The sequence below is a fragment of the Tetrao urogallus genome, assembly GCF_951394365.1.
Source record: "Tetrao urogallus genome assembly, chromosome: Z".
In the NCBI taxonomy this organism is placed as follows: domain Eukaryota; kingdom Metazoa; phylum Chordata; class Aves; order Galliformes; family Phasianidae; genus Tetrao; species Tetrao urogallus.
In genome coordinates, this window is record NC_136816.1 from 2,032,104 (window position 1) to 2,176,282 (window position 144,179).

The 144,179-nt window shown below is 40.3% G+C and overlaps 2 protein-coding genes across 2 annotated transcripts; both read left to right on the top strand.

Moving 5' to 3' along the window:
- Positions 1 to 10,313: 10,313 nt before the first annotated feature.
- ARL14EPL (ARF like GTPase 14 effector protein like) lies at positions 10,314 to 12,412 on the top strand (the record flags this gene model as incomplete). Its single annotated transcript, XM_079548591.1, has 3 exons — positions 10,314 to 10,421; positions 11,719 to 11,858; positions 12,190 to 12,412. The coding sequence occupies 3 exons, from the start codon at positions 10,314 to 10,316 to the stop codon at positions 12,410 to 12,412; spliced, it is 471 nt and encodes a 156-aa protein (XP_079404717.1).
- A 2,064-nt stretch (positions 12,413 to 14,476) lies between these two features.
- COMMD10 (COMM domain containing 10) lies at positions 14,477 to 112,181 on the top strand (the record flags this gene model as incomplete). The annotated part of the gene is made up of 7 exons (XM_079548543.1): positions 14,477 to 14,508; positions 14,654 to 14,744; positions 16,286 to 16,396; positions 19,198 to 19,353; positions 31,111 to 31,221; positions 111,451 to 111,510; positions 112,143 to 112,181. 7 exons carry the CDS (start codon positions 14,477 to 14,479, stop codon positions 112,179 to 112,181), a joined length of 600 nt encoding a protein of 199 aa, XP_079404669.1.
- Positions 112,182 to 144,179: the final 31,998 nt, after the last annotated feature.

The following is a 144,179-nucleotide window of genomic DNA, read 5'->3' on the forward strand; positions in this document are numbered from 1 at the left end:
AACGGAACCACGAAGCGCCAAGGAAACTATTTATCAATGGATTAGGTCCTCACAGGCTCATTTTTAAGGGGATTTTTCAGGGATGACTTCAAGGGTCTGGGGAGGGTACTGGATGGTGCGGGAGTGCAGGTAGTCTTCTCTTCTATCCCTTCAGTGGCGGGGAAGGACTCTGAGAGGATCAAAAAAGCCCTCCTCATCAATAAATGGCTTAGAGGCTGGTGCAGGCAGAAGAACTTTGGTTTTTTTGACCATGGGGCAATTTACTCAGCTCCTGGCATGACGGCTGCAGATGGAGCTCAACTGTCTGCAAGGGGTAAAAGGATCCTAGCCCAGGAGCTGGCGGGCCTCATTGAAAGGTCTTTAAACTAGGTAAGAAGGGAGAAGGGGACAAAATGAGGACTGCTGAGGTTCAGGTAGTTCAAGGTTCAATATTGAACTTGATGGATGATGAGGGTGGAGTTCGAAGGGATGGAGTGTGGCAGGGGAATGCTGCCTCCCTGAAGTGTCTATACACCAATGCGCGCAGTATGGGAAATAAACAGGAAGAGTTGGAGATCTGCGTGCGGTCAGATGGCTATGATCTCATTGCGATCACAGAGACGTGGTGGGACAGCTGGTATAACTGGAATGTTGTCATGGAGGGCTGTGTGCTCTTTAGGAAAGATCGGCCGGCGAGGCGGGGTGGTAGAGTTGCTCTTTATGTAAGAGAGCAGCTAGAATGTATTGAACTCCACCTGGGGGAGAGTGGTGTAGCAGTGGAGAGCTTGTGGGTAAGAATCAAGGGGCGGGCTGGTATGGCTGACACCGTTGTGGGTGTGTGCTACAGGCCCCCTGATCAGGAGGAGGAGGTTGATGAGGCCTTCCACAAACAGCTGGAAGCAGCGTCACGATCCCAGGCGCTGGTGCTTATGGGGGACTTCAATTATCCAGATATTTGCTGGAAAAGCAATGTGGCCAGGCACGCGCGGTCCAGACGGTTCCTGCAATGTGTTGAAGACAACTTCCTGATGCAGGTGGTTGAGGAACCGACGAGGAGAGGGGTACTGCTGGACCTTATTCTCACTAATAGAGAAGGGCTTGTCAGGGAAGTAAAGGTCGGGGGTAGCTTGGGTTGCAGTGACCATGAGATGGTGGAGTTCAAGATCCTGAGTGGAAGAAGTAAAGCAAAAAGTAGGATTGCTATCCTGGACTTTAGGAGAGCCGACTTCGATCTCTTCCGGGACCTACTAGGAGCTGTCTCATGGGCTGGGGTGTTGGAAGACAAGGGGGCCTGTGAGAGCTGGTGGGCATTTAAGCAGCTCTTCTTCCAAGCTCAGGATCGGTGTGTCCCTGTGAGGAAGAAATCGGGAAAGGGTGGCAGGAGACCTGTGTGGATGAGCAAGGAGCTCGTGCACAAACTCAAAGGAAAGAAGAAGGCCCATGAAATGTGGAAAAAGGGTCTGACTACTTGGGAAGAATACAGGAATGTTGTCAGGGTCTGCAGGGATGCGACGAGGAAGGCTAAAGCCCGCCTGGAATTAAATCTGGCAAAGGGGATAAAGGATAATAAGAAAGGTTTTTTCAAGTACATTAACAGTAAAAGGAAGACTAGGGAGAATGTGGCTCCCCTGCTAAGTGACGGGGGTGTGCTGGTAACGGGGGATGCTGAGAAGGCGGAGATACTGAATGCCTTCTTTGCTTCTGTTTTCAGTGAAAAAGCTCCCACTCGGGAATCTGAGACGCTGGAGGTGAGTGAGAGTATCTGGGGAATGGAAGACCTCCCTTCTGTCAGGGAAGAGGTGGTCCGGGAGCGCCTAGGCAACACCAATGTTCACAAATCCATGGGACCTGATGGGATTCATCCACGGGTGCTGAGGGAGCTGGCAGAGGTGGTTGCTGAACCGCTTTCTGTCATCTTTGAGAGGTCTTGGAGGACGGGGGAGGTGCCTGAAGACTGGAAGATAGACAATGTCACTCCGGTCTTCAAAAGAGGCAAGAAGGAAGACCCAGGCAATTATAGGCCAGTCAGCCTCACCTCTGTCCCTGGAAAGGTGATGGAACAGCTTGTACTGGATGTCATCTCCAGACAACTGGAAGAAGAGGAGGTTATCAGGAGCAGTCAGCACGGGTTCGCAAGGGGGAGGTCGTGCTTGACCAACCTGGTAGCCTTCTATGATGTTGTCTCTGGCTGGGTGGATGGGGGGAGAGCAGTGGATGTAGTCTACCTTGATTTCAGCAAGGCATTTGATACTGTCCCCCACGACATCCTTATAACAAAGCTGAGGAAGTGTGGGATAGATGAGTGGACAGTGAGGTGGGTTGAGAACTGGCTGACTGGCAGAGCACAGAGGGTCGTTGTTGGCGGTGCAGAGTCTGGTTGGAGGCCTGTAACCAGCGGTGTTCCTCAGGGGTCTGTGCTGGGTCCGGTCTTGTTCAACATCTTCATCAATGACCTTGATGAGGGGATAATGGCCATCCTCAGCAAGTTTGCTGATGATACGAAGTTGGGAGGATTGGCTGACACGCCTGAAGGCTGTGTTGCCATTCAGCGAGACCTGGACAGGCTGGAGAGCTGGGCAGAAAAAAACCGGATGAGGTTTAACAAAAGCAAGTGTAGAGTCTTGCATCTGGGGAGGAATAATTCCATGCAGCGGTACAGGTTGGGGGATGAGCTGCTGGAGGGGAGCTCTGCGGAAAGGGACCTGGGTGTCCTGGTGGATGACAGGTTGGCCATGAGCCAGCAGTGTGCCCTTGTAGCCAAAAAGGCCAATGGCTTACTGGGGTGCATTAAAAGAGCGTGGCCAGCAGGTCGAGGGAGGTGATCCTCCCCCTCTACTCTGCCCTGCTGAGGCCTCATCTGGAGTACTGGGCTCCCCAGTACAAAAAAGACAAGGATCTCTTGGAAAGAGTGCAGCGGAGGGCCAAGAAGATGGTGAAGGGCCTGGAGCATCTCTGCTATGAGGAAAGGCTGAGTGAACTGGGTCTGTTCAGCATGGAGAAAAAAAGACTGAGAGGGGACCTGATCCAGGTCTATAAATATCTAAGGTGTGGGGGGCAGAATGGCGAGGCCAGACTGTTTTCAGTGGTGAGTGGAGACAGGACAAGGGGAAACGGCTGGAAACTGCAGCATAGGAAGTTCCGCACAAACATGCGCAAGAACTTCTGTACAGTGAGGTGACGGAGCACTGGAACAGGCTGCCAGGGAGGTAGCGGAGTCTCCTTCTCTGGAGATGTTCAAGACCTGCCTGGATGCCTACCTGTGTGACCTGCTGTAGGGAACCTGCTTTGGCAGGGGGGTTGGACTCGATGATCTCTGGAGGTCCCTTCCAACCCCTACAATTCTGTCATTCTGTGATTAAGACAGAGAAATTTGATTTCTTCTTCTCAGCTGCCCCTTTTGTGTTAGCTGCGGGATGCAGATGTGCGCCGGTGCATGAGGAGTACTGCCCCAAGAAGGATCCAGCCTAACCTGCCGCTGCTCTCCAAAAAACTGCCAGCAGATATGTGTTTCCAATTGGTTGCAACTCTTTTATGTACTTATTGGAATTTAGTGGCGGAGGAAATTTGCGCTAGGGGAAGCTCACTGATATTATTAGTTCAATATGCCTGCAGAATGAACATCAGTCTGGAGATGCTTGAATAATGCTCCTGTATTTTGAGAGATGAAACAGAAATCTGGACTTATGTCAGAAGTATATGAATATACTTATGAAGTTTATACTGCAGATCTCACTGAAGCATAGAAAAAAGCTGCACACGTTTTAACAGAGATAGTCTTTTTTTTTTTTTTTTTTTCTTTTTTTTTTTTAGATTTGTGGCCAAAACAGTGCTGGCAATATGATGATGCTTCATTTGCTACTAAGCAGTTCTAGCTCACAGTCACAAACTTCTCTGTTTATCATGCTTCCATACCAGCAAGGAGGCTGGTAGAGCACCAGAGGCTGGGAAGGAACACAATTGGCCCTGGATAACCAAAGAGATGTCCCCTACCATATAGGTTGTGCTCAGCAATAAAAGCCTTGGGGCAAAGGAGGAAATCGATTGTTCAGAGCGATACCATGTAATGAGCCCTGTTTTCCTGGAAGTACCTGGCCATTTGCCTTCTGATGGGAAAAAGTGAATAAATTCCTTGTTTTACTTTGCTTGCACGCATGGCTTTTGGTTTGCCTAGTAACCTGTTTTTATCTCAACCCATGACTCTTCTCACTTTGGCCTTACAGATTCTGTCCCCCATTCTACTATGAACAGAGTGAGTGAGTGGCTGTGTGGTGCTGAGCTGCTGAGCTGCCAGCCACAGCCTACAACAAAACAGTAAGCTTTGAAGTAGATGCCTGTGTATGCTGTCGCTGATATAGCCCTGACCATCTTGCACTGGTCACGAGTCCTCAGTGAAATGAGCTGAGCAAGTGACAGCATTTAGAGAAGATCTTGTAACATATAAGTGTCATCCACTGGCTGCAGGGAAAGGCTGGAGGGCCATGCTCAGTGGGTGGTGGTCAATGGAGTGAAGTCTAGCTGGAGACCTGTTTCAAGTGGTGTCCCCCAGAGGTCAGTGCTGGGGTCCAAACTGTTTAATATCTTCATTGATGACTCAGATGAAGGGATTGAGTGCACCCTGAGTAAGTTTGCAGATGACACCAAGCTGGGAGGTGGTGTCGATCTGCCTGAGGGCAGGGAGGCCCTGCAGATGGATCTGATAAGCTGGATCGCTGGGCTGAGATGAATGGGATGAGGTTTAACAAGGCCAAGTGCCGGGTCCTGCACTTTGGGCACAACAACCCCATGCAGCACTACAGGCTTGGGGATGAGTGGTTGGATGAGTGTGAAGAGCAAAGGGAGCTGGGGGTGTTGGTTGATGTTCGGCTGAACATGAGCCAGCAGTGTGCCCAGGTGGCCAAGAGGGGCCAACGGCATCCTGGCCTGCATTAGAAATGGTGTGGCTAGCAGGAGCAGGGAGGTGAGCATCCCCTGTACTCAGCACTGGTGAGGCCGCACCTCGAGTGCTGTGTCCAGTTTTGGGATCCTCACTGCAAGAAAGACACTGGAACGTGTTCAAAGGAGGGCAACGAAATGGTGAGGGGTCTTGAGCACAAGTCTTATGAGGAGCGGCTGAGGGAGCTGGGATTGTTCAGTCTGGAGAAGAGGAGGCTCAGGGGAGACCTCACTGCACTTTACAACTGCATGAAGGGAGGTTGTGGTGCAAAAGGGTCTGGCCTCTTCTCCCAGGCAAATAGTAGGACCCGAGGAAATGGCCAGAAGTTATACCAGAGGAGGTTTAGGTTGGATATTAGGAGAAACTTTTTCTCTCAGAGGGTGGTCAGGCACTGCAATGGCTGCCCAGGGAGGTGGTGGAGTCGCCATCCCTGGCAGTGTTCAAGAAGTGCCTGGATGAGGAGCTACGAGATGTGGGTTAGTGCTTGTGGCACTGATAGGAATGGGAGGGGGGTTGGACTGGATGATCTTGCAGGTCGTTTCCAACCTTGTGATTCTGAGATACAAAGAACAAATATGTTGCAAAGCAAACAACTGGGTATTGGATAATGGCCAGGAAGCTTATAAGAATTTGCATATATCCTGATGTTTCTAACATTGTTTACTTTTCTTCTCTAACTTTCTCTCCTAATATTCCTTTCCTCCAATTTCTCTCTTCCTATCTTTGTTTTTCTCCCTTTCTCTCTTTCTCTCCTTCTTCCTTTCCTTCTTTCTCTCTTTCTCTCACCATTGGGAGATTTTCCACCAGCATCAATCTTTTAAAATGTCACCAACAGTTTGAATTTATGTACATAACATCTTGGCCTGACACACAGTATAAACTAATCTGACTAGATTTCAGGCTGATAGTTAAAACAGGAATCATATTTAATTCATAAAGTTCAGCAAAAGTTCAGGAATTGGTACATAAGTATTAATAAAGGCAAAGAGGCCAAATTGAAGAAAAAGAGATATTAACCATCAGGTCATTTAATAATGGTTTTGTTGGTGTTTCTTTTTTTGTGTTTTTTTTTTTTTTGTGTGTGTTTTTTTGTTGGTTTTTTTTTTTTTGTTAGGGAGTCATTAATACCTTTTTCCTGCATTATATAAGGTATAGAAAAATCTGAATACTGGAAAATGTGTAGGAAAATAAAACAAGTTAGAGTTCTTTGTTTGTTTCTTGCTGTTATAGGAATACCTTGGAGAGTTTATCTTTTCTCCCTGAGGGATTTCTGTTTTATTTTTCATGATAAGGAAAACAGCGTGTAAACAAAACAAATTTATGTTAGCAGACTTTAAATCACCTAGCTAAGATCTGTTGCTAGAATTTTACACAAAATTTTGGTTTTAACAGTATTTGGAGTGAAAGAAAATAAAACAGTAAATAAATAATAACTTCACTTGCCCTTAGACTGGTTTGTGAAATGATCAGAGAAAGGATGGATATAGCTAATGTAGTTAAAAAGACGTTCTGAACTATTTGCCTAAGCAGAACAGGAGAGTTTATGGGACTTGACAGCTTGTATGCTCTTCAGGGTTTCACTGTGTTATAGGAAGAGTAATGGTAATCAGCAAAGCATGTACCACGCTGAGAGTTGGCATCTGGAGGGAACAGGTGGAGCCTCAATTGTCTCCCCTGGTGAAACAAACAATACTGAAAGATAGCAAGCTGAACTGGGAGGCTGTGATGTCAGTGTAGCTATTAGGCAACATATTTATTTGCTGACTTTTGCCTGTTGGAGATGACAATCAAAACCCAAAATATTTTGTCTAAATGGTAAGTGGTACAAAATAACACTTCACTTCTTCTTTGCTCTAGAAAAATCTTAATTTTTGTAAAATGCTATAGTAGCTACAATCTTTGTCATTTACTTATCCTTTTTTTTTTTTTTTAAAAAAAAAAAGCTTATTCTTTTACTCACATATAACTGATGGAAGGTAATGCATGAGGACTCTTTTCCTGATTGACTTATAGGTTGTCCATTTCCACTTTTTTTGACAAGTACTGTTTCAAAGATAGTTACCTGGCACGGTCTTCAACCTGCTTCTCTGGGGAGTGTTATTTTGATTATTTGTCTTCTGTTTCAGTCACTGTGGGACTAACGTCATACTCTCACAATCAGAGGAACTGTACATTAAGAAACCCACGCTGTGCCAGCCTCTTTCTCTGGTAAGTACAACATAAAATTCTTAGTATCCCCATTTCTCTTTCGCTCTCTGCTCTGATCTGAACGTATCCCCTTCAGAACTCTAGATATTTGGAAGGTGATTCCAGCAGATCTATTCTGCCTATGCAGGACAATCAGATGATCGTCTCTTAGAGTTCAGCTACAGGATTCCTCACTTCAAGGGAGGCAGAAAGACTCTTGCATTGAAAGGGAAAATTCACGAGGATTTGACTTATTTTACTGGGAAAGGGTGAGATGTGCTCTGGACTCTGCTCACAGGCTGGACCATTACTCTCTCACCACACTTATGAGTTTTTCAGGAAGCTTGCTGATCTGGAAGAGATGAGGCCTATTTCTTTATCTTGTCTGTGTTTTCTTGCTCAACCAAAGGCCATCTTCTGAACATAGAACATCTTCTGAACACATATGGGGCTATAAGAGAAGGCAGGCACCAGTTAATAAGTGGCATTTCCACATCTTGACAGAACAGCCCATAATTAATTCTGAGGAATATGAATCTATTCACATTCTTAATTAAGCTGTCACCAGATTTTCTACAGAGGTTTCAACATGCACGTGTGAATGTACAACATCTGTGCAGAACTACATTGTGAGAAAGATGTGACAACTGAAATGTCTCAGTCTAATCCAGGAGTGAACATATGCAGCTTGAAAACAATGTGCAATCACTCTGGCAAACTCTGCAGGGGTATGTACAAGCTTAAGCTGTTGAGATCAAGCAGCCTGGAGTGTCTGAACGACGGTCACCACATTTTACTAGCTGAAATATTTGGACAGTGTGAGGATCATAAATAGGAATATTGAATTCTTGAAAGAGCAATACAGGAAAATATTTTTCTTATGAAAATCCTAAACAGACCCAGTTCCTTCCAAATCCCAACATCTTCTGAAACTATTCCCTGAATAAAAACATCTGTCACTTGGATAAGACCAAGTCTCTTTTAATATAATGCAGACTCTGATTTTCCTCTTCCCCTAATTTGCTTTTAAAAGCTTTGCTTTTAGCTGTGCCAAGGGTCTATGCTACAATTGCTGTGCCTTAGCCATATGCTTTAGTCACAGCAGTGCTTTGAAATATGGATGGTCACTTTCAGGAAGATTTAGCTACATTTAAAAGGTGTAGAGGAGTAGAGATTCTGTGGGAGGAAGAGTGCAGCTGATGGCTGTCCTCTAAAGACATATTAATATGAAATATTAATGGTAATTACTAGTTTTTAATGCATTGCCCCTGGATTATCTCTACAGCTAGACACAGCTGACCAAAAGCTCACTTACATCAGATGGATAAACACTGTATCAGGTAAAACCATCCTTTCCTTTTGATAATTAAATTGTGCAGACTTTAAAGTGGATGTCTCATGGTTTCCCTCTTCTCCTCATCCCCTTCTGGACATGATCTGGAAGAAAAATCAGTCTACAAGTATATGAATCTTACAGAGTTTCCTAGTCCCACTCTACTTCATCTTTTAATATCTTTCCTGGAGGTTAAATTTTAAAACTTTCCATTTATTACATGTACAGTGACAGAAATATACTACACTTTCTATGCAGAACATTTTCACTGAGGAGATGCAAGAGTATGTGAAATATGTTGTTTGGCTTTTTCCTTTTCTGTCATGATTTTAAATATGCTTCTGATATTGGATGTTTGGCTGCAGATAACTGCTAGGACTGCTTCCAAAGAGGTCGAATATTTATGACACAAAAGGACACTGTGAATTCTGTGTGCTTACATTGGTATGTGCTGATGGCTATACTTCTCCTGATCCCTGCACACTGTAATTTAACAGGCAAAGATGACGTTCATACATACTGATAAAGCGTTGGATGGGTGACTGGACACAAGAGGAGATGCAGGAAGCCAATCTGTATCGGGAGTCCAAGCTGAGTGCATTCAGAAAGCAGTATTAACCTCCTGTGAATATTCTTTCTTGTTTTATTTGTGGATCTCTAGCAAAAAATAACAGAGAAGCAGGTTCCCCCAGATAGAAAATGATGACCCCCCATTAATAGCTTCACTTCTCTAATCCTAAAAAGATGTCTGAGTCGCAGGGCTAAGCCTTGTTCCAGAGCATCCTGTTGTGAAGAGTGTCATTCTTCACATCACTGAAGAAGAGAAAGGGAAACCCTCTCTGGAACTAAGGGCTGGTGCTTTGCTTATTAAAAAAAATTAAAAAAACTTCCCTCCTGCAACTACAGTGTCACTTCCTTCTCAGTGCTAACCTTGCTTTTGTTGCAGAGAGGAACTGAATGCCTAAACTCTTCTCTTGCTTCTCTCAGAGATGTACTGGTCCTTCAGCAATGGTGAGACAAAGCTCTTCTCTGAGACAGAGCTTGGGCAACAATCTTAATGCAAAAGGTAACCAGGCAGAGATTACTGCAGTAGTTTTCAGAGACAGTGGGAGTGACTGGCTAACATCTAAGGAAGGCTTTCAAGAACACCAAAACGAAGCTGATGCTGTTTGGCATTAATGTTAAAGGCACTGGAGCTGCTTATGTTGTATTACGTTTTAAGTGAGAGTCTTCACAAACGGAGTAAAAAGAAGTAGTTATCATCTATCCTGAACAGCTGCCACCACCATTTCTTTGCAAGAGAGAGGAGCTGGCTGGTGCTTGGAAAAAAGATTCACAGAACCCACAGTCCTCACGAGTGCTTTGATAGCAGAGCGAGGCACTTTATTTCATCTACAAACTGCACATTGTATTTCTGAGCAACATCTCTCACAAAGCTAAGGGCTGAGAATAAAGGCCAAGAAGTTTTCTTCTAGAAATTTGCTGTAAGCTGAAAACCACCTGTTTTCCTGTGCTGTAACCTGCCGGCCTGCTCACTTTGGGAGCCTAACAGGAGGAACTGCTGCTAGCACAACAGTGTCACCTGCTGGCAAGCGAAGTGGCAACTCATGCGCCTGCTGTCTTCCCTGAACGCCACAGGCTGCTCATTTGCTTCACGTGAGATTAATGCTCTTCACGTTTACATGAACGATTAAAAACAAAGCAGCTTGGGTGCTTCAGCCTTTGTTTTTTGTATGAGGCATTTGTTATGCATTTGATATTGGTGAAGAACACACGAAAGTCTACTGTGGGTATCGCTTACTGCCCTCTAAAACTTCACTTACAGGCCAGTGAATCTCACACTTCTGTGCGTCTAACACACGTGTATTTCATACAGGTGACATGAATGACCACGTGGAAGAAAATGAGGAGAAACGCAGCACTGCCCAGAAAACATCTGCAGAAGAATCTGTCTGTCCTGCTGCAGACAGAATGACAGCAGAACAACTGGTACGACTTCTCCAGTACTGTTTTATTGCCAAATTCCTTACCATTTGCCTTCAATTTGTTCAATAATTATAAAAGCTAAAAGCTAGAGTCAATAGGAAAATACCACTAAAACAACTGTAAAATAGTTGAGTTTGCAGGGCAGTAATTTAGAGGGCTAAGCACTTGCAAGCTCTAATGAAATAGAGAGGAAATAAAGAAGTATTCTTAGATCTATCTCCATAGAGTCTATCTAGTCTTAGAGGCTATCTCCACAGTGTATTATATTTCCAACTTGAAATTGCATTACTTATGATCACAGACAGCAATGATGCTGATGTATACTTTCTGCACCAAAAATCTACCCCAACTCCAAAGGAGAAATGGTTGAATAATGTAGGAGACAGCCCAATACATTTTTATGAGAATTCAACAGAAAATACACAGCATCAGTGACATCTTTCTCTTGCTTCTCAGAAGCTGTGTGTCTCTATTAAAGATGTTTAGTTTAGCTTCTTCAATTTTATCCATGCTTTTCTCTTAGACCTCACTTGCCTAGTGCTCCCTTCCTGCACTAGCTGATCCTCCAAATATTTCCCTTGCCCTCAGCCTGCTAAGACAAAGCATGTCTATATGAACCTCAGGGAAGAGTGAAGATAAGGGCTAATCTAGCCAATATGTTTATAATTATACATATTTTTTAATATTATGGATAAACTGAAGAAAAAAGTACAAGATTTCTGTCTCCCCAAGACAACTTTCAAACCATGCCACTGTATCAGAATAAGAATCTATACCCAGAATCCTATTAGGTTCCACATTCTATCAAGGCAATAGTCAGTTAACAGCTACACAAACAAATAGTCCTAAAACCATGAAAGAGGGAAGATTTAGGTTGGACGTTAGGGGGAAGTTCTTTACAAGGAGAGTGGTTAGGCCCTGGAACGGGCTGCCCAGGGAGGTTGTGGATGCCCCGTCCTTGGACGTGTTCAAGGCCAGGTTGGACGGGGTCCTGGGCAACCTGATCTAAATGTGGATGTTTGGTGGCCCTGCTAGGCAGGGGGTTGGAACTACATGATCCTTGAGGTCCCTTCCAACCCGGGTGATTCTGTGATTCTGTGATTCTGTGATCTCAGTTTTATGTAGAGCTTTGCCTTATCTTCCTATCTGTGTTAAGTTAGCAAAGATACTAACTTTAATGCCATTTGGAAGCCAGTGAAGGCATTTGGTGGCTAATAAGTGCTCGCTCTAGTTACAAAAATTATAACCTTGCTCTTCTTTCTTTTTTTGTTTTTGTTTTTCTTTTTATGTTTGTTTTTAGCAAAAAGTTAAGAAGGAACTAAAACACTTAATTTTTCAAAATCCAGGACCTCAGATAGCTAACTTCAATCCTGAAACTAGAAAGCAGAGAAAAAAAGCACGCAAGTCACAGATGAAACAAGACTGTTTTAATAAACCCAAGTAAGATGTATTAATTTATTACAAATTTTGCTTTTAAAAATGGTTTTCATACTGTTTACTGAATATAAATGGAGGGAATAAGAGCATTAATATTTTTCAGAGATTTCTTATTACATATGAAAGATACATAGGGAAAATAAACTTTTTCTGTGCGACTCAGATTTTAACTTTTTGAGCACACACACAATGCCTATTTCAATTAGGATCTAACACTTATTTTGACTGAGCTGCAAGTGTTGAAATATTTGTTCTTGGTCTTCACATTTGCTGGGTTTAGGCTTTAAAAATGTCAAAGCACTTTCCAAGAATCACTGTTTCTTTGCTTTTGTAGAACTCTGAGTAAGTATGACAGTCACGGCCGGCTGCATGGGAGTGACGCTGATTTGTGTGACTGCCTGGACGAGAACTGCCTGGGTTGCTTCTATCCTTGCCCCAAATGTAACTCAAATAAGTGTGGGCCAGAATGTCGCTGCAATAGGAAGTGGGTTTATGATACAATTGAGCTTGAAGATGGGAATGTGATCAATGCTTTCCCATTTCCTACTGATCCCTGATTCTGTTCTGATAGGTTTGTACCTCAGTGAAGTTCTCCTTTCTTCATGTTTTATCATAATGGATCTCAGCTTTACAAATTATGAAATGTCTGTCAATGTTGCTTGCACTTCTTTATTGATGTCTCGTCAGCACGCTTAAACATTTCATGTTAAGTAAAATTGTACTGAGGCTCTCAGCTCTGACTCAGGCACATTTTGCAGTGGAGGGGTGATGTCACTGCACAGGAGGCTTCCTGAACCAGGGTAGAGCAAAGAGCAAATCCCCTCCCTGCCTACCTCCGCTGCCCAAGTGCCTGTAGAAGTGTTGATGTCATAGGTGACTCCCCTCTGTGGGCAACTGAGGGCCCAATTTGACGGCCAAACCTCGCACATAAGGAAGTCCACTCCCTCGCTGGGGCCCAGCCTATTGAAGATATGATCTGTTAGCCTCTTGCCTAAAAACTGATCAAATTTATCTTCCTGGTTTTTTTTCTCCTGCCTGGTGTTTTTGCCTAAAGTTTTTGTGAAGGTAAAGATGTTTTTTCCTCTACTAACTTCCTATATGGTTGGGGGTCCTTTTGATTTGAGATCCTTTTGATTCCAAGGACTCCACTGAGTATGTTCTGCTAGGTACAAACTTGAAAACTCAGATAATTAAAGATAGCTAAGTGCAAAACCTTGTTATTTGTCTTCATTTCACTCTACCAGACTTTAAGCTAGTCAGTCAGATACTGAAGCACTACTGAACAATTTGTCTATAGTTTAAGTGAAGAAGTTTTCACTGCTAAAAAAGGATTTAAAAAATACAAAATAAATAATCCCCCTAAAATCAGCAGGTCTCCTTGCATCTATACAGCTCAAACTGGCCCCCCAAAAGCCAAGCCATTCAATGCTGAGACTTTTAGGATACAACAGTGATGTGAAAGAACGTCTAAGGCTTTACCAAATGAGTCAGGAGACGGGAGTTTTGAAGAAGGCAGACCAAGTCTACCTGAAATCAAATGTCAAAATCACCACAGCATGCTGGGACACCTGTATGTTCGGGCTGTGCAGGTGACCACCTAGATGACTGGTCCTATGTGAGCCTGCTTCTGTACTGAGAAAATGGCAAAATGATGCTGATTTTTCTTTCGTCCACTGTTTGCAAATCCCTCTTTTAAATCAAAACCAACATTTGTTTATAAAACTCCTTTTATTTATGGACTCCATAAGTGTCAACCTGCAATTATATAGGTATATTAGTATCTCTGAAATGGACACTAGCAATACAACAGATTTTTATCACTATAGACTAACAGGCAGAAAATGAAGATTATTTGTCCCAAATATTGCAATGAAGCATTACAAGATTCCCGTCCACTGAAAACCTGACAGTATGTTCAGCACCACTCAATCCTATTGCATCAGTTAAAGAGGAATGATTCTTGCACCAGTACTGAACTTATTTCAGTACACGCCAGCATTTGTTGAGATAAGAATGCCACAATTTGCCAGCTTCTGAACTATGCAAGCACAGAAAACAGTTAAAAACAAAAAACAAACACCAAACCAGCTTTGAACTCTTTTCCAGATAATTTTCTCTGGGCTTTTAATATCTCCCATAAAGGCACAACAGAACTCTATATGCATCAAAAGGAGAACAGTGTACAGATTTAATTAACTTCTGTGGGAAAAGCATTAGAGCCTGGCTGAAGAAATACAGACTGATAGTTCCTCACCTGATAAATATTTGCACCAGCACCATTGCAGTCCCTACAGCTCCACACTTCTTGCTTAGTACCGCCTGCTGTAGCTTCTCCTTCAACACGTTACTCATAACCCCAAGACACTTTAAGATGAATTACTCGGGAAACATACGTTACAGTCATCAGACCAAATGCTCACAGGCGCACAGGCGTAGGCTGCGCAACCTCGATTTCTTCCCTTCGCGTGACCAGATGCGAGCATTTACGCGCAAGCATTAAAAAACCAGCAATGACAAAATACAGCACATCAACCCCAGCTGCCCGTCACAAGAGGCTGCAAACCGCCTTCCGGCACGCCCCGCCGCGCTGCTGACGTTGGGGCGGGGCGGCAGCGGCAGCCATGGCGGCGGCCGTGGTTCCGCAGACGGACAGGTAGGCGCGTGGAGGCGGCGGTGGCGACAGCGCGTCTCCCCGCTCCCAGCCCGCCCCGGCCTGAGCGCCGCTGCGGGGTGAGGGCGGCGCGGCGCGGCGCGGCGGGGCGTGCTGCAGCCTGACCTCTTCCTCTGCTTCCGCACAGCATTCGCAGGGCCGTGCTGCTGCTCAACGCCGTGGATTCGGGTCGGTTCCCGCGCCTGCTGTCCCGTCTGCTGCAGAGATTGCATCTGAAGGTGGGCGGCGCGGCTCGGAACCGTTCTGCCGATGTGTTTGTCACCTTTGCCGATCATTTATATGCTTGTTTGCTTGTTTTTCATTGTGCGTTAGGCATAAAATCGTCAGTTTGGTATCTCTGCGTCGCCCCGAAACATCAAAGGGAATTTAAATGTGGAACTGTAAGAGAAATGATTAAACACAAGTGCTTTTGTTGAGGATTTCTTTCAGCTGTAGTCTTGAGATCGCGTTGCATATCCCTTTGTTCTGTGTTTGCTGAAACACGAAGTTTGCATTATGCTCACGTGCAGGATGGCACTAGGGCAGCGCAGGGTGGGAGCAGCGTAGGTAGGAGTAAAATCTTGTTTGTGGCTGCAGCTCACGGACTGCGAGGGTTCTTTCTTAACTTAATTCTGTTTCTGATTTTCTCCCGTCCAGAATTGCTGGCTTGGATGCTGCTGTTACTGTGGAGAGCTGTCTCAATTGTTCTGAGTGGATGCTAGCTCGTTAAGAAAGCATCGCTAAGTTTTTCGGTGCTCAGTACCAGATCAATAGCTTTTAACAGGAGCAAGGTTTGACATGAGTAGGCTGACTTAATGAGCCCATCTCATGGATCTTCCCATTGCCTTCCCAAAGTACCTGGCCTGGGGATGAAGGCCTTGGAGCCCTTCACTTAATTTACTTTTCTAACAGGGCACATGCCTGGAACTCTGCATCTGCTTCTAAAAGCTGATCGTTCAAGTAACACTTCTGTTTTGATACTGTTCCTGCAGACACTGTGATTATTGATGTTTTGGTGTGATTGCCTTATCTTGTTTATTCTGTCAGCTCAATTGCCTTTTTTTGGTGAACTCTCCTTTTTTGGGCTATTAACTTGTCGAGATGTTGCATTCTTATGTTTGCAGCATAGTAATTGCATTTTAAAGGGTGACAATATCTGCATTTAAAGTACTGTTTAATTTATTACAGTAATCATGACTGCTGTATTTAAAAGTACAGCACACTCACAGTAATTTTCAGTAACGTGGTGTAGAATAGGCTATATTTAAATCCAACTTTCAAAGCAACGTGCTTTGACTCAAGGCTTTATTTTCTTTACCACAGAACGGTCATTTTTCAAAAGAAGAATCTGCAGTGGAGGAAGCCTACGGAATTAACTACACAGCAGCTTTTGCTTCCTGTTTTCTTTGGAGTCTGATTCAAGCAGTGTGCTTCTTATTTATGGAAGTTTGTTGCACGTGATGATCTGACGCAGTTTTTTAACATTTTGAGAAATGTTTTCTTAGCAGCTCTCAAGCATAAACAGAAAGCTTTTTTTTTTTTTGTGGTGTATTTCGAGTGATCCTGATAGAAGCTGCAGTATCTCATAAGAAGTTAAACCTGAATTTCAGTGAGATAAATTAGTTTTTTTTTTTCCTGATGGAAAGGGCTTTATTTTATTTCCAGTTAAGAAAACTAGAGAAACGTAGTGTTTATAAAAATGATGAGAAAGCCTTTTTTTGGCAGATACATGGTGGCTGAACAGAATCAGCAGTCAGCAGTAACCATTCTTGTGTTTCAGGCTGAAACCAGCTTCAGTGAAGAGGAGGAAGAAAAACTTCAGATAGCTTTTTCACTGGAAAAACAAGATCTTCATCTAGTTCTTGAAGCCATATCATTTATTTTGGAGCAAGTACGTTGTTTTTAGCACTATGAATTGATAAATGCTTTTCTTTTATCAGACTGTAGATTTAAAAATACAGATGTCAAGATAGAAAATATTTTGTGGGAAAGTGTCTGTGGTATATTACATATATTTTGGGGGGCATGATTTTCCACTTGTATACTGATTTGTATGGAACTCATTGCATTTGTGGCGTAATTTTCCAGCCAAGGTAAATACAGGCAATGGAAATTAGCTCTGCGTGACTGTCGGGAGTGTTGCTGCACTTGAGGAAGTGACAATTGTTACTTGCAGGTGAACAGGCACACCTGCTATAGCTCTTGTATCTGAATGAGTGGGTGCCTTGTACGAGGAGGATGTTTTCTGCTTCTGCCCTGGGTTGCCACTCAACCACCACTGAGGCGGGAAACGATGGTAAACAAGGTAGCTCAGCAGCTCTGACAGTTGCAGTGTTGCTGCTGCTGCATTTCTGTGCAAGTGCGATAAGTTTTTGTGCATAGGAAGCGCGCTCTGGTGTTAATCAGATGTGCTGTGCTAGGTGACTTGTGTCTTTCTTGCACCTGTCAATTTAATGTTAATTAACTTAGTATATTCCACAGTATCAAAAAGAAAGCATAGTCCTGCCTGCATTTCCTATCCACCGAACAGTTAAAAATTGTGGCCAGATCCAAACTGGAATTTTGAATTTTCATCTCACCTGGAAACAGCCTCTCTGTTTTAATTCACTTGACTGCTTAATTTGTGTGACAGTTACTGGAGATGAGTAGAAAAATTAGAAAAGCATGTCTTAGGACTTACTTTCTAAATAAAAAAACAACCCCAAAACATATTAATTAGTCCAAAGAAGGTTTCTATATGGAATGCATATTGTTTAAAGGCTCTTCTGCGTTTCCACTGATAGCTACTCTTTTTAGAAATGCTGCTTGTTCTTTCAAAGCATGGCCTTGATAATAGACTTGTGATCTACTGGTGTGTTATAAAAATAAGATTGCTGTGTGGTCTTTGCTGTATGTGGTGTATTTTTTTTTTTTAAGGTGTGGAAGAATGATGGAGTCCTGGTGTTTGTTTGTTGTTTTTTTTTGAGTGGTGGGCACCATATGATAGAGAGTGTTTATCACAGAAATCAGTGCTGTGGCCGCAGTAGCAAGCTCACCTTTTCTGCAAAGTACTGTCCCTTCAGAATATTATGTGATTCAGCATATGTGATAGCTTGGCTTTGCTAATAATTTGACAGTATCAAGTGGGAGAAGTTGTTCTTTTTTCATGGTCACAATAGACTTTAAAATGCTTGGGCGCTACCCACAGTGGAAGCATAAGGAGGTATACTGACTATATGAGGTGCAGTTTGGCCTGGTTCCATGACTAAATGGGGTTGGGGGGCCCATGTCCTGGGAGATGGGGAAGGGTGAAAAGGTGAAAAGGTGGTGAGATGGGCCTAAAAAGCCATTGGCAGTTAGCTAAGGGAGAAAACTAATTTACAAATCTGATAGTGTAATGCAAGATAACACAATATAATATGGTTGAAATTGAGGTTAAGGAGTCAAATAAAATGAAAGCGTGTGTCCAAAACAAAAGGCCTTACTCTAATGCTGTAGGTGAGATGGTTAGGGAGCACGCTGCAGTGACAAGCAAGAAGAAGGGCACAATCTCATGACTCTGGAGCAGTTTTATCTCTCTCTCTAAATGGAAAACAGAAATGAAACAGTGAAAGTCTGCTGGGGTTGGACCAGATGACCTCTGGAGGCCTCTTCCAGCCCCTACAATTCTGTGATTCTGTGAGATGTAGTTCTCTTCTCTGAGAGGTACCCTGGAGCTATTGACAGTCTACAGAACTGGACCATTAACTTGTTAACTCCATGTGCACTGCATGATGTTATGATGTGAAACATCAGTAACAGAAATCGTACAGCCATGATATTCCATACCCTATTCCATATCACCATGTCATGCTTAATATGTATACAAACAGTAAGTAACATGCACTGAACACACATGCACACACACATACATACATGGAATTATTGATTGCACTCCCCAGCATCAAATTCCCTTATGGTGAACATTGAACATCCCCATTTTTCTCCATCACCCACTAAGTGGACCCAGGTCTCTGAACAAAACAGTTCCATGGAGAAGTTTGCCCTTTCCAGAAGCTGGAAGGATCCAAACTGCTTTTCCCAACACGCTTTTTACATGTACCACAGAGACCTTATCTCCCTCTGCAGTATGTAGGGGGCTGGATTGGGCAGGACTGTGTCCATTGATTGGTCCTCCAGTGTTGACTGAACAGGTGGCTTCTGCTAAATGCTTTTCCCAGTGCTTAAATGTTCTGCCACTCATTGCTTTCAACATGGTTTTTAACAATCCATTGTGCATTTACCAGAAGCTGGCACGTAATAGGGGATGTGATAAATCCACTCAGTGCTGTGATCTTTGGCCCAAGTCTTTACAGGGGAATTTTTGAAATGAGTCCTATTATCTGACTCAGTTCCTTCTGGAGTGCCATGTCACCACAGGACTTATTTCTTGGGACCTAGTGTGGTGTTGAGTTTGGTTTGCATATGTAACTTTTCATGGTTTATCTTGAATCATCTGTATTATTGCATTTTGAGTTGTGATTGGGAAAGTTACACTCTTCCATTTCCTCTGTGAAATGGTTAGGATGAACACAGTGCTTGCAGTCCCGTTGTAGAGCTGCTAGTAAAAAAATCTTGTGTGCATGTGCAGGCCATCTGTAGTATTGTAGAATTGGTTTGGCACAACTTGTGAAACAGTGCTTTAACGATAGTGGTTGTTTTTCCTTTAAACAGGCTGTTTATCACAATTTGAAGCCTGCTTCACTGCAACAACAGCTGCAGAGCATCCACCTGGACCAAGACAAAGCTGAGGCATTCGCTAGTGCATGGGCAGCTGCGGGTCAAGAGACAATTGAGAAGTTCAGACAGAGGATTTTGACCCCTCAGAAGGTAATTCTTACTGTTTAAGAGATTAAAGCTATATAGTTGTGTTTTAAAGCGAGGTGTCTAACATAAAGAATCTATGACAGCACAGGGTACTGAAAACAAAAAAGGTACATGTCATCAATGTAATGAAGTTGTGCTGCCTCAAAGAGGTGTTTATGTGTTAGTTTAGCTGCTATAACTGTTTGAACTATGCAGAGTAATGTGCCGTACGTGTCATTTGTGATATGCTTTACACTATATGAGCATGCTTTACACTAGGTCATAGGTGTCCAGCTTCTTGGCTTGCCTGTGCCACGTGGGGTAAATAGGTATTGTCTTGGGCCACAAGTGAAATATGTGGATAACGTGTATATAACTACCAAAACTTATTTTTAATATACTTGAATTAAAACACAAAAAGCAGAGAGCAAGAAAACCATAAAACTTCTGGAGTATTAGGATTTGTGAAACTTGTGCATCAGTTCAGTGGAAGTGGTTGCCATTCCTAGTGAGTTCTCAAGGAGGTCAACTGAGATTCTTGATGAAATATGTCTCTTGCCGTGCTGCATCATTGAAAACAGTTGTTCACAAGTGTGTGTACTGACAAAAAAAGAGTGATGACATGAGCAAGGTGTGACTGTCGAGTGATGGATATTTTCCTCAGCTAAGAAAGTGTAGTAAAAATACATGATCAAATTTTAATTTGAGATGAATGTTTGATTGCAACTCTGTACATTCCATTTGAAAATTTGCAGGTAACGTGGTTATGTTGTCTGAAAGTAGAGTTGCAAATATACCAAAAAATTCTTGATTTCTTTGGGGGGGAATCTTGATTGCTTTTCTCAAATTCCTGTATCAAAACTGTTGATTTTTGAAAAAACAAAGCTGCATACTATATGCCAATACATCAAAGTGTGTGAAATTATAACTATAACTTGAGTTTGCCCTAATTTGTTTCATTTTGAGTGCAGTTACTTTTTGAAATGTAGTACAGATAAGGTGATTTTCACCTTGAGGACACATTAAACTAATTTGAAGAAGAGATAAAATCCACCAAAAATGCTAAATCTGTGAGCCATTTTTAATCATCTTGTTGTGGCACAATTTTTCTCTTTGATTCCATAAAGGACTTGATTTTGCTTCACAAATCCAAAAAAGTCTTTTTGGCATTTCACTCTGACTTTAGCCCCCTTCCTTCAGAAAAGCAAATGACGTCTTCGTAATCAGCATCCAGACTTTTAAGTACTTTATACTTTATTCATGGGTTAGCTGATGATTTGCATGACATTATCTGTTTTTAAAGCTTTTGCACAAAATTTTCCTGGATGTACAATGCTGTGGTATTTGATAAAATGTGAGTTGTCAGTGGCAGTTGCATAATTTTGTACTAATCTTACAGGTCCATCTTTTTTTTACAGACCATCACCAGGGTGTCTTCAATAGCTGTATAGCTGAGGAAGGTTAAAGAAAATTGTTTTAATTTATCTTTCGCTGTTTCATGTGCATCAGGATATCTAGTTGTCTTTAAATGGCACAGTAGAAGCCATTTCTTCAGTGACATTATACTAACAGTACCTGTAATGAAAGTGGCAGGTTGAGCTGTCTTTGTAGCATCAATGTTTTCATTTATTGCCAAAGCCTTACTTCCCAAATTTCTTGCATTGTGTTTTCCTGTTTCTTTGATTTGCCTGATTCCAGTCTGGCGAGGCAAACTGATTTTAGGAAAATCCATTATTTTATCAGGACAAATTACATGTGCCGTGCTTTCCAAACACTGCTTAGTAAACTAGTGTTCATGAAATGATTTTGATTATTTATTTATTTTTTTTTCCAATTAGATTTACTACCTCTTAAGTAGTTTTTATAATGGAGTCTGTTTGATTTTTAACATCTTTTTTTTTAAATACGCAGCCAACAAGCTGCACACGCTCATGCCATGAGTAATACACATGGGTTTTGGTGCAGCTGAGTGCATGTAGTGGGTGCAAGAGAGAGAATCAGCACTGCAGTGGGCCCTCCCTGTGTCCTGGTTTCAGCCCAGGCAGTGTTGATCACCCAGTACTGTTTGTACTGAGTGATGGGTGCGTGCCTGGGGCTGGGCCAGGCCTCTTGATGGAGAGTTGTCCATGGCATGAGGCCGGGTGTGAGCTGCATTGTGAGTTGTGCCAGGCCACATGCAGGCTGTGGTTTGGACATGTGGACCTCCTGTAAAGTGTGCTCATGAGCACCGGTAGTGGCCTGGCTTGTCTCGTTTCTCTGTCATTAGCGTGTTTCAGAGCATCTGCTGCTTTCGATTTTCTAATCTGGATAATTAAGGAAAGCTTTCATGCTTCATGTGTGTCTGTTGCCAGTTAAAACTAGGGCACGTGCTGTTGAAGTCTGATGCACTGTATCTTTAGGCGTAAATGAGCAGGTATAAAATCCTGTTGTTTGCTTGTGATGAGCCTTCAGGGGAGCGTAAATGGAACCTGTGTCAGTGTCAGACATGATCAAATGATTCAACAGAACTGTTGAACATTGACTTAGTTGTTTTTCATTTTTATCTTTTTTTATCTTACTGGGCTAAGATTTGTTTTTTTTTTTAATCCTTTCTGTTACCCAATTGGTTAGTGAAATGTACATAGAAAATAAATCTGGTAAGGAATATATGGTGCTGACAAATAAGAGCATAGTACAAGCAGCTTTTGTTTTTTTAGAAGTATAGGCACATTTTAAGAAGACAAAATCTGTCAGTTGCAGAGGCTAAAGATATTTGTAATTAGGTTACAGCTGATTTTTTCCAAAGTGTTTGAACTTGATCACGTGGAAAGCTGGGTAATTTTAGGCACGTGTAGATTCAGAAACTGTGGTTCTTGATGTGCAAAGTTCTATTCATTCAGGAAGCATAGCAAGTAAATGGCGTATAATGTAAGTATGCAAAAAAGATTACCTGCACATATTTTTGCCTTGTTTTTTTGAAATAATACTTGTCGATGTCAAGCACGTAAGTCCCAGAGTTTGAACTGTCTGAGGTGCAGTGTGACAAGCATAACTTTCTGTTGAGAGAGGTGAGCAATTTGAAAACCAAGTGAAATCATGGAAGGTTACAAGGTGAACTTTTCAGAACACAGCATGTGTGGACAGATCAGGAGGTGATTCTGAAGATGCTCTGCCAAGCAAATGTCTCAACAGACTTCTTGGACATACTGTTAGGTGATCTTTTTTTTGCTGTTGAGTTTTCTACTTATAAGAAACTAGTACAAAAACCCTTGATAATCATTTATCTGTAATTCTAGCTGTGTTAGAACTTTGTGCCTTTTTTACATTCTGTGACCTTATTGGGAAAAAAACGCTGTTTCTCTACTATGTTATATAATGGAATGACATTTTGGTAGCATGTTACAATTCATACCAAGTTTAAAACTGTCATTTGTAATTATTTACATACTACAAAAGTAACTGCAAAATTCTGTCAATTCCTTTTTTAAAATGTTTGTACTTTTAAAATGAAATTTAAATATGGGCATCTGCCTCTACAAATGCTTCAAAGAAAAGTTGAAAATCTTTTTTTTTTCTTTTTTTTTTTTTGCTATTCTGGATGGCAAATTGAGTTGCAGCTTGAGGGCGAATGTAGGATTTAAAGTGTTGTTTGAGGTTTCAACAGCTTGAATTTACTTCCTCAGTCGGTTTTATAAAACCTTTTAAAATCCTAATCCTTTAGACTTCAGTTTAGTGAAAAACTCTGAAGTTCATGAAAGCTTTTCCTTAGGCGAAGGATTAAGTCAGTTATTTTTTTCTACTAATAAGGCATGTATAGAAAAATATTTAAAAATTGCATGGGAAAGGGAAGGAACTCATGATCTCACTACATGGAATTCATAAGATTACAAGTGTAGTAGATGGCTGCACGATCCCCTCATTTATTTCAATCTGTCTTCTATAAGTAATAGTGAATTAACACTTATTTGCTGTGTTGTCTTTAAGAAATTGGGGAAAATATTGTATTAAGATACACTGTTCTAGTAGCTAACTTTCTCTAAATTGTCATAATTACCACTTGACTTTTTAAAAGAAGTTGATACACTGAAAAACACCTGGTAAGAGATAGGTTTTAGATGAAATTTATAACTTGGACTTCAAAATTGATTTTTAGAAATTATATTAGATGTAATTCTCCTTAAGGAACCTAATTATTCATACTCTGCAGTGTGTTTATGGTTAAAACATTATTTTTAGGAGTCGATCCCATAAATGTGCCCCCCCATATACGTACTTTGAGTGTGCTTGTTTACACGGCCCTGTGCAAGTTCCTGGTTTGCTCACTTGTCTCACAGAAGGAATATTTTATATGTGAAAATAAAGTGGTTCGTTTGTCACAACAGTTAGCAATGTGATTGCAAGATAGCTGAGGTTTGAAGGGATGTCTGTAGATCATCTGGTCCATTCCTCATGCTCAGGCATGGCTGCCTGGGGTGGATTGCCCAGGATAGTGTCCAGGCAGCCTTTGAAAATCTGCAAGGAGGGATGCAGGTAGGTTCACTACCTATTTGGGGGAAATGATGTCTTACAGACAATTTCCTTGTGTTTGTATTTTGTTTTTCTTAAACCAGATAGCATTCAGATTCTGTCCTCCTGCTGCACGTGTGGGTGGTAATGCACTGGCTGATAGCTTCATTAAGATTACAGGCCAAATTCAGTTTATTATTAAAACAGAATAAGTATTTCCCAGGTGAGGAATATTAATCTCCTCTGTGACATACTGAAAACTGCTCTTAATTGTTAGAAAAAAATGGTTTTTTTTGGGCTGAGGTCTTTGAGTGTTTTTTTGGTGCAGTCTGCTTGGTTGATAGGAGCCTATTGTCCTGAGAGGTGAATAAAAAATGTACAGTTAAAGCTTTATCACCTAATATTATTTATTCTTTTACTTCATCCTTTCATTTTCTTTCACTAATCTGTTTATAGTCAGCCTTCAGCTGCCCAGTATTATTAATTATGTATAGTCTACTGTTGCATTAATTAGTTCTTTGAGTCTTTCCTGCTATGGTAGTCCCTTTACTACATTATTTCTGCTGGGTGATACATTCCTTATCAGTTGGAATGATGATATTTGTATCAGGGTTTGTTTTTTTTTTGTTGGTTAAAGGTATTCTTACTTTGACCTTTAGGATGATAGGAAAGCGATAAGTCTGATCCAGTTTTTAAGGTAACATGTCAGTTCAGACATTAGGACACATTGTTTGGATTAAAATGTATTTATTTGTTTCTCCAAGGAGAAGCAAGCTTTCTGGTGAAGTTCATTCTGAATTCTCATGGCAGTTTTTCATTGATTTCTTTACTTTTCTCTGCTGTTACCCCTCCAAAAAACAAAGCCAGCCAAAATAAAAACCCCATCCTTACTATGTTCTGTATACATTTATTTATTTATTTATTTATTTTGCTGCTATGTAAGTCTGTCTATTCTAACAAGCATGTTGAGCTGTATTCCTCATAGGCTTCTTGTTATGGAGAACTGTTTGCAATATCTCTAAAATATACATAATAAAAAAGGAGTCCTGTGTTTCCAAGCGAGGGGAAGTTTTTTAAGGCATTGAGATAGCCTTACTTAATATAATGGTGTGTGGGAATGCAACTGGTGTAATTACATACCTATAACTCTTCACAGAGCTGTCAGTTCTGTATGTTGATGTCTGTTCGAGGCCTTACGGGAAAAATTCCGAAAGGAATTTTGTCTAAAACTGGTCTTCTTAAGGGGTTTATCTGTAGCATGAATGTACTCAGCTCCCTCTGTTAGATGCTGGCTGGTCTGTAGAAATAACATTCTGAATGACGTGCATCCTAGGGCAGTTATGACAGAGCAGAAATTTGGGGTTGTGTGTATTTTGGGGGAAAAAAATTCATTCTGATATTGGTAAAAAAGCAAAATAAACAGGAATACAGTTTAAGCAGAAATAAGGCATCTATCAGGTTCTGGTTAGTTTTTGCTCCTCTAATTCTTACAGTGACAAGCAGAGGTCACAAGACAGTTTAGTCCCTATGGGTATTGTCACAGTGAATTGTGAGGCAACTTGCATGATACAATGCCATCATAGATAGTGGCAAAAAGAAATCAACTGATGAAAGATGAAATAAGGGCTTGGTTTTATGCCTTCTGAGATTTATTTTGAAAGCCTGCTACTGCACGGCTGAGTTCCTTTAATCTTCTGCTCATTGTTACTGTTACTGTGTACTTTAATAATATACAGTTTCTTAGCTGCTGTTACTTGAGGATTTTTTTAATGAGATTTTTTCCTATCTTTCTTACCCTCTTCTTTTTCTCTATGAAATAGGTGCAAATGATAAGGGACAGGAGATAACATTTTGAGGACATCTAGAAACATCTGAAACAATTGCTCTATTTCTGTGCACAATATAGCCATTTTAAGTTGGAATGAAATGCTGTGCTGATCGCATTTAGCATCTTGTGTAATGCAGACTATGATTTTTTTCCATTAGTATGTAAAAATTCTTGAAAAAGATGGTCTGGTTATGATTTCCGGGCATGAAATGATAGGTAATTTCTGGTGTATCTTTGTCGCTAATAAAAATGGGCCTTATAACTGTTTAAAAGCTGCCTGACTTCATTTTACCACCAGAAGTTTTTGCTATATATTCTTCTGCTAGGCAGAAGAGTCAGTCAGCTATTTTTTTCCACTTGGATACTTCTGGTGTGTACTTTTACTGCTCCTCTGAACTTGGAGGAGGGGGTTTTCCTCTTTAGATTGCTTATGTCTGAGCTATAAATCACCCTCTTTCAAATAGTATTGGTTACTTATTCCTAACAATATAGCAGTTGAAGCTTGGAGTTTGCAATCTTAAATTATCTGTATTTACTTTAGACTTTGTTACAATAGACTTTAAATTAATAGAGTTCCAGCATTGATGTAGTGAAGCTGCTGTGTGTAAACTGATGTAATGCTGTTATGGATGTACTACATTTGGTAGAAATAGATGAGTAGAGTGTAACTCTGAAAAATACTAGTATTACCTGTGTATTAATTTGACTTTGAATGGAAAAAGCCGTATAAAAACAAGCAAGAGCACCTTCTCCTTCAGGATACGGGACGGGGTCCTGGGCAACCTGATCTAAATGTGTATGTTTGGTGGCCCTGCTAGGCAGGGGGGTTGGAACTACATGATCCTTGAGGTCCCTTCCAACCCGGGTGATTCTGTGATTCTGTGATTCTGTGATTCTGTGTGATACAAAAGGTGTAATCTCCTGTTCAGTAATACCTAAGGTGTCAAATATTATTATATCACTTGGAACAGACAGACTTCTCAAAATAAGGATTATGGTATTTGAAAATCAGACAGGTGGAGCTATCTACCAGCAGAGCATGAAACTAATTTCTGTATTACTTCAGCCATCCTATTTTTTTTTACAGTAGCTTGTGTTCCATAGAAGATTGGCATTTTCTGTGATACCTGTGAGGAATGAGTCAATAAGACGTTTTTATGGCATTCTGTGATGTGGTTTAAAGCAAAGCAAAACAAAAAGCACCACCTCCCTCATCCCCAAACAAGTCAAACAAACCATCAAAAACTCGTGGAAACGAAGCCAATTGCACTGCTTTAGGCTGTCCTCAAATTAATCAGCTTGTCTGTGGGGAAAAAAATAGTGATAGGTGCGTGTGAACTACGATGAATGGGCTGAGTGTTGACTCAGTGTAAGGAGACATGAATGTTTTCATCTGTGCAATTTGAAAGCTGTATTCTGTGCCACGTGAAGCTGCACGTAACCACAGATCTCCTTGTTAATCAAATCCTTTAGCATTGCTAAGGCTACAGAAGAAACAGTACTGTTGGAAGTGCTCAGCTCTGTGCCAAGACTTGGGTTTTCAGAAAGAAAGTCAAGATTTGTTTTCAGTTGTGTTCAGGTTAGAAGCCAATTGGGCTGTAGTGGTTGGTGCTTTATGAACTGGATGAACAATAATAGCGTCACACCACAGCTTTGTGAGTAAACCTTTCTTCTCAGTCTCAACAGTGTGATCAGTTTCTTTCAAGATTGCTCTTACTGGCTCTTGATGCTGCAGACAGCAAGAACAGTTTGTTTTAAAACTCTCGTCAATACAGAATCACAGAATCACAGAATCACAGAATCACCCGGGTTGGAAGGGACCTCAAGGATCATGTAGTTCCAACCCCCCTGCCTAGCAGGGCCACCAAACATACACATTTAGATCAGGTTGCCCAGGACCCCGTCCAACCTGGCCTTGAACACGTCCAAGGACGGGGCATCCACAACCTCCCTGGGCAGCCCGTTCCAGGGCCTAACCACTCTCCTCGTAAAGAACTTCCCCCTAACATCCAACCTAAATCTTCCCTCCTTCAACTTGGATCCATTTCCCCTAGTCCTGCTATTGTCAGCCCTTATGAAGAGTTTACTCCCCTCCTGGGTGTAGGTTCCCTTCAGGTATTGATAGGCTGCAATGAGGTCGCCCCGCAGCCTTCTCTTCTCCAGGCTGAACAAGCCCAACTCCCTCAGCCTGTCCTCATAGGGGAGGTGCTCTAGCCCCCTGATCATCTTAGTATATCAAATCATATACAAGTATATATACATATACTTGTATATATACATATACAAACATATACAGTATACATATATATACAACTTGTATATAAACATATACTTAGTATATACAAATCACTCAAGTTTTGAGAGGCCCTTGACAGCTCTAGGCTAATGAAAATTGTTTGCTGTCTTGAAAAGGCACTTGTTACTGGGACTTTTGGTAGTTCTTTTAAAAAAAAAATCAAACAGAAAAACTAAAAGCCAACAGACAGTTAAAATCTTCCTGTCATATAGCAATGGAGAGCAGTGTTCAATATGATTGTTCAAATATCACAGCACCAAAATTACTGAACAATCACGTAGTTGATTAGTAAACCTTACCAGGAGTAATGTGAGGAACCTTTGGGCAGTAGTGCCAAGAAGTGAAGTGTTTGTGCCACATCAGTGAGTTCTGATGGTAGCATTGCTGATTTTTTTTTTTTTTTTTTTTTGTCATTTCCATAATTATTTGTTGTGCTATTGTGTGACCTTCTGAAAGCTTCACCCTCTAGAAGCAAGTAATTTATATAAAAATTTAGGTTTCCCATTTAAAATTAGAAGTCTCTGTGGGTGCAGGGGAAGGCAGGAGAAGTTATTTCAGGATATCTCAAAAGCTCAAAATTGAAAAGTATCCTCTTTTCTTCCTGAAATACGGGTATTCAAACAGCTTTACACACTCTGTCCTTAAAGATACTGGCTCCACTCCACAAGTTTAGAATGGCAGAAATTGGAAGTACAGGGATGATCTTCAGATCATTGTGTTCTCTGTAATTCTGCTTCCACTTAAAGTTCTCCCTTCTTTTTCCCTCATTACTTCCACTTCCATTCCTTTCCCCAATTAAAGTCCTTAACAATGTTCTACTTTCATAGTGAGGTTGTTTCTCAGTCTCCTTTTTTTCAGTTCTGAAGTTGTTGCCCTACAGTGTGCCTGTTTTGAATATTGCTTTCTCACTCTAAGGGCATTGATTCTGATAGACTATTTTTCTGCAAAGTGGTTTGTTTTCTCCTTGATATCCTTAGCCTGAAATCTTTTGCCAGTGAACATCCATTTGATTTATCTTTAAATAGTTGAAGATACGTATCCATGTGTAATTGAGAAAGGAGAAGTATTTTCATTTTAAACAGCCAATGTAGAAACTCGTTATGCTGATCAGATCGCTTGAATTTCTCCTTTGTTTCAGTTTTCATTCGTAGTGATGTGTGTGGGCAGTCAGCAATGAAAGATGAAGGGTCAGATGCTCTCACATTCAGTAGCTGTCAGCTAGCTGTTGTGGATCAGTCCCTGGCACAGGCGTAGGTGGCCATAGAGAAGCAGTGTGTTTGTGAGGAGTGCACTACTTGTTGAGCTTTTTCTGTGGCTCATACTAACCACTGGAGGGGAGGGTGTTGTTGCTAAGTTCTTCTGTACCCATTAGTCTTGTCTGTTATGATATCTTCAGAAGCCCAGACAGAAAAGAAATACAAGTGGGAAGCGTTGTCCTATCTTTGTTGCTCTGAATCTTTTGCGGTGGTGTTCATGGGGCAGATCTGGAGGATTTTCATTTGTGCTTGCTCATCTTTTTATTTACTATCTAGCTTTTTTTCCCTTCCTTTCTTTCCAGCCTGCACCTGTTATTTTTTGTTTCCTGAATACAACCTTATTAAATAATTGTCAGAGATACCAAATGAGAGCTTACAGAGCAAAAAAGTGCATTTTCAACAGTGTTTAATGTTGCAGTGACAAGGTAGCTTGCATATTTCTAAACTGCTGCTTAGAAATTATGAATGGAAAAAGCTAAAAACATGGTTTTAATTCCCTGCTAGTTCTGAAGAAATTCTTCTCCCCTAGCACATACTTTTTGCATAATATCAGTGTCAGTGTTATCTAAGATGCTGGCACTTCATTGTCTCTCCCAATATTTGTTTTATGTAGTTTTCTATTAGAAGTGAAAATAAATTTAAGTTCCTTTCATCTTTTGATGAAATTGCCCTTAAAATATGTACTTTGTGGCATCCAAATACTGTGCCTTGACATAAATATCATGCAGCAACATGTCCCTGCTCTCAGAAGATTAATTGACATTTCAGAATGCTGAATGTCTACGTAAACGTGACCACAGTCAAATACACATTACATTCATATTTCAAGAAAGCATATAGGCAGGCCATTTTGAATTTTAGGCACCATATTATCTGTTAATCAAAACCTGTTCTCCTGCAACTGTTTTTAAAACAGAAATAAAAATGGCTGTGGGAAGCAAAGTGATGGTAAAGTAAAGCAGTAACAGAAAGGGAGTTACGGCTGCTGTTCAGCTGTGAACTCAGACCACTGTGCTGCCTTTCATTTTCTGTCCTGTCTTTCGTCTAGAGATTACTGTCACTGCAGGAGAACAGGGCACGTACTGAATATTGAGCTGGAAAGGGGTTAACAAAAGTGGCTGTCTTAGGAACAATAAAAGTGAGCTGCAGTATTTACGAGCAGAAAGGAGAGAGTAGACTAAAAAACTTGTATGTCGATTAACTTGCCAGGTGGTAAGACTTTGTATTTCTACTTTTGAAGATTCAAGAAGGCTAGGTAGATTATTTCCTGTTAGGCTTGTAGTTCTGTTCATATATGCTTTGTGTGTGCTGTAACTCAGTAATTTGTGAGTGTCACTTTCATTTAAAGATTAAAAAGTATTTTGGAATGTGTTTTTGAGGAGTTTTTTGTTCCAATGCTAATGTGTACTTACTCACCTTAGCTAGGTAGAAACATATTGAAAAGCAGCCCAGAAATAATTTTTTTGTTGTAAACTTCCATATGTGGTAGGACATGCAGGAGATCTGTTGGTTAAAAGATTACCATTTTTAGGTAGCTTACAAGTTACTGGGAATTTATTAATTTTCTGTAAAATAAAAGAAAATATGAAACTGAATGTTCTACTTAGATCACCTTTGCAAGGAAGAAGAATGCATCTTAGTTTGGGTACTTCATTTTGTTTTATGGATTTTTTTTAGTTCCAGCACATCTGAGGTATTTGAAGTTACTTTTATTTGTGAAGGCCACAGGCAGTTTTAACTGGTAAGTTTGGACTCCACTGCTTGGAGTCCTGGAGAATCCGTAGGATGTGTATTCTGCATGAGTGCTTAATACTTGTCGAGCTTGACTTTCACTGACAAACCATTGAATAATGCTGTAAGTTGACCTCCCAGTGCTTCTGTACTGTATGATTCTAATCTACGTTTGTGTTTTATAGCTTGAAACAGTTGGTTGGCAGCTTAATCTTCAAATGTCTGCATCCATGCAAGCGAAGCTGAAATCTCCTCGAGCTGTGCTGGAGCTGGGTGTGAGCAGTGAAGACTCAAAGGTAGGACAAATGCATTTGACAAAGTTGGAATGAACTGTGATGACGACTTTATGTTAGAAGTTTTGAGGCATCAGTTGGCTCTCTTGTTAATAATTAGTCTCTCTCCAGTGTTCTCATATTTTGTGAAATAACACTCTTTAATGATTAAGCATTTGGAATTGTGAAGTGCTGATGTAACAGCATATAGATTAAGTAGATTATGGGGCTTACAGCTGTGTTAGCAACTGTGGGCTGTGGCATCATGGAAAAATGCTATTAAATATGGCTATACGGGATCTGTAAAATATATTATTAGATACCTAGATTCAACTTGTGATTGATACTCCTTGAAATTACTGCTCAGCTTCTTGCTGTATTGTACCATGACTAGTCAGTTAAGATCCGACTTGTCACTCCTAGCCTTTTTTTGCTAATAATCTATTTATATGAATGATGACAGTGGTAAAAGCCACAGAAAGCCATGTTTGGAGATTGTAAAGTAAAGCCTTATATTCAGAATTTTTAGTGATTGATGGTGTTTCAGTGTCAAAAACAACTAGTGAAGTTTTATTTATAAAGCTGTGTCATATATTACTTAGCACATAAACATTTATTTATCTTATCTTGCTAAGATTGGAGCCTTCTGTGGTGTCTCTCAGACTGTTAAGCAATGGAACAGTCAGTACAAAAGAGAAGAATCAGAAATTCAGCTTTTGTGTTGCATTTAAATTGAGGTAATTTTACTAATGCCAGTGGAATTCCCGATGTGTAGTAGAATACAAGAGAATACACCGCTTGTAGTTGGGCTTTTTGTCAGGGCTTTCAGTAGAGTTCACTGCAGTCTATTTGTTTGAGAAGTACATCCAGGAACCAAATGATATTTTATGCCCAAGCTGCTCTGAGCAGCGCTGCATAGAGGTTCCAGTCTGTGACTGTAATTATAACAACATGAGAAAAATGTGGCTTCCATTCCAAGACGTGGCAGAGATAGTTCACTTACTTCTTTTATGAACAGAATTTGGCAAGTGGATTTTTTAATTTGATTTATTTTTGTGAGTGTAGCTATTTACTTATGTCAGAATTAATTTTCAATGATTACAAGCCTAAAGTAGGCTTGTACCTGGCTTCTAGACAGAACAGTGCAACATGAAGAGCATCTTGTTGATGAAATATGTTTCAACACTGAAATTCTAGTGTATCTGTTACGAAGGTAACTGTTGATCTGTTTTGGGTGATTGATGACATTGTGAAAGAGAGCAAGTTTAAAATTGGATAATATGTACCTATAAGCAGAAGAGTTGAAGGTGATTGATTTTTGTGCAGTGTTTGGTATCACTGTGATGCTTTTGTGCATGGAGCATTAAATTATCTGGAAATCTAGGTACTTATTTTCATTTTTCTCCCTAAACTTATGTATGTGCCTTTTGAACAAAAAATTTGCATGAGCTTAGTGTACAGGTTCATAATGATTTGTCTTCATTTTGCACAAACCTTTTGTATAAAATTACTCATGGTTAGAATAATATCATTTTTTTTTCAAATGTAAAGGAAAACGATGTTGTAGAAGTGCTTTTGTGGGGTTGGCTCATTAGGGGGCAGTACTGCTCTTTGTCACAGATTTCCAGCTCTGAATGTTTTCAGAAAATACTCACAATCAGTTCTGAAGGTAGTGGTTGTGGAAGGCACTAAGGGTTTACGTTTCTGATCTATGTATCATAGTAGAAGTTTGTCCTGTCAACTTACATAATTAGAACCTGTTAAAAAAGAAAAACTGAGCAAAGTAAATGAAATTTGCCACTATTTCTACTAATTGAAAGTAATTTATACTAATATGTTAATGTTTACTGCAAGTAACTACAGTTAAAGACCATTTAAACTATTTTTTCTCAGAACCTGACATTTGAAATAGGTGTTAGTAGTGTTGATCAGAAAATGTGTGGATATGCTGATGATACTTGAGCTTCATGTAACGAGTCAGAGGATCCAGTACTTGAGATGGGTATCTCATGTATACAGAAATACAGAAGAGTTACAGGTATTATAATTTTGGAATTCATAATAAAATTGGGCTTTGTTTCTTTCAGGTGATTTAAGCTGCTGGTTACATTTGCATTGCCCAGTAAATACTCTGCTTGTGGTTAGTAGTAATTGCCATAGATCATGTGATCTTTTCTGAAGACATTCTTGATTGTAAAAATTTGCTGTTTGTTTGTGCTTAGATGTTGAATTCCTTTTCTTGTGGATCTAATGTACGTTTTACATAGGTGATGCAGAGCTTGCCATCGTAAGGGTCTTTAAGCAGTGGAATGAGAGGCTGCATAGCTGGAGTTGTGGGATGATGACAGTCTGATCCAGGCGTGCATCCAGCCCTGCTGCAGGGGGAGTTGGATCAGGGGAGCTGCCAAACCCCGCGTCCCAAACCAAGTTGTTCTGTGATTATAAACTGCTGCACAGCTTGGTTATTGATGAAATCATAGAATGGCCTGGGTTGAAAAGTGCCACAGTGCTCATCTAGTTTCAACCCCCCTTTTATGTGCAGGGTCACCAACCACCAGAGACCAGGCTGCCCAGAAATTTGGCATGAGAGGAGAAAAAAGCAAGCTGTGATTAAAAATGCAATTAACACCGCTTGACTGCAATGATTCAGAATTTATAATGTTTGATAGCATTTCTAAATCTGACAAAATGGAAACAGGCTAGTATGATAGGGAAGTTGCTTTTGTTTCCACTCTTATATTTAAGCAAATGAAGAGAACGTTTAGAAAATAGCCAGTTGCAAACTGATGTGTTTGCTTTTGGATGTGTATGACTGTTCTCTTTGACTGTGTAATTAGCTTTCAAGTTTGCTGTTGAGCTGCAGCACTAGCGGGATCATTTTTTGGCTGTAAGATGAAGTAGCCAGTAGAGGGCGTAGAAATTAATCCTGGTAACGTGCACCAATTATGATGTAGATTTGCAAACAAAGACTGATCCAGAAAAGTAAGTGCTGTGTAGATTAGCATCTCTGTTTGTCCGAGTGGTTTAATAGTGATCTGTGTAGGCACACAGTTGTATGTTCTTTCCCACTGTTCATACAGCAGTTCCCTGGGCCATCTAGGAAAAGTTTTCTGAGCAGCTAGAGCAATTCCCCACAGCCACAGAAGCCGTATGCAAAAACTGTGGTAGAGCTTGTACAAAAGATCTGTGGGCTTCAGAAATGTCACATTATCTGTGCAGAATAACTTCCCAGAGAAATGTGACAAGTAAGAGAGTGTTCTGCTGTACTTGTTCATTAGGAATATGAACTAAGATACTTTATCATGTAAGATATTCACTATTGTGCATTTTTATAAATGATGTATAGCTTGCATTTATGCTTGAAAGTTGCTAGGATAAATTAACTGTTGTTGCCTAGTGTTGTCTCTTAGGTCTTTTTTGTAAAATGGCTTCATTAAATACTCAAATTTAATCACAGTTTTTCCTATGGAAGGTATTGCTCTTCTTTTTTCCCTCTTCTTTATTTTTGTGTACAGTTTCCTTTTTAACCATTAAGGACTTCCTGATAGCCTGTCTTTGAGGGAGTTATTTTTCCTTTGAGTGGGAATGCTATGAATAGATTCCTTCTGAGAGTTCATTACTGTTTATTGTATTTCTTCTTTATTCTGACATCTGAAGAATGTTGTGATGTTTTGTGTGCCAGTGCAAGACAAAAATTATAAAAGTGCTGCTTTATTAAATCTGCCAATGCAATACTTCTGACACAAGGCACATGATATTAAAATATTACTGGAATCATTTGAATTTATTTCATTTTAATTTCTCTTGAATCTCTGGATGCTCTAAAAGGAGAGAATGACTGTAGAAATCTTTGAAACTGTTTCTTTTTCCTTTGCAACTGTTTATTGAAAATCAAAATGAGGTTTGCAGTTGAAACTGAAATTATAACAGATATTTGTTCAACAGAGGATATGGAAGTCTGGACATCTTAAATTACTTTTTTACTTTCTGAAGTGAGGGGCCCCGACTTTCTCTTCTTCTAACCTCTTGTAATTTTAACAGACTTTCTGTGTGGTCAGGACTGTGAACAACTCTGGGCCTTAGATGTATTGCTCTGTTGACTTCAGTAAGTGTGCTGCTTATCTTTCTAAGCTTGTCATTGTGAGTGTTTTCCTCATCTTTAACAGCAGAGCAGAGTAAATGAGAAGCGAAGCTTTTCTTCCAGTTGAGCTAGGTCTATCCATCAGCCCAGGCAGCAGATTCAGTGCAGCCTGTATAGCATACAGGCAGGACCTGCACTTTTGATGGATGCTTAAGGAAGCATGATGGTGCTTCCACTTCCCCCTCAATTTAACCCTCATCGTTCTGACAGGGAGCAGTGTTGGCAGAGTGGCACATTCCCACTCGACAGGCAGGAGGAGCAGCACTGGGCATCTGTACAGTGATGCATTCCCAGCATTTGTCCTTCTCAGGCCTCTGCTTTCAGTATGAATGCATTTAGATAATTATTTTTTTTCTCAGAAATAGAGAAGTAATTTGTCAAGTCTTCGGGGGAAAAAAAAAGGGCAGGGTGCAATTAAAAGACTCAGTGGTGCTGGAGGCACTATGATGAATTGCAAACACTAAGTTGTAACTTGCTTCTTGTGTTCATCAGCCGTTTTCTGTTCTGATTAAGGTATTACCCCTTTCTTTCAGCAAACAAGGAAGCTCGCATGTACATACTTGACTTGAATTCAGTGTTCACGTAATGCAGATTTGCAAGTCTCCAGTAATTGCCAAAAAAATAAGTAGGACAGGTTACTGTCTGAATGCAAAAACGTTTGAGAGTGAGATTCGAGAGTTTTTTTTTTCATTCCAGTTGAGATAAGTGAAGGCCTAGATGGCTTCAGATAGCACGGTCCTGGTCACAGTCTTTCTGAACTTCCATATACAAGTGAGATTGCTGCTTTTGGCAAGGAAGATTATGAAACCAATTTCGTTCTGAGAACTAAAATCTAATGAATGCTCCTGCTGATAAGAAAGCAGAAGCTTCCTTAGGACAAGGTTTCAGAATACTGGGAGACGTCTTCATATTTCTAGGAGCTGTGGTGATAATGGTTGTAAAATCCTGGGCATGTGGAACAGCTCAGAAAAATGAGCTTGAAATTTATAACTTCCTTCCAGGCTGTCACTTCACTACAGAAAGCTGTTAGAAGTGTCTTTGCTCAAATCTTTAAAGCCTGAAATTCCAAACTTGCAATGCACAGCAATTCTTGCATTGGACCGTTTCTCATTTATCTATTATCCTTGATCAAATTCACTTAATTAGAGGAAAAACTGAAAACTTCTGAATTTTCAAGCTGCTGGAAGAGCTTTTGTTTTCTTACCAGCACAAAATGGAAGGCTGAATAACCTGTATCCTGTAAGCTATGGGTACTATGGCATTTTACCTAGAAGCCATCTATGAGATGGTGTGACTCCTGGAATACGTGCTCACCTCTGGCAATTGTAGTGCAGCATGTAGTTAATTATTGAGCTCCATTTTCGATCTTAAATGATTGAATTATGCAGCTTATAGTGAAGATTCTTTCACAGGCATTTCTGCAGTGTCCTTATGTGTTGCCTGGCCATAGACAAAATTTATGAATAAAATCCATAACACGTGAATTTACAAACCCTGTAGTTGATAACAGTCTCCGCAAATGCTCCGTTTCCACTAAAATACTCTTACAACTCTGTCCATACATGTTTTTGTCACAGGGTTGAAGAAAAACTTGGTCACTGTTGACAGTGTCATGAAACAACGTCCGTTCATAGTTAATAGTGGTACTCTAATTCTTTTGTACAGGAGTATACTGAATTGTGTATAAATGGGTAGCTTTACCGTTGTCAGTCCAAATGGGGAGCTGAGAAGTAGCATGAATATCGACCCACTGCATTGTCAGACAGAGTTTAAATTTAAGGTGGAAAATAACCATATTTTGCCCGTAGTTCTGCAGTGCTTTTGCAGTACCTCCAGTACTGATCCCTCGCTCCCTCAGAATGCCCATAGGCTGTGTCTTCACTTTCTCAAATCTGCTAAAATGTGGCACCTGCCCTTGCCTGGTTCTTCTGACAATAAGGTAGGAAGATAAGGTAATGTAAAAGTTGACCTTTCTCTAACAGCACGGCTCTCTTTTATGAAAATAGCTGTTCTGCTTATGTCCTCTGTGACAGCGGTGTTTACTGTTGCCTACTTAAATGGAGGTGAGGCAGGGGAAGAAAACATGTAATCTCCGTGTCACCAGCTTTCTAATGCAGATATTTACAGAGAATTCATCTGTTTTCAGATGTAGAAGAATCAACGTTTTGCTGAAGTTTAAAAAGGCAGTAATTTCAGGGGTCATAAAGCATTTAAATATTAGTAAATCAAATGAGCAAAATTTTGTGCCATTAAAATTGGATAGTAGTTGTCTTTTATACTACTTAGCAATTAGTCAAGCTGAGGAGAAGTGGAATAGGTTCTTTATAAAAGTTGGAGTTTTTTTTTAAGTACAATGCAGCGTTGGGAAGCTCTGCAGACCTCTAAATGTGATGGTGTCTTTTCTGGGTGAGACTGAAAATGCAGTTCTCTGTATTCAGTTTCTCAGTTCTTCCATATTTAAAATGATAAACTTTTCACTGTTCAGCAGTTGCAACTTGGACAGGCTTGTATAAAGTATTACTGTTTGTTAATCCTTTATTTTTCCTTTGAGGGGTTCTAAAGAAGATAAGTCGTGAGAGACATGGGAGTATTTTTATTTAATCAAAAAAAAAAAAAAAAAAGGAAAAAAAAGGATTGTCATGCGTGTTTTCTCAGCGCACTTATGCTTCAAAATACTTCAAATCATCTAGAGCCAGCAGTGTTTTATTTCCTTGTATCTGGCTCCCCTGTGAGGTGGATGCCTTCAGAGCTTGTTGGAAGTATTGTTTTCTGCAATTGCCATTATCTCTTGTTTTTGTCGGGGCTTTTTGTGGTGGTTGTTTTTTTTTTTTTTACTGCACAGGTACTCAGTGTACAACCAGTTTCTTTGCTTGGTGTTAATGTGGTGGTAGTTTGGAAGTAGTCCTTCCCAGATGGAAACAGAGGAGGCACTCTCATATTGACTCCTCTTCTGGTAGGTCTGCCGTGTTTGCGGTACCCTCAGGAATTAGAAGGCCTTTACTTAAAGAAGAGCAACACATAAAATGAAGGTGTTAAAAGTAATTTCTGTGTTTATGCAGATTGTTTTATTTGGAGTTGTGTACTGTAACTTGACTACACCTCCAACTTCTGTAGCTGTGACACAGAAGTGCATTTCTGGGGGAATGCTCCAACAAAATCTAAGTTAGTGACTTTAGTAAATTAGACATGAACTGCTAAAGAAAGCTGACAAGAGTTTTATTTTCTTGTTTTCTGGAGTATTTCATCTGCCTCTTTGATTAGCGCACCACAAAAGCATACCTGCATGAGCTTCTTTGTTGTCTTACAGCATCCCATGTGTAACGTCGTGACTTTTGTGAGATCTTTTTTGTTATACTTCACAGTTGTATCCTGAGTTGTATATATATTTTTTTCCACTCCTGAGCATTAAACACGTGGATTAGATTTGAAATTGTGATAATTTTGTTTTTATGTGATAGATTTTTTCAACCTACCAAGCAGTGAAGGGTGATAATTAGCTATTATTTTTATATTTTTTATTATAATTTTATTATATTAATTAAATATATTAAATTAAATTAAATTAAATTATTTTTATTATTTATAATAATTATATTATTTATAATATAATTATTAATTTATATTTATAATAATTATATTATTAGTACAGGAAGGCACAACAGGCATGAAGCAGTCACTCAGCCTCTGAGTGTCTGTCTGATGTTGTTTGTGCAGCTTCTGAAAAGCCTAGCTGCAGTCTGACATTTTAACTGATATCTTAAACAAATAAACATTTAAGTTCCTTAGTACTTTGGGCACTTATTTTCTTGCTGAGTGTCATGCTAACTAGGGATTAACTTTTGCTTTGAAAAAAAAAAAAAAAAAAAAAAGCCAGCAACCCTAATTCACATCAAATGGGTCATTTTAATCCGTCACCAGTTGTTTTCTTTTAACTCCTCCTGACAATATCAGATAACTTCCTTGATCTTCTGTAGTAGTTGTCCTAGTTGCTCTATTTCTTTCATTTTGTAAAGCTTTTTCTTTTGCCTGTTGAATCTGAATATTAATTGATTTTCCTAGAAAGCACTTGACTGTGTGTCCTGACAAAATAACCAGTTTCAACATCAAATGCAGTTAAGGAAGTCCTCGCGCTGACGTTCTGTGTGATGTCAGCTTTGTACAGGCCAGAGTTGACATTTGAAATTATAGATCTCCATTGCGTATTTTCTGGCAGTCCCCTGTAGGACTGACTAATGACATGCCTTTGAAATCTTTCTGACTGTTCTTAGCTGCTATAGGATGCCTGTTGTAACTGACAGAAGTCATAAATAAGTGAAGTTATAAAATAAACGATGTTACACATCTTGCTTTTACAGTTTCAAAAGCATAAAAGTGAAGTTGGGCTGAAAGGATTAAAACTTGGTGAATAATTCAGTTTTAAGTAAGTTGTGAAATCTGAGAATGCTTAGCAAAGTTGATTTCTCTTGCTCCTCAACTTTCTTACATGTTAAATGTAGAAGGTTTTGGTATTTTTTTCCAATTTGCTTTCTGTCTTCTCCAGCAAACTCTTAACTCCCAGTCAGAGAATGAGCACTGGAACAGAGCTTCATTTTAATTAACAATTTTGCATGCAGAAAAACCACTATCAGCTTGAGGGTCTGCAGTGTGTTGCTGGAGTGTGGACTATCAGGTGAGCTGTGTGCTGCACCTGGAACTTGTGTGACCTGTGGTAGAGGCAGTGGGGAATTCGTTGTCTGGGGGCCAGTGACTTCAACTGGGAGCAGCTTCTGCACTTCAAGTGCAGAATTGGTGTTGCTGAATTAACAGGCTTGGTCTTTAATTGTGCAGAGCCTTGAGTGCTTTTGTCAGTATGAAACTAAATAATTGAGATTCTGCTTCAAAATATGAGTACTTGGCCATATTTTCCTGTTTGGAATTTTTCTTCCGTCCTTTCCAATCACAGTGCTAGCTACAGAATCCAAAAGTCTGCTGTTTGAAGCATTTCAACAAAGTGTCTGTACATTATGATGAAGTGAGGACATTGTGCATGAAACTTCAATTCAGGTTGGGAAATTATGAATTACATTCAAGTATTTTTACGATGCAGCTCCAAGAAGATAGCAGATTCGTGCCAGAACATTTTGCCAGGTTCGCACATACACTTCTGCACACTGCAGAGCTGTGCAGATCCTGCATCTGGTTGCTTTCCCTTTATCTTTGCTGTCCCTCTTGTGTTCTTGGATAACACACATGCATGTATTTTCTTCTTAACTGTATTAACATCAGGATTTGAAAGGGCTTTGGGGAGTGAAAGCATGGCAAGGGTAGCTACCAGGCAAATCCACATCATTTCTTTTCTTGGCTCAGTTGCTTTCCCGTTATTTTAGCTAGTTTTTTGTCAGTGTGCAAACTTCTCAAATTGCCAGATTGGGTTTCCTAGAGAAGTAATGTGCATATTCTTGAAAGATTACAGAATGAGCATCTCCTGTGTTTCTAACATCTGTCCTGCTTAAGGGAATAAACACACAGTATATGCTGTCAAACAGGATCAACACTATGAATTTGACACTGCACAGGTGTCTGTAACAAGGCTGTGACTCCCTTTCCAGTCATGCTTTGGGTGGAAGAGGGCAGGTCATCACCTCTATCATACACAAGGGCAGCAATTTTCACTCTCCTTTTTTTTTTTTTTTCCTGTTGTTTGTTAATGAGGCAGAGTCTGGTATCTGGAATGATGTGGCATCTAAACTTGTGTCTTTTGGCTTTATGCGAGCGTTTAGCTAATTTCAAAAGCTGCTATGACAAGTGACCTTTTTCTCTAGATAATATACATGAAATATGACCGCTTTTACAGGAAAACCACAGCCCACAGTGTGGCCTACAGCTCCTGAGAAAATCTTGTTCACTGTGATTTTTATGAAATCACTACTAATGAAATAACATATTTCTAGGAATGCACACTTGCTAGCAAAGCAGTAATAACAAGAGATTTCAAGGGGAAAAGGGAAATAATTTTTTTCCATAAGGAGACAGATATACTAAGAATACATTTTGAAGCCTGGTAGTAATGTAATTACAATACAAAAATATACCAAAAAAAAAAAAATAAATAAACATGCTTGTCTAGCTTGAAATTCATGTATGAGATGAAACTGCTGTTTTTTCCTAAACCACTAAAAGCTACGTTTCTGGACTAGTAAATATGTAATCAGAGTAACTAAGCTGTTCAGTCACCTCATGAAACAGAACCATAGTGGTTGGTCAAATGGGAAAGTAAATTGTATTCTGATGCTTTCTAAGTTACAGAGTTCTCAGTATAAGGGCATGAATCTTTCAGCTCTCTACGTAGTGAAAATTTTTTGAGAATTGCTTTATAGACGTGTTTCTAAATGCTTTCTTTCCTTAAGAGTGTTAGGATTAGTCACTGAGTTTTTCAGTAACAGCTGATTGAAGGCTTTTTGGATAACTACTTGTGCATAAATACAGGGAGAAGAGTTTTAAAGAAGGTTGAAGAAGGTGAATTATTTTTGTGTCCTCTTTCCCAGCATCAACAGAAAGAGAGCTGGGAAATGCTTGTACTTAAGGGTAAGTCATGAGATTCAGAGTCTGGCAGCAAAGCAAGTTTGCAGGGACCGGATCTGTAGGCAGCTCTGGTCTGTGAATCTATTTTTTATTAGGCAGGTACTTTGCTAAGGGACATGGTTTAGTGGGAGAATATTGGTGGTAGGTGGATGATCTTAGAGGTCTGACCTTGGTAATTCTGCGATGCATGATTCAGCACTTATGGGTGCACTTGCTTCCTTCATGAGATGCAGAAAGATATTGCTCTCTGTGTTGGCATAAGAAAATCCCAAGCTCAGGCTTTCTGGAGGAGCACTGATGCATATGATAGGGGTCTGCCTGCTGGTGAGTTAGGTATGCCCTCATACCTAGCAGTCTTACAGCTTTTCAGTGTGGCACTGAGTACAGAATGCATTAGCTGCACAGAGGAGTTCAGCTGCATGTTGTCTTCCTCTTCCCAATGAGTCTTAAATAAAGGAGTTTCAAAATCTGACTGCATGCCCTTCGAAATAAATACCTATCTTTGTCCACAAACAAGGGCATAAACCTTAAAATATTTAATGCGGACATCTGAAATGACTGCTGGAAAGAAAAAAGTTCACTGGAAGATTTAGAGCACTTAAGAGAAAGCTGATTTGAAGTTTGCATTTTAAGGCTGAAAGAAATGTATCTGTAGACCAAGAGAGATGCCTATTACAGCAGGCAAAAAAAATCCTGAGCTGTTTTCCCTTATTTCTAGATCATTCTGCCTCTTTACTTTTCCTTTTCCCTTCCTCTTTTCTACTGTACCATTTTCACAGAAACAAACACTTAATGTTCCTGTCAAAGACTTCTTATAGATTCCAGAGGCTCTAATACATTTTCAAATACACTTTTCATATAACTGGTATCATTTTTTCATTGTCTCTTATTTTTTGAATCATGATTGAATAATATATTGTTACAATTATTTATTTTCCTTTGTTTTTCAGACCTTCTTCTACTATAGCTTATCTTCTTCTGCTAAAGGTAAAAATAGTGTGGTATGGTATTACTGCAAGGCAGATGTTTAGACAATGTTTTGACAGCTTCATAGCTCCTGGATGGCAGTATATTCCTATCAGTTGTACTTTTGGAGGCTAACATCCAGCGTGTTCCTTACTGAGCCTTTTAGCTTACTGTTTCTAAACACGTTTCAGGTTCAGAAAAAAAGCCTGTTGGATGAAAACTAAGCTGGCTTGCAGATAGTGTGATAAATCTTGGAATCATAGAGTGGTTCAGATCCCATCATGATGGGATCCCCTACTTCCAGCCTGCTGCCATGGGCAGCGTGGCCACCCACCAGATCAAGCTGCACAGGGCTCTGCCCAACCTGGCCTTGAACCCCTCCAGGAATGGGGCATCCAGAATGTCTTTAAGCAGCCTGTTCCAGCACCTCACCACCCTCAGAATACAGTTTTCCCCTAACATTTAATCCAAATCTCTCCTTTGTAAGTTCATTTCCCCCATGCTATCACTATTAGACTGTCACTCTCATGGTTGTAAACTTTCTTTAAGTATGGGAGAGCTGCTGTGAGGTCACCCTGAATGAAAACTTCTTTTCTCCAAGCTAAGCAATCCCAAGTCCCTCATAGGAGAAGTACTCCAGCCCTGTGAGCACCTCTGCGGCCCTGCAGGAATAGCCAGTTCTTGGTATTGAAATTGGTACTATTTATTTGCAAATACACTTTCAGACACTGTACAAACAGAAACATTTAATGCTAAACATTTTCAGAACTGCTTTGCTGCCACGGCTGTGGCCAGGGGAGATTTCCTGCTAAAATGCACTGACTTTGTAAAAGTCCTGTAGCCAGGCAAACTGATTTAGTCTGGTACAGATATGTCTGATGGAGAGTGGTGTAACAAAGAACCAAAGTGCGTGCAACAAATATGGGGTGGCTGAAGCAGCAAGGGAAATTAACACCAAGAGAGGAGCAGTAAACTGTTATGAACTGAAGTTAAGCCAGTAGTCTGTCTGAGAATGGTTAGCATGCAGGCAGCAGTGCTCTACGAGAAGTATTACGATACATGACAAAGTGTTTTCTTCTCAACCTAGTATCAGAGAAGTCATTTTGAAGAGCTCTTAAATTCCCATATAGTGTAATTTGATTTGATTATTATTATTTTTTTTTAATTTTAAAATTCATGTTACTGTTTCAACTGCAGTTATGCTCTCCTATGGCCTGGAGCGAATCAAGAAGATCTTGGAGCCATCCTTGACTTTAAGACTGAGGTGTGTCATGTTTATCTAGAACACAGTACACTTATTTTACTGCTTCTTGGAGAGAAAACCCAGGCACATTTAACTGAGGGAATGTCATTTAGCATATCTGTGCTGTAATAAGGCATTGGGTTGTAAATGAAGGTGCATCCTCATTCATTCTAAGCCTAAACCCTTGTTTCCCTCCCTTAAAAAAAAAAAAAAAAACAAACAAGCAAATAAACAAACTTGAGTGTTTTTGTTAATGTGACTATCTTTAAGATTGTCAGAATTCTTGCAGGCTACAGAGGCTGCTGGCTCTCTATGCCATCATATTTTCAGATAATTGAAAAAAAAAAAAAAAAAAATCAATGTTCAGTTTTTCCTGCAGTTGCTCTGAAGCAATTTGATAATATGCTTTCAGCAAATAGCTTTTTTACTGACGTAAAAAATAAAAATTGTAGGCTAGACAAAAGTTAGTCTGCGAAAATACAAAAACACACAAAAACTGCAAAACTTTGCAGCACGGAAACAAAATACTGTTAGTATGGTATATGCCTTTAAATAAAAAAATAAGCATTTCACATTTATGTGGGAAGGAAATGGATCAAATTTATAGAACCATAGAATGGCCAGGGTTGGAAGGGACCTCAAGGATCATGAAGCTCCAACCCCCTGCCACAGGCAGGGCCACCAACCACATTTAATACCAGACCAGGCTGCCCAGGGCGCCATCCAGCCTGGACTTGAACGCCTCCAGGGATGGACGGGGCATCCACAGCTCTCTGGGCAGCTGTTTCACCACTCTCATAGTAAAGAACTTGCTCCTAACATCCAACCTAAATCTTCCCTCCTTCAACTTGAAACCGTTTCCCCTTGTCCTGCCTTTGTAAAGAGTTGAGTATATGAATTCTGTCCCAAAAGGGAGGGGAAAGGAGAGTTTGAATGCTATGGAATCTGCAGGCTGGTATTGCTAATGGAAGCAATACACAGTACTGTGCCAATCTACCAACAGGTCTAATGCAGGTGCAGGAATAATCTTTTGCCTTTGTATGTGTACAAACAATTTTAATACATTTGTATTTCCTCACAGCCTGAGAAAATTATCTTTTGGCTTTTTGGAAAATAAAAGTTTATAAAAGGTTTGTAATTGTATGGTCTCCCTCTTTCTCTGTGATAGGCATCTAATTCTTATTCTTGCATTAAAATACTCTTTGTAAGTTTTCTTAAAATATTTCTGACACCTTTACTGAGTGTCAAGTACTGGGTTTGGAATTTGTCAAGGGGAAAGTCGTTGCCTAGAGAAACGTGATGCACTTTGTTCCACAAAACTGCTTTCATGTTTAATTGACTTAAACTATTTTTAAAATTAGTGATCGATTTTTTGCTGATTGTTACTAACAGAAGTGCTGCATTTTTGCACAAACATTGCTTATGAACATTATTATTTAAGGTCAGGCCTTGCTGTCATTAAACAATGAAGCAAGGAGGAATGGTGCTTTTGGGAGCTGTGGGGAGCTGATCCAACTGCTGAAATGGTGCATCTGAGAGGTGGAAAGCGGTTGGGTTTCTGTGTACCCCCGAGTCTGTTATGAGGAGCCAGCTGTGTAGTGTTCTGAAGGTGGGATATCAAATAATGGAGACAGTGGTGGCTGATTCTCATCCCATCTGTCTTCACCCCTCCCACTCCACCCAGGAAGAGGTATTGTGTACAGAAAACCATTAGCAGAGCGTGTAAGCTAGAATATAGTAACATACTAGCAGAAAGGTGAGATGGCCAAAAGGATTATTTTTTTTCCCTGATTGTAACAAAATCCCTGTCTATTCATTTAACTTACAAGTTGTGTGATGTGTGAGCAATAATAAAATGTTTTGCTTTTTTTTGTTTTGTTTTGTTTTGTTACTCTGGCTGCTGTCTGTGTGGACCATAGGAATCAGTTTGGAAAGGAGCAGGAAAAACTTAACCAGAAAAGTGAGCATGAGAAGGGTGAAAACTGGCATTTGGAACAGGCTCCGCTGATACAGAGCACAGCACAGCATGGGGTTGAATTTCTTTGGCTTTTCTTGTTATAATTCTTATCAGAATGTTTGAGATTACTTTATCCTGAAGTTACTGATACAGGCTCTATACCTTAATACTGCGTAACTGTGATATATTTAGATGAAAAAAGTCCAGAATATTTATGTCACTTGTCAGGTGTTCGTTCCAGCACAAAAGCATTAAACTGATTGTAGAGATAAGGAGATATAATAAAAACATTAAAAAGAAAACAAAACACCTCCAACCACCCAAAAAAAAAAAAAAAAAGAAAATCACTCTCAAATCCTTTTTTCTTCTAGCTGTTAAGAAATGTATTTATTCTTCATTTAGATCCATAGAAACCCCAAACATTTAATTTTCATCTGATTTAGGTCGCTTGAGCAAGGAGGATGGACCTTTAGGAGATGGCCTTTAGGGGTCCCTTCTAACCTTCACCATTTTGTCATTCTGCAGTAGGTGGCAGAAAGACTGCAGAATAGAATTCACTGCTCCTTCGATTCTGCCAGTATAATGTTCATGAAGTGACAGAGCAAACTAGAATAAGAAAATGAAGTAAAACCATTGTACGTGAAGTTTTACTAGAAATTGTGATTGCTTCAGTTTCGAGTGGAGGGAGCCCAATAAAAAATGCACTTACCTGCACACCGCAGTGCACTTCCTTCTATACTTGCAAATTGGAATGCTGTGATGCACTAAAGAAAGCACAGCTTTAAACTCTGTCCTTTTCTTAACTGTTGTTAACTTCTTGACTTCCCTTTCATAATCACCGGACTCGTGCTTTCCAAAAGGAATGTCCTGTCCCAGATCTTGCAGTCAATTTAAGGCTAGCATTTTGGTTCACAGCTGTACATGAATGCACTCCCTCATTTAAGAAGGGCTTGTGGTTGTCATGCAAAGACCAGGAAGATTGTTGGTGAGGTCTAAAGCATACACTGTTTGTTGGAAGGAACGATTAATGTGGAGTTTATTTAGGTTGATAAATTTGCTTTTCTCGTTATTAAACCAGTGAGATGAGGGGAATTATGTGTTTCAAGAATTTGTAATTTAAAAACCAGGAAATTGCTGAACTTTTTTTTTAATCAGTCTTGTTTGTACATGTTTGTCTGAAGTGAATTTGATTAGATTCTTCTTGTGTTATTAGTTGTGTTGTTCATATACTCAGTCTTTAAATAATATAATCTCTACCCCAAGCAGTTCAGAGTCAGGAAGAGTTTTTGTATAAAGTATGCTTTTAAAGCTGGTGAGCTTATCTCTTGGTTCTGTAGCTGTTTTTAAAATCTTTTTAGTTGTTGTCTGGTCATGAGGTGAAGAATACAGTACAAGGAGTTTGATTTGTAAGTGATGTATATAAAACTAAAATTTACCAGGTATAACAAAAGGGTAAAAAATTGAGAGGGGGGAAAATAGGATAGGGAGGAGAAATTGTAAACATTGCAGAAATATCAATATGGAACAAATTTAGAGTAGATGTTATACATATTAGTAATGAATAAGATAAAATTGTCAAAATAGTTTTGATTAAAGGATCAAGAGTGACAGGGAATGCATGGAACTGACTGAGACAGGAAATGAAAGGCTGAGGAGCATAACCTGACTTGAGCTGCAGGAATTAGCTTACCACTTTGTTTTCTCAACTAATAATTTATGGGAATCAAGCTAAGGAAATGATAGCAATAAAAGATGTTGCTTATGATGTATAGGATGAGGATACGAGAAAGTTGCAAAAAGATAAAAAGTAATACAACCACAGCTGAAGCACAGAGATTCTGGTGGGAGATGGGACTTAACGTTATCAAAAGGACTTCGGTACAATGAACTAAACATTTTAAATTAGGTTTTCAAGTTGCAGGGAAGAAAACCAAAAACATCACTGAAAATGGTTAAGTTAAATTTGGAAGGAGCAGCTTTTGTGGTTCTGTGGTTGGAATGTTTAAAAAAAAGATGTGAGTTTTCACAGGGAACTGCTGTTAAATAAGATATTAGAAGCAGATGCGTTCTGGGAAGCTGTTAGGGCTTGGACAAGGAGATGGTTGGGCCAGATGACCTGGGTCCCATTTTAGCCCCTTCTGAAAAACAGAATTCTGAGGCGGTTTGTTAAATTTTCCATTTTGGTTAATGTGTTAAATTGTTCGACTGAACTTTCATTAGGAATGCTACTTACCTGGAGTTGTACAGAAGTGCTGTAGGATTGCAGATTGGACTTTGAGTGAAATTGATTTCCATTAAAATTATTCAGTCCCTACTGGGAAGTGGAAAAAATAATGAGTTATTCATAGGCTGACAGACTTGGGCCCTGTGTGAGGCATTAATTAGTACTGCTGTAGTTAGTGTAACCTGGCATAATCTTAATTACGTGAAACATGAACAATGAGGAGCTATTTGATGAGATTGAAAGTAATAAAATAGAATAAAACCAGTGAGTGAAATAAAGAATGAAAAGTAGCACTGTGTCTGGAGTCAAAGTTTTGTGGTGTTCCTTCTTTAATACTACATGAAAATGGCAAATATTTGTGATTGCAGTTGCTCTGCATAGAACTTCTAGGGCAGAAAATATTTTTGGTCTTGGATTCACACCTCTTGTCATTTTTATGATTATTGTCTTGGTTTATTTTAAGAGTAATAATACAGTTCTTACTCCCATTTACAAGAAAGGGAGCAAGGAGGACCCTGGGAATTGCAGGCTGGTGAGTCTGACTTCTGTGCCTGGGAAGATCGTGGAACAGATTCATGCTTGATCACATGAGGAATGGGTGTGTGATCCTTATCTCCAAATTGTAGGGTTGTGGATTTGATGGGTGGGCCACTTGATGGATAAGGAATTGATTGAAAGGCTGCAGACAGAGGGTGGTCATCAATGGCTCTGTGTCCGGTAACGAGCGGCGGGACCCAGGGGTCTGTCTTGGAACCGGTGCTCCTCAACATCGATGACATCAATCGAATGCACCCTCAGCAATTTGCTGATGACACCAAGCTGAGTGGTGCGGTTGACACAGTGGAACGAAGGGATGCCATTCAGAGGGACCTCGACAGGCTGGAAAGGTGGGCCCGGGTGAACCTGATGAGGTTCAACACAGCACAGTGCAGAGTTTTGCACTTGGGCCGGAGGAATCCCAGGCATCCGTACAGACTGGAAGGAGCAGTGCTTGAGAGCAGCCCTGCAGAGAAGCACCTGGGGGTCCTGATGGGTGAAAAGCTTAATATGAGCCAGCAGCGTGCTCTTGCAGCTCAGAAAGCAAGTGGTGTCCTGGGCTCCATCAGCAGAGGGGTGGCCAGCAGGGACAGGGAGGTGATTGTCCTCTTGTGAGGCCCCATCTGGAGTGCTGGGTCTGGGTCTGGAGCCCGGAGAGGGTTCAGAGGAGAGCCAGGAAGATGAGGAAGGGACTGGAGCACTACTTCCCCTATGAAGACAGACTGCAGAGCTGGGCATGTTCAGCCTGGGGAAAAGAAGGCTGCGGGGTGACCTCATTGCAGCCTAAAGGGAGCCTACAAACAAAAGGGGAATCGACTCTTTGAAAGGGTTGATAACTGCAGGGAAAGGGGAAATGGTTTGAAGCTGAGGGCAGGAAGATTGAGGTTGGATGTCAGGGCGTTCTTTACAGTGAGAGTGGTGAGGTGCTGGAGCAGCTGCCCAGAGAGGCTGTGATGCCCCATCCATCCCTGGAGGTGTTCAGGGCCAGGTTGGATGGGGCCCTGGGCAGCCTGGGCTGCTATGAAATGTGGAGGTTGGTGGCCCTGCCTGTGGCAGGGGGTTGGAGCTTCGTGATCCTTGAGGTCCCTTCTGACTCGGGCCGTTCTGCGATTCTGTGATTCATTTTCTTTTGTAAGCAGAGTGCTATTTCAAAGCAAATCTTTTTTTCTTTGAATCTATAATCTGTCTTCACATTCTACAATGTGATATGTCATCAGTCAGACATGGAGATTATATCTTAAAATCAATTAGCAGTGCAAAAATGATTAAGAGTAACATTTTACATGTTGTCTTCAACTTCCTGCAAACTTGTTTCTAAAATCTGCGTTGTTCTGCATTCAGAAAATACATTACCATGATAGGTAACTTCCACGAGTAATTTTCCCAAGAAGGTGTGAAATTCATGATTTTTTAAAAACTTGTTGCTTTGTGTCAAATGGTGACTGAGAATGAAGAGGCTGGGCTGCCTGCTAGAAGGGGTTTGACAGTGTACAGGCTGCAGTCTTGTGCATGGTTGTTTTTGATACCGGCAGCAGTATGAAGATTTGTAAAACCAGACTGCACAAGCCAAGTGTTAGACAGAATTCACATCTAGATTTCATAAGGTGGGAGGAACAAAAAGATTATAAAATGTCGTGCTGATAAATGTAGTAAGTTTAAAAGGCTTGTAAAAAGCTTGTTTTAAAATACGGCTTTGGTATTAATTATTTTTAGGCTAAGTCTGGAAACAGGGTTTTGCTGGGATTCTTTTTCTTATTTTACTAGTGGTGCTCTCCCAGTGCAAGTTGCTGCTTGGTTTCACATAAAACTGTGTCCAAGCTTGCAGTGTGCACTCCTGGTAAAATATGTTGTGGTTATTGTAGAACATAGCAGGAATAATAGCACAGTTGATTTCCCTAATTTCATATAAGAATTATGATTTATTTAAAAGAAAATATCATGCTGTGGAACATCTTACCAGTTGCTTCTAATATGTGCCCCTGGCCCTCTGAGATCCTGTCTATTTTATTGATCCACTTCTTAAATTAGACTTCTGAAAGGTATTGGAAATACAAAATTAACCCTTTGTTTGTTGAAATGCAGTCTTTGCAGTGAAGCAGGGATCTGGACATCCTTTTTATCTCTAACAGTGCTCTCAAAGGCAAGACAGGTTTTGTAGGTCTAACCTATTCAGTAGCAGGCAACTGTGAGTTAGTGGTAGAATTATGTTTTTAATAGAGTGCTTTTTTGAATGAAGCGTGGAATTCTCATGTTCTGTTTTTAGTATGAAATTTCTATTACTAAATTGCTTTACAACAAAAGAGAAATATTTGAATTCTTTAACCTGAAACAGACTCGTGTGTGTGGAGGTAGAACATTAGCCTAAGGTTCTGCAGCAGTTTGATGGTGAATTCGGGAACACAGTCCAAGCACTGTCTACCGGGCTGCAGCAGTTCTTAATTCTGGCTCTTCTCATCAGAGGGGAGCAAGGGTATTTATATGTGTTATATACATTGAAATCTGAACTATTTAATGCTATCAGATACTCACTCTGAAATAGAAAAAAAGTATGTCTGAGACACTGTCAAGAGCTCAAAGGGAGAGACCCAGGCATTCTTTTATTCTCCTCTAGTTCTGTGCTGTAACCACTCTGCACGTCTGAACTGCATTATTGCAGTTTACGTCTTTGTGTTTTATTTGGCAAAACAAACGTAGTGCTCACAGCGCACTGGTAGGTGAGTGTGTTTTGACAATTACGGTAGTAATGGCACAGTTAGAAAGAGAAACTTCAGATTTGCATCTCAGTGCGGCTGTATTATGTAAAAACAGGTTGTACAGAAAAGTGAAGGAAGAGGTCGATAAAGGATTGAACTGTCCTAGTCTTGAAATTAGCACGATGCATTCCTTTCCCAGTTTTGTACTACCCATTGGTGGCTGCAGCAGCACAACAAACATACGGGCTTTGTTTGAGCTTTGTGTGGTGTAGAGGTTCTGGTGCCTTCTGACATAAATGAGCAAATGGGCATAATTTTTAGTCTGGAGTCAACCTAATGTGTAATCCTGTCTTTGTATTCCAGGCATGGTTCACTTCAGTCATTTATTTATGCTCTCATAGGGTTATCAAAGCAATAGAAAATATTTCACAAGGAGGAGGATTCCCTACGTGATGAGAATCGTTGTGCATTACTGTTCATCTTACAGTTGAATTGTTTCCATGTTTGCTAAGGCCTTGTTGCCAGATCCTGTACTTAGCCGTACTTTAGGTACTCTATTACCACTGTGATCAGTTTTCTCTGTTTCTGCTGCCAATTTCTTTCAACACGGTCATCTGAAAACATCTTACTTGCTGAAAGCAAAAGGCTTGTGTATTTTATTTACGTATGTATTTTTTTAATGATCAAGGGATTAATTAATTCCTTGTGTTCCATTGTCCCAGCACTGGCCTGATTTATTTCATCATGTCTGTGACACCCATGGCTTTGGAAAAGCCATAAAAATTTCACGTGCCCTCCGCTCTTCACCCATGTCATTTTGAAGGACTGTCCTAATCAGGCAAATGACAGGGAGCAGAAAGAAATATGCTTCATGGATAATTAAAACTGTGTTGGTTTGTTGTTTTTTTTTTTTGTTGTTGTTGTTTTTTTCCTTCTTGGTGTTATGTTTAGTTCAGAGTAATTCATTTGCACTTTGGGAAGCTAGGTTTTGTAATTCAGATTACCTGAGTAACCTGAAGTCTGTGTTTGGAACATTGGTTTTAATAATTGACATTTATATTCATTCCCAGAATACATTTTGGCCCTTTTGCAGAAATGAAACAGGGAAATAAAGCTTCTTCAGTGCAGCAGTTATTATGAGCACAGTATGAAATCCACATGTGTTTGTGGAGGCGATGTAATGGCTGTCTGTAGGAATACTGTTTCACTACCAGGAGGTAGTATTAATTGGAATAAGGGAGGTAAACCCCTGTGTTTCGTGAAGTATTAGTGTTCAAAAAAAGAATACGTGGTTAAGGGAAGTTTTAAATGATGTGCGGAATGTTAGGTTGAAATTAACCATTTTTCTGAGTGAACAGCTACTTTTTAATACACTTTCACTATCAAGGAGCCATACACCAGAAGGAAGTCTCAGCAACAGTTGCATGTGCAGTGGAGATACCCAAATACAACTTTACTTCCCTGCAAAATCATATGCATGGTGCATCGAGTGGAATAATTGCATGCAGTACCGCCTCAAGAAAAGCAGTTCTCTCTTGTTTACCCCCTTTTTGTGTCCTCCTCAGCTTCGGTTACGTAACTTGTTAAGATCTCCTGAAGTGCATTGCTGGAGGACGCGTGCAGAGACTTTCTTTCCGTAATGAAGTACTACAGCTGAACAACAGAAGCTGCACAAAAGATTTTAGCGTGACATTGATTCAGATGTAATATTTTAGTTTTTTTCCTGGTGTTCAAGCACCTATCTTCGCACAGCGTGTGTTTTTTTTAAAGAGTGGTAATGTGAAAGGTTAAGGAACAATTTCACCTAGAACTGTGTGTTTCTGATGAACTCCCATTTTCCCATAGCAATTTCAGAAACCACACGCTGTTTTACAGGAAGAGTGACTTGAGGATATTGCCTGATCTCTCTACCTCCCATGGTAAACCTTCTGTTTGTTTTGTGAATTTAGTAGTCAGAGGTGCATGATAAAACTTGCTGTCTCTTACTTAATGACACTTCACAGCCAGTAAGGCTGCCAGACTGCTGTACAACTTTCCTTTCTACCACAGTAAGCAATGTGGGGGAACAGATCACAAGTTATTTTCTTTCCTAATCCCTTATATTGACTGTAACACTTAAGTCTATAAATAGATAAGCACAATAAAATAAAAGGAGTAAATGGAAGATCTTCACAGCTCCAAATGGTCTAAAGAGAAGAAGTAGCTGTGGGAAAAGTGCAGAAAGAACCAAGTCAAGAAAATGGAGTTTTCAGATGAGTGAAGCATGAATTACAGAGTTGGGAGAACATGTTGAGCTGCATTTATCATAGTAAGTTTTATTGGAAACATCCTCCAGAAAATAATATATATTATATATATAAATATATGTATATAATTTATATATATATAAAATCACACCAGAGGAGCAAATTGAAACCAAATGTTTCAGCTTTCTCTAGTGGCACTAGTGAACAGAGTGAGTATTTAAAATAATGTGTGCTGTTCTGCACAGAACAGTACTGAATCAAAGTCCTTTAATAAGTGGCTGACCCAACTGCTTTAAGACACAAGTAGTTTTGCTCACACGCCGAAATGACCTACAATACCAGTTATTTTCTTCTGATTATGGAGTTTTTTATTTCCTCTGTGTGTTTTTAGTTTTTGAGTATAGAAGTTCTCTTTGAAATATGAAATATCCTGCTCCCTGAAGAATAGCCAAACATTGAGGACTAGTGTAATACTTCTGTTGCCTCTTACTTCCGAAAACTTTTACAAAAAAACCCTATCATTGTTAACAGAGAATCCAAGAATGTGCCCTAATTTGAGGTTTGTGCACAGATGCTATATACCTCACCACGAGAGCAATATATGACTCAGTGTTGGAGGAGCAAAAGCAGATGCACTTTTGGAGGAGATAATTGCAACAGATGTGTAAAGTGCTCATAGTGCTGCAGGCTTTAGTATTTTTAATGTGAAATTTTCAATTTGATTTTTTCTCCCAGGGTTTCAGGTGAGAATCTGAGTTTTCATTTCTTTCAAAGAGGAGTGAGCTCTCTGTGAGCTGGGACCTAAGTCCCTCTTCCCGTTGTCCAGAAGGACAACCTTCACCATGGTTGCCAGATGGAAATAGAACCTGCACGCTTGTTTGCAGTGTGTCTTTCGAGGGCAGATAAACCCACGTTGCTCTTCTTAGATTACTCATAGAAATCCAGCAGGATTAATTCTCTGCTGGAAAAGAGTGAACCTTTTCTTGAATGTAGAAAATGGTTGGTAAAAAAAAAATATGGAATTTCAGTCATTCTGACTTCTAAAAATTGAGATTTCAGTTTTGAGCTGCATGTTATTGCTGATTTGCTTCAAATAAGAAAAAAGAGCATTAGAATGCATTTATAAAGTATATTAAAAAATATATGAAAATTTGAGCATCATGACATCCTGAAGGAGACTATTTAAACCTAGCTGGATGGTATTTACATGTTGTCCAGTCCAGTGTTGTTTTATGTAGCTGCCTGTTTTACTTTCATTTCCAATCCAAAATGGTCATAAGTCTTTTAAGTGTAAGCAATCAGTGCATGAGTATCTATTCCACTGGCAAATATCTTCATTGTAATCTGTCAAAATGATACTGGAAAAATAACTCCCTGGCCCTCTTACACCATGACTGAAAAATAAAGTATTAGTACTTTTAGACGAGTAAGAGTAAGCTATGTGTTAGATGTAAGGGACTAAGATACTACAGGTTTGAGCTGCCCACTGAAAATAACAAGAGGGCTGCTCTGAAAGCATTGCTTCCTGTTTTGTTATGTTGGCTGATGACATCAGGGGCGGATGTTGGTGATATGGCAGCAGGGGCTGAACTTTCACATCAATATTCTGTTCCCCGTTGTTGCTGTGTGACAGATGGCAGCAAAGGGGCAGTCTGACAGAATGGTGTCTGACATGGATGTGCAGATGAAGATGAAGTGGTGTGTCATGGAATTGCTCCGTATGGAAAAAAATGACACCCATGGACATTTGTTGATGCTTGCTGAACATTTATGGAGACCAGCTAGTGGATGTGTGAGCACAGCGTGGTGATGGGTGCTGTGTTCCAGCAGTGGTGACTGCAGTGTGAAAGACAAGACACGCACTGGATGGCTGTGCAGGTTTTTATGACTTTCACATGCAAGCTCTTGTTCATCCCTGACAAAAGTGCACAGCTAATGGTGATGACTGTGTTGAAAAATGGTGTTTCGTAGCTGAGAATTTGCCCTATCAAGTGGTGTTATTGTGCTCTTTTTGTAGTTTCCATGGAAACAAGTAGGAGATATTACTTTTGGAGTGACCCACGTACACGTAAAGAAAACTGCATTTAAAATCCATTCATCTCAGTGCAGCTTCTTTGCAGTTTTGTGAGCAGTTTTGTTCTGAAGAACTCGTATTCACGCTTGCACGTTTGGGAAGCAGATAATGCTTTTCCATATTCTGAATGCCTGCTTCAGACGTTTCTTCCTTGTTTGAGCCACTGCTTTCCCTGTCCTAGAGGTGGTAAAGTGTTAGAAACTTAACTTTATCATCCAGCACCACTAGAAACATGAAAGAGACAATAGTGCATTTAAAATGCTCCTGTTCAAAATATTTTCAGCACAATTAAAAGTCAGTTTCTAATCAAAGTATAACAGAAAGTTAAACTGACTCCTGAAAAAAGCAATGCATGAAGCAGAGCTGCCTTCAGTCAGGTTTATCAACACACCTAAGCTTCTTATCTCGGTGTGCACCTTTTGCGAATGCATACATTTGTTTCATACTTACTTCTTCCAATTACTTTAGCAATTTTCTAAATGTCCCTAAGCATTGGTTTCTGTATGAAAAAAATTACTCTTCTACAGTGTGCGCAGCTAAAGTACAGTTATAGGTTCATTAGCTGCTTTCTAGTTTAGCATGTTCTACAGTATTTCAACTTAATTAGTTTCAGAACTCTGTCTAAAAGAATGCAGCTATATTTTGTATCCATTGAAGTTTTCTTGCTTTAAAGTTTTCACAGTATGTAAGAAAGAAAACTTCATAAAGTTTTGCACCAAGAGTAATATGATAAAAACATTTACATGAGCTCAGTAATGGAAGAAGAAAGTGCAGTTTTGCAGGCTGTTCCTTGTGTATTTCTTAAGATTGCATCTTTGACTTCCACGGTACTCTTGACAGCAATGAATAAAATATTTCTCTCAAATACAGCAAGAAAATACAGTGTTCAGCACAACGCTGATTGTAACTTTGGTTTTCTAATATTGTTATTCTGGATTTTATTCTAGGCTAGCTTCCTGTCAGTTCTCTTTTTGTTGGAATTTAACGTTACACACAACATCTTTTTAAATAGGAAACGTCACTGAATATAACTGTTCAGTATTTGTCTTTGTGTCGTGCTCTTGTACTGAGCTACTTGTTAGCAACCAGCTGTCATCTCTATCAAGACTTGTGTAGGATTACTGGAGTCTGGATGGTGTTTGCAACACGCCATTGCATTGTTCTGTTCACCATTGTTCTTTGCATCTCCATATATAATATAGCAATATAAATATATACATATATAGGCTATATTGTTCTACTGTTCTGTTCACCATTGCACCACAGCATTGTTCCACGCTATCTTGGAAGCACTAAGTCTTTACACCAGAGGGCTAATCCTTGGCTGATGTTTTAGGATGTACCATGCTGTCCAGCCCACTGCCTCACACAATGAGGTCACTTTTTTGATGCTTCCTTTGGTTTGGATGATGCTCTGGAGGATTCTTCTGTGCTGTCATTGTGTGTGCTTTTAGACTGTGCTCTTTGCTGCAGCATTCCTGCTCCTGGGATGAGTTTTCTTCCTACTCTTTTCCATCCCAAGAAGGAGGAGTGCGAAGAAGAGTAGTGTTAAAAAATGTTTTGGTTCAAGCTAAATACTGAACTGTGACCTTTGCAGTACTTGAGACTTGTGCTTAATCATGGATAGCCATGTTTGTGTCACAGAGAACCGAGCGTGGGGTATGCTAGGGTTATTAAAAAGCAAGATAGAATACTGGGAGAACATGGCACGTTGCTGTGCACTCCTTCTCCTCGTAGCAGACTGTCATTTTACTTCCACCTTAGCCTTTTCTGAGAGTAATTTCTTAAGCTGAGTACTGAAATAGTGTATGTATGAGGTGCTGCAGGATCAGGGACTATGGAAAGGCAGGAACCTTGCAGCGGAGATGCACGCTGCAGACAATTCATCACAGCTTCTTGATGGCCTGCTTCAAATCTGGGTTCAGGGCATGACAAATGACTTAAGAAAAGAAAACCTGTGATTGGCAGTCTGTCAGAGTGGTGTTGGTTGTAGTGGTCATCTCAGGGAGCGGGTCTAAGATTGTGCTTTACATCCCTGCTAATCGCTGTTGGGTATTAGTGACTTCAGACAATGTTAATGCTTACTGTGATCAGATAAAGCTGTCCTGTAATTGTGTTACTGAAGCCTCAAGTTATTGAGAAATTGAGGCAAATGGAGCATGCTATCAGATGGTAGAGCTCACTCCTGGCGCTCTGCAGATCCGTGCTTTGATTTAACTGACTGTAAGTGCCAACTTTGGTTTCTACAGCATAGGACGCCCAGATAACGTGAGATTTTAACCTTCTGGTTGTTCTTCTGTAAATTCTAATTAAAGGAAAATGTGTTTTCCTGTAGCAAGGCCTTTATGATTTCTGTCGTTGGACACAAGTGCTTCATATTTTCTTAGAATTTAAGAGTTGGACAAAGGACTATGACACTTTCAATGTCACTTTTGGTTTAGAAGTTTGCTGTATTGTTTTATCTATTTTCCTCAATTTTCTTCTTTTTTTAAAGACTGTGCCGTTAAAATAAAAACTCCTTTCCTCATCTGTTTCAGAACTAATGAGAATGCCCTACTGGGAAAATTATACACGGTCTCTACATCAACAAGAATGTCTTTCCCAGGTCAGCAGCAGGAAAAATTGCAGTGAAAAAGAAAATTGGTAGTTATTTTTTAGAGGTTATTTTTAAAGGTAATTTTGGAGTGACAGTTTTTTAGAGAAACACGCTTATTCAAATTGTCATTATTTCTTATGCGTTATCACAAAATCCTTAATAGTGCTAATTAGTGAACTGAGTAAATGAAATAATCATATAATTTTTTAAATGAGTGATTTTTAGGAAAGCAGTCAAAACACTGTTACGTGCTGAGGCTCTTGTGTCCTTCAAAAAAGACTAAAATACATTTAAACAAAGAATGCTGTTTGGCCTCGAAAGACAAATTGCAGATTGAAAGAGAGAGGTCAATGCTCAGGACACCTAATACACCAGCTCTATGTGAAGGGCTGTGTGCCCACAGAACTGAGAAAGAATCCAGCACGTATGCTGCTCGGTCTAATTATAACGTTACAGATGGCCATTACGTAAGGAATGCCTCTAAATCAATATTGTCCATGCAGAGAGGCTTCTAAGTATACCTGATGCTGAAAGAGCAGCGGCTCTCTCTGTTTATCTCCAGGAGCACGATGCTTGAAGTAGAGAGATGCATATTCCCTTCACAGTCACTGTACACTGCTTAGTCTCTCTACATGTGCAGTTGATTTTCTCTAACTGATCACTGGTTTCCCTTCTACTTATTTTTGTTTTTACTATATGCATACATCAGGACTGGACTGTGTATTAGAAGGATTTTACTGAAAATGAATTATGTGCCCTATGCATGGTCTTTCTGTTAGAAGTAAGAGTACAGTGATGCAGAGACCACAATGTGACTGAGTTTTGCTGAAGGGAGGTGAACGTAGCTGGAAGAGGAGTAACATGCAGAAACGTTATCTGCCCAAATGAAATTTGTCTCTGAGTGGTTATGAAAGTTATCACCGAGTGATAACTGAGTGAGTGGTTGAAATTGGGACAATTTAAATTTAGGGATAACGCAGGATTAGACATGGAGTGTGTCTACACTGTTACAATACTGACTGGAAAGCAGCCCCCCACACCCCCTGGCTATTCTTGTATGGCATGGATAGTAGCTATGGAAGAGGCTTATGGTTTTATTAGTGGGCCACGCTGTTCATGTTTTAAGCTAAGGCTGGACTTCAGCATCTAATCTCCATCACAGTCCACATATAAAATACAAAATCACATGTTAATTTGCCTTCTAAACCAGCATGCCATGTTTGGCTTCCACCAGGCTTGTCTGTGTGTTCCTACAGATGCTGTGTAAGAAGTGCATGAGATCTGAACACAAGGTGCTTGGGCATGCCTATTACCTGATGCACATTCATAGTCTAGATGGAGTCATGTGAGTATCATGCCTGATACTGCCTGGTTATTGCTGAGCAAGGCCATTGCTAGGGTGTTGTGGAATTTTGGCTGTGGATCTTTCGTAGCATGTGGCGTTTCACAGTGTTGTGCTCTTCCTTAAGAAACGTGCAACTTTTGGGCAGGGCAGGCAGTATTTGGGATTTCACTGTTGCTGTGTTTGGAAATCGCAGTGGTACTGCTAGATTAGTGTCTGTAGGTCTGTTTGAATATTGCACAGATAGTATTTAGATTAGATTGGTAGGATTTGGCTATGAAATGGATAGCAGTAGAGCTACACTACTGTTTGGTGATTAATGGTGAAAAAACAATGAGCTGAAGGAAACTTGCTCTTTTTGGGCGTTTCTTTCAAGCAACCCTTTTAATTCAGATGGGAGCCTTATTTTTAACATGCATTAACTTTTTGGCATTTAAAGATTAACATTGATAGAACACAGTTTTTGTGTTTGTGATTAATGCCACGTTGCGTTACAAAGTTGTGTGTTCCAGTATGGTTGAAACAATGATGTAGGTTGATCAGGATACTGGGACCTTACTTATATTAAATAGCATGGTTAGAGTGGTTGTCTAGTTGATTTGGTTAGCTCTACAGCACAGCGTGGAACAGATGTTACTTTATTATCAGCTTGCTGTGGAGATAACAATGTGAGGATGGAGGAAATAAAGAACTGGCATACTGGTAAATTACGTAGCACAGTGTGAGCTATAAAGTTGCTGTTTGGTGTTGCTGTATTGCGATGTATTGCAGATGTTAAAAATATTCCAGCTTTTTGCTTAAGGCTGACAAAAACTGCTTTTACACCTTTAAGTACAGTGGTGGTAGTTATGTCAGAACACATCAATGCTTTGGGGAGAGTCCCTGAGCTGGGAAGTACACCAAAGTGAAGAGGTTTTGTAGGAAAGTGCCTGCACATAGACTTCTGCTTCCACATAAGAGAAGAGAAAATGTCAGAGGAATGGCAGTCATAAAGGTGGTATCTCAGCTGGAATATTGATAAGAAAGGGGGACTGCTAGGATCTTCTGTCCTGCAGCAACGGTGCCCATTTTCTATAGGCAGTAATACTATGAAATACCATACAGAAATGTGTCTTGCTCCTGTGTTGTTTCTTAACTGTATCGTTTCTGGTGAAAACGCTTCCAGGGTTTTGTTAATCTGGTGATGTGTAGCTCCAGTTTCTAACTGTGCTTCTGAACATCCATTTTGTGTGTCAGTGATGTCTATAGCTTTAGTTTTTTCCTTCCTCTATCCTATATCCTTGATTTATTTATAGAGAGCACTCTCATTACCTCCCAGCCTACTTTTTACCAAGCTAATTTAAGCAGTCTCTGTTAGCATTCTCTTTGTACTAACTCCTCTTTGCTTCCCTGCTCGTTCTAGTATTATCCCTGCATCTGCTTCAATCTGAATTCTTTTTTTTTTTATATTTGAAGATAGATGACCAGTAAAGATCACAGAATTCCAGTTTAGGTTTTACCTGTTCCTTGTAAAATGGCTTTAATGTGTTTTTCATTTCATTTCTGCTGAAAATGCCTCCCTTGGTACAGCCACAGATTGCAGCATCCTTTTTCACACTGCATTTATCTGATTCTTTGTATTCATTGATTAATACTCCTCCTTTGTTATTTCCAGCTGATGGAAATTCTTGCTGTTTCTTGCTGTTTCCAGAGTGCCTGACCTTGACTTTGTGCGATTGCATTTCGTTGCTGCTATCACTTTAGTCTTTCAAGGCAATTCAGTGCTTGCAACATGGTTTTCTGTTCTTCTGTATCGATAGAGGTACCAATTTTGCTTTTAACCAGCATCCAGTTTCATTACTGTGATCCAGTTTTGTGTTCTGTTATGTGATTAGTTCTCAGAATGGTTTGTGAGTATGCCTTTTCTTAATCTCACTCTAGCCTGATAATTTCATTCCACACTGTAAACTCACCTAATAAGGCTCTCTCTGTATTTTGCAGTAGACTCGCTCCTTTCTGTCTTAATTACTTGTGTCCATGCAATTTGGTGTAGTAGGACTTACAGAAGTCCCTATTTTTAAGGTGTTCATTTCCGTGATCTAAAACTTCAGCTTACCTCTACAGTATAAATTAGCCTGGGCTAACTATATCCAGCCTGTTTTGGTATGTAGGATCTGCCCATTAGAACAACAAATGACTTGATGTGAATGCCTAATGCAGAAAACGAAGTTGTTCACTCTCAAAGGAACTGTTCACAGCTGTTTCTCTGTGTTTCTCTTAAACTTGTCTGAATGTAAACTGTGTGTGCTTATAAGTGCAGGCTTACTGTCTAGGCCTGCTTTTAAAAAATTCATTGGGCAAGTAATTGGGAACCCCGGTGATACTTCATTTATGGATTCTAAAAATAAACTAAGAGCTACGCTGAGTTCTGTTTGGTGCTTGCTGCACGCTGTGAGAAAAAGGTAAAGGATTTTGCAAAGTTTCTGTGAGATGCTAAGTTTTCCCCTGTACGATGAGAAAGAATTTCAAAGAGAGTGGAAAAAATCCCAGTTCTGCTTTCCTAATGGGCCAGTCTTGGGATTACAGAGTATCTTAATGAGGTGTACTCAAGCCTGCTTTTCTTGTGCAGAAACATATCCTACAGAGCTGCTAGAAAAAGTCTACAGTGACGTGCAGTGACTTCCTTACCAAACATGATTGTTAGTCATAGATCCTGTCTGCGTCAATCTCACTGGCCTTCATCTTGATAGAACCTGACTGCCTCCTTTGTATTTAAAAATAGAAGCGACAGCCTCTCTCCCTCAGTGTTTTTAGCTCACTTAGTTGGGAGCTGCAAGTGTGCGGCACTCTGGGGAGCAGCTAAATGCAGGGGTTGCAGCTCTGCTTCTCAGCGTAGAGAGGGTCTGTTGTTCTTTGCCCAGGAGCCAATGCTGCTGGGTGAAGGCCTGGTTGCAGAGCCCTTCTGGCACAGAGCAGCTTCCCACCACGACTTGGTGCAAGCAGCCCCAGGGCAGGGACAGCATGCCGGTAGCAGCCTGGAGCTCAGAATGCAGCATCCCCCAGAACAGTGCTGGGGAGCTTCCACCAGTTCTGTCTAGGTGGCAGGCTCAATTGTGTGCCAGCTAGGTTTCTGTAAAAGTTTTTGTTAACGTTGGCTTTTCACCATAATGATTTCAGTAAGTTGTGGTGCAGGGCAGAAATATGTTACGGGGTATCTTTTGTTCCCAGTCGCAGTTAAGGATGCGAGTGAAAGCGTGCTGATTACAGATAGCTGTAAATTATTTTCTTCTGTTTCTTAGTGTTCAGTGACACCGCTGAAAATGAGTGATGCTATGCAGCAGAGAAGAATAAATACTTTATTTGCTCTGAAGAATATAGGTGCATCTATGAAACGCTCATTGCAGTGATTACTTGACAGAAACTAGTGGAATAGAAGTTGTGCCAAGTTAGAAGACTTCACCTTTGTTAGAACTGAATTTTATGCATAGGGAAAAGATGTACGAATTCTTAGGACCATGCAGATGTCTCTTCCCTTTATAGGCTATGTTGATCCTATCCAAAGTAAACAAAGAATGTGCTCTGTTCTTTCTCAGTATTCCTAATTCTTATTTTTTAGCACTGGAAATAACGCTCATTGTTACTCTGTCTGTCTGCTCAAATTTACTGCTTCTTCACCTGATGCAATTAATTTTTTAACGATATATTTTAATTGGGGAAGATTGCTGTGATTCAGCATAAGAATGCTAGTGACTTATAATCTAAGAGAAGAAACAAACTGCTGATAAAGTTGCACATAACTCTCATTAAAATTCTGAAATGAAAGGTAATGCAAGGTTATGTATTTTTTAATAACAAAATCTATTTTAAATGTTATATTTTAATCTTGATACCATCAGGGGATGCAAATGCAATATGCAGAGCATAAAGACTTTGAGGAACTTTGCTTTTAGGGGGAAGCATTTAACAGCAAGACAATTCTGATAGAGAAACTGAAAGAATGTACATAGTGTGTATGCACACACATGGTTATATGCTTACGTGTATGTATGCAGTCCATTTCTGTTCCCCATACTAAACTGATTGTGCATTTTTCTTGTAGCATCAGAAGGTCTTTAAGTAGCTGTGTATCACTGCACCTCTGTTTTGAGAATTCTTCTACCCAGGACAGAGTGTGATGCTTCAGTGCAGCATTAGCAATTATGAAATGCAATCCAAAGAGAGAGATGAAAGAAACGAACTTGTAAATTTTCTCATGGGAGATATGGCCCAGAGCACAATGGGGAAGGCATTACAGTGATGCCAAATAAACTTCTGGGATGTTCAAGCTCAATTTAACCTTCAATTGTAACGCTGCTTTTGTGAAAGCACTCCCAAGAGTAGCAGGGAGTGAGCCAGGCCAACCATATCTTCAGATAAGTTCGTTTTAGCCATTGCAATTGAATGTCACTAGACGAATTTGGAAATCTGCTCAACGTGAAATTTCATTTAATAAAAAAACCCAGAGAACTATAATATGGCTTAGGCTGAAAGTACTGTTTTTTATAAACTTGTATGATGCTGCAATTTAATAACCCCCTCCAAGTGGATTTGTGTATCTAAGCCTTTGTGTATGTAGGTTTCATATTGTGAAAGGCATGTGAGTAATAGGGTGGTCCTGCATTGCAGAGACACTCCTGTGCTGAGCAGAACTCAAGGTAAAAAATGGAATTCCTATTAATGAGTTGTCACTGTATTTTATAGGCGCAGTCAAATATTTTTTTGAGTGTTTCCAATGTGCCGGGAATTGGTGCACATGTGTGTAAATGTGAGGTGGCTTTTTTTTTCCTTTCCCTTATGGGTGTGAAATTTGATATGTCTTGGCTTTGCCTTTTTTAAGACAGTAGTGACACTAGACTTAAGCACCCCAAGATCTCTTAAATTAATTGTAAAAGATCAGTTTCCTCTTCTTTGTGATGTGCTTGAAGGTGATTATTTTTTATTGTTATTTATTTATGCTTGGACAAGGAAAGCCTAATTCATCTCGTTTGCCAGTTACCATTATTTACAGTAAAAAGCAGAGCTAGCTCATTATCTCTTTTTAATACAGTAACATCTGGCAAATGTCATCTAGATCGTAAGATGAAACTCAGAAGAATCACTAGAGGTTTTGGGTACTATGATCTTGGCTGCACCTTTGAGGGACCATGTTGGCATCAGATGGTCATAACTGGCCAGGAGGGGAAAGAATATACAAAGCAGCAGGCTGCTCATTATCAGAGCTTTAAACTAGATTTGATGGGGGAAGGAGGTGTACCACTGAGTGACAGAGAGGAGCCAGAGAGTCACTTCAGGAAGCAGTAGGGGAAAACCTCGTATTTTTCCCATAGAATTTTGAGAGGGCTCCTCTTGGAAGGTAACGCAATGGACAGACCAGCAAGTGCCACTGCACCAATGCACGCAGCATGAGAAATAAGCAGGAGGAGAAACCGTAATGTAATTATGAATTACATTAATAATTTATGTCATGGAAGCTTGACTGGATGAATCACACATCTGGAATACTTTGGTTGAGGGCTGCAAGCTTTTTGGAAGGGACAGGCAACGTAGGAAAGGTAAGAGCTGCCTTTGAGAAACAGTCATGAATAGTTTGGGGTCTCCAAAACAAGAAGGATGTGGAGCTCTTGCATCAGGTCCTGATGAGACCACAAAGATGATCAAAGGGCTGGCGAGACCTTTCGTGAAGGAAGGTTGAGGGAGATGAGCTTTTTACTGTTGAGAAGGAAAGGTTCTGGGGAGATTGCATTGCAGCTTTCCAGTACTTGAAGGGAGCTTGTAAGCACGAGGGAGACTCACCTTGTACGCAGAGAGATAAAAGAGTTAAAATGGTGAGTGCATAAAGGAAAGGCTGTGTTGTTAGTAAGAGGGAAATGGATGTGACGCTGCTACAAGACCTTTTATTTCTACTCAAAACCCGTACTCTTAGGAAGAACTCAAGTCAGTAGGTAGCTTGCAACATTTGGAAGCTTATTTTTGAGTTTTAAGAAATGTGAAAACTATTTTTATTCGTCTGAGAACTTGGGATTATGGAACACAGATAACTTCTTAGGCTTACTGTTACTGGAAAGTTATACTGTTGAAACTCAGAAGAGGAGGCCAACTGTGTTTTTACGTGAGCTAAATTACTGTTAGAAAGTGTATGTAAGTGCTGTCACCATGTAGCTGGGAGAGCTTATGTTTCTGTCTTGTGCTACACAGACTTAAGAACCTAACGTTTAAAATATTGACCATCAGAACTGTATTAATAAAAATCCACAAAAAAAAGCGTGTAATTAAATTTTTAACAGATCTGTTAATCCATAACAGCCTTGTTCTTACTTTCCAGTCATCAGGCTTAACTGATATTTCATACATTGTTTCCATAACAAGAGAAATGCATTTCAGTGTAATTGCTGAAATATCCTGCTAGAAGTTTGATCCTTACTAACCTGATAGGTTACTGTTGTAGTTTTGTAGGTTTTAAATTCATCTAAGTTCCGTATACAATAAGTTCAATATGCAGATAGAAAGTACTTACACAAAAAGAGTTAATGGAAGTCAGTCTTGCAGGATTGTATTCATTTTTTAGATGTATTATAGGTATATTTTGTGTATATTTATGCATTCTGGATTGACCATATGGTTCAAGTATTCATTAGTACTTTGGGTATTTAAACACTTGGCACTTGTAGACACTGTTAAATATTCCTGTATAAACATCCTGCTTGTAAAGGCTGACAGAAGAAAAGACTGTTTTCCAAGTTGCTCACTATTATTGAAATTCCTCTAGTTTCGTGTTTCTTACTGGTTATGAAATGCGCTGTAACATTAGCGTCATGATTACTGTCTTCCATTCAATCGCTGCCACTAGCAGTGATGTAATCTCATCTTTCTGCCACAGAATTAGATGCAACTACTTATTTTAATTGACTTCATCACTTGGTGTTGCTGGAAAGAACTCCAAGTCTGATTACAGGGAAGTAACCACTTTTTAAGGTTTTATTTTAATTCACTGATGTTAAAGTTTGTATGTTATTTGAGGATGAATTACACGGTGTCAGATTGCACCCTCAGCAAGTTTGCAGATGATGCTAATCTGCATGGTGTGGTTGACGTGCCTGAAGGACAGGCTGCTGTCCAGAGAGATGGCAACTGGCTTGAGCAGTGGGCCTGGGTGAACCTCATGAGAACTCAAGAACCAAGGTCTTGCACCTCGGTCATGGCAGTCTCTGCTATCAGTGCATGCTGGGGGATGTAATGGTGGATCACACCACTGCCAAAAAAGACTTTGAGGTACTGGTGGATGGCCAGCAGTGTACCCTCACAGCCCAAATAGCCAACCGTCTCCTGAGCTGGATCAAAAACAGTATCCAGCGGGTCAGAGAGGTGATCCTCCATCTCTGCTGTGTGCTGATGAGACCTCATCTGGAGCACTGCATCCGGATGTAGAGTCCTCAGTACAGGAGAGACATGGAGCTGTGGGAGGATGTTCAGAGGAGGGCCACAGAAATGGTCCCAGGGATAGAACAGTTCTCCTATGAGGACAGGCTGACAGCTGGGGCTGTGCAGCGTGGAGAAGAGAAGGCTTTGGGGTGGCTTTTAGTATCTGAAGAGGGGCTGTAAGAAGAAAATGAACAGACTCTTTGATGGGATCCGTTACGATAAGACAAAAGGAAGAGGTTTCAAACTAAAAGAGGGATGATTTAGATTGGACATAACGAAGAACTTCTCTGCAGTAAACGTGGTGGGGTACTGGAGCAGGTTGCCCAGAGAGCTGGTAAATGCCCTGTCCTTGGAGATGCTCAAGGCAAAGCTGGACCAGGCAGGCTGATCAAGCTGTAGGTATCTCTGTTTATTCCAGGGGAATTGAACCTTTAAAAGTTCCTTCCAACACAAAAAAATTCTGTGATTCTATGAAATTGCATTGATGTGGTATGATGTTTCACAGAGCAACTAGAAGCTTTTGTCTTAGCCATGATTTGTAGAAGTTGGAAGAACTACTCCAGTGTTGTTGTTTCTTTACAATTGTCTTTTAATGAAAGATTTCTTTAAAAATAATCAACTTCAGAATTTGTTTTAGTTTTACAAGATGTTAAAAACTGTGTTCAAGTTTTAAAAATTTTCTCTTTGTAAATCATGAATAAGACATCTTCATGAATTGCCTATAGGTGACGCTGAATGAAGAGAGAATTTTTTTCTGGGCGTCATTTTATTTTGTTTTTTAATTGTGATTTACAAAAATATTGGCGAATTTTCTTTTGGAGAACTTTGCAAGACTGAGCATGTCACTGTAGAGTCGGAACACCTTTAGAGTGTCTAGTTTTGAGGATAATAGACTGGTTATCAACAAAAGATATGACTGACCTCAAGGTGAAAGAGATTTGTCACTGTAAATGGATGGCTGCAAACAGGTTTGTCTTGTGTTTTCTGGTTTCATCTGTGACGTTTGCTGCAGCATTAAGGCAAATGTTTCAGTAGGCTGATAGTGATGTGTGCTTTCCTCCTGCCATCAGTTTTTTGGTTCATAAAAGCAGGCATTTTGTTTTGCTGTATCAGATTTTTTTCTTTCCCTCTCCTCACCCACAACAATAACAACAAAGGAAAAAAAAACAACAAACCAACCTCAGCACCAAAACCAGAAAAAATAGCTCTTTCTAATGCACATTCATCAGTATGTGAAAACTTGACATTCTACCGGGACAGAATTACATTTGAAATACTTATTTTCCATGGTAATTTGATCCAAATCTTGTCCTTTGCGGATTTTAGTAAGAGAAAGGCAAAAGTAAAGTGCTACTTGCAGGATGCTTGTTTGGGAAACTGCTACGAGTAGTGGCTGGGGGTTGTTTCTCAAATAGGTGCTCAACTGTGAGAGAGAGAGCACTTCCAAGCACTGCCTTCTAAGAAAGAAGATTCAGTGGTCGTTTGGTAAATATCTAATTAGGGATTGGTGGGGGAGTAGATTGTAGAATTGATGCTCGTTTAATAAATTATCCTGAATTAATTATTCATATAGCATTTTAGACTTCCAGGCTACAGATTGAAGCACACAAATTAGAGAGTAGGTTAGTTCCATATTTCATGCGGAACACACTGGGAGTGGCTGAACTTGAACACTGAAAGCAGTCCATTTCCAGTGGATGGAAGGGAGAAGCTTTGCACAGGAAAGTGGGACTGGGTGATCTCCTGTGGTGCTGCATTCCCTGCTTTGATAAAGAAGCATAAGGATGTACTAAATGGGATAGCACTCAACACTGCCAGATTTGCATTTTGCTCCTCGTCGCTGCGGAAATTCTTCTGGTGATCATTTCTCTAGGTACAGGTGTAGGTGGATGTGGCTGTTTTGGATGCAGTGCATAACAATCGGGCCATGAGTGTTGCAAACATTGTACAGATGGCAGGATAGAGATGGTGGGCTGGATATAAAAATACCTGTACTGGCTGTCCTTAGCGTGCTGGAGGCTGGCTGAGTTACCCTACTTTCTTGCAGTGTTCTCAGTAAATGAAGAAGATGGCATGTGTAAGGGAGTCTCTGTTTTCACTACCTGTGTTTGTCCTTTTTAACTTTGAGTGTAAACGACAGATTGCAGAACAAATTCAAATTGATTCTGAGATGAATTGTGCTTGAGCCTTACCCAGGAGATACTTCTTAACTGTTCTTCTGCATTTCCTGATGGCAGAAATTCTGTAAGTTTCTGTCACAGTCTCTACTGGAGCAAATAATCTGGATAGCTGGAAAGATTTCCTTTCTTTCTAGGTACAAATATTGACTCTTACATCCCCCTTACACCAAATTAGTCTGTTTGCTATCTTTCACCATATGAACTGACCATGGAATACTGATCTCTTTTCTACCAGTTTCCTGCGTATGTCAGGATATGAAGTGTATGCCCTTGATCATCTCCTTCATTCTAAGCAAATTCATTTTTTCCATTTTTTAAATGTCATGTTCTCTTCGCTTTTCTGTGGCGTCATGCTGCTGCCTGAACTCTCTTTGTTTGTCTGCATTAAAAGTAAAGCAGATGAAACTGGACACAGCACGCTATCTGATGCCTCACTTCTACAACAGGAGAAAAAAAAGAACAGTGCCTACTTGTGCAGTTAGTGCACTAAGGAGGGCAGCAGCACCCCATTGTTGATGCAGCTTGTGATCTGCAGTGAGTTCAGAATCCTTTTTCACAGATCCAGAGCTGTTGGACAGGATCATCGTAACTGAGCATTAGGCTTCTTTCAGTGCTGCAGAAGAAGGCATGGTGGCATGGTTCCTTTCGTGGTAGTGATGGTTTTTATCTGTTTCTGTCCACGAAATCTTGAAACCATTTTTCATTCTGTAGCAAAGGAAAGAGGGGCATGGGGTGGAACTGATGACATTTTCGGTGCTCAGTATGAGAATTCTGAGAGGCTGATCTTTTTGTTCTTTCTTTTCATGATTTTTTTTCACTCTTTTCCGTGCACTTCTCCCAACCCCCATATCTGTGACACTGAATAAGAGGAGATTAAAGTCCAGTGTAGAGTGTCTGCAGAGACTGACTGCAGAGGTCGCTCTTCTATAGAGAAAAAAGATTCTAAAACACAAGTTTCAGAAAAGAGAGCCTTAATACAAATCTTTCCATTATAAATTCTAAGAGAAGTGTAAAGAAATAGCTTAGAAAGAGGGGACAATTCTCAATTAATTTAATGGGAGCAAGGGTAGGTCTTTATTCTTAAACTTAGGGAGGAGAAACCAGTATTTTTGGTTTTTTAGGAGCATATGTTTCAGATCACATTTTCCAAATACGTATATGAAAAGAAATGAGTGCTTTAATATGCAAACATACCATGTCTGTATGAAACTGTCATTAAAAATAGCAAGTGGAACCACCTTAGGATTTTTCAGAGCAACTGCTATTTTCTGTATCTTGTACAGATTTCATAAAATCATAAAATAACTTGGGTTAGAAGGGACCTTTAAAGCTCATCTAGTCCAGCTTTCGTCTGCTATGAGTAAATGATTTTCAATGGCAGCAATCTTAGTAAAACAAAACGATAAAATGTTTGGGTGTTATATGGATACTGCACCACAGAGGGGAAAAAAATGGGGGAGGATAGAAATTGTGTCAGTATCTTGCCTGGATTATACTTCAGATGTCACTTAACTCTAATGTCAATGTGGTGATTTGTTAGCCCACTATAAGCAGTGTGCAATTAGCTTCACTTGTCTGCATCCATGTATGTAGGTCACTCCAAAAGTAATGCCTCCTATTTTCTTCCATGGAGAACTATTACAGATACAAAGAGCACAACAACCTCTTGATAAAGCAGAGTCTCAGCTGCAAAACACTATTTTTCAAAATGGTTGCCAACATTAGCTATGCATTTTTGCCAGTGATGCATAAGAGCTTGCAGGCCATGCTCAAAAATCTGCTTGGCTGTCTGAAACGTGGCTTGTCTTTCACATCAGTGTCACCACTGCTGAAACACATCAACCACCAACTCACTGTGCTTACATCTGCTGTTTGGTCTCTGTAAGAAATCAGCAAGCATCAGTGAATGGGTGCCATTTTTTCCACTCGGAGGAATTCTGAGGAAAATTGACATCATCTACCTGGACTTGTGCAAAGTGTTTGACCCTGTCCTGCATGACATCATGACATCCTGGTCATCAAATTGGAAAAAAAAAAAAAAAAAAAAAAAAGGACTGGTTGAATGGTTGCAACTCGGAGAGCTGTGGTCTGTGGCTCAGTGTCCATGTGGAGGCCAGTGATGAGTGGTGTTCCTTGGGGATAAACATTGGAACCGGTGCTGTTTAACATCTTTGTAGGTGACATGGACAGTGGGATCATAGAATGACCTGGGCTGAAAAGGACCTCAAAGAGCATCTAGTCTCATTCGCCCTGCTGTGGGCAGAGCTGCCAACCACCAGACCAGGCTGCCCAGAGCCGTCCAGCCTTGCCTTGAATGGCTCCAAGGCTGGGCATCCACAGCCTCTCTGGGATTGAGTTTGCAGATTACAGCAAGCTGAGTGGTGCAATTGACATGCTGGAAGGAATGGATGCCATCCAGAGGGATGCAGGCAGGCTTCAGACATGCCATGCCAACCTCATGAAGATCAGCCAAGCAAAGTGCAAAGTCCTGCAACTAGGTCAGGGCATTCTCAAGCACAGATACGGGCTGTATGGAGAATGACTTGAGAGCAGCCCTGAGCAGAAGGGTTTGGGAGTGTTGGTTGATGAAAGACTCAATATGAGCTGACAGAGTGTGCTTCAGCCCAGGCCAACCATATCCTGGGTTGCATCAGGAGAGTCATGACCAGCAGGTCGAGGGAGGTGATTCTGCTTCTCTGCTCTGCTCTTGTGAGGCCCCACCTGGAGTACTGCATCCAGTTGTGGGGTCTCAACACAAGAAGGACATGGAGCTATTGGAGCAGGTCCAGAGGAGGGCCATGAAGATGATCAGAGGGCTGGAAGAACTTCCCTGTGGGGACAGGCTGAGAGAGCTCAGGCTCTTCGGCCTGGAGAAGAGAAGGCTCCTGGAGAACCTTCCATGAACTCATGCTAGCTGGGCCTGATCCTTTAGCTGTCCTGCACATGCCGTGTGGTTGCACTCAGGATGACTTCTTTCATTGCCTTCCCTGGCTCTGAGATCTGGCTGACAGGTCTGTAAGTTCCCCAGATCCTCCTTGCAACCCTTTGCATCATCTTAGCAAGTCTCTGATCTTCTGAGATCTCTCTGGTTGACTAGGACTGATGGTAGATGGTGGAAACCACCTTGGAAATGATGTCTGCCAGCACCCTCAGGTAGATCCCATCCATCTCCATGGACTTCTGACAGTCTAGATAGAATAGCAGGTCTCTGAGTATTTCTGTCTGAATTGTGGGGTGTTTATTCTGCTCCCCACCCCAAAATTCCAGGTGAGGAGGATGAGTACTCTGAGGATAACTCATCTAATAGTGACAGGTGTAAAGAAGGCTTTGAGAACCTCTGCCTTTTTCTTATCCTCAGTGGTCGTGTTCCCTGCTGATCGAGTAAATAAAGAGATTCCCCTTACCCCCTTCTTACTGTTAATATATTTGTAAAACACTGCCTTCTCTTTCTTTTTTTTTGTATGAAAATGGTTTCTATTTCAATCCAGGCCATCCAGGTAGCCTTATTTTTGGTTTCCTCTTTGGAACTTTTTGAGTTTCCTATCCTTTAAGGCTTGTTATCTAGCCATAATCACTGTAGAGACTGGTGTTTAGGGAAGGATAAGAAAACAAAAGCATTGTTACTAGTGTAGAATTGTGTTAAGAATCAGCACAGTATTTATTACAAAAATAGACTTTGTTACAGGAAATTCCACCTCTCCTCCCACCCGAGATTTTGCCCATATGCAAAACAGATTTAAAATAAAATAAATTAATTAAAATATGAAGCAAATAAACAAACTGGCATATGCTTCTGGCACACTTTTAGTTTCAGATTAGTTCCGAAATTGCAGGTTGAAGGTGAAGAAAATCTCAATTTATCCTGGTTTATAACTCATATCATTTAAAAAAAAAACTTGCCAAGATTTGAATTTTCATGAATCCTGAATAGGTGCATTTTAGGTTTTTGGAGGTTAATGAAAGGTGTACTTCTCTTCGTTTTTTCTTGTTCATTCATTGAATGCTTTGAGAACATTATCCTGGAAAACCATATGGAGCGAACTTAAAACAATAGTGAACAGACTCTTGCTCATGCTACGGTTCTGCATTTTTAAGTTGCAGAATGAAGTCTCACGAGTCTGTCTCCCTGAGAACACTCTCTTTTTTAAAAAAGCAGATCTTTGTCTTAGTCCTTTGCTTTCTTTGGTGGTAAAATGCTGTTGAACATTCCGTCAGGATACAGTAAAATGCTTTCTCTGCAAATTGGAGGATACCAAGACGCCATCTTTCCTTACCAAAGAATATTTAATATGGACAACATATAATTCTATCTTGTTCTGCACGGAAGGCTAATTCCGAGCTAGACTTAAATCGTATATTTTGAACTATGTGATTCTTGTCTCCATTTTTTCGTTTTTTTTTTTGTTTTCCATGATTCCTTTTATTCCACTTACTTGTCATCAAAATCGTTTGATGCTGAAGAATGCATTCTTGTTAATTCCTCTCTCCCATCGTGGGTTCATTGTCTGATCTCAACCTGCTATTCCATTACCGCAGTAGCTTCTGTTACTATTTCTGAACTAGTTCCGAACGTACTGAATCAGTAATGCACAGCTTCACACCTGATGTGGAGCTGTCTCACCCCGTGCAGTCACTGATTGCTGTGGGCAGTCAAGTCACCATGACCTTGCTGTGTACTTTGCCAATGCACGTGTAACTGTATGTGGCTGCTGCCTGATGAGTTGGCTTCTGCTGGCAGAGTTGGTGGGAACTTTGCTCTCATCTGCAGCAGCTGCTGTTGCAGTCCCTTGTAGCACTTCCTGTGATAGAACATGATTTGAATTATCTACCTAAGCCACAGAAGATAAAGAAGCTGCATGTGTTTCATGAGTTCACAGGTAATTGTGCTGTAGAGATTTCCCATCTTTTTCAAAAGCAAGTTCAGATAAGCTCTTTTTGGGAAATCATTGAACAGTAGAAGTTCAGAACATACATGATGGTCCTAGTAATGCAGTGGTTCAGATGGTAACTCAAACTCTTGTTGTATAGAAATTATTTCTCTTACCAGTTACTGTGTGCACAAGCGTGAGAAAAAGAATAATACCTTTGTTGTAATGCAGGGTGATACACATGAATTTGAGAGAAGGGAATGCCTAAGAGGTTCCATGAGGTTATTATCCAAATGTTGGCCTGGAATGTTTGCATTTCTTCGCAGAAACAGGCAGCAAAGAGATTTCATATGGGTTTCTGTTATGACAGCTGTTATGCTTGTGGTTTCATTTTGTGAAGCTTTGCTATTTCGAACAATACCTTATTTTTTTAGTTCCCAAAGTTTTACTCAATTGTGGATTTCTAAAGAGTTGTTCAGCTTTTTCTATGAACTGTGCTATTCCCAGATGAGAAGAGTGGGCTGGTATATCAATACCATATATTTTATTCATGCTGATTCAGATCTAAAATAGTTCAGATGTTAGAGTAACACTTTCCGTTGTTAACGAGTGTATGTTTGGGAACCTATCTTGAAAGAGAATCATGGAAGCATTGGTATATATATCTGGGGATGGCTTAGTAGCATCCTCTACTCCTTTACCATGTTCTGCTTTTAAAGAGTGAGCCACACCAAAGTCAGTTTTCTTACACCTCCCTCCCTAGTTATTTAATTCCTGTTATTTTTGTTAATGTAATGCTGATTTAGCAATCAGATTGAAGAGTTGCTAAATCATGTTCTGAAATTGAAAGTAAATTACTTTCTGTTCATCCTGTGGGTTAGTGGCATAGCATTTAATTGTTTTCATAGCAGAGTAATAGCAGAGTTATAAACTGTGGAAACTAAGGCCATGGCACTTAAGTGTATTTACCACTGCAGCTTTCAGAACTATATATTTGAATGTTTATGCTGATTATGTGGTGCACTTTGGCATGAGGAAATAGCATGTCTCCCAAGGCAAAAGTGAGTATGTGCAGAATGAAACCGAAAGACATCTCCTAGCTGTGTGATGCAGTTATATCCATAGCTACCAAACCGTGCCTTTACTCTGGGTGGTTCACCTCTGCGCGTGCTGTTAGTTCTCCAGAACCTGTAGTATGAACCTTTAAACATTTGGTCTGTTTTCATAATCTACTGACATTTTTTGTGTGCAGGAGTTCTCTCTCATCCTGAGTTTTCTTGTGATTCTTCCTCTGACATATAAAGATCAATCTTATTCCCCACTTGTTGCTGTGTTACAGTCCTTACATAAGCCAAGCTGCTGTAGCTGGTAATATAAATAATCTTTCAATTCCCTGAAATTCGTAGAGTTCTTTTCCTGCTCTTGTAGTGACTTGAGTAATATTTCTTGCAAGTGGCTTGCATGCAGCAATTCTGATGAGGTCTTAACGGAAATCTGATGCTATTACTTGTGAAATGTTCAAGGAATTTAAGACCTGGGCTTCTGCTTTTGTTCAGATGAGTCTTTTATGTAAAGTAGTAAAACTTGCATCAGTTCTTTAGGAGTCAGTGTTAATCATCTCATCACTAGCAGTTTGAACATCTTATTTGTTTTCTTCTAACGTGGAAAAAATGAGTAAAGATATTGAGGGTAATTTCATTCCTGCTTATTTCAAGTGCGGGATGTACTGCTCCCTGAAGATCCGTGGCTAAATAAAAAGCTGAAGATTGAGCTTGCATAGTATCTGATCGAATGCTGTTTGTACAAGGAAGTTACAAATGCCCTAGGCTGATACACACAGCAGTTGTGCATCCTGGCATACACGCATGTAATCCATAGATAATGACACTTCATTAGTATCAATTGATTATTTTTGCAAGTTTTTGTTTTTCATCTTCATTAAGAAAATTAATTATTCACTCAATAGTATAAAAGGACTACAGATCTATTTACCTCTGTTAGCTGCAGTACAAGTCCTCTGATTTATTTATTGTTGCCCTGATGTATTTTAGAGAAGTATCAGGCTCCTTGCCATTCAAGTCCTGATCTCTTCAATAAGGTTTCGTTGTTTTCTCATCTGTACTCATGTGGGAACATTAGTTCAGTGCTGGTCCAACACTAGCCCAGTCCTTTCACTTAACAATACACCTGTGATACTTCTGCTGTCTTCCATGGGACTAGTGACATATTTAAATCGATTGAAGTTGTATTCTCCATTGGAGTGAAGTAACCAGGATTGGAAAATAAAAAATGCTGTGTTTGCCTTAGAATTTCATGGAAACTTTAGTAATTATTGTACTAGAATGGCGGTGTAAAAAACTGTAACTAATACACAGTAGTATTGCTGCAACAGAAATAGCATCTGGCGAGTCCTTGCACCTTCCTGCACTTTCAAGGTGATCGTTTCAAATTACATTAGGCATTTACTGTATCTCCAAAAATCTGTCTCAGAGCTGTTTTCAGTAGACGAATTGCGTTCTCTTTGTGTGAGGCTGCATTGCATCACCAGCCCCACATTCAGGCTTTCCCCACAGAAACTTCTGAATGAAGTAACAAAACGAATGACTTCTTTTTCATTTCCTCATGTAAGACAAATCCTAACATGAAGTCCACTTTAAATATATCACAGCCTAATTAAAGAAGTCAGTGTATTTACTAAGATATAATTGAAGCCATTTCCGTGAAGGACAGACAGAAGATGTTACATTTGGTCTTAGGAAAACAAACAGTGCATGAAGCTGGCAGTTGTACAGAAGCGAGGTTTGTGAACAGTGGTACTACAAGAACTCCTCTTAGGAGATAAGCATTAAGACATGTTAGTATGTCTTACACCTGTGTTTTCCATGGGTACTGCAGTGCAAAGGGGATGTTCAAGCACAAATGTCCTCTAAATGATCTTATGATTTTATTTTTTTATTCTCAGCATTCTTAATTTATTTGGTTTTCTTTATTCTTAGCGTTTTGTATGCTTAAAGGATGTTGATGATGTTAAAAGGTGGGTTGTAAGTTTATCTTAATTTCATGAAGCCTTTATGTTAAAAAATACAGCTTTTCTTTAATAAGTGTATTTCCCCTAATTTCTAGCAATCAGCTTTTACTCTGCTCTTCAGCATGCTGTAGGTCCCTTAGTTGTCAAAGCAAAGCTATAACTTTATTACATGGAGTTACAAGAAGCTGAAGCAGCATGAGGAGTGCATGAAGTGCCGTTATTACTTGTTGCTGAAGAACATACCTCACTGATTCTGAAGAGAAAGATGCAAGTGGTTGCAAATCTAAAGAAATTCTTCACTTGTGTTGAATGGATGGCATCGAATGACTGGTGTCAATTGTCATCTACATTTCTTCAGGACACCAGCTGCCTTTCCAAGGATGTCTTGTGAGCAGGGCCTTGAGTGCTATGATGTATGAAATGAAAGTGGAAGAGAACCAAGGGCTCCTCCTGGAAGGTGTGCTCTGCCCAAGCTTGCTGCTGTTCAGCCAGAGTCCTGTGGAATCCCCCTGTGATTCTCTGGAGCAGCTGGTGGGGTGTGTGGCTGATGGCAGCAGGCTTTGGAAGCAATCTCTCTGTCTAGGGCTATGTCCAATCTTTATGACCTTTTTTGGACAAGAGGAGCATATTTTGTAAAAGTGGTGCTGTTCCCACTGCAGTAAGTCTCAGCGGTCCCTCGTGTAAGGAGCTGTAATTCCTCGGTCTTCCTTGTGCGCTCTGCAACTCCCAAAGCTCCACTAACTAGGCTGACACAAGGGGATTTCATCTTAAAATTGTTGAGCCACGTGGTCCTGTGTGTTGGTGCTCCCGATTGATAAAAAGCCAATCAAATTATATTGCATGCAGGTTTTTCAGTGGAGGTGAATTTTATATCATGGTTGTCAGGCAGGAGTGAGATTACTTGGTCTCCTGAGGGTTGCAGGACAGGACTACAGGGATGACTACAGATAAATAAAAGAAATGCATTCAGTTTTACCTGAAGAAAATGGTATCATGCAAGTAAAAAGTAAAGGAGAAGTACTCTGGGAGTGGAAAGTGTTCCCCAAATCCAACAACGCAGCAAGTGAATGAGGAAAATAATTATTGTTTCCTTAATTAATTTTATTTTCTTGAGAAATTTTGCGTTTTCATCGCTGTGATTTGTGTGACCTATTCAATGGCAGTGACCTTGGCGAAAGGTATGATTCACCATGATGTGTAATTGTTTTTTCTACAGTTGTGCCCCTTGTGTTTACCAGTGCCATTTGGTGATGGTAATTATAGAACATTGCTGGAAACTTTATAAGTTATAGTTTGGATGAAAGTGCTGTAATTTTACAGGAATTATTATTTCCTATAAATCTCATTTGAAAATTCAAGGATGCTGCATCCTGCTGGGCTTTTGGGTGTTTCTATTTTCAGTACTTTTGTGCTTCTTGAGTCATATTGATTTCCAAATGCTATAAATCTGCACAAAACAGGAAGAGTGTAATAGCCTTGTACAGTAGCTGAACCGTTTCTATTTCTAATTAGAATATTTATTAAAATTGAACAAGAACAGGCTTAATGTAGAAAGAAGCTGCAGTTTTTCTTTGTGATCTAAACTAATAATTGGAACTGATTCCAATTGTTTCTGTACGTTCTTAAGTCTAAGATTCATTCACCTTGAAGGAAAAGTAGCAGAGGAACTTTCTTGTAATGCCCTGTCAAAGCCAGAGCTCTCTCTATGCAAGTGAGAAGAGATGAAGTCTGGCAGTAGCAAATTGCTGAAGAAGAAATTGTTTTTTGTATTGTCTGTGTTACCTGTATTTCATTACGATAAGTAATATTCTGGAATGCCAGCTACCTGTAATTAAGCTACTTTTTTGTTTCAGTTACCCTCTTATTCTAAAATACAGGTCTTGGATAGATTTGTGGTTGAGGAATACTGCTGGCAGTTCAGATTCATGTGTTGAGTGAATGAGGATGCATGCAATATTTTGATTTATGTTGTTGTTATTTGTTTTTTTTTTGTTTTTAAGAAATATATCAGCAGTATATCTTCTAATATGTATGGGTTTTCCTTTTTCTTTGGCAAATTCTGAGGGGACCCTGCTTTGTTTGCCTCTGGAGGTTTTAGGTTCTGCGACCTGATGTTTCCAAGTAGCTGTGCATTTCCTAACAGTGATCAACAGTCTGCCAGATTTCCTGCACAGACATTAACTATTCTGGTGGAAATGGTCCAGTATGGTTTATTTTTGTGCCGTTATGAGGTTTTACTCACTTCTTCCTCTCAAACACGTCTGTGGCTTCCTATGGATGACAGCAACAAACGTCAGAGCATTGGTGCCACTGGAGGCTGCAGCCAGCACTGTCCCTCACACCCAGCTCCAGCATGCCAGGAAAGCTTTCAGGAAGCCAAGGTAGCATGGTCTAGTATTAAATGTGGAGGTTAGTGGGCCTGCCTATGGCGGGAGGGTTGGAAATTCATGATCCTTGAGCTCTTTTCCAACCTGGGCCATCTGTGATTCTGTGATTCTGCTGGCTGTGAAGCTCCCATGCTGGGGGGTAACTGGGCCCATGCTGAGGGTTCTGTGCTCTAGCTGACAGCATCTTACAAATGGCCAGTGCTCTTGAGTGTACTGAGTCACATGGCATTAGGTTTGCTGTACTGATGGAATTACTGGTTTAAAGAAGGAGATCAGCTAGAAGGTTACACATGTAAATGTAAAGGGTTTATTAATCGGGGTGATGGAGGATGGTTTGAGCTTTGGCCAGGCTGTGGTCAGGCACCTGAGTTATTTCTGTAGCAGCTTGTGAACTTCAGTTGCTCACATACAGGCACATCTCAGTTCAGGCATAGGTAAATGTTGAACAGTTTGTCCAAAAACACATCATACACTTACAACAGCAGAATATGAAATCTGAATCTCTCGAGGCACAAGTCCTGCCTGTGTCAGCCTCCATCTGTCACAGCTGGTCCCTGCTCTGGTACTGCCTTGCAATGCAGCTGTGTTCCCAGTGGGTCCCTTGCTGTCTTTGCCCTCTGCTCTGCTGTTCCCTCGCTGTGCTGAGGGCTGCCCCTCTGGGAAGAAGCGTGGATGGGGCAGTACCAAACAGTGGGGAAATGGGAGAATGATGTAAGGGCACTGGAAGGAGAATGAAGTAATGCATTCTGTATTCAGCAGTGTCTCCTCAAGGAGTCCGAATAAGTGGATAGAAGGATTAGGCCTGTGAATTAAGGGCCTGCCAGGAAATTTGTTGCTTTGAAGACCAAGGAAATAAATGAATAAAGGCTTCACTAACTTGGGGTTAAGATTATTCACTGATGCTCTGTACCTTTTGAGAATGTATAGAATAGCTAATTCAAAGCCCCTAGAAACCAGAAAGCGCATGATTTAATGTATTAAGCTCCCACTGTAGAATTTCTGCTCTGCATTTCTGGAAATGCCTCACTGCATCTCCATAGCCTCTGCAGATGCCCCAGCAGCTCTGGGCACAGAGCTCCTAGCTCTGTGGAGCAGAGTCCTGACACGTCCCTGGCAAGCCTTGAGCCTTAAATACGTATGACAAGTAGGGGCTTTTCCCAGCACCAGGCTTGCTCTTCACAAATTACACCAGGCTTGCCTGGGGTTTCATTCTGAGATGCTCCTTTCACTTGCCCCTTGCTATACTTCTAGAATTCATTGTCATATATGCCAGTAGGCTATTAGTAATTCCATGACACGAAGGCATTTTTGTTCATCTCTAGGGAACCTTTGTAGCTGAATCATTCCCACACAATCAATTCAGTTCAGCCCTGAAAGGGGGCATTCTTGATTCCTTGGGATAAATATATACTCTTTTCAAATCACAAGATGCAGCTCTTCCAGGCTGCTCTCGCTAATAACTCCACTAGTCACCACACTGAGAGTTAACAGAGTGAATGCAGCTGGAGTGTTTGCAAATATGTGCCGGAATGTAAATGTGTGAATACAGCATAAACAATAACACATTGTTCTAGTTCATTCACATCTCTATTCATGTATCTTATAGCAATTTTCAGGCCCCTGAGAACCATCATCTCGTCCAGCCTCCTCCCTATCACTCCTGTTTAGTTCAGTCAGACTGTGGCTTTCTTCAGGAGTTCATCTCCAAGCTCCAAAGAACTCAAAAGATGGACAACCTCTACTAATTGCAGAGATTCTCCTATTTGTGAGCCCTTGTTGCTGACCTTTTCCCAGGGACTGCTGACAGTTCTCTGATTTCATAACCCAAGGCTATGATATGGGGGTGACAAGCACGTTATTTTTCATTGCCTGGCTGTCAGAGGCACAGTCTCTATCAGAGACACCACTGACATACTTGAACCATATAGTCTAAGCTCTGGAATTTACGAGACTTGAAGTCTGTTTCTGGCTTCTTTGCTTCTCGTAGGTAAACCTGAAAGAAGACACTAGGATTCTCTGCATAAAGCTCTCAGTTCCTGGTGTAAAACTGCTGAAATTCCCTTCATTCGTATGTGTGTGGCTCAGCAAGTCCTAACAAGCTGCAGTCCAGATTGAGGAGCATCCAGGAAGGAATTAGCAATGGAGGTGCCTTAAGGGGAAATCTTAAGGGCAGCCAATTCAGGAAGAATGCTTTCGTTGAACTTGACTTTTTACTACTTGGTGATGCCAAAGCATAGCAAGGGTTTGAATATTAACTTCTGGATTGCTTTTTTCCAGAGTGTTAGATATGCTCTTCCTCTGCTCGTTTTCTGTTCTTGATTGAGTTACGTTTTGGAAGAGCTGTAGTCTCAAAATCTTTAGTATTTTGTGTTACTTTATCCATGGTGTTTTGCTGGCTTATTGTGAGAACTATGCTTGCCAATGCTTTCTATTAACTTCTGTGGTTTTACTTACAGTGATGGAGCTTTTGGTGAATTTAAAAACCTTTTTACAAAGGCATGCTGAGATATATTCTTTTCTGTATTGGAGTGATAATCTTTGTTATATTTCCTACTTTTAAAAAGTTCTGTCTACTCAGCTAATTAAATTGTATAGGTTTTCTTTCCTTTTTTTTTTTTTTTTTTTTTTTGTTTAATAGAAATATTTTCATCTTCAGTGCTTTTTAACTTTGAGATGTTTTCAAAATTGAAATAAAAAATCCAAAAGAAATATGTCATCCAGTCTTGGATTACATGTTCAAAAAGAGTTCCTGAGCCTCAGTAGGGGAATCTGTCGGCAGAAGTTTAATTCATTTAAGCAGAACAACAAAGGAAGTTTATTCGGCATTATACTTCATTCTGACACAACTCTATTCACATTTTAATTGAGTTACCTCATGATCTATGTACTCTTGAGTTAAGATCATATTAATTCCCATTTCTTGATTCAATTTGCTGCATTTCAAATAAGACATTTTACGAGCATCTGTTGAGGGGTGCTACATCATGCCCTTGGTCTGTTATCTGCTGATTGCTGGAGCTCTAGCATGGGGATTGCATTAATAGAACATACTTTGTTTAAAATAGTGTCTGAATGTATTATTTTTAGTATTTTTATGTGTTGTTTATATTTATTATTATGTGTTTTCGAAGTTTAAATTTGAACATTCTTCTAAGTCACTGCAATAATCTGTACTGTCAGTGCAGGGTAAGTCATCAGAAGTTGCTTCAGATTTATTCAAGGATCCTTAAAGAATAAAACATGCTGTATTTCCTGTTTGCACAGATGGGTATTTTTGTATCTTTATTTTAGAAAAATAATCAAATGTTTAGGAAACACTTTTTCTCAGTGCAGACTTGAGTTCTGTCTCACTAACTTCAATGTTATGGTCAGTTCTACATGGATTCACTAATCTGAAGGCTTTTTTCAACAAAATGAGCCAAGGCATTTTAATTAATGAGCTGGAGGTTTTCAGTCCTCAGAGTTGTAAAGCGGAAGAGTTTTGCTATGCTATTTTTAATTAGAAAAATTAATTTCTTCATAATCTTAGAAAACATTTCTCGTGAGATAGGATGCACACTGTTTTGTTCTGTTGACAAATGAAATAGCGTAGAAATTCATTAGAATTACTTTTGTCAAGCTAAGTCCTTCAAACATGTCAGTATGCTTCCTCACTGTCCTTGGAATTCAGTGCTTGAGGAGGGTCGAGGCAGCAAAGGTCACCACGAGCTTCACCAGCCATTTTTTGGTGGACTTCCCACTTCAGGAGGAGCGTGAGTTCTTTCGGGATTAGTTAGAATTTTATTTTTCTTCTTCCAAGGTTCTTCTCTCCAGTGGATCTGGGATTGGAAACCTTCAAGAGCCAAACCAAAAAAAGATTTCTTAATGAAGGTGGAACGAGCAGTGCATAGACTACTGTGTGCCTGTGTCCCATTGATCATACGGCATAAAGCGTGTAGAAATCCAGCAATTCAGAGCATGCTGTTTCAGTGTGACTTTGCACAGTGCTTTACCACTTTATTTTTCCCCCTTTTTTTTTTTTTTTTTTGCCACCTGCAGATGGGGATGTTCTCTTCCATTTTATGCATTTGGAAGAGAAGGAATGGAAAATGGGGGAGACAGTTTTAATGCAGCAAAGATATTCAGCAGTTTATAGCCAGTTTGGGCTGTTGAGCTGCTTAATTCAATTTCATAAATATTCACAATTGAGTGCAAATTCTAGCCAAATTGCTTATTTAAATGCATCCTTACTGGACACCTCACCACCCTCAGCATAGTGTACTTTTGCTTCATTTCAAGGCTGACTTAAGAAAACTTTATTTTTCCTGGTTACTGACTGTGCTCAGATTATAACTCGCCTGCTCTTTTAAAGCTGGTCATATGTTGTTCACACTGCAACAGATTAATTGTTTACGTAGCTTTTTTCCTGCTGTCTAGTCTATTTTATATAATACTTAACATAGTGTACTGTTTTGTGAAGAGCTGTTTATTCATTGATTCTTAGATTTTACCCTACAAATGTACTGGTTACTGGATATTTCAAACAATAGGGCTCAAGATTTCTGGATGCAGTGTATCAAGTGAAGCCTTACGGTTTTAACTGTAGTGGAAGCATTTTAACTGTAGTGGAAGCATTTTAACTGTAGTGGAAGTAAAAATAGTTTGGATTTTGTGTTTACAGCCAAATTTTAATTGGCACATTGGTCCCACTGGGAATACTGCTGCTGTGATTCAACCCACAGCATTGTAGAGTAGGACATCAAGTCCCAGTAGGGGAATGAAAACAACAACAAAAGATTTTATAGCAGCTTTCATATTCATGTTATATTCTTGCAGAACTCGCCAGCAGTGAGAACAGCTACTTACTGCGCAGTGCCCTTTGCAACAAAATGCAGTTGTCTTGATTTTCCTGTTTGTCTTCATCAGGGAGGCTGGCGACTGTAACAACAACAAAGCCTTGCTCAGGTCTAATGCTAGGTATGGGAAAATCACATACAGATTGGGATTTTGTTTTCTTGCCAAGGTGCATATCGGACTCTGAGGTAACCTGGATGACTTTGTACCTTGCCCTGTGTGACAGAGGAGCAGATGTTTGGCAAGCTGCCACTTGGAAGGGCTGGTAGCCATGAAGGTCTGGCTGGCCACCAGGCTGCAGGCTGGTACGTGAAGCCAAGGCTCCTGGAGGCCCTGATGGTGCTGTGTTACACCTGGAGTGTAGGAACCCTGTTGTCTTCATGGCCAAGGATGGCGTTGGTTGGGAAGCACACAGAATGTTGGTGTCTTGATTCTGCAGCAGCTGTCTGGACAGATTGTTGGAAAATTTCTGCTGGAAAACCTCAGTAGCCTTTTGTGGTGTTCGAACCCAGGGAAGCAAGCAGAGGAGCTGCCAAAAAAGCAGACAGGTTTTTAGCTGAGCTTTTTTCAGAATTAGGTTTTTCTGCAGGAAATATCAAATTCAGCATTTTCTAACAGTGTTGCTGCACTGGAACAGTATTAGCCAGCTTTAAAGATTTAAAAATTTAAAGCCTTTCAGCCTGAAAAAGAAAAAAAAATTAAGGAGGCCTTCTGGTGAAGTCTAGACTATAACTTGAAGCTGAAACAACCATGATGTCCACAAGAAATTCAGATTTTGGATTTTTGATCCATTAGAAGGAACTTTAAGTAGTGTGAACAGTCTTGAGACTGGTGCTCTTTAGCATCTTCATCAGTGACCTAAGCACTGTGTTTGAATGTACCCTCAGTAAGTCTGCTGATGACACCACGGTGAGTGGTGCAATTGATACAGTCAAGGAAAGAGTGCTGTCCCTTACTATTTCATGTTTAGAACTTAGTATGAATTAATTATTTGTATTTTAATTACTAGCATAACAGAGAAAGGCAGTTGGTGCTGCATCTGTGTATGCTGTAAAGCTAGATGAGTCCTATTTTCAATCTAAACAAGATCCCTATGCATCCTTGGCTGATTCTTCACAATGATTACCTTGAGCACAACTGTTATCTTTGTGTAATGTGAATTAAATGGTGTATCCCAAAGTGCACCGACAGTCAACAAATGAAAAACAATCAGATTGCCACTCGTGGGATTATCTCCCTCTTTCTTCTCCCGTCTGTTCAAGGCTGATATTTCTGTTTGGAAATGTCAGATCCCAAAGTGGATGTTTTGCAAAGCGAATGCTGTAAAGTTATAAAGCAGATTTATCTTGAAAGAAGATAACCTAGTAGGAGGAAGAGGTGGCAGGGAGCCAGAGAGCAGAGGCCCACTTCCTGCCCTGCGTCATTCTTTTTGTCTGTCTCTATGCAAGTCCCTTAACCTTTAGTGCTGAGAAAATGCTGGGCTCTAATAACAGTGTCATTCATTGTCCTGTGAGTTGCAGTTGAGGTGACTGTATAAACACCCGCATCAGCTGATTAACAGTGCAGTAGACTTGGATTTAGAATGAATAATGGTATTGAAAATTTAACTAGATAAAAGTGAAATCAAATTATTGTGTTGTGAAACATTCGCCAGCAACTGCAAGTAGCACACAGGACAGAATAAGTATTTCTGGATGCATTTCAGGATGCAAAGAGACTTTGTTGGACTTTTGGGTTGTTGTCACATGCTGGCACAGCTTTTACCTTCTGTATCAGATCTGCAATGTACATTTTATACGTTCTGCTTTTTTGTTTTTCTTGATCTCAGTATAAATGCCCTCGCCCGTTGTATATAATCTATGTATTGCTCTTAATTGTTCCACAGTGTGTTAGATTGTCTTGGCCCGAGGAACACTGCTTCTATCAAAATATTTCTAAAGGCACACCTTGCTATTAAAAATAAATTGGTAGGCTTGAACCTAAGTTGTCTTTTCCATAAACTTAGCATGAATTTGCAGTGTGCTTTTTATTTCATTTTTCCTAGTGCTCGCTCTCCTTCATGTGTGACTTTACTACATACACTCCATGGTTCTTTGTGCAAATGTGCATCCAGCAAGAAATAAGAAGCAGGCTTTGTCATATGGTTTGTTGTATAGCTCTTCTTTCTTCTAAACCAAAGAAGAAATTACAACATGTCAGGTTGTTGTTGTTGTTGTTTTTTTTGTAAGTTTGCTTGTTGAAATCAGAACGTGCTACAAACAAGTCCTCAGTTTGTGAAGTGATTTTTGAGGAACGGCAAACTTCTCTTACTATTTAAGCAAATTTTTGTTGAAAAGAGTCAAACTTGTTTTCAATCAAATGCAGATTGTTTAGTTACATACAGTCACTGAAGTGTGAAAGGACATTTCTTTTACAAGATCTCCTAAATTAGGCAGTACAGTTTAAATATTCTTAAGATATCTGTTTCAGAATGAAGATACAAGAAGTAAACCAAAATTAGAATCTGTTGTTTATCTGAAACAAACATCAGAAGAGTGCATTTAAAGAAAAGACTGGATAAAGAAAGCTTTTGTTCTTTTTGATAAATAAGCAGTATGTGGTAAGAGATGAGACATTACAGAAACAGATATGGAGCCTGCAGATTTCTCGTTTGGACAAAAATTGACTGAAGATATTTTTATTCTCTTGTATGGAAATCAGTCCTATGATGGCAGCAGAATTAAATATTCTCCCTGTGCTCATTTAGCTGCAGATCTGCCCTTTTGGGACTTTGTTCAAGTACAGGAATAAAATCAAACTCCTTCTCGGAGTTTTGAATGCTTGTTTTCCTTGTGTCTAAAAGAATGAAAAAGTATAGCGTGGATCAACGAACACAAGTTTCAAGTATTTTACAGAACAATACGGATTGTAGGGAATGAATCATCTGAAGATATTTTGCTTCTTAAAAACTTAAAGAGGTAGTTCAGGGAAGTAACCTCTGTGTCTGTTCACAGAGCGTTCCCTGAAGATATTAATTACATCACTGTGTCAACATGGTGTAGGAAGTTTAGTGGAAAATGAGGTCTAGAAGAGTTCTACCCAGTAGTCCAGGAGATACTGCATTAAACTCAGGGTCTGGGCAGAGTTAATTTTTACCTCACAAACTATCAAACATAGGAATGCAGAGTTGACAAGTAGAGTCATAATCTGATGTACTACTCACAATAGTGCAAAGCTGCTCCTAAGATTCTGACGACTGGATGAAGTTAAGGAGCGTATTGCTGATAATGATAAACCGGGTTTAGAGCTGAAAGCTTTCTGAAGTGTTGGAACACAGTGCCAACAACACTGCCAACAGTAGGCAGAGACCAAGACACTTAGGATGTCGTTTGCTTCTTGAGCCTTGAAAGTCACAGTTAGGACTCGTGGGAGGTTTTTGGTATAAGCTGGGCTTAATTGCCAATGTATACTAGATTTATGGCCTATTTTTAATATATATTGTATTTAGCATGCATTAAAAAACTAGGACTCTCTTAGGCTTGTGAAACTTGCTCTGTTCTAATATTACCAGTGATAACACACTCAAAAGTGGCTTCTGATTTTGGGTGCATCATTCTTCAGATAACAAGAATGTAGAACTAAGTGATTTGTTAGGCCACTGATTAATTTATTTTTGTTACATCGCTAAGTCATACAGTTCCTTCATAACTCCTGTGATCTTCATTATGAAATTGGTTGTGATTTTTCACCCATTACTTTGATTAGAAGCATCTTCCAGGCTTCACTGTCATAATATTTAGGACCATTACTTGAATCTGAGCTGAATATTTGGCTAATTCATGTCCATTTGGTTTAGTTCCAGTGTTCTTTTAGCCTAAGAGCTTTATGTCTTTCTGGTGCCTAAACTGCTGGTGTATTTATGCTTTAAGTAACTTGAGTGTGAAAGAATGTGGAGCTGATAAAAACCATCTGCAAACACCTAAATCATTAATTGGGTTTGATTTCTCCCTGTTTTTGTGTCTGTAACTCTTCTGTACACTTGTGTACAGAATGCAAGGTTTGGTGGGACTGCACGAGAGATGTGGTGAAGGGGTGTTCAGTGCCCCTTAGGATTTGTATTCCGTTTCATTTTCTAGATGCTCTGCACAGCTTCATGCCTGAGGATATGGAAGAGTAAGTATAGTATTTCTCAGCTCTGTGGGCATGAGATTTACAAAGATTTTGAGCATTGGACTTTCTAAACGCTTGAAGCAGTAGAATTCTGAACAGATACTCCACACAGTGGTAAAATTACTTCACTTTTCAGAGAATACTACATTTTCCAACTCAGACAATGTCCATGTCATCAACAGAGATTGCTGTTTGTTCAGTTCCTTTTATTTGGATGAATCTCTGAACAAATGTGTTATGCATGAGCTCTGCAGACGCGCTATGAAATCATAAAGCGTCCAAATGTTGAACTGTTCTTTCTAGCACAAGTGCCAGTAAAGTGCAGAGCTGCCAAGTAGTAAACCACTACTGTACACAAGGACTAAAGCAATGTGTGCAGTCAGCAGGTTTCTTTCTTTCTTTCTCACTGCAGAGAGAAATGAAACAAACACGCAAAAAGAAACAACAGGAAAACACCCAAAGCTGCCAGTGAAGAAAAGTTTAAGAGCAGAGATGGCTTCTGCAATCTGTGTTTCGGACTGTGACACAGACAGCTGAGCTGTGACAAGATCTTCAGCTGGAACCCTGTTGAATGTTGTAAGCCTAAGACGCATGAGCCAGTGTAAATTTAGGGAACTGTTATTGCTCACACAAACGTGTGTAAGTGTACATACTGGTTCTGAAAACGCTGTCGAAGTTGCTGGGGGAGGAAAAATCACTTTCAGCATCTTAACTGTTCCCCTGTATGCAGCGTATGTGTGACCTTCATTTCTCTTTCTGGTCTTTTTTCGCTCTTGCCATACACAGTATGCTCTCCTGCAGAGCACCAGACTTAAATATTGGATGTTAATTTATGACTTAAGGTTGTCATATGACAGTAAAGCCAATACAAGCTGTCAGAAGAGCAAATTATGTTTTTATAGTGTTCCTGTCATTCATATCTTTGTTTTCTCATACCAGGTGAATAATGACCGTGACTATTATTTATTAACATAAAAAAAGCATTGGACATGTGTCATATACATGCCTGTATTTCAAGGATTTGTTGTTACTTGGAGTGATGTCAGTTGGAGTGACGTTCATAAAACTGCAGACTGAAATTGGGGAATTCCATTAAATGAACATGAAAATGTCTTTTTTCCTAATTAATTGGATATTTTCATGTAACTTTAATACTGCACGTAATCTTGCTTGTGATAGAGAAAAAGGTAAAACCCTCAAAATAACAAAATGAATCTGTATTTAAACAGTTAACACATTTGGGTGATTAAAAGTTATTCTTTGCTGTGGCTCATTCAGTTCTGGGGTAGCTAGGTGACAGTGCTTCCTACCCTTTGTAATAATTAGGCAAAACTGAGCAATGATGAGAAGGTAACATCTGCATTTTACCAACAGTTCGGCGTTCTTCATGCACCACAGAAGTTTACTTCTGTTCTCTATCCTGCTCTGAATGATAGTGAATAATACTGATCGGTTAGTCAGCTGAACCACGTGGAGTTGTGCAGGTCTAACCAGTAGCACGTACATAGAAGTCAGCTGTTTGTTTAACATATTCTCTCCCACAGTTGACAACTATTGCATTGGAGGTTATTATCAGATTTGACTGGATTGGAATTGCTTTTTGATTACTCTCATGTGATGTCACCTCAAGACATACAGACCTTTCAAGTGTGTATAGACATGTTGAGGTGGAATCTTCCTCTGGGGCAGGGTTCTGGGAGGTTTCTGTAGTAGAGTACATTTTTATGAAAGAAAAATTTTTATGAAATAAGAGATGAAACATACATTGAAGTGATAACCTTGCACAAGGTTTTGGCACAAGGAAGGGAGAATGTCTTACTGTATAGAGAAGGAGAAGGCATTTTGCAGAGAAGAGAAAAAATAAAAAACATCGTTTTGCCATCTGTGATTTGTGATCTGTGATCTGTGATTTGCTGCTATTTAAATGTAATATTTTTTACATAGTAGTAGTACTTCTGTTAACAGTTAATGATTGATACATTGTTGTTTATTACTAGGTAGAAAAATGGGTTGTTTTCATTATTTCTTACATTTGGAATGCGATGTGACAGTATGTACATACTCTGAAGAAAACAGTTGAATCATATTTCTGCATTGTGTAGATATGTTTAATTCAGTCAGTGTTCTGAAATCTCAGTGGAGACAACAACTTTTTATTAAAGAAGAGTTTCTCAGATTTTGGAGTGAAAATGCAAAAATGAATGTGTTGGAAAAAAATAACGAAGATAATTATGGATGATTGCAGGATGGCAAGCAGGAGGTCTGTTCCTTTCATACCAATCACTATAAATACTACAAGGAACGCATAAATATGGCTCACTATTTTTTCAGAATCAAGATTTGATTCTTAACTGTATGTTGTTGACAACTGAAAGGCAGAACTCATACTTTAAAAAAATTTGCTTCCATTCCGTATTGTATTTGAAGCTGTTGTTTGAGTTTAGCATCTTCTTTCTAGAATAAAGTAAGAGTCTCAGATCGTGGTGTGTACACACAGAGAAAATGTATTTCTTCACTGGTAAAGGGAAGCTGGACCAAGAATGGAGAAAAACTGAACTAATGAACAAGATGATTTGGTAGTTCAAGCAAATGCTTTATTACTGCATGATAAAGCATATGTTTTTCCAATGTGGAGTGGATAAAAGGTGGTATAACCATTCAACAAAAGCTTATCATGTTCCCTTCGATTAGACAGCAGTATGACAGTGACAGTTAATGGATGGAAGACATAGATAGCAATACAGCCATCGTTGGGTCACACTAACTTTTTAAAGGAGGCTGATCTGTGAGGATGTATTCTTTCCGTCAGAAGTGTTGATACACTCATGTAAGATGTAACAGTCCTTGGGAAAGAACTGCCAAATAATACGAATGCAAAAATTTTGTGTGAATTTAAGGAAAGATGGGGAAACATGTGGAAAGAAGCCTGCTGATTGTTACTAAGTAGATAAACACACATGAGGCTCAAGAAACCCAATCAGAGTATAATACAGCGTTTGGTGGAAATTAACATAAAGAAGAAACCTGGAAAATAATTTTTTCTGAAGAGTAGTAATTTCAGTATATGGTGATCTGCAAGTTAATTTTACTTCTTTACTTTTATTCAAGTTAGAGGAACACCATCTACACTGGACATATTCTGCCACAGCCCTTCATTTTGTATCTCTATAACACACACCTGAATGGATGTGGATATGAAGTGGGAACATTGGGATCCAGAAAGCTAGTAATATTTTAAAGAAAACTTTAAAATACACTCATTTCCACTTTCTTGTTGCATATCTTTGTTCCATACTTACTGGTGTTTCACCCATTGCATGAATTGCTTTGAATTAGTCAGGTTTTGTGGTAGACATAAGCTGGGCCAGTTGAATCTATTACTTTAATTCTAAACAAAAATTATCATGACAAGTTAGTATTTCCTACAAGTTTGTTCTATCAGTAATACAGACATGCATGCACAGATTCTTTCTGTAATGCATTTAGATAAATTGATAATTTCTAAAAACCTGCAAAGTTTTCTAGAGCATTTAGATACTTTCAAGTTTGATGAAAAATTTTTAAGGGGAATTTCATTAGGAGTGGATTCTGGGAAATACACCTGTGTTTTCTGTTCTCCAGAAGCTTTGATTTTGTGGTATGGCTTCCTTCTCCAAGGTTGTATCTCTGAGTTCCTTGGCAATATTAGAGATGCCAGGGGGATGCTCTAGTACTCTGAACTCTTGCAAAGTCCTCTGTAACACAGGAAGTTGCATTCTATGTCTCAAGTTTCCTCAATCACCTTTTCCCATTTAATCTACTTTTCTTGCTTCCGTCACTTCTCTTTGAGTAAAAACAAATGCAAGTACTTCTTTTTAAAATAACACCACTTATTTGCATTCTCATGCCTTCATAAAATATGTGCATCACCGTTGTCATAAAAGTAGTTTGGGACAAAAGGTTTGCCTGCTGAGAAGATGCATATTGTCAGTTACCTAGCTTTACAGACACGTGACCTCTTCGTGTTAAGACTAGTGTTCTGATTCCATGCTAATAACCTAATTGTTATTAATATATGCTGCTTGTTTCCGACCTGTTTTGTTTAGAATGCACATTGGTTTTGGTGTGCGTGACATTTAAGGGTTATGGATTAAAAAAATAATTTTTCTAAAATAAAAAAATATGTCATACATTTTTAATAGGGGTTGTGAAAGAGCTACTCTGTATTTTCCCTCTAGCAAGATGGTACAGTATTGAATAAAGTGTCAGTACTTCTGTGCCAGTGTAAGATTTAATATTCTGGGCAAAGATATTAATAATCTTTTGAAATGGACAGCTAGGTTTCCTTAAAATTATCTGTAAATTAATTGGGCTTTTTGAACAATGAGTAATATTTTAAAATGAGATTTCAAAATTCTAATTCTTTGATACAAATATTTTTATATTGTACATTGCTTTTTTTCACAGATATTTGTGATCTGTACATTTTCTTTTGGAATGAGAGTCTTGAGAGAGAGAATTCAAATCTTCTGTTAAGTAAAAAGTATCACAGCTGGACTCAAAGATAAATAAAAATATCATAGCAGTCAAGCTGCTTCTCCTATATTTGGAGTGTCATTTAAATGACACTGACAGTGGGGTTGAGTGCACCCCTGGAAATTTGAGACAGCACCAAGCTGAATGGTGCAGCTGACACAAGAGAAGGAAGGGATGCCATCCAAGACCAGAACTAGCTCATGAGAACCTCATGAGATGCAACAAGACCAAGTGCAAGGTGTTGCATTTGGGTTGCACCATTCCCAGACTTTTGGATGGATGGATGGATGGATGGATGGATGGATGGATGGATGGATGGATGGATGGATGGATGGATGGATGGATGGATGGATGGAGAGCAGCCTTGTAGAAAAGGGCAAAAACCTGAATATGAGCTGGTGATGTCTTCTTACAGCCTGAAAGGCCAGCTGTGTCCTAGGCTGTGCCAAAAGAAAGAAGAACAGCAGATCAAGGGAGGTAATTCTCACCTGTCAGTTCTGTCCTTGTGACACCCTACTTCGAGTACTGCATCCCAGCCTGGAACCCCCAACACATGAAGGATGCAGAACTGTTAGAGTGGTGGGACCAGGAGGCTTGAGCCCCTCTCCTGTGAGGAAGGGTTGAGGGAGTTGGCTGTAGATGACAGGGTTCTCGGGAGACCTCATTAAAGTCTTTCAGCACAGGGCTGACAGGAAAGATGGACTCGTCATCAGAGAGCATAGTGACAGGGCAGGGGCAGTTTTTATGATTGTGACAGTTTTTATGATTGTGAAGGGAAGTTTAGATTACATTCTAAGTTCTTTTGTTGGACAGTAGTGAAACAGTGGAACAGATTGCCCAGAGCAGCTGCGGGTGCATGGAAAGTTGGAAATTAGGTGGAAATTTGAGCAACCTGGTCTAGACAAAGGTGTCCCTACTTACAGCAGTGGGGCTGAAGGGTAATTGGAACTAGATGGTATTTAATATCTCTTCCAAGCCAAGCCATTCTATAGTTCTAATTAAAAAGAACATAGTTTGTGGTTATGAAATTAGGTACAAGGCAAATTATAACCCTTACACTCTCCTGAGCTTTTTCAGAAATGCCATTTTTAAAACTTCAGCTTTTGATATTGAGAATCAAGACGGAAATGATCAGCAGAATGCAAGGCTGATTTCATCTTTCAGGGGAAGAACTGAATGCGGGAACCACAGTTAGGTGACAGCAGACTTTATAGCCAACCAAATGTCATGCCATGCTGTTGGTGATGCACGAACCTGTGGACAACGTTAGTACATAGTAGGTAAATTCTCAAAGATTTGGGGAAATTTGAGTATGTATATTTTTCGTATCCTCTTTTTTTCATCTACCTTTGTAGCTCTTTTAATCCACATTCTTTGCTATGCTCACTGTCTTTGAAATCATGAACTCAACCAGGGCATGGTCGCTACAGCTCAGACTGCCTCCCAGCTTAACTGCTTTGATAATCTCCTCTGCATTTATAAGTATCAGGTCCAGTAATGTTTCTGGCTGGTCTGTCCAGTATCTGCACCAGGAAGTTATTCTTGATGGACACCAGAAGTCTCCTGGATTGCTTGTAGTAATTTTAACAGCAGGCGTCCAGGTAGTTGAAATCCCCCATCAAGGTGAGACCTTGCAAGCACAACACCTCTTGATGCATTCCATCTGAAGTCAAAGTTCTCGTTTTATTGAAGATATATCCTATAAAATCCTAGATCACGGAATGCAAAACCCTGGGCATGCCACCATCCACACAGCCATTCATTGTACTGGTCCTTTCTCCTTCTGCCCAGATCCCAGTCTCCAACCAGGAGGATCAAGGAGAGCACTACCTGCACTTCTAATCCCTTCAACAAATCCCTAACAGACATAATGATTTTTTATATTATTCTTTAATTTTCTAGTTGCAGTCTCATGTGACCCAACTTGAAAGACCAGCAGTAGAAAGTAATCATTTGGCTTTATCATAGCTGTTATTCTCCTCCTTATACTGTGGATGCAGGTCCCTGACTGATGAATTATTCATTTTTTTGTTGTTTTTCCCCTCCTAAATTCTGTGGGTTTTGGCTTACAGCTGCCAGTATAACACTTTAGAAACATTTGGACAGGCCTTTATTGAAACTCAGGTACCACCAACTTGAGAATTACAGGGCTTATGGCCAGACTGTCTTTTCGTCTTGTCTCCTAGATCATAGAGTGACAGCAGGGCTGATCAGCAGCCATTTCTGCACTCTCCTGATCCTGATGTATTTCTTTTTCAAGGTCTGTATTGACATTTGGATAGATTTGTGTTAAAAAATCGCTTTCTTTGTAATCCTCAAGTCACAGTTGGTCCCCATGCATTTTGTAGTCTGTAAAACCATGGCATGTTTAAACCACTGTGGTCAGTAAGGAATTGAGAGTGCTTATGGCAAAGCAATATTTTGTTCCAAAATTACTGCTATATATTGTATTGTCAACTGCAGTCAGTCAACTGGAAGGAGTTTAAGAGCTGTTTGTAGTCAGTAACCAAGAAGCACTTAAAAAAAAATTCAGGATTCTGAGATTTTATGAAGCAATCAGTGTAAATTGTCTTTCATTAATTTCCTTAGGTGATATGAATGATCATAATCTTAATTGCAGTTTAAGCATAATTTCATTTTTCATTCCGTGAGTTTTGAATATGCACCTCTGTCAGTGTTTAATTTGTCTTGTTTTGTGAAAACATACTGCTTGTAAAATGCACTCAAATTACACAGGATGGTACAAATACTAAGGAGATGATGCCACGCTGCCATTTAGCAGAAGCGTAGAAAATGCAGTACTTTCTAATAATGCGTACGATTGCCATCAGAATAATGGCCTGTGAGACTCCTCCTGGTAGGGCTTCAGAATGTTGAAGGATTTTTCAGGGAGCTTTTGGGTAAGAGTTTTCAGCGTGATGATTTATAGATTCATTTTGATGCTGAGCTTCACCTCTCCAGCTTCTTGTTTTGTCGCAGCCTCTTTGTATCACCAAATACCTGTTTGCAGATCGTATTTTTAATTCATCTATAAAGAATTCATGCTCAGTCGGTATCTGAAAAAGAAATTAGATCTGATAGCATGGTTTTACTGTTTAGATTATGCCATGGCACCCAGGCAAGATTTCACAGAAAAAAGTGATAATTTTGGCTAAGCACTTGCAATTCCTTCACATTATATGTAACTAATATAGTAGCAATCTTTTTACATATATACTGGCTTTCTTCTGAGAGAATGGACCATGCAACTATGGTGCAAAGTGAGCCTACCAACTGTATTTTACACAGTTTTTATCAGTTGATGGGAATCTAGCACATCCTGTTTATGTGACTATTGCATTTTGATCCTACAGCACGAGTCCAAGAGCTAGGTGATGCTCTGAATGGTGCCTGGAGGCATAACTGACTAATAGCAGCAATCTTTTTTTCTCCAACAGCTCTTGACTCTCTCTCTTTTCAGTCCTATCTTGCCATTTATGGATGTTTTGTGCTCTTTGAAATACTTCTTGCACTGTTTAAAAATCGTTAATCAGAACTCCAGCTGCAGCACTTTTAAGCTGTTCGTGGTAGGCAATCAAACTGTCAGTGAAGTCTTTGGATCTCTAGATTGGCAGTTGATTCAGCAGCCTTGTCACGTGTGAATTTCACTGTCCTTCTAGCAAGTCATATAGGTAATCTTGTTGGCTGCTGTTTCTACACTTGCCTGTGCATCCAATTCCACGTCTTTTATCAGTGAAAAAAGTGGATTCCTAAAATATGTCATCACCATCTTCCAGAGGTTTTAGATCTTTGGATCCAGTCCCTGCAAAAAATATTCAAAGAAACACAGTCCTCATGGATGGGCTGAAATTTTATTCCTCACCAAGTCTTCGGCTAAGGGATAGTGATTACTTATTACCCAGAGTCACTCTTTGTGTGAGGTAAGCTCTATAAGGAGGTAAGATCCACAATCTTTGACGAGGTAAAACTAAAATCACCTGTTGTAGCTAGTGGATAGCACTGTGCATAGCTAGTGGAAGTAGTTATGTTGATAAATGGTGTCCTGTAGCTGAGAATTTATCAAACGATGTTCATTTGATGCTCTCTGTATCTACTGTAGTTTCCATGGAAATAGATGGGAGGCATTACTTTTGAAGTGTCTTACATCCTTTGTTCATATGATGAGATGTTTTAAGATAAAAAGTCTTTTCTTGCATGTAGAACCATTGAAGGGTAGATCTCAGAAGTTCAGAAGAAAAGATATCCCCAGGAAAAAAAGGCATGTAAATGCATTCCAGTTGTGCAGGATCCTAAAGTTTCATTCATGCCTGCACCAAATGTAGCAGTGGTTGAAAGGCTTGCAGGTCTTGCACTGTAATTAGTTTGCTTCAGCATTTCAAGCTGTCAGTACAGAAGGTTTGAACAATTCCTGGAGAAACACTGAAACATAAAATGCTTTGTATTTTTACTCAAGTTCTTATTGATACAGAGATGCAACTTGTTCAGTTGTTGCCCCATCTTGAAGTATCAGGCTGTGTTCTGGCACTTTGTATTTTAAATCTCTGTAGATTTCTGCTTTTGCAAAACCAGTACCACCATAACTGAAGTACAGCATTCACCAGCTTGAGAGCTGGATTACCAGCTGTTGATTTAACTGTTGGAACTGCGCTTTCCTTAAAGACCCAGTGATCCCACCCTGCTTTTGCCTCACAAACAGATTTCTAGCTGGTTTATCTGCTTATTTGTAAGATAAACAAACGAGTCCAAATAGAAGTGATTTCCCTGTGCAGTGATGCGTTAATCCTTTAAAATTAATGATTCCAAGCATATTAGACTATTTGTTCTCATTAAAGCAAGTGGAGAGCAAATTAGCTAATTCATTCCTCTGCATAGGGCTATAGAACTCTTCAGTGTTCAGCAGTCACTCTTCCTGTTCTTGAAAACTCATGGCATCTCCCTTTGAGTATGTATTTAACTGTTAATTCTTTTATTCACAAGTAGGACAATAGAGTTCCTCTTAATTTGCTTTTTCTGAAGAATGCTGTCACATTAGGTTTCAGCCGAAGTACCTGGCCAGCTTAAACAGTATGTGACTGGTTTGTCAATCTCTATATAATTACTCAAAGGAGAAGGTAAGTTTTTCTCTTTTAGGATAAATTTTGCTTGTAGGTGAAGGGCAAGCCACGTGATCCAATGTTTGTGTTAAGTCCCAATACCTGCAACTGGCAGAGCAGCAAAGAGAGGTGGTATGAATGTTTCAAGGCTTTGCAGCCTCAGCTCAGCACTGTCACTCCAGCAGACACTGTAGTTGTAAATAGTCTATTCATCCATACCTGTGACGTTGCAGACCAGCAAAGGGAGAGGAAGATACACAACTAAAAGAGGTGCAGATGCCCTATGTGAGATGCATCATTTTGAAGTATTTGAGGGTATAGATGTTTTAATAAATTATGAAACAATTATCTCCCTCTTGCCCTCTCTTCCCCAGTAGATAATGTGTCAGTTTTGACTGCTCATCTGAATTTTGCAGCCCATGTGGTAAAGTATGGTTGCTTTTACGTGATAAGCTGTTGATACCTGACTGACAAAATAAAGGATCGCTTACCTTGAAAATGACTTTTTAGTGCATTGCACTAAGTGAAGAGGAAGAATTTTAGCTTTTCAATATCTGTTTTGTCTCCTGATGTATGCCTAAAGTGAACTTGAGCTAGTTCAGTCTTCCTTACTTTCTCACTTTCCTTAGGAAAAAAAGTGCAAAAGAACAAACAGTCGCTTTAGAGAAAAGAGCTTATGAATCACGAAGAAGAAAGACAAAGCAATTTACTGTGCATACATACACATACGATGATTTGAATAACTATAACATCCCAGAGTAATGGAGGACTTACTGTGGGGCTGAGATGGAAGATTTTCCTTGGCACTGTTGGAGATTTTCTTCTGTTGTATAAATAAAGGCTGGACTTGATGCCTGCCATTTAGCCAGTGGGGAAGAAGCCATTCCCTTTGCCATCGTATTCTTTTTTGTTCATTTAAGGTAAACTTCCTACTGCATATAGAAACTGTCCTTATACATATAAAACTGTGTACTTATAAAACTGTGTTGTGTCACAGTTGAAATTAGTTTTCTGTTTTCCTGTCATATCTGCATAGAATTCTTGTTCCTTTTCCCCTTTACTAGCACCTTACTTATGCCCTAAAAAGAAAGAAGTGCAGCTTTTTTAGACTTAAAATTGAAAGTCAGTATTAGAAACAAGCTATATCAGTATTGATTCACATCAGTTTAATCTGATCAGAGTATTTTAGCACAAGCACTGCAGTTTTCTCTGTTAAATCCTATGTAAAGAAGAATATGTTTATATTAAAAACCACCTCTTCACGAAAAGGAGGAGAAAAGTCACGTTAAATTTCATAGTAGCTTGTATTTCAAGGACATTTATTTCCCTTGTTTTTATATTTTTCTTTTAAATTCAAAACCTCTTGCAGTCAGCAGACACAGTCTTAGCATTTTCCCCATTTTAAAGGGGCAGATAAGAAAAATATGAAAACGTTGTTTAAAATGTTTCTTAACTTCTTAAATTACAAGCGTAGCTATTAAAGACTAGCCCATATGTTATACTTTTAAACCATACTGTAATCAGTGCAGACAAGTCTTTAACCAAGACGTAAGCTTTCATTGTTCTTGAGTGACATTATCTTACACACAACTTTAAGCATCATTTTATAAAGTCCTTCTTAAAGGCAGAATAACATTTGCAAGCTGCCCTGTAACACGTTTCCATCTTAGAAAGTCGTGTTAAAAAAGGTGAAAGTCTTGTTTAAATATTAATCTCACTTCTGTGTTTGTGAGGAGGTTGCACTGTATAACATCGGTTTTTATTCCTTGCTTTTTCTTTCCAGTTGTGTGTCATGCAGCGTTGCCTGCAAAGGGACAGGTGTAATTAGTTTGGAGTTAAATAGGTTTGTTTTAAGAGAAAAATATGAAAAATATCTTGGTTTTATATTCACTGAGACCTTTGCAGCCAGCCTGAGTTTTGTGCTCTAGCCATCTATAGAATAATCCAGACCTTGTGCAGTATTTCTCATACTGCTCGACACAGTTTAAGGTAATCTGTATGAGCTGTAATTCAATAGCACAGAGACATGATGAAAATAAAAAAGAATTTAATACCCTCTTTCAAATTGCTTATGTTAGCCGAAACTTTTTTCTTCCTTTCCTGAGAGGGTAATCCCTCTGTATTTATATTAATATTCTGGCTTTGAAAGAAACATTGGTTACTGGTTTGATTTAATCTTCAGTGTATGTGGAAACACTTACAAAGCACTTGGACTACTTTCTATCCATAGTAGCCTGTCCAGTTTTCTTTGTAAGCAGTAAGAATTCACACCACACCACTGTATCAAGCTACTAATAATTTTTCGGAAAAGTGATGAAGTAATGAAATTTGATTGCATGAAATCCAAACTGCAAATTTTTGCTGCTTAAGCCACCTGTAAATCTTAGTGACAAACTGGAAAAGAGGGTTTTTTTTGGTGGATTGTTTTATGATGAAGTGTTTGTTTCCTTGCTGTCCAGTGGAACAATCATGGCATCTTCCATTTTGGTCTGTTGTGCTGCAGAGAAAAGACAGCAAAACATCAATGTTTATTATTTCTAAGCTGCCATTAATAAAAAGTGTGTCTTGATTTTAGAGCCATAATCAGAGAAGACCGTTCTGTCATTGTACTTAGGTTGTTCTGAAAATAAAGCCTCCTGTTTATTTCCATGTAATTTACATTGCAAAGAGCAGAATAAAAACTATTTGGTGGATCAAATTCTCAGCTACAAAACACTGTTTATCAACATAGTCACCCCCACTAACCATGCATTTTTGCCGCTGATGAACAGGAGCCTGCATAGCCATCCGGAACATTGCTTGTCCTTCACATCGCTGTCACTTCTGAACATAGCATTCACCACTGTCCTGTGCTCACATCCACCTTTTGGTCTCCATGGACGTCCAGCAAGCATTGATGAATGTCAGTGGGTGCCATTTTTTCTGCGTGGAGGAAAACCTCCACACCTTTGTTTCATCTGCATCTTCCATGTCGGATGCCATTCTGTGAGGCTGCCCCTCTGCTGCCATCTGCCACGTGGCAACAAAATGTAAAGCAATATTGGCAGGAAAGTTCAACTTCTACTGCCATACCACCAACATCTGCCTCTGCTGTCATAGGACCATAGGGCCAACATAGGACGGGAGGCATGACATTTGGAGCAGCCCTCATATTGTTTCATATCATGTATCATATCATGTATAATATCATCTTCTGTGGAAAAGAGAAACTTTTGTATCTAAGTTGTCTGTTAAAGGCTAAAGATCTCTTCCAGTTTCTAAGTTTATTGTGGCTTAAGAAATGCTGGTGTTAGCTTGTGTCACCTGCTGCAGATGGCCATGTCTGACCCCACTCTGATGTCAGCACACAGCCCACATTCAAGGCACTGCTCGGCTGATTGCGGCGAGGAAGAGATATTGATGAGGAGTCATGTATTTACTTCTTAATTTTGACTACAACTGCAAAATGCGACATCACTTGGGGTAGTTTCACAGCAAAGGGCACCTCCACCACAGTGCTCTTTCTGTTCCTTGTCATTGAAAAAGAGGGAGAAAATGCAATGCAAAGGACTCCTCCAGCCTGCATCCAATGCTGCACCATGGGGATCTGCTCTGCACAGTGCCCATGAGCTGCACAGGACAGCCTGCTCCTGCATGAGCCTGTCCTGGGCTGCAAGGCTGCTCCGTGCCTGCAGCATCTCCTGCCCTCCTGCTCTGCCCTTGGTGCCTTCAAGGTTTCTCCCTCTCACGTTCCTTGCTACACTTTCCCAGCTGCTGTAGTGCAGCGGTTTTCCCTTCCCTCAGTCTGCTCTCCCAGCACCCAGCATCACTCACAGCTCAGTGCTGATGGTGGTGGGTCCCTTTTGGAGCCTCTGGACCTGGTCTGTCCTGAGACAGGGCAGTGCTGGGCTCTGCTCACAGAGACTTCCCCTGCAGCCCCCTGCTCATGTACCTTGTTTCATAAAACTAACTACACTGCTTTATTTCTCAGAGTGCAGTGAAAATACTGGCTGACTTCATAACACAAAAAATGCATCACTTTTCAAGCAGTGCCATTCTCTGAGAGGTCTGTTCGTGATCCTCTGGAGGATGAGGCTGGTAGTCAGCATCCCTGCCCTGAATGGCGTTTCTCCCCAGTCAGCAGCTGAGGTTTCGGTGCTTCTCCCAACATAGATGGCTGGGAGATCAGAGATCTGCTTGCTGACAGCCACAGATGTGCTTTTAGCAGAACAGCAACAGCAGAAAGTGTTTTGTCTTTATTTCACTACCTAACAAGATCCATATTAGTGACAGTCTAAGTGACCCATTCCATACAAAAGAATTAATGTACAAATTGTCTAATCTTGACGTTTTGAAGGTACTTAAGCAGGCTTTTTGGGAAGGGTATTTTCACATCCATTGCACTCATTTCACATGAGTCTGTGTTTTCTTAGATCTTTCTTCTGGCTGCCAGTTTCTTTTATCTGGCCTCTTTTCATGTTCCTAAGTACAAACAATAGATGCTTTTAGATTTTCTGGCGGTGAAGAAAGGCTTTTGTGGTAAAACAGTGCAACGCTGCAGTATCTTGTTGAACCAGGTAGGCTTAGGAGCTGACACTATTGAAAGATAGCAGCTTCCTCCATTAATCTAAAGCCTTCTTAGATGATCCTCATCTGAATGGTTATACCATATAAAATCTCCCTCAGAGAGGTTGCTGTAGAAGTGGATACAGAGCACAGTAATGTAAGCTTCCTCTCACGGACACAGGCTCGTGGGCAGGTCACTGAGCAGTTTGGATCACAGCATGAGCTTTCACTAAGTCCAGCTTTTTTCATGCCCATCATTAGAAGTGTGTCTGTTATGAACGTGAGAGTTTAGAACCTTGTTGTTAATCATGCCAGCTACTAGCAAACAATGCAGTCTGCAATGCTGAGCTGCTCTCCTTGATGTAGAAGTTTTGGCTGTCGTGTATCCATACACCATCAAGTCTATCTCGATCTGCAGTTGATGCTCTGAGGCTGAGCTTCATTGTCCTCAAATACTTCTCCAGGTTGCAGCTGTCGTTTTTTGAGTCTCTAATCTAAGTCTTCAGATGGTAATGTTAGACTAGCACTGCACTTAATCTACACTGTTTTCCTTGCAGTGCTCGTGAACATATGTTTATGTGCCTTTATTTCTGTGGTAAGTTATGCAGCGGAATAATAGAGCAAATAATTTCTTCTCAGGAATAAAAAGAGATAATGGTGAAAGCAGAGTTCTGAATAAATAAGAAAATTCTATTCTGGTTGTTCCAAACTTGACACTGTGTAAGCAATATGCAGCAGTGAGGGTGTGTCTTTCCAAAGGCTGTTTTTTCCATTAGTGGAAGAAAACAACAGTTTTTAAATACATCTTTTCTCGGACATAATATTTGGCAAATATACCTTCTTATGTTTCTCTTGAATCCTGAAATTACAGCCATACGTTTGTGCAAACAGATGCTTTATGCTGCCCAGTGATTAATCCTAGACGAAGACTACTATACACTATAGACATACATATGATCTCCAAAAAAGGGAAAAACATCTGAGGGTATATATATAAAATACAGAGCAGACAGAAGGAAGTCAAACTTTCCACACATCTTCCATGAGCCATTTTTCATTCCTAGAGCAGAAAGGGACGTACCAGGAAAAAGACCTTTGTGATGAGATTGCACTGATACGCATAACACCTGTTTTCCCCCAAATATGTTTGAGTTTACTGTGGTGTTTTTTGCAGACGAATTTTTTTCATATAATCTCTGCGTAGAAATGACAAGTCTACAAGCCTAAGTTTTTGGTCTGAAGAGATTTTCCACAAAGAAGCATTTTAAAAGAGCAGCCAGCATAACTGGATGTTATTAATAGGAATATGAATTCCTATAGATTCCAGACAGAGCAGCACTTTGCCTGGATACAGCTGTTTGGAACAAGGAAGAAAGCTTCCTATCTCTCCGTTCTCTAACAGTCTGATATTTATTCTGACTGACTGTGTTGAGGTGAACACTGTAGTTATTTTTTCCCACAGGATTTTACCTCGAGGACTGTGCAGCAGTGCAGCCAGTCATCAGGAGATGTTTGTGTGTGGTGGGAGGGAGGATGGAAGTGCAAACGTGTGGCATTTCTTGTTGCTGTTTAGGTGTATGAAAGGTCTTCTGCAGGTCTCCACATTCCTGCAGTTTGTTACTGGTCTGTGTGATGCATTTTTTCTAGGTGCTTTCCATGAATGCGTGCTTAGATGCACTCGTGTCTGCTGGAGTAAGGTTATCTGTGTGTTTCTCCAAACCACTCATTTCCTGTAACACTTGATGAGATGTCAAGAATCAGCGCAGAACTTCATGTAGGGAGCTTAAAAAGACATTGAGAGGGGAGGGAAGGGCATCCTGAGGATGCTGCTGATTTTGACCTTCATAAACGCCACGAGGAATCTGATTTATTTGTGCTTATTTGGAAAAGAAATACTGCTTTCAAGGGGAGAATGCTGTATGTGCACAGACTGCATGTTCAAGAAAAGAGATGGTTAGTATGAAAGATGCTCTGTTTTGTAATAGTTACACACTGAGACTTGAAAATGCATGTAATTCAGTAAGGCATGCTTTTCTTTTGCTACAGTTGACATTGCAGATGGAAATAACCTTGGAAGAAGAATAAAGTTTGAAGTTCACGTTTTTTGTGATTGTGAAGGAGTGCAATTTTGAAAACATGTTGGAATTTAACTTCCTGTGTTCTGCTATATCCCTTATCTAAATTACATTTATCAATTGCAGTAGGAGTGTAAAGTAGTTTTAATTTCTGTTTCTTTTGTGCAGAGAGTCAAGGAATAGGTGTGCTTTCAGGTCTGTTTTAATGCATCTGTTTTTCTTACCTTGCTACAATTCATCTTTCTGACTGAGCAGCTTAATCTGGCTGATAAATTCTGTGAGATACAACTTATGACCCTCTTTCCATCTGTATGTGCCTAAGCAAATGCATCATTCTCCAGAGTACAAGAAAATTTAAAGGAATTCTGAACTAATGCAGTGCAGATGCTGATGCGTCCACAGGGAAACACGGACTACTAAGAATCAACAGGGGTACTTATGCATATGAATTCGGCTGTAAAAAGCTTAGTTGAATTATCTATCTTCTTCTGTTGCATCTGGGACATTAAGGATGTCTAATGAAAATAAATTGGACAATGAAAAGCAAATATGAAAATATTAATCTGTTGAACATAGATTCTAAGTGGCCCAAGATAGTATTGAAGGTTGTATTAAATATGGAGATGGAGATATGTTTTGCTTCAGCTTGCTACTATTAACAAAGTTGAATGTACCATGATTTTTTTTACATGTGCTCAGTGAGAGAGCATTATCATTGTCAGGAGACATTTAGATGTGCACCAGCCTGTCCCTCCATCTGTTTGCTTCAGAATACTTGGCATTTATTTTTCAATGTAGTAAAGCTTTGCAGTTGAGAATTATGATAGCAATATCAGTTTTTCACATTCCAGTTAGCTTCCAAACCAGAAGTTTGCCTTTTTTTATAACTCCTAATGCCTTGCTGCATGTATTGCATGAGGTGGGAGAATTAAGTGTGTAGGATATGGCTGGGCAATAAAAAAGATTGCAAAACACTGTCATTAGTAATAAGACCTTTTGGAGTATTACATTAAAATAGAAGTACTTAGAGCATTAGATTAAAAAGCAAGCAAACGAACAAAGCAAAAAACCCACACATTGATGAAGAGGCATTTGCCTCTTCTTTCTGAGAATTGTTTGTGCAAGGTTTCCACTGAAACATTTTCTGTCAAGAAACTATTCTTTTTTAACATGAATTGTTAGCCAAGGCAATGTGGAGTGTCTGTTGGACATCTTAGGTACTTCATTCGTCGTCATTTTGTCCTGGTGATTTTGTTCAGCTAAGAATTTACCAAATGGTCTGGTGGTGGTTGTAGAATTATCTCTACATTCACAACGACTGCTTTGGATAGGGCAGTATATGAATGTTGAGAGGGAGCAGGAAGTTTTCATCTTCCTTTTCTTTCTGTCTCCACTGATGCCTCTCACCTCTTTCTCCTCACAATTCCTGACAAGGAAACTTGGTTTCGGACAAGCTGTTTTAAAGACAGGTGAAAATGTTGTGCATTTTGAAATTATATCAGAAAATAAATGAGAAGATCGATGAGAGGAGAAAACAATCCTATCAGTTAAGCTTATTAGTTTCATGGGTAGTCTCAGGGGGCTGTAAATTGGTACATCCCTGGGATGAGATAAGAGGTAGAAAGAAATTATATTCCATCTAGATGTCAAAAGGCAAAGTGGCACTAGAATTTAATTTTAACACTAAGAAGTAGTCAGTAGTGATATGTGGCCAAACGTATTAGGTCATACATTTCAGAAAACAATACTACCATGTTCCCTGCAATGGGCTCAGACTGAAGCAAAGATTTGTCATGGATGATGTCCACCATTCACGCAGCAGTAGTCAAAGCAGTGCTCTGTGAACATAACAGCAACTTTATTTAGTTGAAGCTGCAGATCAGCTAACTCGGTAGCTGTGCTACTTGAGCATATTGCTCCAGTGCTGTCCGTGCACCACTGTTGGTTACTGAATCAGACAAAAAGCTTATCTCCGCAATTAACATTCAGCATTTAAGTTCGCAAAAGAAGCATCTCTCCTCAAGTATGTTTCTTTGATGCTATGAAGCTGACATCTTCAGAAGTAAAACGCAGAACTAGGAGATGAGACTTTTACTGCCACAAAGTTTGGGATGTAATGTATTAGAGTCACTGAGAGTGACAGTAGGAATAAAGTCTGCTTCTTTCACAGTAAGATAATAGCAAAAATAAAATGAGATGCCAGAAATGAGGGGAAAAATAGAGTGAAACTGATGAGTAGAGGTGTGGGGGAATACAGAAATTCATCAGGAAAGAATAAAAGTGAATGATACACGTGATAGAAAAATAAGTTAGACATCCAGGAAATTACAGTTTTCTTATGTATATTCTGAGAAACACATAATAGGTCATACGCAGAATCTGAAAACCTGCATATTTAGATAAAAGAAGGCAGTTTAGCTACACTTTTCATAAATAGGCTGAGACTCATCTGCACACAGACATTTAATTAAGTCAGTACGCTGAAAGTGATGTTTTCATCTTGCATTTTAGTTATGGATGAAAAAAAATAGCATTTGGTAGTTTTTGTATCTTTATCTGAGCAAAATTTCTTGAGGTAGATTAGGAATTTACCTATGCTAAGTTCCTTAGTAATAACCTAGATATGTAATCATTCTAAGCACATATTTCTGAAGAAGTACAGAACTGCATTGTAACCTAGTCCTCAAGCACAGGCGCAGGCGGAATTAAGCTTAGTAAGGAATGTGGAAAACAACAAGAAGAACTTCTTTAGATACAGAAGGCAAAGAGCCAGGCAGATCACCACGGGCAGATCATGTCTGACCAATCTGGTGGTGTGCTGTGATGGAGCAGTGGCATTGGTCAAACGAAGGGCCGCTGATGCTGTATACTTGGACTTATGCAAGGTCCTGCTCCACACCCTTATGTCTAAATTGCCAGAGTTGTTGTCAGTGAATATATGTTCAAGTAGAAGCCAGTCACAAGTGGTGCCTGCCAGGGGTCTGTCTTGGGAACAGTGCTCTTCTACGTTTTTATCAGTGACATCGACAGCGGAACTGAGTGTATCCTCCACAACTGTACTGATGACACCTTGCTGAGTGATGCTTTTGACACAACAGAAGGAAGGGATGCCATCTAGAGGAACCTGGACAGGCCCAGAATGTGGGCCATGAGAATCTAAAGAGGTTCAACAAGGCCAAGATGTTGTGTTTGGGTCATGGCAATCACAGGTGTGTAATATACAGACAGGGAGAAGAACTCCTTGAGAGCAGGAGATAAGGACTTCTGGGCCTTGATGGACAAAAAGCTGAATGTGAGCCAGCAGTGTGCTCTTGTAGCCCAGAGGGCCAAATGTGTTCTGGGCTGTATCAAAAAGGAGGGTGGCCAGCAGGGAAAGGGAGGGGAATGCCCTTCTTTACTCTGCCCTTGTGAGGCCCCAGCTGGAGTACTCCATCCGGGCATGGGCCCTCCAGCACGGAAAGGATGCAGAGCTGTTGTAGCGGGTCCAGAGGAGGGACATAGGGATGATCAGAGGGCTGGAGCTCCTCTCCTCTGAAGAAAGGTTGAGGGAGTTGAAGTTGTTCAGCTTGGAGAAGAAAAGGCTCCAGGGAGACCTCATTGCAGCCTTCCCTTACTTGAAGAGAGCGTATAAACAGAGGGGGACTGTCTTTCTACATGATCTGCTAGTGATAGGACAGAGGGGAATGGCTTTAATCTAAGAGATAGGAGATTTAAGTCAGATGTTAGGAAGAAATTTTTACTCAGAGAGACTGTGGATGTCCCATCTCTGGAGGCATTCAAGGACAGGATGGATGGGATCCAGTCTGATCTACTGGTTGTTAACCCTGCCCATGATGGCATCAACAAGATGATCTTTAAGATCTCATCCAACCTAAGCCACTCTGTGTTTTAATTATAGTTGTTTATGTTCCCAGAGAGGTAAAGGAAATAAGTGATTATAGTGATAAAAGATTTATTGTAAAATAAAATAAAATAAATTATAAGTGGGCATCTGGGCAAAAATATGGGACCGCCAACCTGCTCAGACGTAGGTTTTTCTTGTAAGGACCTATCTGTGCATGCTGGTTTTGTAGTCTGCGTAGAGGCTGTAGTGAAGTAACAGTGATCTTTTGACACTTCTTCAAGGGATTAATGCTAGCAAGAAATACATATTATGAATAGAGCATTTGCAGCTGTTGCCACACTTCAGCTCTGTGCTTTGTGACACTGGTCTTTGTTGAAATTTTTACGTACAGAAACAGTCCTATTTGAGCGGAGAATTGGGTGCATGTGCATAATATGTGCCATAAAATATTGCCATACCCTCTCTCCCATTGACCCACTCCAAACTCTGAAACAGACTAGCAAAAAATTACAGACTGCATGTTTTCATTTAGATCTCCTCAGACGTTCGCCTGGCACAGCCAAATGTGAGTTTTGTTTTATTCATCAGACCGCGACTGTTAAATAATAAGGGGAGAGATCATAGTCTGCTCCTATGCCTGTTGATTGCTTTTGCAGTTTCAAAGTAACCTGAATTAAAGATACGCTTCTTTTGTTTGCCTGCTCTAACGGGTAGCTAATACCAGTTCAGTGTGCTTAGAAAAAAATACGAAAGACAAGCTTTTCAGTGTATTTTATTATGCATGAGAAGTTGATCTTGCTTGCTGATGTAAGGTAGAACCAGAAGATGTCAGTCTTGGTGGATACATGGAGCTCGGGGAAACAAGATCTGGTGGGTCATGCTGTGCTTGGGTGAAGTGTCACACACACATCCTGCCTGTGCAGGAGTCATTGTACTGAAATCTCACTGCTGAAATTCTAGCAGCAATCTGCCAGAAACCATGGAGGAGAAACTGTGGCTTTATGGATTAGAACTGATAAACTTTAATACATTTCTTTTATCATGAACCTTCTCTTTTCAGTTTTACGTCCATTCAAATACCAAAATCTTTCAGGAGCTTCAAATGCCTAAAACTCAGACGAATCTATTTGCTATTCATGTGCCTTCTCTTCTTTCCTCTCCCCCCTTTCCCTTCTGAAGAAACCACTTGTTTGCTTTCCCTTTGTTTCTTAGCTGGTAGAATGAGTTTAAAAATGCTTTTACTTCCCTGTCACTGCATTATGCTGCTTGGAGTGAGAATCAGCTGGAATCATGGCAAAGGGAACTGCTGTTCTAGTAGTTTTATTTTGTATTCACCATACAATTCCCAGAATTGCATTGTTCTTTCCCAGAGGGTGAAGACTGGTCTCTCATGCAAATCACTGGTCCTTTTCTAGGCTTTTGTAGCCTTCCTGAAATTATTGGAAAGGATCCTTCTTTCTGCAGAGCGAGGAGAAGGGATTGCACCAGACAGGCTGGCCCCAGTCATTTTATCCCTTTCCTGTGTCCTATAGTTTGTTTTTGGAATGGGCACCAGACAGCACCTATCCTGCGTTCCCAGGACTTCTGCTGCTTTTGTGAGCTCGAGGAGCCAAATTCATCAGCTTTATTTGACTTGAGACTTGCATCAGTGTTAGAGTGCACAGAATCTGGCCCACAGCCTTGTCCGTATGTGAAAGTGTCTTCACTAATTTAAGCAGGGTTGTTGAATAAGCATTTTTTTAATCATTTAAGTGGTACATTAGGTTGATACAAGTTCAACTAAATTAGCGGGCGTACATTTTTCCAACTAATGATGCATTGAGACTAGACAGGTCCACAAATTCAGTTTTTCACAAGTCCTTGTTAGTATTAATAGAAGCGCAACTGTGATCCTTAGAAATGCCTCCAAGCTCTGGAAAGTCTAGCAGCAACACAGACAATGTGCAGTAGTGCTTACACATTTATTTTAAAAGAAGGGAAGTGACAAAGCAAACTAGCAGGAATTAGGCTAGAAACAGCCTGGATGGATTGGTACTATGATTGAAAGTAGCAGGCATTAAACTACCTATTTCACGCAAGCAAGTTAAGCAGGATAGAGGCTTTAATTTAACCCCCACTTCTGCAGACATCAGCACACGCATGCTTATTATTACCGCCATCTGTTTTATTCACAGTCGTTTCCATCAGCTGTGATATTTTGCTTTTTTTAGTGTTTCAGGCCTGCTTTGAAGCTATTGTGTTGTTAACTTTGGCTGAATCTGTGTGTAGCAATGTCAGCATACTGAAATTGTAACTGTTAGATTAATGAATGTAAGTTATTATTAACTCTGTGCCTAATGCACAGTATGTTAGTAGCTGTGCAAGTTCAATCAAATACATCACAGATTTTTCATGATGTTATTTACCAGATCTTAGATGGACTGCTGAGCAAGATGAATGTAATCCTTCATTTTTATCTGTGACTTACAAATTAGGTAACAAAATCATTTTAAACAGAAATTTTATTATTATTCTTTGCAGCAGGAGAACAGATGTATCCATGGACTCAAATTCGTCACTGAAACGGAATATGCATCTTTGAGGGATGCTGTAGTGAGTGGAAGGAAAATTAACTGTTGCAAGCATTATCTCATACAGCTTAAACCCACACTGGGGCTTAATGAATTTCAAAAGAAAAAAAAATGCTTATTCTTTCCTTTGTTTTCTTTTTCCTTCACAGAACCTGAAGAAATTGTTTGTGGAGTTTAGTCATCAGGAGCTGTTCGAGTTCTATAATAAGGTCTGTAGATTTTACGATACCATAGTTCCTTTGTAAACACCTTATGCTGCTCAGCAGGAAGTACTGCCTAAATGAATTAAATCTAATGAAACTGGAGGGAAAGTGGATCCAATTTTAATTAAAGCCGCTGGATTTGTTTGATCACAGAAAGCATTTTCAAGAAGACTGCATTCAAATTTGGAGTAGGCAGGCATTGGAGTCATTGTAATCATACCTGGTGGCTAGGTCTAGAGGAGCAGCTGATGATTAACAACAGAGAGTTCTCTGGAAGGAGCATCTCTGTCTTATGTTGAAATGCCAGGCTCGTAATCTAGTCAGAATAAACCCTTATTATTTTTTTACCTTATTATTATGCATTTGAAATTTGCAGCAAAACATCTGTCCATGTAAAAAAGGCAGTATTTAGACAACTGTTTCTTTAAAATTTGAATATTTAAGCTGCGGCAATGCATTCTAATAGCTTTGTGTAAAAACAACCATTCATGAGTACAAGTTTTTTTGTTGCATTATGATTAGATTTAGTATGCGTAGTTGAAGACATTGGAAAGTATTTTTTTTCTGTTTGCATGTTTCTAAATAATATCTTATGAATAGAGGTTCTTTTTTTTTTTCCTTTTTGTTCCTTTAAATAGCTGGAAACCATACAAGCACAGCTGGATTCCCTTACATGATGTTTTTGAAGACTTATTTCTCAACCACACTCGTGCCACCTCATTATTTTGAATTGAAGATAGATTGCCAAGCTGTGTTTACTGAAGGATTCAGTGGGTTGCTTCCTGTAAAATTATATGGCTTATCTCCTCTTAAAGCAGTAACATTAGCCAAGATAAATCATTGTTAAGAGCCTGAAGATTGTAATGGACATTCTCTTATTTTCTGAGCAATTATAAGAAGTGGATTTATTTACAGAGAAAAGAAGAGAATGCTACCCTATCTCAGATTTTTGCTGTTGTTCGTTATTTGGTTAGTTGTTCTTTTTCTCTCTTAGGTGTGATACTTGATAATGAATAAAATCTATTTTTTACACATAAAAACAATATAAGACTTTGGTAATAATGTTAGTAAGAAAATATAGTAAGAAAATGCACAGCTGATGAAACCTCTGTCCTTTTGAATTGTTATTCTCACAATAAGTAATGCTTGCTGCAAATTTGTCAAAATAAATTTTAAATTTACAAATGGTCTATGCTTGTCCTGCTTTAATTTTATTATCTCTGTTATTTTAAATTTTAAATGAAAATTGCTAAATAATTGGTGTCCCTGATTTGAGAGTTTACTTCTGATGCCGAGAATAAATACAGCTTCTTAGAACTGCATGTATGACAATGAGTGAGTAAGTGAAGTGTAAGTGGGGAGAGAAAGCTTGGAATATATAGTGAAGAACACTGAAATAGTCTTACAGCAGTATTTCTGGGCAGTTTGTTCATCCTTCCTAACGTTGTCCACCACTGATTTTACAGGTAACAGGAAGAAATAAAGTACGTTGACTTAAATGTTAGTCATATTTTTTACCCATTAATTTCAGATGAACGGAAGTTCACAAATAGGATGAGAAGTAAAAGTCATCTTAGTTCTTGTTTGTTGCCAGCCATTGACAGGCAGCTCCACTGCCTCACCTTGGTAATGGGCACCGTGCGACTCTTCAGGCTCACGAAAGGTGAAAGAAGAGAAAGTCTTCAGTATTAGTATGTCTCTCTTTCTTCTTGAGGGATTCTCCTTTGCTCTTGGAGAGCTGTTTGGAGCACTTTGTGTTGCTTTGTTAAAGATTGTGCTGCCTCTTTAAAACACAGGAGGAGTTTGGACTGCTTGCCTGAGCTGTGAGATATTAGAAAAGACTTAGAAGGTAAAGACAGTAACAGCCTGTGTGTGAGTGAAAGGCACCAAAGAGAAAAAAAGAGGTTTAACATGGTTCTTAATGCAAATACCCTATGAAACTGTACCATTCTTGTCAGGCAGCGGTGTTACTCTATTGGAAACAAGAAATGAGTCGCCATTGCGCAGTGACCTGTACATTTGATAAACTTGGCTGCCAAAATGCCTGACCTTCTAGAGATATAACACTCCCACTCACAGACAGCTCGTCCTCAGTCTTGCATTCAGCATGACTTGCTCTGCTCATCTCATGTGGCACCAGCTGCTACCTATGTGCAGGTGGGGACGTCCCCCCTGCACCTTCCTCAGAACTCACCACCCTGCTGGCATTAACTCACTACTGGCACAGGTCGGGATGTCCCGCTCTTGATGTCTAAGTCTTGGCTTCTCTGTTGGTCCTGTGGGGCAATCTGTTGTGTGCCGGGATGCTGCTTGCGAGTGCTTTGCCTGCGTTCCCTGTGAGCCAGGACTTCAATTCTGAAAGTGGGTGGCACTTCCCTGTAGCAGGTGTTTGGATCTTGGTGGTCTTCAATGTCCTTTCCAACCAAAGCTGTTCTGTGGTTCTGTTATCCCATGAATAATATCTGAGGTAGCTTAAGGATGTCTCTGTGTGGATGCAGGATGTTGTCTATGTGAGGTTAGGTGGTCAGCCATGAATCCTAGAGAAGGAAATGAAGGCAGGATCTGAAAGGAGTGTGAGAATCATTGGACAAACCAGCAGGAACATCTGTGTGAAAACAGGAGAAAAGAAACCACAGACAAAGAAGGAAGAAAATGAGTATTGGGCATGAGAGGAAGGAAGGTTTGACAGAGTAATGGATATGACCATGGGCAAAATTTGGGAGTTAGAAAGCTACAAGGATGGCAGGAAGAACGCTGGGAAAGGGAAAAATATATATATTGATTGAAAATAATAGAGAAAAACAAAACAGAGAGCAGGTTAGAGAGAACTTTAGCTAGTAGGGGAAGGTGAAAGTGGAGAAACAAATTAAAGGAGAGTTAACTCTGACATCTGTGGCCAAATGTTTAACTGCATCTAGTATTTTGGACTAATCCATAAATGTTAGACTCCTCAAACTTAGGCAAAGCTAATTAAAAGCCTGAGATAGAAGAAAAGAGAATTTTTAATCTAGAGTTAGTAGAAAATATTTTTAAAGAAACATCAAAGGGAAAAATAGAAAGTGTAATATTTGTAAAATGAATGTTGTTTTCATCCATTCTTGCAGGTGGATAAAGAGATTTATGATTTCTTAAGCAGTGGTTAGCTGTTTGTTTTTTTTTTACCATCAGAAGCCATAGTAAAAGCCAAGGCAAACATAATGGTAAGAAGTATGCTTGTTACTGATCTTTCGTGAAGGAGCACTCAAAAATAAATGCTTAGCTTGGGAAGACTTTTCTGTGCATAATGTGAAGCTTTGAGGTTGTATGCTAATAGGTAGTGGTGGTACAACTGGTATCATCTTCAGGACTAGCACTGTCACTTATTTAAGTGCTTCTGAATTAAAGAGAAGATTGCCAACTGTGAGAAAGCCAGACGGGCTGTGTGAGTTGGACCTGTCCTGCAGTACGGAGTAAATCCAAAGCTGTACTTCAGAGGAGATGGAAAGAAAACGTAGACCTTTAGCCTAATCAGAACTGAATGTACGAGGTTGGGGTTGTACCACCTGCCCCAGTGTTTGTGCAGGAAATTCTCAAACTTTTGTTTATTCCATTCTCCATACTGAAAAAATAGCTTTGAAGAGTGTTTTGAGGAGGAGGCTTTGAGTTTTTTTGCCGAAGGAGAGAAGTTACACCTCAGACCTTGTTGAGTTCGGTGTCGTCGCAAAGCACTGGTCTGCAGTGTCTCTTGGGTGTGATGGAGAATTTACATTATCAAGGTAATGCTGAGATGGGAAAGCTAAGGAGATTTATTGAGCTCTGAATTGGAAATCTGAATAGTTAAAAATTACTAAACCTGCTTTGGTATATTCAGGTGCATTTTAAAAACATTTGGCCCGTCTTTGCTCAGACATTATAATATTTCCCTGACTGCTTTTTCAGAACTGTAATATCAAAATGTGCTTTAACTGAACCATTGGCAAAATAAAGAAATATTTGTTTTTCGGTTTGGGTATAAATAATCATCATTATTGCTTGGACATGAAGGCTGGGAATTCCAGGTCATAAATGCAAAAGTGTGAGATCTGCACAGAAAATTCTACCATACTAGGACAGAGCAACCATTTGTACATTGCTTAGCAGAAACAATACTAATAATGTACTAAGGGTTATAGGATACAAATGTGTTAGGTTATCTTTGCCCAGTCCTGCTTCAGGCATAAATTTCTTTTTCCTCAACAAAACAGGAATTGTCTGGAAACTTTTGCATTGTGATGGTTCAAGTAAGTTTTTTAGGAAGACGGAGAAATGCAACTTTACTATCTCAAGTTTTGACTAAGCTCCGAACCTGCTTTGGTTCAGTAGAGCAGGCTTTTAAATTCCACTTTACTTCCTGGGTTTATTGGCACATCAGGTTCGAGTTCTAGCTTGCGGCCTCATTTCCCTTGCCTTAAAGTGTGTGATTTTTAAAGGCTCTGAAGTCATGTTCTTTCAAAGCATAAGTAATTTACTAAACCACTACATCTTAAGTTGGTCAAGGGAGAAGAAATGTGATCAAAAGGTAGGCTCTGTTATCCATCGTGGAGCACTTGCTCCATTTCATATTCACTAATTTCCAACTGCAGCAGTGACATTTCATTGTTTGGCTGTATTGACATATCATAATTTTTCAAGTATGAATCCACTCGTATTTCAGTGAAGAAATGACAGATGCCTTTTGCCCACTGAATAAATATCAGATCACTTGGTAACCATTCTGCAGCCCTTGTTCGACAAACGAAGGTGAACGCTTGAAGGCATTGTGAGAAAGTTCCTTTTCTATGGATCAGTCACATTGATCTTCTGAGTAACAATGACTTCATTTAGGTGGATGAACTAAGGTGCTTCTGTCTGATATGCTGTTGATGGTGTCTCATAAAAATAAACTATTAAGGCCTCTTTACCTGCAACTCTCTATGTATAAAGTGATTTCTCATTTCCATAGTATAATCAGTTCTCTTGGATTTTCATGTGGCCTTCCTGCCGGTGTTGATGAGACGTTATATGCTATCTTTGAAGTGAATTAAAGCATTTAGATCTCTTTGTTCCTTCAGTGTTTGTTTTCTCATGCAGTTGGAGACTTCATCAGTCTGTTACCGGTCAGACATGTCCATGCGTATGGGGCCATGCGTTCAGGAAACTTTTGTCCTTGACACTGACAAGATTAGTTAAATACCTTCCGTGATGTTTTTCCTAGGTTTTGTATATTTATTGAAGACTTAGGAAGCCAATATGGAGCTCTGCATATACTGATGTATGTATTGGATGTGTAACCGAGTGGCTGTTCGCAGGATGATCTCCCTTTTCTCTTCAAGTGGGTCGTCTTTTCATTTACCTTCTTGTCATCACCGTTGCCTTGACTGTCCCCGTATGGTGATACACAACACTGACTCAAGGAAATCTGAAAGAATTAACATCTGTCTCTAAAATGGACTTCAAAGATTTACACTTCCAAGCAGCTGGCCTCCGTCACAGAGAACTACTGATGGGGTTGGACATGCTGGAGCACCAGACCCTGCCATCTGAAATTCTTTCTAGTCATTGAGAACAAATGAAGGGAGGAGAAGCAGCACTCCCTGGTCATTGCTAACAAGACTCCTCTCATCTATGCTCTATCAGAAGGTTTATCATTGAAGGCTGCTGTGAAGAGCTTGGTTTGTAATTTCTTTCCTATCCACAAGTGCAGTGATATAGCAACCTAAAATTGCATTTCATCAGCAGAGCAGAGTAGCTGCAGTGTTAGAATGCCCTGTTTTTTCCATCATCCACTTTTTTGTTTTTCTGCCTCCAAAGTAAGCAGTGCAGATTTGGGGGAGGGTGGGGGAAGCAGGTTGACTTACAGCTGCACAATTAATATTTTCAGTAAGCATTTTGAAGAGGCTTGCTCTCGCAGATTTGTTTCTGTATCAGAAGTGTTCGAAGTGTCCTTTCAGGCAGCAGAGAATGGATCTGAGCAAAGCAGAGAAAGGACCATGTTAGCTGCTCCCCAACACTCACTGCTGAGCACTGGAGTACAGTTTAGCAGGAAGTCTTAGTTCTGTCCTCAGACTGCCACTATTGCCTTTTTCCTCAATAACAGTGAATGAGGAAAGGATTAGAGAAGCTGACTGTGCTGGGCCAGTCTAAGAATGTAGTCCAGAATGAAAGTTACTAGCTTAGCTCTTCAGCCCAGAAAGATTCAAAATTCTTCATGACAGGCAGTGTGTTTACCCTATCTCTGCATGAGGAATGAAATCTCTGTCATCTCCACTTCTGCCTGAATAAAAGCAACCCTGTTTCCCCACATGATCGTTGTAACTTGCTACAAACAATAAATAATAATATAAATTTATAATAAATAAATATATATAAACTTATAATAAATAAATTCTAAATAATCTTTAGAATCCAAGTTAGGACAGCAGGAGTGAAATTCATCAGATCAATGCAGAAAAAAGATAAGCATGAGCTTATCCCTATGGTGCTGTGTGCGCTGCCTTTCTCCTACAGGATGAATGGCAGTCATCCAAGTTTCATAGAAAATCAGGATAATGTAAAAATAAGTAAGGAGTGAAAAAGGAAAACTGATCAGAGCAGACAATTTTTTTACGCAAAAGAGTTGAGTATATCTGTGAGGGTAATTGTGTTCTCAGTTCTGATTTGGGCAGCGTACACTGCCCAAACTCTCTTCACTTCAAACACTCTTCACTGCAACACCCAATAAGAACATGGTTTCCTTTTGATCTCCTTCTACAACTGGACTGCAAGTTCCCATGCCCTTTTGGCTGTCACCCCTACATCTGCATGTCAGAAGTCTTCTTGGTAGCTGACTGATTTCTTTATCTCTGCAGTGAGCAACAGAAGTACTTTGAAGACCTTTATGTCAGGACTGAGAATACAGTGTTCTCAGTGAACTTACGCTCAGCTGGGCAGTGGATCTCTTACCCATTGCCATGAACAACACCAAACTGGGAATGCAGAGCACCTTAGGTAAGTGTTTAAAAAGGCCAGAAAAACACAGTTTTGGATTGCTAAATATCTTTCTCATCACTGAAATGCCTAAGTTTTGGCCACTGTCAAATTTCCATTTTTAAATTAAAATTTAGTTCAGGAACAGGTTGCCCAAGGAGGCTGTGGATGCCCCATCCCTGCAGGCATTCAAGGCCAGGCTGGATGTGGCTCTGGGCAGCCTGGGCTGCTGGTTGGAGACCTGCACACAGCAGGGGGTTGAAACTAGGTGATCATTGTTGTCCTTTTCAACCCAGGCCATTCTATGCTCCTATGATTCTGTGATCCATGGGCATACAAACTTTTGTAGTTATTGAATACAAGTTGTCTTGGGCCACACTTGCTCCAAAAGTGATACCTCATACTTATTTCCATGGAAACAACAGATACAAAGGGCACAGTAACACCGATAGAGCCATTTCTCACTGTCTTTCAGCATATTCACCACCATTGGCTTTGGGATACGTGACCTTGCTTTTGTGAAACTAACACACCATTGGGGTTCAGTGGCAGTGTCTGCAATTCTTACTGAGCTCTCAAGGTGTTCATCAGAGATCTTTGATGAAATTGTACTCTTCCTGTTCTTCATCCTTGACAGCGATTGTTAAAAATGTGGGTATGGCCAAAATGTGATGACATGAATAAGGTGTGACTGTGAAGCGAATGATATTTCTCTCTGCTTAGATCGGGATTATGAAAGTCTGATACAGAGATGTGATCAGAATTTTGAGTTGAATATGTGATTGCAACTCTATAGACTGCATTTGCAAATTTGCTGGTCATGTATTTGTATCAACTGGAAATGCATTTGCAGTTATAAATTGATGGGTTTTTTTGGCAGTCTTGAAACCCCAAGCTGTGGGGTGTGGCCAACAAGCACAAGAGATAGAATGCCATCCATAGGGACCTAGACAGACTGAGCGGTGGGCCCAGGAGAACCTCAAGAGGTTCAAAAGCCAAGTGTGAGGTCTTGCATCTGGATTGAGGCAAACCACTTCCCAATACAAGCTGAATGGAATGACCACAGCCCTGCGGAAAAAAGCCTGGGGGTACTGGTGGATGGGAAGCCAGATGTGAGCCAGCAATGTGCCCTATGATTCTATGATGATTCTATGATTCTGTGACTCGCAGCCCAAAGCGGACCATATTCTGGGCTGCATCAAAAGAAGCGTGGCCAGCAGAACAAGGGAGGTGATGCTGCCCCTCTGCTGTGTGCTGGTGAGATCTCACCTGGAGCACTGTGTCCAGATGTGGAGTCTTCAGTACAGGAAAGATGTGGTGGATGCCCCATCCCCGAAGAGTTTTGATGCCAGGCTGGATGGGGCTCTGAGCATCTGATAGAGCTGTAGCTGTCACTGTTCATTGCAGGGGAATTGGACAAGATGACCTTTAAAGGTCTCTTCCAACTGTAAGGATTCTATGATTCTGCTCTCAAATTCCTTTACCAAAACAGAAGGCACAGCTGCGTACCCTTCGCTGTTGGGAGCGCTGTGTCCAGGCAGCGCATCAAGACGCACACAGTGCTGCGCCATGGCTTGAGTCAGCGCTGCACAGCACTGCCCTCCCCGTGCCCTGCTTCCAGTCGGCGCAGCCTGAATGGCGCTCTGACTGCGGCTATTGCTGAGCGATGGGTGCGTGCCCAGGGCTGCTCTGTTTGGAAGAGCCTCTGCCTCTAAATCATGGGGAGGGGTTGGGTAACACGGCAAGCTGTGTTGGGCTGCATGCAGCCTGCGGGCCACGGGTTGAACATGCCTGATTTAGTGTAAACAGTTAATATAAAAGAGAAGCCAAAGGTGGAGGTTTCTGTATGTTAGATGAATAAAATCTACCCTTGAGTAGCTTCCTGGAGGGCCTGGATATGAATGGGTACTGGTATCTGAGCAAAAAGGTCATATCCCCGTGGTATAATGATTTCAACATGTTGAGAGAAAGGAACTTTCCTATTAATCAATCTTCTTCCAGTGTACAAGGTCAGAAAGCATGAAAAAGCATGAACTGGGAACCTCATTCTGTATTTCATAGCTGTTCCTAAATCAAACCGTGGCTGAAGTTATGACTCTGCTTGTTATTTCTCAGAATGGTCCCTTCATCATAGCTATCTTTGGTCAAGTGAGTTCAGTGGTTTCACATCAGTTAGTGCTTCAATTACATTGTTATCCTTCTTCTGCATTAGCAAAAAAAATAATAAAACAAAATAAATTTTAACAATTAATTCCTTCCTTGAAAAACCCAACACTTAAGAGTTTTGTCATTCTTCAGCCAAAGTACTGATGTCTCTTATACAGTGAGATGTGAGAGATCAAGAGGTAAGTATCCACATAGATCTTGAGTATCTTCCATAGCAGGAGACTCCAGAACCTGTCTGGACAATCTGCTTGATAGTCTCCGTATGAACTGGTGAGCAGGCAAAGACGGCAGAGACTCCTTTGCATAATCTTTCTTCCCTTGAAATGTCTATGTTTGAAAGCAGATCTTTTGCCCAGTTTGTTCTATGGTCAAACAAGTGTGACCATTTGATGGACCTGAGCATGAGACAGAATAGGAAGATATGACTGTGATAAACCTAACACTTTTTCTTTAGTATCTAACATACCGAGTCTGTCTGGGGAACAATCAATTTGTTACCAAAGATGACAAAAAAGATAAACAAACTTGAAATTGAATGTATCGTTATAGGCAGGAGGAAAATATGCTTTTATTTAACTTCAAAATACAGGTTATCACTTTAATGTAAGGAAATAGATTGGAGACAATTGCTTACAGGAAACCAACTGGGCCAAACTTCAGAGAGCTGATATGCCTTCAGTCCCAGTGACTGACAGGACTGTGGCTCTCCCAGGTTGACTGAAATTCTGCTGATATGGATCTTACCAACAGCATATAATCAGAAAAACTCGCCTACATTTCCCTAGCCTCTAATCTGGCCATCACGTTTTAGAAACATCTCTGAGAGCATTTCTGAAGCCCCCATAAGAATAATGTGTCATGCTATATCACGAACTAGGATTGTGGTGCTCCTGTGCTTTTATTTGAAAGTCTTTCTCCAAGCTTGCTACTTTCTCCTTTGATCTTTGTTGATAGATCCTACCTTTTATTGCTGTTGCTGGCTCACTATACACCTTGAGCTAACTACTGTTTTTGCCCCATGCACTATGCTGTTAAGCTGTAATTCACATTTTGTTATAGAATCACAGAATCACAGAATAATTTGGGTTGGAAGGGACCTTTAGATCATCTAACTCCAACTCCTGCTACAGGCAGGAACACCTCCCTCTAGACCAGCTTGCTCACAGCCCCATCCAGCCTGGCCTTGAGTGCTTCCACAGCCTCTCTGGGCCACCTTTTCCAATGTTTCACCACCCTCATGGGAAAGAAGTTCTTCCTTATATCTAGGCTAAACCTACCCTCTTCCAATTTAAAACCATTTCCCCTTGTCCTGTCACTACATGCTCTTATAAAAAGTCCCTGGCTTTCCTGTAGGCCTGAGCTCTCTCAGCCTGTCTCCGTAGAGGAGTTGTTCCAGCTCTCTGATCATCTTCATGGCCCTCCTCTGGACCTGCTCCAGCAGCTCCATGTCCTTCTTGAGTTGGGGGCTCCAGAACTGGATGCAGTACTCCAGGTGGGGCCTCACGAGAGCAGAGCAAAGGGGCAGAATCACCTCCCTCAACCTCCTTCTCTTGATGCAGTCAAGGATCTGGTTGGCCTTCTGAACTGCAAGCACACACTGGTGGCTCATGTTGAATCCTTCATCAGTTGACATTTCCAAACCTTTCTCCTCAGGGCTACTCTCAAACCATTCTTCACCCAATCTGAATCTGTGCTTTGTCTGAGCTGTCTCACCACCTATCTCTACTTGGACACTGAGCCATTGACTGCAACTCTCTGAGTGTTGAGTCCAGCCAATTCCTTATCCAGTCAGTTGTCCATCCATCAAATCCATTTTTCTTTTATGCTTTTCCCTATTGGTAACAAGTACCAGGACTGGAAGGACTCAGGAATGATCTTGCTGAGGTTTTGCTGTACTAGCAAAAAACATAATCTTTCCATTAATTGCAAATGCAGTCTGTTTATTTGAGTACTAGTACACAGTAGTTTTCATTCAACAGAAAAGCAAATATGTATAAGCTTATTCTAGAGGAATTAATCTAGATTATTTTTAAAGCCTAAAGACTGACATGATCATCACGTCCAAAGAAACAGAAATAGAACTCAACAGTTCAGTTGGAAAGGACCTGCAAAGATCACAAAGTCTGATTACTTTACCTCTTCAGACCTAGCCAAAAGCTGAAGCGCAATATAGATGACATTGTCCAAGCGAACACCAACAGGCATGGGGCATCAGCCACCTCCCCAGGAAGCCTGTTCCAGTGTTTCATCACCTTCATGCTAAAGAAATGTTACTGATGTCCAGCTTTGTGCTGTTTCTCCTTGTTCTGTTAATGGTTTGTTGGGAGGATAAACTGGTGCCTCCCTCTCCATTTCCCCCACTCAGGAAGTTGCACAGAGCAATGAGCTCGCCTCTTGACCTTCTCTGAACTGGACAACACAAGAGTCCTCAGCCTCTCTTCACTCAGCACTCCTCCCAGCCCAGCTTTGTTGCACTCCTCTGGACACTTCCAAGTACCTTAACATCATTTATCAGACTGCGGAGCCCAGAAGTGCACTCAGTATTCAAGGTGAGGCCACACCACTGCTAGATACCGTGAGAGAATCACCTCTTTTGCTGATTATAGTGATGATGCACTTACTGCAGCCCTGTCGCACTCCAGTTGTTGGAGGAGATGGTTTGATACATATACCTGGAGTGACATTAAGACACAGACGGGGTCAAATGTTGTCCTACCAGTTTATAGCAAATTCTAAGCAGTTAAGGAATGCAGGGAAGATGGGAAAGTTAGCAACAGTGAAGAGAGGAATCCTAATCACCACCATGGATCTAGCAGCGTCCTGTTCTTCCAGGGCTGCAGGTCGGTCAGCGATGTCTCACTGATCTGCATGGCTGCAGTTTGCTAGAGAAGTTCTACGTCTGAACTCTTCAGGTTTTTCTGCTCTTCACATGCTTATGTGTTGTTTTGTTTGTCAGCAGCAACAGCAAGTCACGAGATTGCCACGTGGCAGGCTGTCAGACATGTGTCCTGACTCCGTGGCAGTCATCCCCGTCCAGATGCCACCCACAGGTCATCACGCCCTGCCCTGAGAACTTGGGAATAGCCTGAGAATAGCCAAAAACCAGTTCTTTCTGATCGCACAACCAATAAAGATGTTGAACAGAACCTAGAACTGAAGTTAAACCGCGGTGCTTAAGAAGTTGCGTATATCTGAACCAGATTTTTGTTCTCAGAAGAAAATGGCCAGCACGTAACACTGGATGGCAAAAAAAACCAACCAAGAGTCTTGTCTGCAACTCCTATGAGATTTATGATCCATAATCCTAGTCTGGGCATTTTTGCAATACTGAAAAAGCAAACACAAGGTAATGAAAAACAATTATGAGTCATTCTTTTACCTCAGAGGTGATTAATGTGACACAGTCACGTTAAATTCCCTGAAGAGACATCAGCAGCACTTTTCACTGATGTGTTTTGTAGGCATAGATTTGATACAATTCCACAAAAGATTTTAATTTCCTGCTAACAGCTATAGTTCATGATCGTAACTGAGATAAACATAAATTCTAGCTGCTGAGCTTGCAGGACCAATACGTTTTTTATCAGCAAATGATAAGGATACAGAACATCTTCAGTTTTATGATACGAATAATTCCATATTATGAAAAACGTGAAGAACTGAATTGAAATATTCTCATGAAATATGCTATGAAGGATCTGACAGCAAGATATTAAGCTAACAAGTTGCCTCTGCACATATTCCAGGCAGTCTCTGTATATTCCAAATTTAGAACCCGAAAATGTTTACTTGGTGCTTTTAGTGAAACAAAGAGTGGCACTCAGAAATCTGAATGGCATGATTGTCTGGAGTGAATTTGTGACACACTGTTTGTCTGTTTGAGGTGTTAAGTCTTTTGATGTCTGTTATCCTGCAACATGAATCTATTTAGGTGTTCACGTACCTCATTTTCTTGTAGGTACTGCAAATCGACCCAATCACTGCCAGGACAGTTATTTGAGACAATTCTAATAAGTTTAAGGACAGCTGTTGAAGAATCCCTAAATTCTGATGCTTCTGACATCTAAGCCTTCCGACACCTTACCTGAACAATACTCCATTTTGCTGCGTATTCCCTTCAAGGGAGCTTTAACTTTTTCAGGAAAATGTACCTTTTAATTTTGGTGTTTCCATGCTTGTTTGCTTCATCCATGTTTGTTTGCCTTGGGAGGCAATGAAGACCCTCGCTCTGCTGAAGAGTTTGCCATAGACATCTCTAGGTGAGTACCCTTTTGTATCCAGCGACTGATGGATTTCACTATCTGCCCCTGCATGTTGTGTCTGAGTTCTGGTCCTTGCAGGATGAGTGCTTCTTCAAGTATTATGCAAAATGCTCTGCATGCGATTGCGCATTGTGTCGTATATACTACTGAACAGAAAGAGGTGCTTCACTCTTCAGGATCATGACAATCTCAGTAATGTAGGTGACAAGAAAGGATGAGTTGAAAAATGTAGAGGTTTGTAAAGCTGCCAAATAAAACTGTAAAGCATTAGTAGCACACTTGAGTAGTACATTTGCACACCGTGTTTATAAGCAATACTGGACCCTGGTGTGGCTGAGTGTATGTTTACCTACTCACTGGTGTAGCTGTGCAAGGGACAAAGTTATATTTTGTGCCTCAGTGGTTTCACTTGATGCATATCATTTTAGTTGCCAATCTAAGATCTCAAGACTGTGTTTCCACATCTCCAGCTTTCAGAGAAGCATGGAGCTTTGCTACCATCTTTGCTACCACAAAGGGGTGCTTTGCTATCATTTCCAGCTAGCTACCTAGTCTAAAAACAGCCCAGACTTGTGATTCCAGTTTTGTGTGTGGTAGGTTAACTCAGCTCTTTTGTTGCCTTCCTGAGCATTAGCAAATCATGCTAATCATGGTTACACATGGTCACAATTAATCATGGTTAATGTAACCTCATTAGGATGTCAGCTGAGCCCAGAGATTATTCTCATTGTTCCTCCCTCCAAAAACTAAGAGTTGGTTTTGTGAGTACAATGGATGGAAGTATTTTGCAAGAGCTACCTCAAACCTTGCCTTTATCTGTAATCACAATGTCAAAGACTGGTCATACCAATCTCATTTGTGATGCACTGAGCATAGTTATATTACCCCTAAAGTCATATTGTACAGACCTGCTACTCAAAGCTTAAAACATATATTTTCCTCAGGACACTGAATATCATTCAGACAGAGCCTATCTCCCTCCATTTCAGCAGTATCAGAGCTAGGTGAACTGTTGGCTGAGGGCATCCAAGCACACGGATGCATCCTGGTACTTAGTTTTTCTTCAGAGAGATGCATCTGTATTGAATTAATTGCTGGCAATTTATGGTCAGATTATTCCTAAGAGAATATCAGAAAAGCTCAGTGATCTCAGTGTTTACCTGACACTTAATGAACTGCTTTTTTGGACACAGTCATTTTGGCATTTGGAAATGGATGACTCATTTAATGACAAAATTTTGAGAGCACTTCAGTAGCTTGTTCCCCATTTGGCCAGCTCTGACTTTATTGTTTTTTCCCTCTCAGCCTATTCCGCTCTTTACAGTCCATCTTCCTTTTTATTCTTCTCATCTTCACCCTATGGATACCCGTTTCTGTACCCCCTGTATAGGTACCTTTAACAGGAAGGCTTCAAAGGATGGATAATATGTGCCCCTTCTGTGCGGTGAGCTGTTTTTCCATCTGTGATACCTGCTAGGTCTTCATTCCCACAGAGAGCTGCTGACACTTCATTTCTCTCACTCGAGGCATATCATTTAGTACATTTTGTATGCCAGCCCTGATTTTATTGTGTTGTGACCTTGTCTTGTTCTCACATTACTCATTTACATAGTTCTTATTTTCTATCAGAATTATTTTTCAGGAAAGCATATTGTGATAGGTTGCTGGGTATAAAAATTATAGGCAGTCCTGCTCCATTTTTTCCCAGTTATCCACTTCTATATTGTAAATAATCACCAACATGCTAATCATGATGCAGTGATTTTTTGTTAATCTCAGCTCTTGAACAGGGAGTTCTTGCCTTGTCTGGAGAATTGCACGGGAGATGTGAAGCATGTGTCCTTTTGTTTGCAAAACAAAATTCTCCAATTCAGCTGTCATTCAGCTATCTAGTTGGCATAGAAGGAGTTTTTGCAGCATTAGTATTCGCACAGCTTTTATTTGTAACCTTCAATCTGATTGCTAGGAAGGTTGGTCTTGTTTTGCAAGACTGCAGCTATCAGATGTTAGACCATCATCATTCCTGTAGAAGCCCTCTGTTGCAATGAAGGCCTTTAAAATATGGTGTCTACTAAAGATATCTCGTAATTCAATTTCTCCCAGAGAGACATTTCCAAATTATAGAAGTTATAAACTACAGGAAGTTTCACATAAAAGAGACACCAAAGGGTGCTTGAACTAAGGTTCAGCCGCGTCAAATTTCAGTCCCAAAGATTTTTTGCAACTCCTTGCTAAAGTTTAAACCAAAATCAGATGGTGAAGTTGAATTCAACCATAGCATATGAATAGCATAGTTACTCAAAGCTCACAAATGTGCAGAAATTAGCCCTGTTACTGAAGTTTGAAGATAAGCAAGAAAACTCCATCTGGGGGAAGGGAGATATCCCTCTCTGTCCAAGAGGGATAACTTTTATACATAAAGAGGGCTTGAAAGTGCTTGGGGGCACATCTGAGCTTCTGTTGCTCACGAACAGATATTTTCTTCAGCTGCTCAATTAAATAGTTTTCTACTTATTTCCTAAGTAATAGCAGTTCATAACACTAATCCCCAGCGTCTGCTGCTGATTTGGAGTTGGGAGTAGGATTAGAGATTGGAGGACAGAGAACTTCTATTTCAGAGGATCTCACCATCGCTGAGGTGCTACCGAATTATTTATTAACTGTTGTGCGTATAAAAGTGGAGATATAGATAAAAAAATTTTAATGTTGCAGGAATCTGGCAATCTCCAAAATGTTGACAGAAAGCTAATAAATGGAGCAGAAAATTAAACTGTTACAGGATTTTACTTACTCTTTTAAGATGAATTGTAAAGGCATTATATCAGTTTAAATAGAGGTAATACTCACATTCCCTCTTGGATCAAGAAAGTCAAATGGTCAGCAGAGGAAAGAAGCAGATGAAAAATTATTTCCTACTTTGAATCCACCAGGCTTCATCTGTGGGCCTTAACACAGTAAAAACCTTTAAAGTTAGTATGTGACAGTGATGTCTAGTAATATAAGCAAAAAAAGAACATGAGGAAGTGTTCCCTGACAGTAATAAAATCCACGAGCACGGCAGTATTTGTTCTTTGATCCATAAAAGCCAGATTATGCAAACTACAGCTTCAGTGTCTGCCTCATTCGATAAAATGGAGCCCAAAGTGGAAGGGAAACAAAGTGTTTGTTACTTTGGGGCATTTTTATTTTTTTTTTCACGCAGCCATTCTTTTCAAGAGAAACTGACTGAACGGCTTGGCTTCTGAAGAGTGGGCTTGATGTCTGGGAGAGCAGAAGGAGATAGTTCAGCTGGAAGGCACCCACAAATGTCACTGAGTTCAGCTGTCTGACCATTTCAGGGTATGTTTAGGTATGTTTTTAAGGACATTATTCAAATTTTTCTTGACAGGAGCAGGGCATCAACCACCTCTCTAAGAAGACTCCTCCTGTGCCTGACTGCTCTCATGGGAAAGAAACTGCTCCTAATCTCCAGTCTGAAGGAGAGTCTGAAGGTAACTTCAGAGACTTCTGTTTCAATCATTCCTCTTCTTGAATACCTGCTAGTGGTATTTAAAAAAAAAATAATAAAACCTGAGAATTTATATTGTTACAATATAAATCCTAGGACTGTGGCACTTAAATTCAGTTGTGGTTCAGATTTGTTCCAATGAGCTTGGAAGAATCTATTTTTCTAGCAGAGATTATGCAATTTGTATCCAGTCTTATTAGGGGATCTGGGTTGGTGTCAGCTAGGACGTTTTAAGGAAAGGACACCAAAGGAAAATTCCATGACAAATCAAATGGAAACGTGGTAATTCAGTTAGGCCAGTGCAATTATATCTAGAGATGGGGTGGGCCATGAAGATGTGGTTTGTGAACTACACGTAACAAAAGCCTTTTGTGAAACCATCTCCTGTGCTGTGCTGATAGAGGGTCTGTTCAGTCTTGCCAGGCTGGAAGGTCTTTTCATGGAAACCAAAATACTGTTTTGTCTAAAACAGTGGTTTGTGATCACCATTTTTGGTAGCCATTGGTGACAAAAGCTTCACTATTTAGATCTTTACAAAAATTACTTATCTTCTCCCTCCCACTACTGGCTTCGATGTCTAAGAGACTTATCTCTTAAAGAATTTTAAAATTATTTCAATTTTCTTTTCTTAAAAAGCTCATTCATAGAGGGTTTGGGTGGAACAGTTTTTATTTGCACTTGATGTTATTTTTCTCCTCTGAAACTGTGTATGGGAATTTCTTAGCTTCTGGGATATGCATGTACAGCAAGAGAGCAAAGTAGTCCTGGTTCTGAAAGGGGCCTGTGGGTGCTATTACCTTGTGAGCAATGCTGAATTAATACTGTTTGGCACTGAGACTGCTTTCTCACTTGTCAGATTTCCCAAAGGAAAGAGGCTGAAGTAAGGGCTCTGACTACTAAATCTCATCTGGGTTCCATTCATCAGGACAGTACTGTACTAGGGGCTGCCAACAAGCTCATTCTTAAGGTGAGCCCTATATCCATTAATCTCTAGAGCTATCACTGTCACCATTTTTGTCCAGATCCTACACAGAAACAAAGAAAAACTAAGGTGTATATTGGCCATCTGCAGAAGTATATCTACAGTTGTACTTCAAGAAAAAAGCTTGAGATTTCAGGTTTATACCAGCTGTGCTTCTATTTCTGCCCCTTAAGTGACCCATGCTGTACAATGACTGTATATCTGAAGCCTAAAAGTCCAGCAGCAGTGCTCAAAGATCCCATCAGAAGTTTGTTTGTTGCCTCCTCTGATTTGCCAGTACAAGCTCCCCTACAGAGGAAAGGTTCCTCTGCAAACAGGGAAACCTGTTTTGATTGCCTGACTTTTTAGAATAAATCATTATAAAGTAAGACACTGGATGTAAGGAAAAATCTTTTACGGTGGGGGTGGTGAGGCACTGGAACAGGTTGCCCTGTTCAGTGATGTGCTTGATGCCCCATCCCTGACCACTGGATACAGGACTCAAGGCCAGGCTGGATAAGACCCTGGGCAGTCCGACCTAGCTGTGATGTCCCTGTGCATTGCAGGAGAGGTGGACTAGATGGTCCTCAAAGGTCCTTCCCAGCTAGAAGGAGTCTGTAATTGCATGATTGTAGGATTCTAAGACTTCTATGTTCAGCAGATAGGATGTTTTGGAAATGAAGACTCCATGCTGTGATGTCTAGTTACTCCCTGTACATCTAACCAGCAATCTTAATATAGTGCTTGTTTGTCTTTAATGGGAGGAACAACAGCTCAGTTTATTCTCACTCATATCTCAATGTTAGCTGTGTCTAAACCCCAGGCTGTTACAAGGACAGAAGCTAAGTTAGAAATGCAGATGAAGAAGTGCATGAGTTCTTCTTAAATGCATTTCATCATCAATCTATTGAAAAAGAAAAAAGAAAAAAGAAAAACCACACACACAGACAAAAACAAACCAACAAAACCAACAAAAACCAATCAATCAATTCAATCAAACGAAGAACCCCACCACTTTTCCAGGAAAGATGCTGACATGCATTGTCATTAATATTGCATCTCTTAGCACTGAACGGGAACACGGAGGAGGCTCATCTGTCATCTCCTTCACACATTGCAGTGAAAAGATGATGTACAGTTGCCTTGGCCATCAAGAGGAAGAAATGTTTTTCATGCTGTGCAACTCATGGGCACCTGACAAAGTTAAAAACATGGTTTCATGCCTGCTAGTTAGATTACAGATATAATCAATAATCACTTATTAGCTTCTGATCCAGAGCTTTACAAGAAATTTCATGAGTAACTTTCCAGTGACTGTCTTTTGGATTTGTTACGCAGATTGGCAGCTTAAACAAGAAGCTACTCTTTCACTTTTGGTAACAGGCACATCAGGAGCAACACTCTACTGAAGGAATTAATATATCTGTGTATCTATATTTACTTTGTTGGTACGTTTGCATGCTGTTCTCTGAGCATTGTTTTGACTTAGACTAAGCATTTTTCAGTACAATCTGAAGATCTGGAAGCTGACACGTACTCAGATTCTTTGCTGGAATCAGATTACCCAGGTTATTTCAGAATATCCAGAAATTAGACGCACTCCATTTGTTTCTTTTCTGAACAGATGGTGGAGTAGAATTTGAATCAGTGAAGTGATAGTGGGAGAGAAGATACAGTGGGGGGAAAAAAAATGGGAACTGAAGTGAAACTTTTCACACTTTCCAGCTTTTTGCTGATTCCCAGCTTTTGTTTTTATAGGAAGATCCGGCTTTCAGATTTGTCTCCATTACTCGGGTAACTATAAAATCAGATGGATAAAATCTGGAATACTTTGCATTTTTACTAGGTGCTTAATGGGTACTCATAAAGCATTAGACTTTCACCTCTCTGACTTGAGTTCAGATCTATTTTAATGGCCTGATTGTTTCCTGTTCTACCTTCTCTGAAGTGACGGTGCTAAAATAAGGATTAATTTTCCCACTCTCTAAAATGAGATAACTGCATGAATTTAGCACAGCGCCTGAAGAAAGCTCATCAAAGCTACCATTACTGGCAAAACCCATGTCCTGGGTGAGAATTCAGTATATTTTCATATCATCCCTTTAAATGGTTTCTCTGGAGTTGCTTTTGATTTTTGGCTCTGTATTGTCCGCTGCTGTGGGATCACAGACCTGCCTATCTCAGAAAAATCACAGGCACAAAGCAGTCCTGGACTCAGAGAACTTTCCTCCTGCTCACAGGAGAAAAGGCAGAACTGAATCCTGTAGCCTTCTTTGCTGGGCTTAATTTCTTTCTAACAGCAGTTCTTGTTCTTAATGCAGGGTGTCCCAAAAGGCAGAGGAACATGAGTTAGTGCACCTTGAGCTGTTCTGAGCCTGCAGTTCTCTCACTGACATCAATGAAAAGCCAGAAATGCTTTGCTGCAGATTGGATGGATGAAAGGTTTCCCCAACCCCCAGGCCGTAAACCATTAAATGTTTATTTTTGTTGGCTTTTATTATTTCTGCTATATTGAATTGCTCCTCTTAATGTACCATGCACAGAGGATGTGGAAGGCTGAGCAGGGGCACGTGTTCCCAGGTTCAGGAGGTTATGAGTTCAGTCCTGCTGCTTTTCTGTGGGCTCACTTTAAATATGTCACAAGTGGGCTCAGTAGGGTGGGTTGTGCTAGCCCTTAGCTGCTTGCTTACTGTTTTCTTCATTTTCTGTTTTCACATCTCACTGTGCTCTCTTTGCTACTAAGTGCCAAACTACAATACCCAAATTCCCATTCAATATCACCTTATTCCTCCCAAGGTCTCGCAGAAACCAACTGGGTTGCTCACAGCATAAGCATTTGATACAAGGTTATCTCAATTTCTTACTCTGGGAGCTTTTCTCTTTCTCCACTTGTCTTTCTTTCCATCTGTGCTTTAAAACTGTGCTTCTGGGTCACATAAATGGTGGTGGGGCCGTTAATTAGACTTTGGCAAATTGCTGTGTGGGGTAAGCAGTCTAAACATGGCTAAAAAAGAAGACAATAAGCTCCCAGGGACAGATTCAGCAAACCACTTACAGCAAATGCCTGAGCAGAGAGATTTGAGTAGCCCAGCAGATTTCAGTGGGTTTATTGATGTGGTTAAAATCACACCTGTGGTAAAATACCTGGCTGCACAGCAGTCTAGTCAGGGGACTGTCAGAGCTTTGCCTGGCTTTTGGCAGCCTCAGGGGCTGGCTTGCAGCTCCAACCCGGTGCAGTTGCCAGCTGTTGTGAAGCAAGATTTCGCATCAGAAAGTGCAGATCCAGGGGTTTTCAGAGGCAGCTTAGAGAACAAGGAAATGTGGGAGCGTAGTTTTTGCATGTCTCTCTTCTGATGGATGAGCAACACGGTGAGGGCTCTCTAGCTTTGTGACCTGTGATGTGCTGGCAGGTGCAGCCTCAGGGCTAGAGATCTGAGTCAGCTTTGCTTGCCCCTTGCCACTCTTCCCAGCAATTTGCTGGCAGTGGGGCAAAGCTGAGTTAGGAGAGTAAACTGCAGCAGTCCATACGGCAGCAATTGGGAAACGTGGCTGTGGTCAGTTTTATGTTGGTGCCATCTGGTACACAAAAAGGCATAAGGAAGGAGGAAAAGATGCATTTGGAAAAATACATAACAGCAGGAGAAAAATATGATAACACAGAGGCAAAAAAAAAAAAAAAAAAAAAAAAAAGCATAAAAAGAAAGGAATCAACTGAAGGTACAAAGATTGCATTACTTAGCTTAACCCATTGTTTCACACACTCATGGTTTGTCACCTTGCAGATCCCTTAGATAGGGATCCAACTTATTTTTAAGAACTTCTAATAATACTTCACCAATTACAAAGCTTTGTGCCCTTATAGTGAAGAAACTTTCATACCATTTTACCCAAACACTTCAGCGCACCACTGTCACCTAAAATACCAACAGTGCATCAAGCTGTAGGTGTTTGTGGGATCCTGTAAATGTCTCTGCAAATATAATCTCCAGCAGATCTTTGTTGATTCTCTGATTTATTTAACAGGAACCCCTGCTGCCTTCTCTTGTCTCTGGTCCCCCCAGTTCCACACTGACCTTCGAAAGGTAAGCTCTCAGCTTTCTGCTGAAAGAGGTGAAGGACAAAATCGGAAGCATTTCACAAGAGGTGAAACTGCATCTTTACCTCCTGTGGGTTTTGTTTTCACTTAGAAAGCCCAAAGACATTGAAATCACTGGGGATCTTCCCGTGAGCTCAAGCTCTCAGGGTAGGCCCTTCAGGAGTGGTCCTGGTTGGCCATTTGGAGGCCCATGTGCGGCCCCTCCGCTGAGCAAAGCCACTGCCTTTGGGCTCCTGTCCTCCCCATCTTTCAGAGTGGTAAATCTTTTCCAAGGAAACCGATGTGAGATCCCTGCTTCATAGGCGTTTCTTCAAAATGCCTCAATATCTAAGGCAGGGAGCCAGTCCCACTTGATATTTTTTAAATCAATATTTCATTAAGCAATGCTTTTATGGCATTTCAGTATTCATCTATAATAACTAATATAAGCCTTTTATCTGTGCGTATCAAAGCACTTTGTGAAAGTCAAAAGCATAAAAACTCTGTATTAAAGACGAAGAAAAATGAGGCATGTTGAGGGATTATGTGCTTTGCCCAATTGCCCAGCCAATTAACGGATTAATTCTTAATCCAGTTCCATATCCACTGGGCAACGCTGCCAGATTTTATCTCCTAAATGCAAAATATTCTACATCTGAAAATATCAAGTTAATGACAGAGTCATCTTGCAATTGAATTAATACCCTATTTTTAATTGACTTAAATAAATGTGTCTGATGAGGCTGTTTTTTTGAAAATGTGTATTTCACTTCAGCACAAGATTTTCAGTTCACGATGTATTTAACACTCAGTTGTTTGGCAGTGTTTTTAATTTCCTTTCTTTCAATGCCTCACTCCCCTCGTCTGAAAACACAACTGGGAGAGAAGTCTGTGTCACACAGAGGAATTATTTCTAAGTTGTTTTGTCACTAATACTTCTTTGAAGAATACAAGTGGAAAGCAGTGTGTATACAAACCTAGTGTCGTCTAGCTTTTCTGTATTTTTATAAGGGGATAGCAGCTTCCTATTTCATAGCAGGAAAGCAACCAAACCAGAGAGACTTCACCTACACAAACACATTTTGTGAGATAATTATTCGACTAACATTACAGGGCTGAGAAACACTGAGACTCCGCAGCATCTGAAGACTGAATTCATTACGTCTTAAACAAGACAAGATTCTCCTTTGGGAATTTTATGTCTGTCTCTCTCTTTTTCTTTTTTTTTTCCCTCCTGTATATGCATATATTTATACATATACATATATAGTTTACCTGTTCAGAAATGAGGCAAGGAGAATAGATCAGCTCTGCTGAAGTTCATACTTTTGACACTTCATTTTTTTTCTTCTAAAGACAAAAAAAAAAAAGTCTCTTGCTATTCCAAACATAACCTACTTCTCTTTATGTAGGCAGGCACACGCTTCTCCCCTCAGCTGAGACACGAGACCCTATTCTTAGCTCCACTTTCATTTACGTTGTGCCTTAAGGCAAGATGAGCAGGATATAACAGCTCTGTACTTATGACTGTTTTAATGTATGCAAAATTAGAGCTATCTGTTACATGATGGGCCATTCTGAGGATATGTGAAAGGATGTTAGAAACCTATTACAGAAACCCTATCTAAGGATATATAACCATGGCAAGCTAGAAAGGAACATTAAAATTGTTTGGAAATATTTAGAAACAGACACACAAAAGGGTATGATAACCAGTCGTTTGTGTGGTGGCAGCCACGAGTCACGAGAGCTGTGCAACAGAAGGGTCAGTTCTCCAGATAATGCAGTTCATACTGACTTGCACAAATAAACAAATGAGCCCTCGCATCATTCATCATGCAATTTCCCCAGTGCTGCTTCAGTGCTACCTTTACCCAGCCTCAGTTCTGCACCTTGCCTCTCTCCCTCCTGTCTCTGCATGAGGATGAACAGAGAGCAGAACGAGTGCTCTCCTGGGGATATGACCTTCATTATACTAAAAAAAAAAAAAAAATAATAATAGAAAATGAATTGAAAAACATCACAGAGAATCTGACTCTTTGTAAAGCAGTCCAGATCCTCAGTGAAAATTCGGTACATGCAGAGTTTTATTTCAAATGCCCTTGAGGAGCCCACAGTGTGCCGAGGAAAAGGAATGCTTTTGTAATAGTCCTTTCCACATCTCTAAAACTAGGTGTCAGCAGCAGTGACCATGGCTTTGTTGCTCATTCTGCAACACTTGGAACAGTGGCTTGTTCTGTAGGAGCTCAGCTGGTCAGTGGTAATTCTGGGCAAGTAAGTCACCTTGGAAGATGGTGGACCACCTCTTGGATGCTCTGACCTTAAGCGTGGGCTGGGGGACACATTACACTGCTGGCAACTCTGTGGAACAGCGGTATTTGTAAGTACAAAAAACCCATAGGAGTTACTGGGTGCTTTCCCACTGGACAGGGTGCAGGAGCAGCCCTTCCTGAGGTCTGTGTGGGGCACAGCACCCCACAGAGCAGGGGGAACTTCTTCTCAGGTTGAGCATGGGTCATTTGACTATCTGCTCCTTTCTCTTTGCTGTCAAGGTGTGCAGTCAGGGGAGGGCAAGGCAGCAGCAAGAAGATGATTTACTTCTCTTTTGCTCTCCCACCTTTCCACTAGGACGTTGTGGGGAAGTTAGCTGGTGATGGACTGCAGCTGGCCCCAGCAAGATCAGGGCAGCTGCAGGGCTTGACACAGGGCTGGGAGCAGGGGCCAGCTTGGCTTAATCTGCTGTGCTGCTTCAGCCCTGATGCAAGCAGCAGCTATATTCATTCCTAGTTTGGGGATTCAGAAGTAATTTCCCCTGGGTGATGAGTCTGGCAAAAAGCTGTAATGGCTTTCCTGACAGCTTTTAAGGCCTTTAGATGACGAGTACCTGAACTTTGAGTTCTGGGCATTGGAGGAGTTGGAGAGGATCTGATCTTAGACCTACATAAATCAGGGGGCTAATTGAGCAATCTGGTTTTCTGCAATGGTGCATACCTCCATGAGGCTAAAGATTCTGGCTTCAAATCAGCATTTCTGGCTGTCTCTGAGGGTGAAGAGAAAGCATGGATTTCATCATTGCAACAAGATTTTCTGTAATTAGAGCAATTGGCATGCATTGCTGCTGGTGCTGGAGCAAAACTGCCAGCTATTTGGATGTCTCTCCTCTGGGTACCAGTAGTAGATACAGGTAACTTAATAACTGATCATATTTCTTTGCACAGAACAAAATTATTCTGTGGTTTCTACTTTTTTTTTTTTTTTTTTATTTTATTATACCATGCAAATGCCTTGCATTGTCAAACAGCAAACAAAACTGTATATTTACAACTTACAGCTCTGCAGCCAGGGCACACACTCAGCCCAGAGCCCCTGAAGGGACTGAACAGAAGATACTACAGTGCTGTATAAAGACAATGATGTTGTGGTACTTCAGTTCCCCAGAAATTACTTTCTTATGCTGTGTGAAAGCCTTGAGGTGAACACTGGATGCTATGGTGCCTGTTATCCCATAAACAGCTTTCTTCCTTCCATACAGGTCTGATCAAGCCTTTGGAATGATGTGCTGGAGGAACTGTGCTACTGGAAATTATTTGAGATATTTCCTGGCAGATAAGAAAAGTGAGAGCATCTCTGAGTGCACAGTTAACATCTGGAGATGCTCTGGAATTGATGTGCTTCACAATGCTTTCTTAAGCCAGTGGTTCCAGAATTTGCTTTTGATGCTGAAAATATCCATGCTGCTGCAAGAATGTAATCTCCAGGAAGCAATTTTATAAAGGATTAGGGTACAGCTCAGCTCTGAAAAATAACCACACATAAAAATGTATGAGGCCATAGTTACTATGTTTCATAATTAGTTGGGATCTGTACGTGCTTTCTCATTGTATTTGCACTGTTGCCAATAAAGAAAACGTTATGAAGGACTGGGATGGGAACGGGAGGTTATGATGGAATGAGGGGAGCAGTCTGCCATTTTGTTCTCTCTCCCGGTGATGACATTTTTTTGAGACTAACAACTGAAAGTAGTAAGAATCTATTTCAGTCACCTGAAGTCATCAGATGTGACAATTCACTGAGTGAGCAGAGTATGTGAGAAGGTGCCGCATTCACAGTCAATTTTCAGGGCAGAACTTTGCAGGTATTTCTCACTCCCAGGAAGATATGACTGTTCTGAGGAAAGGCACGTGTTTTCTCCCCCAGGAGTAACAGCTGTCCAGACACAGGAAGGTATCTGCTAAGGACCTGACTGCTTATCTCTGGTGTTCTTAGGTAAGAACCATTCACCACTTGCTAATCCTCACAAACTGGCAGTCAGTCTGCAGACACGATTGGTCAGGTCTGTGCTGGGCAGACTTGGTACAGCATTCCCTGATGCTTGGCCTCAAAATGTGCAGTTGTTTGCCTGGAGGATCTCAGCTGTTTAAAGAGAGAATCTCTATGACTGTCTTGGTGACGCTGAAGCACCTGCCTTGGGGGTGCGGAGCTGCAGTCAGCGTGGACCACAAGTTGAAACACAGATGGGCTCATCCCCCTGGTTCAGAATGTACAGCCTCACCAGCACATCCTGCCTGGACGGTGTGTCCTCTGGAGAGCACAGGTTGCTGTCAGAAGTATTGCCGTGACGTACACAGTGCACAGGGTGGATGTTTTATTGCTATCATGGAGATGGAAAGCTGGCAGCAGATCAGCTGTGGCACCTCCAGGCTCCCCAGCCTCACCAGCTTTGGCCACAGCACCTGGCTCCTTCCATGGGGACCAGGCTGCGGTGCTCCCTGCCCACAGCTCAGGCCTTGTTTTCCCCACTAAAATCTATCCTGAAACATCTGCCTTCATTTACAGGAGGGACAGCACGTGTTATTATTTCCACAAGGCCCTGGGATGCTCGAGTTAAAAAGAAACAGTGAACTGGTGCCTTGTGTGAATTTTCCAAATTAGGCTGCAAAACAGCATTGGGCAGGGCCGGTAGTAATGGCAACTGGAAAACAAAACAAAACAAAAAAAAAACGTGCTCTGCTTTCTTGTAGGCATATCTCAAAGTGCTGTCTTTTAGAAAGGAATTATATTTATCCTGGGGATTTTACTGTCCCTTTAGGAAAAAATATTAAAACTGCTTAAAAAATATGTTTTGAATGTTAATGTGGCAGTGTGGCTTCCCTGAAAAGAGGCAATCATCTCCACTGGTGAACAAGCAAAGTGATTTTAAAGCATGGAAAAAGGAGGAAAAAAAGAAAAAAAAGGAAAAGGAAAAAAAAAAAGAAAAAGAAGAAAAGGCCAGTTCCTCGAATTAGTTATTGAAATTAGTCTTGACTATGCATTTTATTAATCCTAATTAAATATTCATAACACTAGGTCACTTTCAGCTGTCGTTTTGTCATTGGTAAAGATATTAAAGTTTAGTAACTAATTTTTTTAATTAACTAGTCCATGCAATTGCTTCTGTCAAAGCCTAATTGTAATTTTCCTGGCAGATTATCTTGAGATACGTCCATAGGGCTACACATTGCATCTGCATTGACCACTACAGTACACATTTGTTCTTTAGGTGCTGCTATACCTCAATAACGAGCCTAGGGGCAAAGCCTGGTGAATATGAGATAAACTTGTATGTATGGACAAGACTGGAGCTGGGAAGTGGCTCATTCAGCTTTTCTTTCTGTGCTAAAAATGCTGCAAAATATTCCTTTATCCTGGAGAACAACTGGTGCACTTCTCAAAGAGAGTGCCAGATGAACTTAATGTGTTGTGTCCCAATGAAGAGATAAAATGATGGCTGCGTTTGAGAGGACAACCAGCAAAACCTTCAGCTTGAAAGAAAAGCAGAAGTCCACGCTGACTATGCTCCATTGCTGATTCATTAACAAATATTAACAAATATATGTTATTTACTGTTATTTCACGTTATTGAGAGCTCACTGGTGCAGCAGCCCTATTCAAATTAACTGTGGAGTTCTCAGAACAAAAAGAAATACCTTTTGAAAGGAAGCCCAGGCCAACGTCCTGCTTACAACCACACAGCAGCTTGACACCACTTCAGCCCAAATTTCAAGCTGAATATCCACTCAGCAGGAGATATATTCATTTTAAATTAAACATGCCAGGAATCGGACTTCAAAGGGAACAAGATGAATTTGTTGTTTCCACACTGGAAATCCCTCTGTCTCCATCGGTGAATGTTGGCTCTGTGTTTTTCCTACTAAAATTAATTGCTATCCACACTAAACTAGGGCAATTAGGGCCTGAAAGCTCCTGCGCAGTGGGACTCGGTGGGGGAATGAGGAGGGAGACGGGAAAAAAAGGGTGACCAGCAGCAAACCAGCCTTTATCAAGCACAGAAAAGCAACAGGGCCATGAGAGAGCTCGGGAAAAGGAGGTCTGCTCTGGGTCTTCTTCTTTTATTATTTATTTCTAGCTATAGTTGCAGAACACAGGAAATCACACTTTAAATTAAACCTTTGGTTGCCCTTTATGTGAACTTGAGATATGTGAGAAGGAAGTGTGAATTTATTAGAAAAAATAAATTGATTTGTACTACAGAGTAAGCTTTCATAAATAAGGAGCTATGTTTTGCTTGTCTTATGCAAATTGCATTATAGTATCAAGGTCAACATTGTTTGCAAACGTACCAGCAAATCTCATGCAGGAATTACTGGGTGAAGTGCAATTCCCAGGAGTATGTGGAATTTCACAGTAGATGATAAGAGTGATCTCTTCTGGCCATGAAACCCATGCTTCCCTGCAAAGCTCAGCAGCTCCAGGAGGCAGGCAGGATCTCAGGGCTGTGCTGTGCCTCCTCTCCCTCTTCCTCCCCTCTCCCAGGTGCCAGAGAAGCACAACAGGTGAACCTTCCAGGGCTGCTTTATGTTCCCAGACATGGCTTGCCAGTTTATTATACTAGCCACGTCTGTGTGAGTAATGTTCCTTATGTGTTGTCATACCCAATGCTGCTGAATACACAGTGATATATTTCAGCTCCAAAGAGCATCCCAATTAATTTGTCTCTTGCAGTCTTTTGCCCCAGGACCAAGAGCCTGTTCTCCACTGTTGTGATTGCTTTCCTTGCCCCCTGAACCAGAAGACAAGAAGACAGGGAAGCCATGCTAGTTAGTAAATGAAACTCTGTCCCCTCCACACCTTTACAATTACATTTATTCCAAAGACATCAGCATTAATTTAGGGAGAAAAAAAAACAAACAACAACAACAAAAAAACTACAAACATAGTCAAACACTCAATATTCTGAAATTCCAATCACTTTCAGGGAAGGAGGAATGAGAGCTTGCAAGCAGTTGCAAAAGAGGATTGTATGTTATTAGATGTTGCTCTCCTACCTTGGATATTTAATCAAGTGCCCAGTCCTGCTCTCACATAAAGTGAAAGATTAATCATCACACTTATTAATCATGTTCCTCATCTAATTTGCACTGGAGCTATCTTTTCTCTTTCAGTGCTGTGGAAACCACTGTCTTTGTTTCCCAGTTCTCCTTTTCTGAGGGCTTACATTGGGGTCGTAAGTGAGCACTGGGCACTGACAATTATTGCTTATTTTGTATGTGATGAGTTGATCACAGGGATGAGATTTTCTGTTCAACCCACTGCTTTTAATAAATATTTTACTTCGCTGTACTGAAACACTAGTTATGCATTTTCATGAGCGACTTCACATAAATCTTCTTAATAACTCCTAGAGAAATCAGGGCTGTAAAAACACTGTGCCTGGCAGGGCACACAGGTCATCTTGTGTTTTGTTTCTCTTTCTCCTGTTGACTGCTTTCACGGATTGAATGGAATGTTTAAGAACAAAAAAGGTGCTATCCTAGATTTCATTCATCTCAGCCCGTGCAGAAGTTGGATGCGACTGGAACCTATATGATGTGCTCATGGGCTGATTACCATTTAGTTTGGGTAGATCCTTACTATGAAAATCACTCCCATTTGGGAAATACTCAAAAGAATTCACATTTGTGTTTGGATGTGTACCAAGATCACATTTGGTGTTTTCCATCTGAAATTTTCATAGTAAACTTAGCATCATGTATTTAAAGTTAAAATGTGTTCAAGATCTATCTTGATATGTAAACATTAACGGGATTAGTGTTGCTGTGTTGTATGGGCCCAGAGTTTACAGAGCTGTACAGGAGTTGTTGGGCCAGTCAGTGAACCCTGTGTGAGAAGATCCACTGGCAGAGAGCAAGGACATATTGCCAAAGAGATGAGAGAGGCTTCGCCTTGGTGCTCTTCATGGAGACACTATGGGCAGGGAGTGAGACCACGGAGCCACCTCTAACAGAGGCACTGCAAAAAGGCATGTTACAATAAATTGATAAAACCAAACATTAACAAATTCTTAGCACCAGATGGTATTTATCCAGGAATCCTGAAAAAACAACCAGCACGCACCACAAATAAGAAATTTCTGAATTGCAAACTGTGTGTCATCTGGCACTACATTCAGCTCAGGTTTAAGAGGGATTGGGGTGGAAATGCTTTGAACAGGGCTCTAGCAGAGAACGTGGGAGATCATGGTCTGTGAAGACATGGCTGCAGGTTTGAGAACGGATGTGAATGCTGAGAGAAAGATCAGTCCTGACAGCCAGAAGAACTCTCTGAGGATTTAGTGGTTGCATTTGTTTGTGCTACGTAGCTTTCAAGACAACGCACAAGAAATGAGAAAGGCTACTGAAGAGCCACGTCTATTATGACACAGAGATGACCCTGAAAGGGTTCACAGGGATCATAGATTAGCCTGGGTTGAAAAGGACCACAACAACCATGTAGTTTTAACCCTCCTGCTATGTGCAGGGTCGCCAACAACCAGACCAGGCTGCCCAGAGCCACATCCAGGGTTGGGAGGAAAGGTCATCTTCTACCTCAGGAGGAGGTCCCACAGGCTCCAGTTCTGGGCCTCGTGTTCACTGTCTTCCTTGGTGGCCAGGAGAAGGTGGTACAAGCACACAGTGACAGTATTTACAGACGTGCTATTTGGGATAAGCAGAGCTGGCACTGGATGAAAAAAAAGATGCTGAAATATCACACCAAAATGAAATTTTCTGTTGGGGCTGCCATGGGAGAAGTGACTACGTAATACTTATGAACACTTAGCTCAGGAAGAATTCAGAACAGCTTGAATCACTGCAGAGAGCTTGCAAAAAAAACATCCCACAGCATTAGGGATGTAAGCAGGTGATCACATTTGAAGCCAAGGGAGAACAGTGCAGGGGCAGGACCAACTGGGCAGTGTAGATGCAGGGGACTTCTGCCCACTTCCACGTGCCCTGTTACGCCAGCACTGCTCATGGGCTCAGCAGAGCTCCGGTCTCACTATTCTGAAGGCAGTCCCAACTGCCACAGATTTCAAGGGCCTGATTCTGGTCATTTCTACACCAAGGAGAATACAAGCAAGCTGATGGTGGGTGCTGGGATGCCTGCCATGGCTTGTTTCTGTTGCTGAGGGAGCAGGAGATGTACCCAGACAGCCTCTAGATGTTTGTTGTCTGCCTGTGCTTGTTTTATGTGTTGGGACTTGAGCCTGAATCAGTTGCCCTGCAGGGTGCTCTATCTGAGCTTCTTCCCTTCCCCATCTAAGAATATTGCCACTCTTCTCCCTGAAGAAGAGAGACTTATACTGTCCTTGTATTATCTACATGAAAAATACATGTGAAAAATCTACACACCAAAACAAAACAAAACAAAAACCAGAAAAAAAGCAACATTAATAATAAATGTAACTACTTTTTCCTATTATTATTATTTATATTATTTATTGCCTTATTATCCAAAACATTAAGAATGATGCCGTTAATAAGAATGTGTTGGTTACAATAGCTTATTGTTTTTATCCTGGTGACTTTCCCTTTTTATCACGAGAGCAAGCAGAGGATTTGCATCTATTTGACATTTGAAATGTTCTGCCTGAGGTTGATCCGCAGCTCTGTGCAGCATGATCCAGGCTAGGAAAAGCCCATTTCAGTTCTTAGGACAGGTGCAAGATTAAGCATCAAGCATTTCACTTCTAAAATTGCTCGTGACTGTTTTCTCCTCCACAAACATCTGCATAGTTAGCAAAAGCTAAATTGTCTCAGGCAGGAATTGCTGTATTAGAGCCTAGTGCTACTTACTGTACTTCACGCAGTCAGGCACTTCCACTCATCTTTCTTTGCCAGAGGTGAAGCAGCAGGCTGGGCTTTCTCTCCAGCCAGAGACAGTAAAATCGGGCAGGACTGCATGGTGAATGGCTGCACCTTGGAGCTGGGGGAGAAGCACAGGTTTCATGGTGCAGCACCACCGTAAGAAAGTATATTTGGAAAAGCCAGCTGTGGATCCTGGCTAGAAATACAGAGTATGGCCATAAGGTAGGGTTAGCTTGGCAGAAATATCACATCACATCTCCTGAGATGGGAGGCAACAAACCACCCACCCATTGGATGCTTGCAGGGACGGAGCCCTGCTCACATCACAGGCAGCATGGGCTCAGGGATGCAACTTCTGCACAGTGATTTGGAAGGAAGCACCTGATGCCTTCACCATTAATTGCCTTAATTAGTCCATTACCTTCCTCTAGGGATAATTTTCTCGAGAAAGAAAAGACGTCATCCCTTGAAACATTTGACTGATGGAACAGAAACTGTAGTGTCAGCTTTAAAAAAAAAAAAATAATAAATTCTAAATTGAACTATCATAGTGACAAATTAACATTTAATCCTATTGCTCTAATTCAATCATTTGCCTGTGCATTAGGATAAGAAT